Raw genomic sequence first — 144,179 nt, 5'->3', positions numbered from 1 at the left:
CAAGTCCCTTCACTATCTTGGCAGCTCCATGGCTGTGAACATCGCTAGGTCAGGCTGCGTATCAGAGGTATAACGAGAAACAATTTTCCTTCATTTCCTGCTCACCAGAAGAAAAGCCTGGGCATAAACAGCGAGGTTTGGGGCTGCTCCCTTCCCTGCACACCTCCTCTTGGCAGCATACCAGCGGACAAGCTGGAGAGCATCACTGGAACAGCACCAGGTAGGGCTCTACAAGCTGTGGTTTAATGTCTTTAATCCCTGGGCACTCAGCCCTGAACTACAGCTTCATCACCGCTGTGCAGCAAGGGAGGAAGACAGTTCTACCTTCTTGTTATTATGCCACTGACAGACAGCTCAGGAGTGCCAAGACCCACTCATCACCTTCCCACAATGGAAATACCAGGCTGTGTGAGCTGATGGCACCTCAGGGAGAGGTCCAGCTCCTCTCCCAACTGCTTCCACATCGCATTCAAAACATCAGCAGCCTGTTTGTCCCTGCAGAATCACAAATGGCCATCAGCTCATCAGGGGATCCAGCAAGTTGGGAAGGGGTGGGGTACAGTCTAGTTAGGGCTGCTCAGGGCTGCCCTTCAGTAACTTTTCAGTGCAGGACAGAGACCCCATATTATTTCAATACCTGACACTGCCATGGGATGGGCTGAGCTGCACCTTAGATGCTCTGCTTCTCTGCTGGGAATTGGGAAGGACCCACTCAATGTCAGCTTTTACTGGGTGGCCAAATACCCTGTGCAAACCCACCCTTCTCCCCACAAGTTATGTCCTCTCTTGGCTGCACCCCTGCTTTAAGGTCCGAAACCTGGTACACCAATACCTGTAGGCAGGGGAAGAGAGGAGAAAGAGGGAGAAAAATCTCCACACTGCAGCAGCTGGAGCTGGGTCCTGCTCAGATGAGCACAGACCATCTTGCCTCACTCCAGCAAGCTCTGTGGAAGCCTTCTTCTGAGCTGAGATGATGCTTTATCTGGGAAGGCTGCATTTTTCCCCCAAAGAACCTGGTTCCTGGCATAATGTTGCACATTTGGGACTTCTCTGAAAGGTTTCGGTTTGCTATATATTCTGCATTTGTAGTGGTCTGCCATGAGAATTGGATCTGATATATCTCAAATATCTGGGTACGTAATGTATTTTGCAACGATGTAATTAATTGTACCTTCTGGGGCAGGGAACCTAAGCAGCTATTTTAAACTCTAATTTATATTAAAGCAAGTAAAGTTAATTGCCTGTCCATACCAAATGAAAAAGAAATATGTACTTTGGAAGACCGCCACAGGTCTCCAATCGATATAAATGCAATGTGCTTCTATGCATCTTGGAGTAAAATTGCATTTTAGTAGTTTATTCAGTATTCTAGGAATTTCTGGACAACACACTGCTAGGAAATCAGGTCACCCACAAATGCCCACTGGAGGGCCAGGAGGGCTATTCACTGGAATCCATACAGAAATACAGATCACAACCCACAGCAAAGGGTCAACATCTTTCTTGGGTTAAAAAAATAAAAGTCAATATTATGGAAAATAAACATCACATGTTACATTTAACTTAATTAAGTAATAGTTAATATTATCACATCTATAACCCAGATACGTGCAGAAAAAATATACACTATGTATTAAATTCTCTGCCATTCCTCATGACACTGAGATTTTTTTTTTTTTTTTTTGTAGGATTAGGAAAAAAATAAAACAACCAACTCTCAGTTGAGTTTGAGATGAGGCCAAATTTAAGAGCTTTACAAACATTTTGGGGGACTTGGTAGTGACTCTCCTGTCACTTTCACTTTTGGTCACAGAAAACTGTTACCTCTGATTTTGGGTGGTTTCAGGAGAACAGCCAAGTGCTCAAGAGCTGAACTTGTCAAAACCTTTCTTGGCTCAGAAATCTCATGAGTTTTGGCTTCTGACAAGACTTTACTATCCACTGGCTTTAGCTGAAATGAAAATATTCTTAGAAAAGGAGATCTTCCAACATCCCTGTGCTTGTGGGCTCAGCTGAAGCCAGCACATTCAGAGGGAGGCTGAACAGAATTGTGAGAGCAGAGGCTTTTGATTTGGCTCAAAATGTTTTTAATTCAAAATACTTGTCACTTTTGAAGAAAAAAAAAAAAAAAAAGTAGCTGTATTATAATAAAACTGTGCTATTTGGAAAGCTATGCATGCTTAGGCTGTATAAGACTTCATCATAAAAACTTTTGTGACAGGAATATACAGCAGCAAGCGGGAAGGTGACCTGCGCCTGCCCCAGTGCTTTCAGTGGATCTTGGCTTCCATATGACATCTGGATGCTCAAGCTGTGAAAGTCTTCTTGGCCCTACTTATCATGCTCTGTCTTCAAGTGAACACACAGAAAACACAGCAGCTGAAGGCCAGGAGATATTCTGGGACTTGAACCCTAATTTCCATTCCTGGAGAATCACTTTGCTGCACTCTGTTTCGGTGCCTCCTTGTAAAATATAAACCTTGTTTCTTTAACCAGCCCCGGTGGGTAAATGCATCCCACCCAGCAGGACGTGTCACATGCATGCAGATGTTCCACCTTCTCTGCCTGCTGGGATGAGACATTTACATTGCCTGCTGCAGATCCACCAAGCATTAAGCCCACTGAAGATCAAGATAATATCTAGTTGAGTCACAGACATAGACAAACATGCCCAACATCATGCATGCTGCCTGCACAAAATGACCACTTTTCAAAAATTTCATAAAGGTTCATAAATGATTATAAGAGGGATAAAGCTGTACCTAATTCTGAATTAGGTTTCCCCAGTTCAGCCTTCTAAAATTGCATGGGTGAAACCAGGAGGGGAAAGACTATCCAGCTGAAATCAAATATCACCATTATCCAAGGAACAATCTCTGGTTATAGCACTGGTGTCCATAATTAATTAGAATCCACCGAACTAGTCCATTTCAATATTTCTAATTTTATCATTTGGTAATTAATCTATTTTTGGCGACCTGGTGCTAACTGTAAAAAGAAATCACTGTTGTTCTTAAGCCTCGTTAGACAGAGAAGGACCTGAAAAATAGATGAGGAGAGGTGTGTTGTAGAGTTGGGAACACTATAAAGAAAAACAGGTGTGCAACAAAGATTAATCTTTCCCATCAACTGAAATACCTGTTTTTATATTCACATAATTGAATATGTCTGTAAATAGATTATTCTTAATCTCAGGAAAGTTTTTTCATATCATGAATTTTCACTTAGGTTCTGTATTGCACAGTACCTGTCACGGGAAGCTAGCTTCATTTATGGTTTTTTGAAGTGGAAAGGTTATGCCAGTAGAAATAATAGTTATTATTGGCAGTAAGGAATGGTACTGAAAGCATGAAAAGCAGTGTAACAAAAATCCATTTGCCTGCCACAATATACAGACAGAGACACAATTGTCCCCAGAAAATTGTTTCATCATCCCTTCAGAAAAAGTGGGCATAAGTCAATCAATTTATTTGGCACTATCTGCACTACTATAGGGTCAGCTTGATTGCTTGTCCTGCACAGACCTCCTGGGATTTCATCTGAACAGATCTGGGGCGGGAGATATGTGCCTTCGCACATACGAGTGACAGCGCTCTCAATCTTCTGGACTCATCTGTCATCATTCCCCTAGGAGCTGTGATGTGTGGCACCCCTGACAGGACATCCTTTCTGTCTCACAAGAGTGGCAGCAGGACTTACTGGAGGTCTGGAGAAGAACGGAGGTACTCTGAAGCTGTCACAGCAGATCTCAGACCTTACACTTTCTTTGCCTCTCCCTGTGTCAGATCCAGCAGTATCTGCTATCTCAAAGCATAAAAGACGTGGCTAAAATCACGGCTTATTCCAGTGCCTCTTCTATACACCACACACCAGTTGGCTGTGCTGGACCTACACACCCCTGAGAGGCGTGTTGAGATCCATCCGCACTGGGATATGTGCACAGGACACACACCTCTTGATGACTGGCCTGTCACTGGAGTTGCACAGAAGGGTTTTGAGCTCACCGTTGCTCAATGGTAAACTTGGGGACTTGACCTGGCTGGACAGGTAAAGGGCAGACTTTAAAGGACTAATTTTTTTCCTGCCAGCAACAATCCCATGTAGGCAGTTTTCATGCAGCCCTCCTGTTTTTGAGACAGAAGGAATTTATCAGGATGATTTCCAAGCTGACCTAAGCTCCAGAGGACATTCTTCAACCTGTTTAATTTACGAGTGTAAGTGGAGCCAAAATGTCCTGCTCTGTTCTCACTCCCATGAACCATGGGCATGTTAAATCTCGAGAAGCAAAGCTTTGGGTTTGACAGTTCTTTTGTTACCACATATTCTAAATATACCTTTGAACTGGCAGGTTTTCTGAGACAGTCATCTTCTTCTTTTTCTTCTTCTTTTACTTTTAAGTCTCAGGTTCCTCTTCTATAAAAGCTTTGCGCTGAGAAATACAATGAGGAATTCTTCAATGACAGCAAGATGCAGCACTAGGTGCAATGCTATATTCTGGGTAAATGATACCATTCAGAGGACGGGGAGAGTGTGAATAGCACTGATTTCCAGAACAGCTATTTCAGGGCTTAGCAAAGTTTGGTCTGGCTGCTCTCCTTCACTTGCTGATCTGTTAAGAGGCTGCGTCCCACCCCAACAGCCTGAAATATGGCCTGAGTTATAAGCAACTGCATCACCTCCTGCTCAGGTTGTAGCATTGCTGTATGCCTGGTCTCACTGTCTGGGGAAGCTTGGCCCCATGGAGAACATGACAGCATCTTGCACTACCACAGGGCTAAAATAGGAGCTTCCAAACCACGCTTTACTCTCTGTAGTGGCTTCCAAAGCAGGTTTTGTTATCACTTTATGACCTTCTCCAAACATATCTGCAGTCACCTGGGGTTCAGGGATGAAGGCCTGAAAGGTGGCTTAGACCCTCCAAGGGTGAAGCTGTGCAGGAGACCCAGTGGAGCCAGCCCAAGCAATGGGACTCTTTTGGGACCTCAAAAACAAGAGCAGCAGCATCACTTACAGAGAATGGTTTATCTCATGGCTTTCATCTCCTCTTAGATGGGGTGAACTACATCCTGCTGCTTTGCTTAAACTGTAAATGAAGCCCAGAGGAGCAGCTCAAGTGTAAAAAAATTACATTCCACGGCTTTAATCACTGAATCCATCTCCTAGCACTAGTTGTGCTATGCCCATACAAATACCCATACCGAAACAGAAAGGTTTGCAGCCATAATCCTTGTATCACTTTTCAGGTTAATTTATATGAAATCAAAGGAACTAAATTTTGTGGATGATTTTGAAAGAGAACAGGACATATTGTTTGATCAATTCTACTACTACAAAAAATCTATTCCTGTATGGATTTTGAAGTATTTTCCGTCTTACCATCTAACCTTCACTTAAACATGATATTTTAAAACAATTTCTGATTTAAAAAGTTTTATGAAGATAACTTCCAGCCACTTTACAAGCATAGGTGTGTGAATAAACTGTTGTCTCATCAGAGTGTCTTCTATCCACCTGAATAACTCAATACTGGCAGCATTTCAGAGCACAAATCTTGGCAGAGAAATAGCCTGGCTATATATCCCAAACTAGCACGGAGCATGCTTTCTGTGGCATGCTAACCTTGTGTGCTTTGAAAGTGCGTGAGTATTTTAAGAAGGCTAAGGTGCTGCCGTCAGTTTGTAAATTATTTCATTTCAACAATTACCACAGCATCAATGTGACTTTAGATGTCCCAAGTCTCAGAAAGTTGCTGCCAAATTAAAAAAGGAAGAGGGATGGATCCATGCTTCTCTGGGCCATGCTAGCCTACAGCATGGGTGTCCATGCCCAGCAGCGCATGGACCCCCCTGGTGCGTTTCCACACCAACTTTGGATTGGGAAACAAAGATAACTAGGCTGTAAAGGATGCATTCCTGATGCTCTCCCTGGCCCTGAGCAGACCTGTGGTGACCTCTCCCAGCACATCCAGTCCATCACCCCTTCTTCCCTACTCTCCTGGCATTCCTCTCTGATGTGCACAGGCCATTGCTCCAGCACAGATCCCTGCCTTGCACATCACCCCCCAGTAATGCTTCACACGCAGCTTTTCTACCCGGTGCATCCCCCAGCACTTTCCTTGCATCACCCTCACCACAATTACTGCTGCTTTCACCTTGCCTGTTCCATAACTGAGCCCTCAGTAAAATCAGCAGAAGACTGGGAGAACAAATGTTGTCTTGTCAGATCTTGAAAGGTCTAGTTCCAGTCCCAGCTGGTTCTTCTAAGGGGAAACAAAATAAGAGCATGAAAATGCCTTTGCAAAGCTTGAATGTTTAGTGTCTTGACATGATGAATTTACCCAAAAAGGCTGCATCTCAAGCATAAAAGAATCTGTTAAGAAGAAGACCCTGCAGGTAGCTGGGCAGACAGTGAGGCATCATGTCTGTGACCATCACCTTCCTCGGGTAATATCCTTGTCAAAGGCAACAGGACTTGTCTGCCCATGTGGGATGCAGAACCAGTCACTAGCAGGTAAATTCCAATTCATTTCTTCGTCCACAAAATAAATCCTGCGTCCATCGGTGCTTGTATAAAAATGAAAGCTGTTTTATAGTCAATGCAGAAGAAGAAAGCTCTTCAAACGCTTACTTTAGCATCGGCAATTCTTCCTTACACTTCTGTCCCTTTCAATCCCTTTAGCTTTCAAGAACAGGAACACGGAAATAACAGCAACAAATTGGCTTAGTGCTATGTGTGAATTCTTATTTACAAGCTACAGGCAGCAGCATTCCTGTCCCTGGCACCGTGCTAGCTGCAGCAAACTGATTTGGGATCAGCCCCCAGAACCACCACTGGGGCACTGTCCCACCACCAGCTCCACACACCGTGCCCCAGTGATGCTCCTTTCTCCTTCAGGCATTGCTGTCGACGTGTCACCATGTCACTGGAGGATCAGGGACTTGCTAAGCACCACTACAATCTCCTCCTGCCCATGGGGCTCCCCAGGCATCTTCTTTCCTGATCCTTGACCTCCTGATTTTCTTCTTCCTCCATAAAGGGCTGCTCCTATTGCTGCTCCCATCATGTTTTCTGCTCCACAGTGCAGGGAAACATTCAGTGCTGCATGAAAGGAGAGCAGACGATAATCAAGGCTGAACATGAGTTTGTGCTCAGGAGCCCAGGCACCCAGACAGGAAGGATTCAGAGCCCCCATTCTCCTTCTTCGGGTTATTGAGGCATTTTGTTACAACATGGATAGGAGTAACAAGAACTCCGCACTTGTCTTTTCCCTGTCTTGCTCATCTTACTCCAAGGCCTCCAGTTCTTCTGCCTATTTATACCTAGCTGGTTATGAATATCATCACAGGAAATTCAGGGTTTGGGTTTTCATTTTTTGTGTCTGGCTGACTTTCCTCTTGTTTTCCCACAGCTCCTGTGCAGAGTGGGAGGGAGGAGATCCCACAAAGTCTGTCATGATTTTTTTTTCCCCACAGATTTTCAGCAATGTATCCAGTGAGGTAATGCATCCAGTCAGGTTTCAAATCTATGCTTTTGGGCAATGTTTTCACTGGATTCATTTGAAATACATAAGGAGATAATGATATCTTCACGATTTCTTTTTTATTTTGAAAAAAATTAATTCTTTTTTCATGATTTCTTTTTTCATGATTTTTTTTTTCAGGGTATTAGATGAATCACACCAAGCCCTCTCCAGAATGATGGGGTGGCTTGTTTGTTTCTTCTTTAGACTCCTTCACTTGCCCTTGCTGCAGTCCCAAGACACCTGGAGCTGTTGTAATATCACTTCCCAGTGTACTAAAATACAATTTGCCTCTTGCCGTTGCAAGATCCCAAGGACCAGATGAAATGATTTGTTTTTTTGCTTGAATCTGGGAAGAGGAGTCCCAGGAGCATAACAAGGTATAAGTAACATCCATTCTGGTGTACCTGACAAATGCAAGCCATAAAAACAAACAAACAAACCAAAAAAAAAAATATAACATGCTTCAACAAGCTTTAGGTCTTTCATATAAAAGGTTAAAAGCCTCAAAAATGACAATGTGCATGTACACACTCATACACACACAAAAGAAGAAGAAGAAATGAATATATGTTTTTTCTCAGATTTCTGCAGAAATAAACTGTTGTAGAATAACCACTTGTAAAGATTGGGATTGTGTGAAGTATTTGAGGCTGCGTCTATCTAGATTTCGGTTCTGGCACACAGGAGGATATTTTGGGACAAGGGTTTTGTTTGCAATGTAAATCAGGCACGTGGTTCTATCTTTACCCTAGGAAAGCTTTTCTGTACTTGCTTAAACTAGGCAAACTTGGCAGTGTGACTAAGCTGAGATTCCTGATTTCATTTCACTTTAGCAGGAAAGTCATTATTAGCATGCAGAAGTCCTAGGGCTAGTCTGTTAGAAACAGTAAAGATCCACAACAAAAAGACAGCCCCTGCCCTGTGATGCGCAGATGAGGCACGGGAAGCAGGTTTAGCTGGCAAAGGAGTAGAGGAGACAGCAGGGAGAAACAAAGCAGGGCTAGGAGCAGCCACAGCACACCCTCTGTATAACTTGCACATGCATTTCTGAAAATGTTGCAGCAAAAATTGTTTAGAGGGGAATCTGAGTGCTAATGGTGAGGTGACTTTGCTGTTATTCATCTGGAGCTCCTTCACACATGGAAGGCATCCAACAAGTAATCTTCCATAGGTAACTTCACAACTTCTCGTACACCCTCTCTTAAGCCTGGGGCTTAATGAGAAGTTACTTGCTGGAAGATTTTACAAGTAAGTTACTTGCTGGAAGATTTTACAAGTGGTTTATCCAAGCCATTTGTGGAACACAGTCAAGAGCTGATGGAGAAAACTCCAGTCTGGCAAGACCAAGGGGTTTTACAGAAATGTGTTTATTTCAAGGAACCTGCAAGAAATCCAAGCGAGGGTGGATGTTTTAATAAAAGCCAGAGAGAGGGAAAGTCCTCATTTGACCTGCATAATCTGAATGGTGCTTGTCCATTGCAAGTGGTAAGGCTGAAATGCCTCGGATGATGCCACATCCAAGAGGACTCAGCACCACAGCCCAGAATAACCAACAATCAATGTGGTTGATGTGAAGCCCGGGTTCCAGCCATGCTTGTGCCTAAATCATGAAGCAATGACATCTACGTGTCTTGAATCCCAAGAGAGCTCTCTTGTCACTATGCGTCTCATCAATCTTAGTGAATGTATTTTGAAAATTCAGTTTCATTTTGACACAAAAATGAAAGCAGACTTTGGAACTGCATTTTTATTATTTTTTTTTCATGAGATGGAGTTCTTGTCTTCCAGCCCAGCTGAGCCATGGTTTGCAGTGTTTCATGCAAATAATTTGGAATAGGAACACCAAAAGGCCAGGACACATTCTAAGTGTAAATATTGTAAACCAATGAGCATAAAACATATTTTTAACTCACTCCTTTCTCATGAATAGGAACTTCATAGAAATTAAAGTACAAATCTTCCCACAAGCTTGAAAGCAAACTGCTTCCAAACCTCCCCTCACTCACTTAAATTACACTGAATGTCATGGAAAACATACCCTTTAGAAAATAACAGATGATTAAACAGCCTGTTTCACCTGTAAATAAGCATTGAATTTGGTGTGTTAGATGTGTTATTTGATTTGCACCTATTAGTCAAGCTGTTTTGTGACTGTTTACCTGAGAGACTTCAGCTTTTTTTTTTCTTTTTTCTTTTCAAACAAGTCCCAAATTGTTGTTGATGCCAGGGATATGGAAACCAAACTGCTGTCCAGGCATGTAAGCCTTTTGCTGGGGAGCTGTCCACAAGCCAAACATAAAGTTCTAACATTATTATTCCAATCTAGTGTGTAATACGGCAAAAATATGAACACTTCTCCAAGTTTCACTCCTAATGAACATACAACACAAGGGTCAAATAATAATGTTTAGCTGTGAATATTTATGTCTCATACTTAGCCTTGTGGTGTTGAGAGGTTTAATGCACCTTTGACTGCTTCTCATTGCCTAAACAGACAACACAGGACCATGTTTTCTTTGTGGCAATTACATCCTGAAATCTCAAAGACAGAACAAACAAGACGTAGGTTCACAAAATATTCAAAGAGATTTCCTAGCGTTTTCTGCATTTCAATGGGATGTTTAAAAAACTGTATTACTGATTGCAGAGTTCAGTTTCAAGAACCAGCAGCTTTCTGATGTGTCTAACCATCTCTCTCATGCCTGCAGCCAAAATTGTAGAGAGGTGCTAATGGACTCCAGAAATGTCTCTGATGTTTCTGTTGAGATTCTCCACCTATAGACACTCAGCAAATCATCCATTTCTGTCGTATGTTTTTCTCTAATTTATTCTCTGAAGACATAAAAAACATCCTTCTGAGCTTCCCCATTAGAAAAAATGCCTTTCAGACATTAAAGGTAAATATTCAGTACCGTATCTATGAAGATAATGGTTGGAAAATTACATAAACCCAGCTGGAAAAGGTACATAGCAATAAAATATACTAATGAAAATGTGACCTGAACAGTAAAAATTGATTATAAAAGCAATAGCTGATTGCATTTATTATATGGTTACAGTACTGTCAAAACTAAAGGTTGCAACAGCTCTGCAGTCACTGATAACTAATTCATGAGGCAGCGTCATAAAACACTATGCACTAAAGAAGATGTTGTAAAATCACAACAGTTAGAAAACTCAACGTACTCTAAAATGCAGAGACTGAATGCAGAGATGAATCAAGAGAGAAAGGGCTGTGTTTTAACAGCTGTGCTTTTTCTCTCTGATTCTGATTTAAACGCTGCCTTGTAGGACACAAGTGTCTAGACAGTGGCAGTTAATGTGCATCTGATACAATTAAAGGAAGTAGTAGTGACACACACAATTTCCCCAGTGTGTCTGGCCATGAATCTTTGGTGACACTGACTAAGGTACGCTAATTATGATTGCAGGGAAAGAAATGAGAGGAGACACCATGAATACCCACCCTTCCATTAGAAGCGTTACATCTAGATTTTATCACCATCAAGCTCTTCCATGAACCCTTCTGTCTTTCTGACTCTATAGGACTCATTAAATTTATAAGAAGATTTTCCAAATGGAAAAAAAAACAAAGCTTCCAGTGTGATCATAGGAGGTTTTTTTCCCCATCTCCATTTGGTAAAATGGCTGTGCTTCTTTGCTTGACTCTTCTCTCCAGGCTGCGTCACAGCTGGAGATGGCAGCTGATCTGGGGAGTTGTTAGCCCAAGGCACTGCAAGGTCACCAAACTGGGTTACCCACACATTCACAAATTAACCTGTTGTAACAGCTATAACTTATTTAAGCTCGTGTTACCCCCTTTGTCTTACAGCACTAGACAGAGGAGGAATTACAGCACCATGAGGCTAGTGCCAGATCCTGGAAACAGGACACGAACAATAAATTACCTGACTTTTACCACCCTGGAGCACCGTGGCTCTGGTTGCTTGGTCGCTTCATGCCAGGATGCATGGCAGTCAGTAGCAAACTGCACAGAGGCAGTGAAGAGCAACCTGTTTCAATCCCTGCCCTGCTTCTACAGCAGCAGAGAGGCATCTCTGGGCTCCTCTCTAGGCAAGAACAAGCAAACACTGAAGAGATACCAGGTTACATAGCAGGAGGTGGTGTAGTCATGTCATCTTCTGTGTCATTTGCTCAGTGGTATTGTCACTTAAAAATTAAGGAGGTGAAAAGTCCTTTAAAAGGTTAAAGGAAGCTGTCCCTTGACCATGCAGATAAAGTCAGGCCTTTATACATGTCGTTGAAATTAGCTTTTTTAATTCACCTCAGGATTTTATTATTGCAAGCAGATAAAGATTTTAGGTCTCAGGGAACCACAAGATGTTCCAGTATGTACTCCCTCATTATTCACAAGCTCAGATTTTTTCATGGTTACTCTCACTGTGAAGCATTTTCTTCAGGAAACTATGTGACTTTTTTCTTTTTTTTTTTTCCACCCCTGAGATTGTTTATTGTTTGTTTGTTTGTTTGTTTTTCTTTCAAGAAACAAGAATACATAAACTGGGTGCTAAATATGGTGTTCAATTCCCTTTTGATTCAGCAGTCTTCTGTTTGTACATCTCATGGCCATTTTAGATGTAACATGAAACGAGGATTTCATATTCAACCACAGTCTCACTGTGATTCTTAAACTTTTAACAGCAGCACCGGTTTCCTGATGTAGAGCATCCATTTGATTGCACTTAAACACATTTTGTGCAGCAAGCCCAACTCATCCAGCAATCTAGATTGCGTCGTAGGTCTGCTTGCTTATCTCTATGGGGTTTTCTACAGCCTTTGTGGGAGCTTCAAGTTTTATCCTGGCTTTCAGCTGAGTACTAAAAATATTGAGTTGTACTGAGTCTTGTACAGAACCGTGAAGACTCTCATGAGGTATGCTTTATTCTGATGATGATTCACTATTAAAAGCTTCTAGATTTAAACAAATTCAAGACAATTTAAGGTGTTTCTAGGAAAACTGCTGGAAGAATACATCTTATATTCTGCTTATGTCTTGCTTTCAATGAGCAATCCAGAGATGCCTGCTGGAGAGTCTGGCCTTAAATATGGCTGTGCCAAAGCCACAATGGACCATGGTGTAGTATGTACGGTAATAAAGTAAGTAGAAATGTGAATGGGATGAGAATAAAACATTTAACACAGGCAACAAGTGCCAAATAAAAAACAACAGCAGTTTGTGCCAGCATGAAGCAGATGCTCCCAGCCCACTGCCCACCACAGGCTCTGCACGTCAGGGACACAGAAAATAAGTCAAAATCAGTTGGGGTTGTGGGGACAAGGGGTACCAGTGAGGGAAGTGAGGACACTGATTTGGGGTCTTGTTCTGTCCTATGAGAAGAGGACAGAGCTTCAGATCCAAGTGCACAAACGACAGGTGATGTGGGAAACACAGCTCTGAGGATGTGACCCCCTTATAGTCAGAGTGTTTTCTCCCAAATAATTAAAAATCTTCCTCTCCCCAAGAATTTACTAATTTTTGAGTGAATATGATTCTTTTTGGTCTCCACCAATTAACCAACTACTAACCTATTTAAACACACATTCTTCATAATGTGCAGAGCTACTCTTGCAGTCAAAATGACAAGTGGGAAATAATAGAAATGCTGTCCAAAACCTAAAGAAACTGCATCTGCTCTAGTTCCTTCCTTTGCAATATTTATGATCTCAGCAAAAAATAAAAAATAAAAATGAAACCAGATTTGCTTGATGATATATAGCTTGGAATAGTGAAATACTCCTTTGCCCTGGCTTCCTAACCAAATAAATCACATCGTTTCATACACCTCCTGTCTGATAATATAAACATGATAATACAGCCTTGGGAACCTCTACCAAATCTCATTAAACACTTCTGCTGATAACATAATAACACGTTAAATATCGTCTAGCTGCCACACTGTATTCACAATCAGAGTGCCCCTCTCTTGCCTTTTGTAATTCTGCACTTTTCTTCCATAAAAAGGGAAACCTTATAACAGTTTTGTTTTGAAATACTGGCTCATCCAGTAGGTTGTATATTTTCAAAACTCAGCTTTTGTCACTCAGGTTTCTGGGACACATCACTCTTTAACCTTGGGCTGCTCTCCCGACAAGGTGAAAACTCATTAACTGCCTCTGTATAATTTAAACACACAGCTTTGTTATTATGCTGGCACCAGCCCACAGGGACAACTGGGATCCTGTAGCGATAGCTTGTTCTCGTGGCAGGTATGTCCTCAATAGCTTTCTCTGGGACAGAGGATAATTACCTTCCCAGTAAAAGAATCACAGTACCAAAAAAAAAACAAAAAAAAAAACCACCACACAAATGCTTTATAAGACTGTATAAGGCAAGGCCACCTCCCACAGGACTGTCACATAGAGGGGAACACAAACAGTCCCCAGGGCATAAAACCCCCTCTCTGTCTCTCCTGGTACCTGCTAGCACACGTGGATCTTCCAGCTCTCGTGTCAATCACCTTTCCTCACTCAGCTGTCATTTCAGAGGTGGGTGGCTTTTCAGAACTGCCTGTTCTTAATAAAGACATCAGGAGCAATTTCAGTGCTTGGTATCTTTAATAATTTATATCATTGTCCCCTGTTACAGGCAAAGAAACACTAATATCACTGCAAAGACGTTGTGTAAGTGGCAACTGAATTCATATGGCAGGGGAGCAGCCCAACCAGTGTGGAGCCACCTTTATCAGTATCACAGTTATGTCAAGCACTTCAGCTCACCCGATCCTTAGTTGCATTTGCTTCATCTGGGCTCTGTGTTGTTACCTTCCACCCCTCTCCCAACCTCCCAAAGGTTATATAAGGCCTCACAGACTCGTAGAGCAACAGAATGGTTTGGGTTGAGTTGGAAGGGGCCTTAAAGCCCACCCAGTTCCAGCCCCCTGCCATGGGCAGGGACACCTCCCACCACACCAGGTTGCCCAAAGCCCCATCCAGCCTGGCCTTGAGCACCTCCAGGGATGGGGCATCCACAGCTTCTCTGGGCAGCCCATGCCAGGGCCTCACCACCCTCACAGTGAAGAGTTTTTCCCTCATATGAAACCTAAATCTACCCATTTTTAGTTTAAAGCTGTTACCCTGTGTCCTATCACTATATTTCCTGACAAAGAGTCCCTCCCCAGCTTTCATGTAGGTCCCCTTTAGGTACTGGAAGGCCACTGTAAGGTCTTCCCAGAGCCTTCTATTCTCCAGGATGAACAACCTAACTCCCTCAGCCTGTCTCCATAGGAGAGGTGCTCCAGCTCTCTGATCATCCTCCTGTCCCTCCTCCTGACTCATTTCATCAGTTCCTCATCCTTCTGGTGCTGGGGGCCCTAGAGCTGAATGCAGGGCTCCAGGTGGGGTCCCACAAGAGCAGAGCAGAGGGGCAGAATCCCCTCCCTCACCCTGCTGGCCACACCGCTTTTGAAGCAGCGCAGGATATGGGTGGCTTTCTGGGCTGCATGTACATATCACTGGCTCATTTGCAGTTTTTCATCTACCAATACCCCAAAGTCCTTCTCCACAAAGCTGTTCTCTACCCACTCATGACCCAGCCCGTACTCATGCCCCAGATGCAGGACCTTGCACAGGGCCTTGTTGAACCGCATGTTGTCTGCATGGGCCCACCCCATGAGCTACCAAAGGTCCCTCTGGATGGCATCCCTTCCCTCCAGCATAGACCAAACCACACAGCTTGGTGTCACTGGCAGACTTGCTGAGGGTGCACTTGATCCCACTGTCCACATCACCACCAAAGATGTTAAATAACACCGGTCCCAGTACAGACTCCTGAGGGACACCATTTATCACAGGTCTCCACTTGGACACTGAGCTGTTGACCATGACATGACAAGGATTCACGTTCAGTTGCAGGACGGGCATTTAGACCTGCTCACTGCTCCAGTGACCAGGTAGATCCAGCACTGAGAGACTTCTGAAGTCACCAGAGACCCACCAGCCTCCAAGAGCTTGTGGTAGCAATATCTGACAGCAAAATCAAGGAGGCACTGTTTAATTTGCAATAGCCTCAGAGAAGGGGTGGAAGATGCTTATCATCATAGCCACTAGGTAAATGCAATAGCAAATGAAAGCCATTTGAATCTTTATGTCAGACTTCCCCACATGTTTTTATTTCTAGGCTGAATGCTAGGCAGAAACTGTCTACTTTCCAGTTTCAATTTGGATGATGCCAAAATCTTTTGAGCACAACCCAAGGAAGTCAAAGTGGAAGATATTCATTTCGCTAGAGAAAAAAGAGAAAGCTCTCTAGAGTGCAATGCAGGCCCCTGCAGAGAGAGCACAATGCTGTGCTTTGGCATCGAAAACAGCAGAGAACCTTCAGCATTTGGCTAGTCCCACAGTCAGCCACTTCCCACAACGTTTTAGTTGTCACCTAAAGCTACTTGTCATCTACCGTGATGAAGATACAGTGACAGTCCAAGAACAGTGGCAAGAAAACAAGGAGACACACAAGAATTAAAGACCCTGAGTCACCAATATTTCCCCTATGTGATTAAAACTATGGCATGACATGGTTTTGAAAGGATCAAACTATTTTTTCCATGTTGCTCCTCTTTCTCCTCCTTCCATCCTCCTCCACCCCCATTCTCATCACTTTCCACCACTGAACAGTTGAGACTGTGCCTGTTCTTGCCCTTGCACCAAAACCCTTTCTTCTCTTTCTTTTAATTGAATCCTTCAGATCAGGAGGTGGCCATCTGCTTCTGGGCTGTCCAGAAGTAGGCAAGGATTGCAGCACCTCAAGGAACCTCATTTCTCACCACAATTCACTATGTCTAAGGCTCTGGGTGGGAATGAAGGCATAGTCCTGGCCTACACGTAGAGCACCAGCTCCAAGGGCAGGACAGCAACGAGCCTGTGGTGCACACCAGCAGGGAGCTACCCAGGCCTGGTCAAACCTCCAAGAAGTCAAACTAACTACTTTTGCTAACTACAGGAAAAAAAGGGCATGGAAAACACTGCTAGACCTACCAGGAAACTAATACTGGAGTCATATTCTCCAGACCAAACTGTAGGCACTTTAAGGAGGAGGATGGGAAACTATAGCCCATGGAGAAGAAACGAAACCTTTACATCTCAGACTGGGATAAGCCATCTCTGAAGGTACCTGCCTCAAACCCAGCTCACTGTGGAAGCCTAATTTTGCCCAACACAGCTCTGTTCAGAGCAGACCTGGAAAAAGAGGTTGGGAAATGGGCTGATTTCTCAGGTAACACGAGACTGAGCAGGTAAAATCACTGGGATAGTTTTTTCCTTTCTATCATCTAGTTCAGTGGTGGTAGAAATTGTTCCTCTTAGCACTTGCTCATGCAGGCCAGCAGGACAGCCCTGGGGATGGCAAGGTTGTGGGGATGGGGCAGGTCCAAAGCGGAGCTGGAAAATCAATTCACAGGTCAGTGTCAAGACATTTGGGGTTACCCAGGGTCAGACACAGCTCCAGGATGACCAGGCAGGGCTTTGGGGATGGGGACAGTCTGAGGACAGACTGGGACTGCAGTTCTTGTGGCCCACGGCCAGGCAGGGCAGGGCTGTGGGGACCTGGAGCCTGGCACTGCTGCAGTATCTCTGGGGCAAGGGCTGACAGGCCTGAGGCTGAAATGGGACTCTGAGCCCTACGAGGTGGGGTGAGCCACAGGAGAGGGCAGGCAGGGCCAGTAAGGGCTATTAGTGCCCTCAGGGCCCTGACAGTAGCTTAGCTGTAAATATTCAGGCACTCCAGCTTATCAGATTTCATTAAAACTAATGGGATAAACTCATACTTACTCATAATGTCTCTCGCCCTCCTTTTCTAGAAATTTGAAAGTCTGTTGCTGTAAGCAGATCCTTGAAAGCAGCTACGAGAATGGCTTGCTTTGAAGAATCCAGCCCGCAGTGCTGTAGGCTACTGCAATTACCTAAACCTTTACCACTGCTGAAAATTACTTCCATTTGTCAGTGTCCCCACCCTGCCCACCCATGGTATTTCATTATCCTTGCCTCGTGTTTTGGAAAATTCCACATAGCTGCATTTGTCGGGGAACACACTTGTTACAGACCAACACGAAATTTAAACGAGATCCTTGCTTCTGGATAGCCTGAATAATATTACATCAGCACTCGGTACTCTTTACTAATTTATTCTTGCTGCCTTGCAACAAGCACGCACGCACTGTGTAAACAGGGTCTCTATCAGAATGAATGATGCAGACTTTAGCGTCTCATTCCTCACGCACAATAGACAGGCTCTCACTCCATAAATTGTTCCGTTTGTAAATTATCCAGTGGGTTAATAGATCTTAGAGCCTGAAGGGACTTCTGGCATCATCTGGACCGTGTTACCTCTTGTATAACCTCTGCATGTATAAGCAGCAAAATTTTATCCGGAGATTTCTGGTGAAGAGGAAATTTTTCTCCCTAACTTGTTGTGGTGGGAGATCTTGGGGGGTCACTGTGAATGAAATAGAGTCCTTTGCCATTAAAAATGACATTTAAAGGCAGGTTTTATAAGCATATAAATCACTAGTAGCTAAAGAGAGATTCCATTCATACTGAGTGATAGAAGTTATCAAGGTGATTTTAGGCTTCACTCCACAAAGGCATTTAAGAGTGATCAGCTTTAAACTCGTGAATTGTCTGATCCGTTTCCTCAAGGACTGCTCCTGGGCATCCAGCACAGCCTGCATTTAAGTGTTCTGCTAGCTTGGCCATCACAAAAGCTAACTGAAGACATTTATATAGCAGCCTTAGATGAGCTCTGTTGCAAGCTAAGACTCTAGACTAGCAATAGCTGGGCTGCAGCAAAATGGTTTCAAGGCAAGCCTGGAAGCATTACAGCTTCTATGTGTAACACCAAGCTGATTTCAGCTTGGCTTCAAGTATGACAATCACCCACTTAAAAACAGCTTTGGTACTTAACACTCCTACTTGAAAATCTTCATTTTTGCTATCAGTAACCACAATCTGATGCTCATTTCTTCGGTATAGGACAAGAAATAGCTGGAGTTGGTAGCATGTGTTGAGCAAAGACTGACTTTCAAGTGGTGACTACAGCAGCTGGAGATGTTTGCTCAGCTACAGCCACCTTCATCTGCCTTCCCTTGAAGATGACAGCGTTGTCACAACAGCTGCGTCTTGTCAGAAACTCAACCTCAAAACAACATTAATTGGGATCCATGGGGAGCACCTGATACTTTCAGGAAAACACAAAATTATGTCAAAGCACATGAAAGAAAAGCAAGTTACACGTCAAGAAAATGCCAAAATAATATCAATATAGACAAATAAGAAAATGAAAGATGAAATATAACAAACACTATTGCCAGCTTTTGAAAATAAATGCAGTGTCCAGGTGACTGCAAAATTAATTGGGAAAAGAACAACAAATTAGCTCATCAAAAAGTTAGGTGTGAGCGAGAAATCTAAATAAAATTAGCAAAATCAAATAAAACAGCTTGAAGATGAGTCCGTAAACATTATAGATCCCATACAATAGTAAGCTGGTTTCAGGATCAGGTAGATGATTATCCCCTCTTTACTTTAAACATCCTTTATTTCCTTGATTTGTTCCATGGATTTATCCTCATCCCTTATGCTAAAGATTCATTTGTCACATGAGGTCTGAATCTATTAATTAAGCCTCTGAAAAGCACCACTAAGATTCTCATTAATCTTCCTCTCAGTGCAGACTTAAGCCTGAACACACTGTAGTACTTTAGCAATACTAATGATAAAGCTCCCACCAAAAAAGCAATAATATTTTTGTTTCCCCCTCTCCTAAGGTGGTAGTGACTGGGATACCTCTACTAAATATTGTGGATATTGCACTTCTCCAGACTTTGCCAATAATGGTGATTCCCTGAACCTGTGTTTTTGCAGTTGTTACTCAAAGAAATTATAGACAAGATGGAAAACCTGTAGGAAAGTTTGTTACTGGCTATGCAGATGCTAAAGTGACATCTGCCTGTGGCATGGTGAGGAGCAAAAGGAATGGATTTGTAGAGGGAACCTGGCAGGATTGAAAACCTACTTAAAACAAGCCCAAGGATCCAGGCCCCATGGATCAAATGCTGCCAGCAGCAGCAGTGCACTGGGGATGCTCCCGGAGGGCGTCTTTTGGTTTAGTTCCTTTGAAAGGAATTCAACTCATGTGCTCCAAGATCACTTTTAGATGTGAATCAAAGCACGCTAAGGGGGCAGTTCCAGTGTAAGTGTGTACTGCAAGAATACAGTCTGCTCTGCTGGGCTCAGAAGTGGGGCAGCAAGCTAATCCCTCTAGCACGACATGGAAACTGGTTTCCCTGGGCTCTTTGGAAGCTCTAATCTAAGTTCAATACCCCATTGCTCGAAGGAAAGATCTGCCCTTCAAGGGGCTGTTCTGCTGTGGAAAGCTCCTGTAGAGTGCCAAGGGAGGTGTGAACAACCAGAGGCTTCCCCTTTGATACATGAATCCCCCCCAAAAGCAATCAGTAATACAGAATAGAAACTCCTCTAGTGACTGTAGGTACTACTTACCGCAGACCCTACTCTCCCCTGCCCACATCTTTTTCCTTTTCTCCTGCTGTACGTTTCTATTTCAGCACTGAAGCACACCAAGCAATTGTTTTATGCATCCATGATCTGGACACAAAAGGGGCTATAAATTTTAGGCTAGAGCATAAGGAAGGGGAAAAAAAAAGTACTACTTCTGCCATTTTTTTTACCCTCTTGATAAGTTACTAGCCAATCTTCAAAATCAAGATGAACATTAACTTCAGAGAAAAATTATTTTCTCAGAAACATGACGGAGACTTAGGGGTTTTGTCATTTGTTTGCTTCTATGGGAGTTTTTGGCTTGAGAAAAGCTAACCCACAGCCAAACTGATGGTGCGCAGAGAGTAAAAAATGATGCAGCACATTACGCATGCGCTGCGCTCAGTGCAGACTGGGGACACCAGTATCTCTCCTAACATATCAGTCTCATCTCACCAAAAATCTACTGCCACAAATTCTTTGTTCCTCGCAGCTGGTGAAGGTGCTGCTCCTGCGGTCCTGATGTGCTGGGCTAGGAGGGGAGCTGCACAGCAGGGATTTCCCCGGAGCCTGCAGCGCTGTATCTATCGCTCCCTCATTCCTGCTCCCTCCCCGAGGTCGGGCATGCCCACACTCCCTGCACAGCCGTGATCAGCACAGCTGCTGCTGCAGCACAGCACGCCCCGAAATGGCTTTATATCCCTGCTCGCCTACCTGCTCCCTGGTTTCCTACACCAGGATGGATTCCCCCTGCATATGCTCCTCTTGCAACGCATTAATGGGTGGAGAAAACAGGGAATTTATGCTGTTCTCCGAGAGACTGCATTTTCAGGACATGTTTTCAGATTCAAACATCACTCTTCTTCCCTGCCCGTTGGCGAACTTGCATGTAGCTTAGCAACACGGCCAAAAAATGAGAAGCCCCAGGCACACAGACAGGTTGCTGCGTGGTGACAAGGCATTGTGTGTTGGCCACCCTGCCATGGCTGTGTGCACCCATGTCATTAAACACGTGCAACAAAGGACACACGATTCTGTGATTTGCTTTTGCCGTTAAGAAGATGTGCACTGTTGCTGTACTCAGCTGAGAGGAGGTCATGTCCACTTTCACCCTGCCTGGGCTTTTTTTTGTTGGTTGATTTGACAGGCACTGTGTAGACACAGCCTGTGGATGACTGGAAGCATGTTTCTATAATTTTTCCACTTCCCTCACATCTGAAGGACAGCCTGGCAGTGTTTATGTAGACGTGGAGCTGGCAAATGCTGGCTGGCAGAGAGCCTAGGGAAGCACCCATGGAGTGGGAAGGAAACGTTGGCTGTGATTTAGGGGCTGGGGAGGGGCAGGAGAGGGGGGAGACAGGCATGGAGAGAAAAATTACACAGGTGCTTCTCAGTTCAGTGGGGACTGTGAGGATTCACAGAGGCTAGAAGATAATGGCTGATGGTGTGGTTACATTTCTGAGGGCACTGATTCAATACAAGAGGAAAAGCTGTCAGACAGGACCCTTGGCTCACTCCCAATAAAAGCATAAAGATGTTTATGGGGACAACATGACAGACCCTGCTTGTCCTCTTTTTTTTCTTCATTATTGCTTTATTTTTCTTTGAAGGCTGGTACAGCAAAATAGGCAATCTAGGAACACACTAAAAGGAAATTAGGTGATCTTTAAGGTCCCTTCCAACCTGAGCCATTCAAGTTTCAGTGACGTATCTTTGAGAACAAACTGAATTAACTTTAAGATTAAATAAGTTTAATTTTATGTTACTCCTATCTTTCTACACCAAAGGCTTTCTACAACTTCTCAGTTCAAACACGTTTATTTCAAAGCTTACAGTAGTATCTAGTTAAAGCTCCCATATATTCAGAGCTTGTGCACCATATATATCTATGTAATGCTTTCAGTAATATGAAAATAAATTGTTTGAGCATGAAAATAACTATTGCAGACATTTGCATGCATTATAAAAATGCTTGGGTCAGGGGAGAGCACTCCCGTTAGCAAAATAGACAGATCCGAACAAAAACAAACAGAAATATGCATTACATCTGTATTTATCCTGGTAACCAGCACGAGAGAGTTCAGCAACTCTGCACTGAGTGACATCCAGCTCAGGGTTCAGCATTTTGCATTTATTACTTAGCTGTTTGGATGAAAGCGTTGGATTATTATTTTTTTTCCTTCTGTAATGTTTTAAGTGATTCAGACATGCCTTTCACAGCATAAACAGTCCTGCTTTCTTAAAACTGCTGTTCCTGGACCTTGCGGGCTGGCAGGTCACATGGATTTCAGCAGAAGGTCAAGCTGACTTACGTACAATAGCAGAAACCAAACCAAGCAAAGCCCCATGAGGACGAGGGATGGGGAAACACACACCAGAATTTGGTAGATTATTTATAAAATGTGATCACTGTAAATAGGTTGTTTCTATAGCAGCTCACAAATCTTCTGTATTTCTGAGATTTAGTCTGGTGGGGGCTGGTTGGTTTTGTTGGTGTTATGTTTTGTTTTGTTTTGTTTTTTTCCTGTCTCCTGGGTTTCTCTCAATGTAAGTTGGAGTTTTCTGTTTGTTTGCCTTCCCCTAACACCAACAAAATCTCTGGAATTGGCAATGGTTCTCTGGATGCCTGAAGAAGCAATTTTTCAAATTGAGCCATACACAATTTAATTTCTCTTGGGGTCTTAATAATCACAATATCTTTCAAGCATAAGGTACAAAGCTTCTTCTCAAAAGGAACGCTTCAATTCTTACATGTCTGCCTTATTCCCATGCTAAAGAGAAGATCCCCAGTTCTCTAAGCAACAAAGGCAGAGACAGCTACTTAGTTATCTGAATTTGTATATCATCTTTGTTTACTATTTATATACCAGGGGCATTGTGTATACAGTACAACGTGCAATATAGATGAAATCAGTCCTCTTTGCAACATAGAGCTTACAGTCATAACTATAGCCTGCAACGAAAAGAAAAGGGAGGATGCTCTTGATCTCTCCACCTCAGTTTATCACCTTTAAAACAGTGATTTGGGGGCTCAGAATACTTGGACATGTATTTACCATAGAAAATAGTGAGAGCTACAGACTTAAATAGCTTCTGATTTTAAAAGACTTCTCCAGAGACACAGCTTCAATGCTGTACGCAGAAGCCCTAGCAAGTAACTTATAAACACGAGCTGTGTGTTGCTGTGAATCCTAAGGGCTCAAAGACACACAAGGTGAATAAAAAAATAAGAAAACGAAACAATTACAACAACAAACAATTTATTACAAAACAAAACAAACACACAAAGTAAACAAATGAAAACTTGTAGCATGCAGGCCATTCTCATTAGTTTTAGATGCGTGAGTCATGGTTTTGAACATTTGGAGCCGCAGACTTTGCCCTTGTATTTTGTTACTGCTGCCTTTGAGTGGGGCAGCAGTCCCATTGCTGACAGCCTTCTTTATCTTATTTTGCAGTGTGTAAAGGACTGCAATCCTTAAAATCTGTACATTTAAAAGTATGAATCTGCAAAATTCTTACACATTTCTTTTTCTGTTAGAGAATGGCTCCTTCATCGAGAAGGAGAACCAATTTAACCTGAAATAATAGGTGACGAACTCTAGACGAACATTGAACTAGTTGGTTTCTTGTTTACAGGTTCTTGCACTGGGCTCCCACCAGCTGGAGGCTCAGATGTGCCAAGCATAATTAAAAATTTTATTTGCAAATGTAATTCATTTAGGGTGGGAATTACTAGCTTCTTACCTCTCAGGAATTTTTGCTTACTTGGCTGAACAGAGGAGGAATTCTTCTTCACTTTAGGATTTGAATACAGGAAAAGAATTCTAATGTATTTTCTTCACAATCCCCTTGTTCTCCTCACTTTTCTTTTTTTATTTTTGGTACATAACACTGCATCTCATCAACTGCTGCTTTGATAACAGGATATAGGTGCACTTTGCTCCAGAACACAGCGGTGCCAGAAGAAGCCACATCGGCACCAGCTGTGTGGAAAAAGGAATTCCAACTTCAGAGTCAAGCTGTGTAGTGAATCTCCATCTGAAACGCCTGCAGAATTGATTAAACACTGAAACAGAAGACTGAAAGCTGCCACTCACGTCCTCAAGTAACAAAAGATCCAAGTGCCCTCCAGCAAGTAAGAGTGACCTTCCTGAACACCTAAACCAGAGGCTCCTTCACTGCCTCCTCGCTGTTCTTACACACCTCAAGGACCAGCACTATCTCTGGTTTTGCCCTTCACATGTGGCAAAAGTTCTCCTTCACCAAGCCACTAGAGCCTTAAACTCCTTGAGTTTGAGCTCGGTTGTGAGATCTAACTGAGCACATCTCTTATAGCGCGATGTGTTCCCAGCTAACCAGCAGGTATAGAAAAATCTGCTGCAATGTCATCTCATCCCTCCTCACACTCACTGCCTGTTTGCTGGCTCATTTGAGTATTGTTTTTAGCTGGTTTTTTTTTTGCCTTCCATCTGTTGTGCCTTCCACTGCCTTCGCTGGTACAATGTACTACATGTTTGTGTAGTAATTAGCACAAAATGACACATGCCAGTGCTGAGGCATTAACAAAGTTAGCAGTAGAGTGATGATAACAAGACCCTGGAACAGCACAATTTTCATCTGAATCGGGTAAATTCACTCACCAAAAGGAAACAAACTTGATACCACCGCTTTTTATTTATTCAGGATTTTTATTCCTGGCTCATTTTTCCATTTCTACCATTACTGACAGTGCTAAACCTTTCCGTTTGCACAGCAACACGTCTCTGCTGCACTGCTCAGTACAGCGCTGACCTCTTGGTAGGTAACAACAGACGGGCCTGCTTTTGCTCTGTGGTGGTAATCAGCACGCTGTGACAACCAGCGATGAGACCAGCCAGAAGACGATCTGAAAAACGTGACAGTGATGTTGAACTGAGCGAAACATTTAACCCTGTAATCTCTCTGTGGAGAACGTAGTACTGAACACACATCCAGTTGCTTGCTGCAAGCACAATATGTCAGGAAGGGAACAGTTTGTGAAGTCTGGAGGTTTTGGTTCCTTCTCTAGAGACCAAAGGAGTGTCCCTTGTATACCCCATATCTACACAGATGTAGTTATATATGTCCACACAGGTAGGTATCTCAGTATAAAGCAACTGGGGAACCACCTGCAATTCCTCCATCTGTCCCAGCCACATCATAAGGCCAAGGTGAATATGCAAGCTGAATATTTGTAACCCTCTCCTTTTAGAAAAAGGAGCTTAAGCCATTAGGAATTTTTTGTTATTTTATGCTTCTATGTAACGTTTAAATAAGGAATTTCTCCTCCTGTGTGTGGAAGTCTTTGATTTCCAGAAGTAACTAGTTCTCTTAACTTTGACATCAATTCTAAAGTAACCCGACTATTTGGACAAAGACTGAAGACTGTTGAGGAGAGCACAGCAGCTTCCTAGAACCTGTGTCCATCCCAGTGTTTCACTCAGCATTGGCTGCTGGCACAGCCAAATAAATCCCAGTTACTTACACTCAGAATCACAGAATTGTCTAGGTTGGAAGAGACATCAAGATCATTGAGTCCAACCTCTGAAACACTTACCAGTTCAGTAATGTATCCTACAAAAGCTGCATAATCAGGAACATAATCATGACTGCTATGCTTAACCTCCCCATCTTTTACATCCCATCCAAGCCATGGCACATCAACAACCATAAAAATAAAAAATACTCATTGATTGATGGGATGAGTTTCCAGGGCAGCACTTCACAGGGAACCATCCTCCTCCAAACAGAGTAAAGAGGGGCTGAAATAAGGTGCATCCAGACTCCAAGGTCGGAGCGAGTCTCCCCTCACAGCAATGTTGTGATACGCATTCAGTTTGTTCATACGGAGCTATTGGCACTTTCTGAAGTTCAGATTATAACCTGACAGCCCCAGGTCAGTGTTGTAGAACAAGAGAAGATATCAGGGTCCAAGACCCTCTTCCAAAATCCTGACTGTTTCAATTCATTCTTGTAGATGGTTATAAAGAAATAGAATGCTTAAATTTTTCATGTCAGTACTTTCTTTCTCACTTATTACATCCTGTTTGTATCACAAGTTTCCATGACTTTTCATATGAACCATGGCTCTAACTTATTTTTTTTTCTGAACTTCTTTCGTTCTAACTGTGAAGACAAAAGAGCAGATTGCTCCTTAACAAAATGCATGAAATAAAATGTGTTTTCCCTGCGTCACACAGCTTGTTCCACAGAAAAAGAAACTAAATGCTTCTGACATTGTCAATAGGTAATACAAAAGTAAGGAAGCCAAAGAGAAGTAACCAGGGTTACAAACTGCTGGCACAGACACAAGTACTACTCTGTGCAAGTGTCCAAAATCCAACAGTAGGGTCAAATCCATATTTGTCTGTGGCTTTGCTAAAGTTGCTACAGGAGTGCTTTTGTCTCCTCTGCTTTCTTTAATTAGTGTCACAGCCATTACTGAGCTGCAGCAGTACTGACGTTCCAGGAAACAATGTCTGGCTCTTGCTAATGGGAAAAACAGCTGTAAATCTTGCACGGAGTGAGGTTGGTTTTAATTTGTGCCTATGGGATTCTGTTATTGAAATACTGGTCTTAAATATCTGCTCCACAGGGAGATACTGCTGCACGTTAACTCTAAACTCATCAGTTGGTGAGCTGCAGTAAGACAAAGAGAGCAAGAACTGATATAATGAAAAGCGACACAGCACTGTGAATGCCATACCATATGCAGGAGTACCTGTTAAGCACTCTGCACCAATATTAACCCCCTGTTTATAAACATTTTCAAAGCCTGTAACATTCACTTTGAGGAAGAACCAGCTTCAGACAGCCCAGATTTATCACAGATCCACTCCCCCACACACAGAGAGAAAGTTATATGGAACAGCAACACAGCCCACTGGACAGACTTGTGAGGTTACCATCAGTTTTGCCACTACATGAATTATTTTCCTTGGCTGCAGTGATTCATACTGAGACATTTGATTGACTCATCTTCCATGAGTCAATTCTCTTAAATTCTCTTATTAAAAAAAAAAAAAAAAAAAAGAGAGAGATCAAATAAACTTAGGAAAAAGTTTTCTGTGATACTTACCTACTTTTCTTCAGTTTAACACACTGTCTGATTATGCAGCATCCCATCTTTGTTGCAAGTTGACGTGAGGTCTTCAAGCTGCCTGCATTTCAGTACATTCACAGACTGCTGCTAGAAATGGCAAAGCAGAACACAAATGCCCATGGAAATCTGCAGTCTAGATCAAAACCTCCATAGTGTCATTTAGCAAGTCTCAAAATCTTCCTTTCAGTGGCTCCTTGGACTGGCAGTGGCTCCTTGTACTCCTTGTACTTTTCACAGAGATGGCAGTTGGGTTGCTATTTCTTTTTTTTAAGGTGCAGTAAGAAAGTTTAAGGGCCTGAGCTTTTTTTAAAAGGTTTGGTAAAATAGATGCCATAAAATTTGTTGGTGTTTTTTTTTTGTTTGTTTTGTTTTGTTTTGTTTTAAATAAGCCTCTAAAAATCTTTCCTATATCAATATGTAAAAATGAGTATTTTTCATATGCTATGTGTAAAAATCTTTCTTACATTAAATTGTAGCAAACATATCTTTAATAAAATGCAAAAGAGCAAGGAAATCTCAAATGGACTCTCAAATGGAGAATCCATTCTCCATTTGGAGAAATGGAGAGTTCTGTCTCTCCTAAGGAGAGATAGAAATTCTCATTTTTCCATGAGCTAAATCCTTATCTTCATATAACTTCTACTGTACTTTATTTACAATTACTAACATCCTCGTGGTGGCTTCCTGAGGCATGGTGATGCTGCTATGTTCATTTTACAAGGAGGAGCCAAAAGACTGTGGTTCATCTCACTAGTCTTAAAGCATCCAGAAGTTAGACACTTTGTCTTAAATAGTAACTTAAGCTCTCTCCATCATGAACAGAAAGAGAAGTAAGCACTTTCAAAGGGTGACTGGTCCTTCCTAAGATAAATAATTTAAAATTATCCTTGCAGATCATCTATGCCTAAGCTGGCTACAGAAGGAAACTTATTTGCTACAGAAGACAACACATTAATTTGTTTAGATAATTCCCACACATGCAGACTTACTGGGATTGAAAAGGAATTGTGCAAAAAAAAATCAACACGATTTGGCACTCATCTCAAGAGCTGAGCCCAAATCTTAACTGCTGAGGCACAAAAAACTGTGTCCAAACGCTCAAAACTGGACAAGATAGTAAAATACGTTTGCTAAAAATCTCCTTGGATGGATTTGATGCAATATATATGGAAATTATGAAATAGGTTTAATCTATCATTAAATCTACAACACATCTATTAGAGATGCAGACTGAAGTAGCTTGGCTGAAACTGATAGGTATAGCAATGCATGAAAAGATTGTTATACATAAAAATGGTAAAAACAGTGACAAGACTACAAAAAAAAAATGTTTCGAAACTTCATTCGGTAAGTCATGAAACCCACCGATGGTTCATGCAACTGTTTTTTCTTTTGCATCCACTGGGACAGCAAATGAAAATTTAAGGTCAAAAAACAGCCTGGATATTTGGACTAAAATGTACCCATCAAGTCGTTTCACATATTTAAGAACATATCGGGGTTCTTTGTTAAACATAGCTTTACTCGCTTTTCCATTTATATTCCTTCTATTTCCTTAAAATAATCCTCTATCACAGATCTTTCCTAGAGCTACCGCATGAAATGTGGCAGCTTTAAAGTAACACAAGGGCAGGAGAAAATGAGCTCGCGTCTGAAGAGATGGGAGGGAATGAATCCACAAGAGCACGGTTGGTTTTTCAGTGTTACAGGCATCTTGTAAAATTCCCATCAGTTTGGCTAGTTGCACTGTGGTTTTTCCATAACCGTTCTTTTCTAGAAGCAATGAAGTGTGATACTATGGATTGTGTTCAAAATCAGCTGGTATTGCTGATTTCAGTGGAGTTGTTTGGAGCAAAAAGTTAGTGCAGAATTTTGTCCATCTCATACAGTTAAATGAAAGCAGGTGTTTAGAACAGACAGAAGAGGGGTGGCCAAACTGTAAGTCTATTTAAACTAGTATTAAAATGTATTCCACATTTTGGAAATCAAGTTGCAGCCAAAGTGCTTTGGGTTTAACATAGTGATCTTATTTATTTCATTTTTGTAATGGTTTGACAACATACAAGGCAATCAATCATGAAATTCAGATAAAGATCTGGTTTCTGCTGGGCTTGTCTTTGTATGCTGTGAAAGCATGCAGCAGAGAAATCTAGGAGGAGAAATCTTTTATTTTCTTTTACAAAACTGGATTTTTTTTCAATATTTCTATTCATTCTCAAATCCTTCTAATTAGCCAGCTCATATATCTACTAATTTAAAGAGGAACTGAAATGCTTTAAAATAAATTTATGCCAAACACTGTTTAACTCTGGCAATCACAGTTTACACACTGCACAGGCAATGAAATGTCAAAGCACTGAAGAAACAGACCAAAGAAATCAGTCTGAGGAATCGATACACAACAACACGACAGCAGCTACAGAGCCAAAAAAAAAAAAAGGAATAGCAGAGAATAGCAGAGTGCTCCTACTGTCTAGATGGGTAGTTCCAGGCAACTTGTCAATACACCGGCCATACAATCTCTTTTGCTTGTTTTTACAAGATGGGAAGTCATACAAGAATATTTAGGTCAAATAAATAATATATATCTCATAAATAGTACAAGTCAGTCAGTGGGCTAGTCCTTGGAGGTTTCTCTTTAGTGGGCAAAATTTGTTTCCTGAAAAGGGATGCAAGTGTGTTTTAACCACTTATACCAAGAGTCTATTATGTTGCTCCTTTTTCTTACAAATACCAAGAAAAATATACTTAGAGAAAAAATAAATATCAAGGAAACACATTCCAGGCATAAATGAAAATATGTGGGGTCATCTACTGATTATTAAAGCTCTTTCTTCTGTAAGTAAGGGCTCTTACCAAGTTCTACCTAGCCACTGAGTGGTCCAAAATTTTCCTCTTTCACCAGTCACAGATCTGAACTCATCTGGAAACAAAGACTGAATTTACATTGAGACAAAACATGGCAAGTTAGGAAGCAAAATGAACACAAAGAGGTTGAACTGTCCAGCAGCTTGAGTCCAATGACTGCTGTGCATTCCAGCTGTAATTGTATACGCATTTATTTTTTCTTATTGTACCATACATTTTCGTATTCATCATCAGCCACCTACAATCAGGGTAGCAAGACTTATGCTCTCTAACTCATTGCTTTGCTTAATAACACATTTTCTATATTTCTTGTCTCACTACACCTGTCATATTTCCAAGTGCCCAATTTAAGTAGCAAATAACAGTCATAATTGGGGTGCATTTCGGTCTATGGCCTATGTCAAAAGAAGCTAATATTCCTCAAAATATTTTGTCTCAAATTTCTCCAAGAGGTTCTCTGATACTAGAAGACTTCTGACAACCCTCGAAATGTCTTCTCCTGCAACTTGTCTATCTGAATTTGACTAGTGCTACAATAAGCAGTGGCAATAACAACATCAAGGTCCTTCCACTGGATTCACCACTCAAATATTTCCTGGTTATGTAACTAAGCCATGTCTGTTGCTCAGAGCTGTCCCAGCTTCTATACTCACTTCTGTACTGCTTAGCACACAACGTAATAAAAGCAGAACAGGCTGGTCTCAAGCTGACAACAAATATCCACAGAATTACTCAAAAACATCTTAGAGGAAGAAATACTTGTGCGAAAATGTCTGCAGTTCATGGCTTGGAGCATTTCTACTACAGGAACATTTCAGTTGCAAAGACATAAACAAAGGTACATTTACTTTTTTCATACAACAGCCACCGTGCTGGAATTCAGAAACTTCTCATGTTGCAGTTAGTCAGCACTGTACTTCTTCATCTGGCCACTTAGCTATCTTCTGTCCTGATTCATTTGCTACAAACCATCGCTGTGCCACACAGGTTTCGAAAGAAAAAGATGGAAAGAAGAAATGTATCGGTCATTGCATCCATAAATGAGGACAGAGAATTATTATAGCTTCTTTTCAGGCCACTGCTAGGGTGGTTATTGGCATGTATAGCAGTTCTCCTGGGATCAGCTGAAGCCTAATGGGTTATAGCAGCCTTTGTAGCAGGATTGTTAAAAAGAGAGCTCAGGACCTGCCAGGAAAGATACACACCAACCCCACATCAAAGGAAGAGACAAAGATAGAAAAAAATGAGGCGAGATTCTTCAGCTCCGTGAATGAGTTTGTTACAGAGTGTTAAGCTATCAGTACGGACTAATTTTACACAAAGGCACTGGAACAGCATTGCTGTAGATTCAGAAGTGGTGCTCTCCCCAAGGAAGGCTCCCAGGAGAAGCACTTCCAATTGCTTTTGTCCCGCTCATCCCCCCTCCTCTTCAGCCCTGGAAAGAAGTGCTATATTTCAGCTCTTGCCAGAGAGAGACAAATGAGAGAAAAATCCTTCTACCAGGCTTGAAATCCCCAAATGCTTTTAGTGGTTGTGATTTCCCCAGTGAGCAATTTTTAACAGAATGAGCAGATAAAATTACACTGCAAACCATCAGGCTGAAGGATAGAGCCTTCATCATAATCAAGCATCGCTCTCACAACTGTTTCATCTCAGGAATTTCTTGAATATTCATTCCCCTTAAACGGCAAGGGACAGAGATCACTGAAGTATTCTAAATACACACTGTAAGGAAGAGCTGTCTGTGCTTTATTGGAATAGAAACACTGGCTGTATCTACTGGGCATGTATTTACTGTCCAATTAGGGCAAGCCAGTGCAGCCCCATGTTCTCAGGCAGATGATATACAGTTGTACATGTGTACAGCAGCTGTACAGTTGCACTATTTATACTGTGGCTGTATCAGCCCCAGGTTCCCTACCAGAACTGCTGGATGATTAAATATCAGGCACCGATCTCAGATATGTAAAAGTGACACCAAGAAGCTACAGATTTATAGTCATGTAAATGAGATCATGATGAACTACTAGCTTTGCTCATCACCCTTTTCCTGCTGATCCTAAAATCTTCTTTTATATCCTCTTTATTCATATGACTGCTGTGAATAATGATTGCTCGTATAAATCTTCACAGGTTCAGATACTTAATCACACACCTACTGCATCTATGACCAGGGTAGCATTCCTGTAGACCTGACTTATTAAGGCCAGCTTTCAATTATCAGCTTTGTGGTCATACGTTTTGCCATTCCCCTTTCCTTCACAATTTTGAAATGTCAGCTGTATAAAGCGCTTGACATTTAGGGAAACACCAGCATTATAACAACTCCCCAAAGTTATGACCATGCACTAATTTTCAGACAACAGCTGCTAATAAGCATGTAATTTTCAAGCCTTAATTTCAACCCTAATATACATAATTTAAAATCACCAATTTAAAGCATTTTAAAATTTAAATGAGAACTGTTGCTAGTATAAAAAAATGACATATCAGCATGATCACTGAACCAAAAATATGCATAAATGCACAATTAGCATGTGTGCATATAAATTCCACAGTATGAACTGACACTGGTTACAAATAATTGATTTTTGAGAAGATGTATTCTCTGTGAAGTTCAGAAATCTGTTACTTAAAATCATTCTCATTACAGAGACTGGTTATCTTAGCTGAAAATATTCCTATGGATGAATGAGCCATGAAAATTAATCACTTTTATGGCTACAGAAAGAGGTTGTTCTGGGTCACTGTCCAGATAGTAAAATATTAGAAGCCTATGATCTAGTTTATAATTCATCATAGGTTATAGTTAGCCCTCTAGATATTAAAAATCATTTTCTTGCACATCCTGAAACTGAAATTGCTCAAGAGACTTCTGCAGCTTAAAGTTTAAATGTCAAGCCCAATCATTTGATTAATATTTGCCTGTAAATTAGAAAATACTTGAATAAATTGTTGATTAGTTGAGATGTACATCCCAAAAGAAAATGCATCAATGAAGCTAGCTCTTAAAATTTCAGTGTTTCTGCAAACACATGGAAACTCGGCATGAGATAATCATTATCAGTATGACTAACAATACAATTACAGTGAAATACTTGAGCCCAGCAGTGTATTCCATGGGTATACAGTTCTTCAGGAAACATCAGTGGATGTTTTGATAGCACAGGAAGGCCAAAAATTAATGTCTAGATGAGGCAGAAATTAGCATGTAAACCAAAAACAAATCACAGGACTTACATGCTTGCTGCCTGTAACTGCTTTGCTCCCAAGGACATAAAAAGAAAAATGAATATCCAATCATTTCCTCATAAAAATTAAAATTTCAGTCATGTTGAACATATAAAAATACCTAACTAGGCAAATAAAATTTTACTGTCTTTACGTCTTGTGTACATGACATAGACTAAACAAACATCACTATGAATATATCTGTAGTCACTGCATTGATAGTCCTATGCTACGGGTGTTACTGTGAAGACTTTTCCATGATTCTAAATGAAAAACAAATTATTTCTTTCTCAAGCCCAAAAAGTTATTAGCAGTATCTTAGATCTCTTACTTTTTTTTTTTTTAACTGCTAGGAAAAAATAAAAAGCATATTTGCAAAAAATAAAAGAAAATCAGCAACATTTATTACTTTATTATGCTAAAAAGCAATGCAATATTGCCCATTATCAAGTCTTACAGGTTTCTATTACATTTTTTCAATATTTAGTGAAACTCCAGCTCATATGTTTGTTGCCCAGAGGGCCAGGGGAATCTCCATCTCTGGAGATATTTAAACTGGACATAGCCTTGGGCGATTGGTTGTATAACCAGACCTGCTTTGAATTGAGGTTTGGTCTAGAGACCTACATTGGGCCCTTCTTGCCAATCTGCTTCTTTGACTGATTCCAGAATTTCTAACCTATTGATTTTCTGACAAATTGCTACCATTACAAGCAAGAGGAGATAGGAGTCTTGGCTCGGTCCCAGAGCTACAACATCACATTGGCATAAGTGAAACTTGGTGGGAAGAGTTCTTGGACTGGTGTGGAGGGGCTGGACTGTACAGAGCTTGTAGTTGGTGATGACACCGTTGAGAGCCTCTTTGTAAGGCTTAAGGGACAAGCAAATAAAGGGGATGTCACTATGGGAGTCTCCTATAAACCACCCAGACAGGATGATGACACTGACAAATTGTTCTTTAAGGATCTAAGAGATACCTCTACATCAGCTGCCCTTGTCCTTATGGGGGATTCCAGCTTGCCAGATGTTGACTGAGAATATCACACAGCTCATACAAACAGATCCAGGAGATTCTTAAAACACCTTGATAACTTCTTGGTGCAGGTACTAAGGGAGCTGACTGGAAAAGGTACCCTCCTAGACATGTTGTTTGTGAACAGAGAAGGCTCAAGGGTGAAGTGGCAATTGACGGCTGTCTTGGCCACAGTGACAGTGAAGAAGTTGAGTTTAAAATCTTTGCTAATAGAAGGAAAACTGCCACCAAAACTTCAACCCTTTATGTGGGGAGAGCAGACTTCAAGCTGCTCAGGGAAACTGTTTTGAAGATATAGGGGTCCATTAGTGCCAGTCACTTTTTAAGTACCACCTCCTTAAAGCACAGGAACAGGCAATTCCAAAATGTAAGAATTCAAATTAGGTGGGGAAGAAAGTCAGCTTGGCTGAGCAGAGATGTTCTTCAGTTTTGGTGAACAAAGAAAGTGTATGGTTGCTGGAAGTGTAGTAAGGCAACATGAGAGAATTACAGCGTTGCTGTTGGCCTTTGCAAGGAAAAACTTTCATGCATCCAAAGCTCAAATAGAGTTGAAGTTGGCCAGTACTGTGGGGTACAATAAAAAGTTTTGGTGGTGGTGCTGGTGGTTTTGTGTGTGTGTGTGTTTTTTGTTTGGTTGGTTGGTTGCTTGGTTTTGTTTTGGTTTGGTTTTAATGTCTTAACAGCAAAAGGAAGACCAGAGAAAACATTGATCCATTGCTTGATGAGGATGCATGAGGATGAATGAAGAAATTTTGAAAAATACCTGAAGGACAATGCTGGAGAGCAGCCCTTCAGAAAGGGATCTTGGGGTTTTGGTCAACAGCAAGTTGAATTTGAGACAAAAGTGTGCCCTGGCAGCCAAAAGGGCCAACCATACCCTGGGGTGCATCAGGCACAGCACTGCCAGCTGGGCGAAGGGAGGGATTGTTCTCTGCACTGTGCAGCCTCACCTCCAGAACTGGGTGCAGTTTTGGGTGCCACAATATAAGAAGGACATAAAATTATTAAAGAGTATCCAAAGGAGGGCTAAAAAGTTGGTGAAGGGTCTAGGGGGGGAAGATGTGTGAGGAGCAGCTGAGGTCCCTGGGTTTGCTCAGCCCCAAGCAGAGCAGGCTGAGGGGAGGCCTCATGGCGGCCTGCAGCTCCCTCACGAGGGGAGCGGAGGGGCAGGCGCTGAGCTCTGCTCTCTGGGGACAGCGACAGGACCTGAGAGAACGGCATGGAGCTGGGACAGGGGAGGGTCAGGCTGGGGGTTAGGGAAAGGGTCTGCACCCAGAGCAGTGATCAGGGCACTGAAATTTCTGGAGTTCAATAAGTATTTGGACAATGCTCTCAGACAAATGGTTGGGTTCAGGCTGGACCTGTGTGGTGCCAGGAGTTGGACTCGATGATCCTTACAGAATCCTTATGAGTCTTTATGGGACTCATGATATTCTATGATTCCATGATCTTTGTGGGTCCCTTCCAGCTTGGGATATTCTATGATTCTATGATTAACAAGTCGCCAAATATCTCTGGAGTTGCCTGTGCCATCAGTCTTGGACCATGAAAAATGAAAGATGATGCCATTTAATTATTCTTGGTCATAAACTACATTAAGTCATATAACTACTCAGTTGGGTCTAAGAACAAGGAAATGGGCAGTTAGTACATACAGGAACTTGATAAACTACTGTCTCTTGATCATGTTCCTCAGCTTTCATAGACCATTCAGAACAAGGACTACAGCACAGAAGAAGTAACACTGGCTATGAATAGGAAAATAAAAGACAAAAGAATATTTAATGTAGAGGAAGAGCATTATTTTTCAGATTAACAAAACGTTTGTCCCCAGCTGAATCCTAAAGAGGTATTTCAGGAAAGGGAAAGGTGTGAAAAATGGAATAAGGCCAGAGTCATGGCCATTAGTGGAATTAGAGCTTTGTAGGGTAGGAGGAGTTAATTGCATTTTAAAAGGAAGAATAACATCATTTAGTCCAGGATTCAAACAGGATGGAGCTATGGTCAGAGCATCAATGAAAAGTACATTAACAGCTTTATTAATTTTTGTTTAACTGCAGGGTGGAAATGAATATAAGATCAGCTAATAGGAAACACAAATTTTCCTTGTCACTGCACCTTTATCTTTGAAAGGGTATTCTGGAAGTAATTAAAAAGTTAAAAGCCCATGTGTTTGATTATTTGTCACTGGGATCAAGCTCTTCTGTCTAATGTACAGCACCATCAATAACAGTTTTGTTTGTGTATCAGTTTGGTCTGTATTAGACAAATGTAGTAAAGTAAAGGCAGACAGAAGAGCAGGAAGGATTCTGAAGAAGCTGGTTTATTAGATGTCATATTAACTATGTGAAGAGTACAGAAAAGGCTCAATAACTACCTCAATTTTGTAGAAAATAACACTTCTGGAAACACGATATACAAAAGTAAAGCATAACAAACATTTCCAGCCACTTACATGACAGATATGGAAAAAAATAGCACTCAGCACAAACAAATAAAACTCAGAAATCTTGGAGATTCGTGGTATTTTAAGACAAAGATGTATCTTTGGATCAACAAGTCCGATTAATATAAGACTTCATCTAATACTCTTTAGATGTTAATAAATCAATTAACATACTTAACAAGTCACTGGAAAAGGAATGCAGAGATAGTGGCAGAGATGTTTATAGAAAGCTGCTGCTGAGTGCCAAAGGGAGCACAAGAAAAAGTGCAAAGTGAGTTGCTCAACTATACCTAATCAATAGACAGTGGAGGCTGGCTCCCGAAGCCAATCAAAAATGATGAACACTTCTCGATATCAAATGAAATACTCCCTGAGGAGCTTTGGAAGAGACAATAAGCACCTTATGTTTGAAGCTTGAGAGGCAGCAATTCAGAAGGGTGCTTCCATTCAGAGTGTATCTCAGAGTATAGCTGCAACCTTTTTCTTTCGAGTGGATTCCTCCCAGACTAAATTCTAACTTCATTTGATTACATGGATTAAATTTGAGCATCCCTTTCATAAAGGTATTAATTCTATGAAAGACATGTTGGATCTGTCAATAATTTCTGAGATAGTTTCCTCTGATACAAAAGAGGAAATCCAACTTTTCCATTTACTTTATTTGGCTACCTACCAAGCTCACAGTTAAAGCTCTTTCATCGAACATCACATGTCATAAAAAGCAGTCAGCAGGCAAAAACACTAATGTTTCTGCATAAAGAGTGCATCTTATTGGACAATGCCTCCATCCAACATCCTAACAGCTAACTTTTGCTGTTATGCACTGCAATACATTTCACTTGGACATTTTTTTAATTACATTTGTGGGTTTACTAACAGTTTCAGTTGTACCATGCTCAGACTATGAACATGCTTAGCTGCCATTTATTTCTTTTGGATCATATAGGTTATACAGCTTGTTAAGGCACTATGACTACATTGCCTTCAACAATTGCCAGTTCCAACATTCAGATGTGATAAGATAATCTTTAAGCATTGTTACCACAATTTCTACCAATGTACAAGCTTAAACATTTAAATCATCATCTACATTTTGCAGGAATATAGGCACTAGCCTTTCTGTCAGAGAAGTTGGTCATCTCATCTATTATAACTGAACATACTTTTCAGAAACGTTCTCAGAAATATTGCCCATGCTTTTAAGAGTCAGGATGCCCATTATCTCATTTTAAATAACTAAAATTATCAATGTGCCTTGAATCATTTTCAGCTGTGGGACATTACTTTGCCAGCAAACAGAGGAACCAAATATAGCTGCAAGCCAACCTTTCCACTTAAGCATGTTCAAGCCAATGGTTTGTAGTACAAACTTCTGCCATAATAGCATACACCTTTTAGTATTTTTATTACGCTTGCCTTGTTTTCTGTTTTAGAAACCCTGAGAAGTTAGCATGCCAGCAATGTTCTCTGTGGTGCTTTGAAGAACTCCAGGTACTTTATGGTGGCCTGAAGAAGCTCAGTGCATCTCATGCTCATCTCAAGATTTATTCCCAATTAGCAAATGGAGACTGGCATGAAAGCACTTTTTGCAGATGTAACCAAAAATAGCTGAAAGCTGCACAAAAGCAGAAACAAAGTACACTGTCCCCAGTTCCAGAATAATCCAGCCACAATAAATCATCAAAAAAAGAGGAGAAATAAGTTATTTAATGTATACCATATGCAGAAGAAGTAAAAGAAAATCAGTGTGTTTTGTTAAAGGAAGTAGGAAAGAGCTAGGGAAAAACAGGCAATGTATATGCAGGGAAACATGTCCCCAAGTCGGACAATTTGTGAAGACTGAATACCAAGCTATTTACCAGACAGGAAAGAGTAGTGCCCTTTGGCAGAGGACTCCTCAGACTAGCCATAGCTATAGAGAGCAGTTGGCACCCAAGAAAAAGGGTTTCAAACATCTAAATCCATCAGAGTATCATGTTTGTTTACCTGAAGAGAACAAACTGTGAGTTAGAGGAAAATTTTCCTTGCTAAATTAAGCTGAAAAAAAAAAAATAAAGAAAAAAAAAAAAGTTAAAATACCTGTTACTTTGGGGTAACTTTTTATTTGATAAAGGCATCCTCTAAAAAAAAAGTATTAAGAGGAAATGGAACCATTACTTGTGCTGGATGTGTTGTTCCAGTGCATAATTATCATGCTATTAAGTGTGCTTAATTTTGAATCTGAACTTCTCTGACTTTGGCTTCCAGGAATTTTCTGGAAGATATGCTATTCTGTTAGATTCCAGAGCCATCCAAAGCATGGTGAAATTATGCTGTAACCCAGTCATTTCTCAATCTTCTTTCAGAGAAACTGAAAATGGTAAATTCTGTAAGTCCTTAATCTGAGACAATTTCTCATGTCTTCAGTGTCATACCTGTGACTCTTTCCTGAATTCTCATTTGTTTCTCAGTACCTTTTAAAAATACTTTAGTCTGAACTGTATCCAGCTTTCCAATACTGATTTCATCAATGCCCTGTCCACAGTTAATATCACCTCCCTGTTTCTGGCCATGGTTCTCCCTAGGTCACAGCAGCCCTCTTTGTTACAGCCCTGCATGGGGAACTCTCATATACAGCCAACTAGTGTTTTAAGAGATTTTATTAAACTAGGTATTTCCCAGATATTTTAATTAAAATTGGCACTTTTATTATGGTGCCATACAGTAAGACAAATGCCTTTCAAAATCTGTTGCACCTATGGAGGAATAAAATATATCTTCCTCTTGTAATAACATCAGGTCTGTTTGACAAGATTTATTTTCCATTAAATTGACATATGTTGGCAAGTATTCTTTTATTCTCCATTTTCTTTCTTTCCTTCAAAAATTGACAAAGGACTGATTTGGGCTAAAGGAGTGCACCCAAAGCATCCTCTATATAATTCTTACTTTAGTTATGCTGCTGTTGCTTTCAGCTTGTCTAAGTAGTTGAGATAAAATGAGTGAAGACCTCAACACTTGGTCCACCAAAAGGAGAAAAAAATTGTAGCAAAATAAAAGCTCAAAGATTTTGAAAGGTCAGTGATAACTGGACAGTTTTGTTGCAGGGGCAGTGTTTGGCTCTTTAGGTTGTCGGAGCATCTAAATGACACTCATGTGACACTGAAGATTAAATCAACGTAAAGCCAGCTCCCTGTCAAAATAGAAACTGAATTGGCAATGAGGAAGGAATTAAAAAGAAGTGACAAACTCATTTGTGGAACCTCAAGTCACTTCTCACTCTGCAGGAGGGAATCTCTAAAGTAATTAAGAGACAGGCCAAAGCTAGGTGGAGAAGATGGATACACAGTTAAAAATAAAACTTATCCTTCTTTTTACTGCTATCTAAAATTGTTAATGTTCCATACTAGAGAAATTATAGAGGTAAGTTCAGGGATAAGGTAGCGGTATGTACTTTAACACTATGTATAGCTCAGTGTGACACGATGTTTTTTATAACTCTTTGTACAGTAGTATATAGAATTCTAAGTTATTTCTCTGCTTTACCAAATATTTGGGTTTCAATGAATTTTACACTCAATAAGTTCACTGTGGATAGTTAAGAAGATTCTAAATCTTTTTAAAGAAAATTTTAACAAAAGACATTTCTAAAACACACACAGGCTATTGTCCTATATTTGGGTTCTTCACGCTTCCTTTATTCAACTACCCATTACTATCTGCATGAGTTGTCACTAGAATATGAACTTTTAAAATATTTTGGTTTAGGTTACTTTGAAACTACGCATAGGGAAAAATCTGAAGTAAAGAGTTCCAGACTGTCAATTGACCTGGTGGTTTTGGCTATGCAGGTGAGAGTCTAGGAACCTATAATGGAACCTATAAAAAGGCATTAAAAAGAGTGCTTAGGAAAAAGCAAGACAAAGGCATGGGACCCTGCTGGATTTTCTGAAGGAAGGTCTGCAAAGCGGTAAGGCTTCAGGTGAGGAATATCTTATGTTAGTTAAGGATCACTTTTTTCTCTTTGAATGGGGCTGTTTGGCTGCTATGGTCAGCTTTGTACTTAAAGACTCGGTAAATCAGGATGCATCCCAAAGCCTGATGCTCCCTCCATTCAGACCCTGAGGTCACAGGACTGGGTGGCCAAAATCACACAGATGTCCTGGAGACAGCAGGCCAGAGACTGCCTGAAGAGTAAATAACTTCCAAACCATGCCCTGAGATAGATAAAAGCACTAAACTTCCCATGCCTCTGGGTACACCCATGTTATGAAAGCCATTTTGTGTTACCTGAGACAGGCCAGAGCCTCTTTGTACATCACCATGGCAGTCAGAGCATCAGACAGGGATCCTACCTCATCCCTACCTCATCCACAGCCAGCACAGCCCGACCTTGGTCTCCTGATGCAGGACCAGGCTGTTCTGTGCTAGCACGAGGGTCAGCAAACGTCATCTGTAGGAGCATGCTCATGAGAGAGAGACCGAGATCAGGATTAAGACAGTGGTACAAGAGCTCTTTAACTATGACCCATCGCTAATTTTTGCATCTGTTAATCTTCAGGATACAAAAAAAAGAGAGATCCTCCTCTAAATTACAGCTGCTCTGTTGTGCTGCGGAGTGAAATCTGTGCCAATGCCATCTGCCCTAATGACTAAGACAGTCCACTGTCTCTCTAAAAAGTGACAACCTGGCAATACAGGATACAAACATTAGCTTGTTTATAATGTGTCCTAATTGGAATGGAAATCGTTCGCAAATTAACTAAGTGAATAAACACAGCTCTCTGAAGTCCTAAATTAAAATATTTAATTGAAATGCTGGTTTTCCTCATTTGTGAAACAAATGTTGAAGCTGGATGAAGAAAAGCTTTTGCCATTTTTTAATGCGACTGCTCTAAATGAAAGAGTGAGGGATGCTGAAACACAACAGACATACTCAGTCTAGATGAAGGGAAAACATTTGTTACACTGTCACATAAGAAATCAACAGATAAATCACAAAGACCGCAATCAGCAGCAAGGTGAAATCCATCTTTAATCCTTGTTACAAAGCAGGAGGGTCACCAGAAGTAAGGATAAATCATCGTGAATCAGCCTGCAGAGCCTCACAAGCCTTAGCACCGTGGTGGGGGTAGGTCTGAGCCCATTACTCAACAAGGGAGGAGGAAATTCTTCTCTGCCGACTCCAGGTCCAGGCTTTCCAACGTGCTGCAGGTATATGCCAGTGCAAATGAGGACAAAGCACGCTTTCTTAAAATTGCTCAAGCTCTTCTAGAGATGGCTCAGCATCCCAACTGACCCCTCTATTTTGGCATGCCCCAGAGGAGACACCTCTGTCCATTGGTAATATAGGGGACGGTGGGAGGCCAGCCTCTGTAGGTAAACATCTGTGCGTGGCGTGGTGTTGACACATGGGTGGCGTGGTTCCTCATCCCTGTGGCCTCAGGGGAATTGCAATTTCCAGCTCAGCAAAAACCCCGAACAGTGCTGACCTGCACTATTAAATATGTGACGTCCCTAATGTCCTAGGAGGGTGGCAGCCGGCTTCCCTCACCTCCCATATGCTCTCTGAGGGGTGCTACCTGCTCCTGCCCAGATGCTTTGCACAGTCCCTGCATGTTTTATGCAATATTTTCATTTTCATACTGTTACAACACGCAGCACCACAGAACTTCAGGGAGGTGGCGGCGTCACCGTCCCTGGGGGTGCTCAAGGAGAGGCTGGACGTGGTGCTTGGGGACATGCGGGTGACATTGGTGGTCGGGAGGTGTTCGGAACTGATCATTTTTGAGGTCTTGTCCAATCTTAATATTAAACAACCGGGCGGGGGCCGCTGTGGCACCGCCACCGCCGCCCCCTCAGCAGCGCCCGCCCCCCCCCCTCCCATCCCCTCACAGGCGCGCGCGCACGCGGCGGGGCGCACCTGCGCAGGCGCGCGCGCACGAGGCCAGCTCCCCCCCCCCCTCCGCCCCCTCCCCTCCGAAAACCGTTGCGCGCTCGCGCAAGGCTTCAGTTGGGGGGGGGGGGGGGGCGCGCGCGCACCTGCGCCCTCCCTCGGCCCCCTGCGCCTCAGCCGGGCGAGCGCGGCCGGGCGCCGCTGGCGACCCTCGGCTTCTCCTCCTCCTCCTCCTCCTCCGGGATAACGCAGGTGACCGCCGCCGGGCTGTGTGGGGAGGGGGGGCCGTGGTGGTGTCAGAGCCGTGCCCCTTCGGTACCTGCGCGGAGTTTTTTTGGGGAGTTTGCTGAGGAAAAATACCTCCCCCCCCCCCCCCCAATCCCCATCCCCATCCCCGGGCGGGGTTCTCCTCACAGGGGGTCGGTGAAGGAGCCCCCACCCCCCCTCCCCCCTTTGGGCTGCGGAATAACGGGTTTACACCCTCAAATTGGGGTGTGATTGTATGTTTTTTTTTCCTTAAATCTGTGTATTTGTTTTTTTTTTAACCCCTTTTATGGGCTTTCAGCTTTCTGTCCTGTGCCTGTTCCCCTCTGCAGGTGAAGGGAATTGCCCTGAGGATCCCTCAGCGGATAATCTCGGGCGGTTTTCAGGGTTTTCTCCCTCTTTTTTTTTTTTTTTCCTCGTTTATTTTTTAATTGTCACATTTACGTAACAAGTGCCTGCCCCGCACGTTAGGTTGGTGTCGCCCGTCTCTGGGGCGTTGCATGCTCTCGGGGTGCTGTCTCCAGTGCTGTGTGTCTGAACATTAAAAAAAAAAAAAAATGTCTTTCTGTTGAAGAAGACAGGGGTTAAAATGAATGAAGATCTGAAGGTTAATTTGAGCTGGCTGCCTCAGGACCATGTAGAAGCCAGCTCCCCCGAGAATGCCTCAGCTGCAGGCTCCTCCCTGGTTCCTGTCGTAGACCCAGAGCCAGAGCTCTTGGTAAACCCCTGGGACATTGTCTTGTGCACTTCAGGGACCCTCATCTCCTGCGAAAATGCCGTTGTGGTCCTTATCATTTTCCATAACCCCAGTCTCCGCGCCCCCATGTTCCTCCTGATAGGCAGCCTGGCGCTCGCAGATCTCTTAGCGGGAATTGGACTGATCATCAATTTCGTTTTCGCGTACCTGCTGCAATCAGAAGCTACGAAACTGGTTACGATTGGACTGATTGTTGCCTCTTTCTCAGCATCTGTCGGCAGCTTGCTGGCCATTACTGTCGATCGTTACCTCTCCCTGTATTACGCTTTGACTTACAATTCGGAGAGGACTGTCACTTTTACCTATGTCATGCTTATATTGCTCTGGGGAGCATCTATCTGTATTGGACTGCTGCCTGTAATGGGCTGGAACTGCCTCAGAGATGAATCCACCTGCAGTGTTATCAGACCGCTCACTAAAAATAACGCGGCTGTCCTTTCGGTCTCTTTCTTGCTTATGTTTGCCCTCATGCTGCAGCTCTACATTCAGATCTGTAAAATCGTGATGCGCCATGCCCATCAGATTGCCTTGCAACACCATTTCCTGGCCACTTCCCACTATGTGACCACCCGAAAAGGAGTGTCTACTTTGGCCATTATTTTGGGGACTTTTGCTGCTTGCTGGATGCCTTTTACACTCTATTCTCTAATAGCAGATTACACCTATCCTTCTATATACACCTATGCCACCCTCCTGCCAGCTACCTACAATTCCATCATCAATCCTGTAATATATGCTTTTAGAAACCAGGAGATCCAGAAAGCGCTTTGGCTCATCTGTTGTGGCTGTATTCCTTCCAACCTGTCCCAGAGAGCAAGATCGCCCAGTGATGTCTGACTGGCAGCCAGGAGCACGCTGCTTAACACGTTACTTCCCAGACATTCTTGCGACACTGTCTTTGGTTTAGATGCATTCATTAACCGGTGTGTGATGGGCTCGTATAAAAACCACAGAATGTGCTGACCTCTGTGTAAACAGCAAACCCCAGAGACCAAAATGAATCAAGCGGTTTAAGAGAGATCTCCAAAATCAAAATAATCAGTGTTCTTACAGATTTATAATGTTGCTCAGGGTCTTTTGTTATGAATATATAATCCAGACTTTGCCACGTTTGCCATAATTTTACGTTAAGTTTGCTAATTAAATATAGATTGAAACAGCATACCTCATCTGAAATTGTTTATGTGATTGAGTTCAGCCATACTGCACATTACAGTCTGTTGTCAGGGTATTTTTTCCCTCATTTTTTCTTACTAAAGCAGGAGAAAAAAAAAAAAAAAGAAAACACGTGTCCTGTTACCACAAACCCAAACGTATATCATCAGAATACTCTTCAAAATAATGGCCAATTGTACTGGTTTATATGGTATGTGTTGTAATAATCTCAGTGCAGCAAATTTGCTCTAAGTGAGGAAGTACTTGTATGGCTTTTACTTTATGTCTCAGCATGAATTAGCTCAATCGTTATTTTTGAAGAGTTACCTGCCCTCTACTGAGTTCTGGCTGGATGCTGAAACAGAAGATATGCTTTGTCTCCCTATTCAAAAGCCAGGCTTCTGTTTTCACTTAGATGTGGGGCATCAGAGCTCATTATATTATTAATTTTAAAAGAATTCAGTGGGGAGTTTCAAAATTGATGAAACAATATGGCCTCTTTCGGCTGTGCATTTGTAATAGAGGCAACGCTTCCAAGCTTCTTGGACAAGTTCGCCTTTTAATAAGGAAATATCAAATAAAATAACTTACAAATTACTTGCAACATGTATTTAGTTCATTTCTGCATGAAATGGTTCCCCTGAAGTTTATCAAAACTATTTGCACTTACTACACTTGTTTTTTGCTCTTCTGCTATAATTTGAAATACAGAAGTTGATAAATTCTCAGAGCATATCTGGTCCGTAATTGTATGCAACCAGAACTGCAACATGAAACAACGTTTTCTCCTTCTCTGGCAGTTTCATCCATTACAGATTGTGATTCTGTGCACTGTATGCATGGCAGTTCACTTCGTTATAGGACGATAGTTCTGGTCTCAAAAGCTTCCTCTCATGGTTAAATTTAAAACTGCTTCTAACCTTTTACTGAAGCTACATTAGAATGCAATAGGAATAAAATGTTGTTTTCTAATCCGAAGACTTGATTGTCAGAGAGAAAACCTTCCTGGGCGCTTTCTTCATGAAATTTAAGGCGTACGCTACTGTCAGTGCATGGGAGCCCATGGCACCGCTTCCACTGGCGTTCATGGGAGCTCGCTGTGGCCATGCCCTGGCATCAGCAGGAGGTTACACTCCCTTGAGTGTCAAAGTCAGTGTACTGTGGTGTTGCTTCAGTATCTTCCATTACGGTTTAAAAAAAAAAATCTCAAGTGTAAAAATAGCAATATTTACAGTTCAATGAAAAAAAATGCCTGTATAGTATAGATTGTAGAGACAACTGTGTTGCTGGTCTGGATTTTTCCAAATGGAATCTGTCCTTTTCACATGGATGTTTGGGTGACTGTAGCTTTTTGTGGCAGAGTTTCTGTGATGTTAGGAATCATATGCTATACACAAAGCTGAATCTCAAATGTGAATGAATTGTCTGTAAACGAGGCTCTGTAGAGGTTTTATGAGCAATAACTAATTTAAGTTGCAATGCTGGGTTCAAATTCCATTATCTACTTGATTCAACCTTCCTGATATTTGGCTCTTACTTTGTAATCTGATTAGTTCAATAATTGCATGGCATGGTCTAGTAGAGCTGTGAGCGTGCAGCTCCCTTGGCTTCGCTGCAATTTACAGATGCTCAGCACAGTTAGACTGTGGCCCCTACTCTGCGTAGGATATTGGTGTTCTTTATCTACTTCCGAATGCTAATGAAACTCTAGTCGTTGCCAAGTCCCTGTTTTGCTACGGATTTTTGTATAAGAAATAATCACTTCATAAATATCCATGCTCTGTATGCGTGCAGTTTTGCAAGTATGCAAAGTACTGGGAATAAATGGCAGCAAAAGTCATGAACTGAATAATGTAGAGAGGCAGAATAATGTAGAGTGGCACTTTTTAAAATAACAAATGAGGTGTGTTGAAGTCATACAAGGTCTAGCCCCCTCTTTTTTTTTTTCCCTCTTTCTTTTTGTAATTGTTCACCTTTATCAAATTGCCAAGCAGTGTTATGAGGATGAGCAGCTACAACTGCGACCATAATTCAGTCCCAAGGGCAACTGTTCAGCTGCTTATGAAGACCTGTTCTCATCTTGGATCACCTCGCAGGCACTAGTGTTCTTCTCTCTTCTACCTGGGTGGTAGGCAAACCAGAAAAAGCATGGAGGGAATAATCTTGTCCCCTCTTTCATGCTGGTTCACCTAATGTCCTTGTCATCTTCCTCATTCCACAGGCTGCCCAACTCCACAGAGGCTCTCCAGAGTGCCGGGGCAGCCGACCTTATCCGTGTACCAGAGCAGAGAGGTTTGTAATTGGAAGCTCCTCTCCTGAGGAGCAGTCAGAGTCAAACAGAGGAGAGCAGGATTAATTATAGAAGTCACAGATGACTGGCTCATAGGGATGGGATTTGTCCTCATTTGATGAGTAGCGCGTGTTTTGCCTTTCATTGCAAACAGGTGAGAAGCGTGGTTTTGCCTCCCGAGCTACTGCTGTGACCACTGAGGATGTTGGCTCTTCTGAGTTAAACGTCTCAGTGCTCTTACCTCAGAGCACGTAGGCCTCGCCTCTTTATGGTGAGGCGCCAGTGTCCATCCACAATCCTTCTGAAACTGGCAGAAATCTGGGCAGCGTGCAGGAATCTGTCATTTCATGGCCCCACTGAACAGCACCTGTGCGTAAGGCCATTGTAGAACTCACAATGCTACGTGCAGTGAAGTATCTTAATCATAGTGACAAAAGATTTTTTTAATGAATGAGTAACTCGGTTTAAAGATTTAAAGTTCATTTTAATTTATTGGCATACTTGACCTTAAGTTAAATAACAGGTTTGTATCTTGATGAGCAAAATTTACTGCAGTCATTTTTTGTCGCCCGTTCAACCTCAAAGCTTAGGGAAAGGTTTATTTTAATTGTCTTTTTTTTTAACCATTTCTCCTAACAGTAAGAATTTCAGCAATAAGGGAAGAATGTTTTTAATATAACAGCAATAAAATCCTCCATGTTGCAGGTAGTATAAACTGCTGAGTAAACTCAGAGCAATAGAAAGGAAGCAATATATTCTTTAGGCAAAAAAAAAAATAGTAATTTTAATAAGGACTTTAAGCAGAAGTCTTCCTTTGTTAAGCAGTTGCTATAGGACTGATGTGGGACATTATTTCTGGTTGACTTGTGCCACAGAGTTACTGGATAGGATTACTCAGCAATAACTGTTTACCTTAGGTTTTGGATGCTGAATTCATGCTGTTTGCTAGAGAAAGCAATGTACTGCAGTGGGGATTTGTACTCTTTCAGCATCGGGCATTTAGTTCTACAGCAGTCTCTTGATAAATTAATTGTTTAGGATTTCTGGTTGTTACTAATACTGAGAATACCCAAATCCAAGATGCCCATCGAGATGGATGTGATAACTGGTGCTAGCCCATTCTGAAGCCAGCTTGGTTTTTAAAAGAACAAGGTTATGATACCATTGAAGAAACCCCCTACCGATACCTGGATGTTTGGAAGCGAGCTGAAAGGCCTGCTGCAGCTGCTGGGTCTTCCTAGCATGGGTGCTCCACAATACAAGCAATTGTATCCATCCTTTGCGTTCCTTGGCCAGCCTTGAAATATCCTGGAGTCTCTGAAGCCCCTCCATAGTCAGCAGTGAGCCTTGGCTTAGGCCAGCTGCTGTTTCATCCCCAAAGAGTTTCTGTTCTGTTGCCTCATTTTCTTAGGGGTCACATAGCTTTTAAAAAGAAGATAGCTGTGGATTCATTTCTCAAAAGCTCTGAGCAACCTGCAGTGTGAGTGAGGGTTGGGATAAAACAGCCTCACTAAAAATGAGGCCCCGACAGATAACTGCACACTCGGTATTTTTAAATTCAGTGTTCTGCAATGTACAGAGCCTTATTTTCAAAATGCTGGCCCTGACTTTGATGCAGAGAAAGTATGGTCTGCTTCTCTATGTGCAATAAAGAAAGAAATCTATTTAAGAAACACCAGCTCTTCAGCCACCTCTGGGGTACTGAATGGTTCTCTGTCCTTCAAACAGAAACTAACTCAGGCAAATGTCTTGAAAATCCCGAGTGCCCACGAGTCAGCGTACAAGCTTTTGCAGCAAAAGTCGAGGGACTGCCATGGTTCCAGTACAAAGCAGTTTGACACAACAGCTCTGTTGTGAGAGGGCACAGGGACAGGATAGCTGCACACCAGCTGAGACAGATCGAGCCCTAGGTGTATAGGGACAGCACCAGAAATAGGTGAACAGCATTTCCTTGAAGAAGGCTGTATCGGGTGCATTCCCTCTGAATACAGATCCTGTAGGGCAGGAATTAAAGAACATTTAAAAAGAGTGCTGCTGGCCAGCTGTCGTGGAGGTGGTGTCAGTGGTTGGGGGCGGGTTGGGGAGTTCAGCCAGACTTGTAAAAGGATTCATTAAGGTTAATGTTAAATATCTACATGCAGTTTTATCACATCTGTTTGGGAGAAGGTCTGAGCATCATCTTGATGTTTTAGCTGGCTGCCTTTTGGAGCGGTCCATTCTAGAACACGTGGCTGCTCCAACGCATGCATTAAATGCAGGAAGGAATCTGTCCTTTACGCATTTACCTAAAGCAGCAAACAGCTACTTGCAGTCAGGACTGTTTGCCACTACAAAGCATCCGTTTCATGATACGCAGGAAGCCACCTTAAGAAAAGAGCTTGATAACTTCAGTGATAAGCTTTGAAAAACAGAATTTTGAGATAACTTATTGCACGCTGTAAATTAAGTCCTAATAGAGCAGGTCCTTGCATGCTGGGAAGAAGCCCTGTAGCTTGACTGATGTTAGGCAGCAGGGTTTCCCAAAATCATGTGAAATTTGGTGCTTAGAACTAAGAGGCTGCTGCAGATAAATGTGTTACTGTAATTGGGAGGCACAGTTTTAAATAATATTTGAATGTTCTGATTTTTTTACATGTTTTGAATGCTGTTACTTAAAACAGTGGTTTATCCTCTCTTTCAGTGCCACATTTAGTTTGGCTTAGTGGAAGTCCAGAGATGTGCAGTGCAGTGACAGTAAGACCTCTCAATCTCTGCTTATGAAGAGGAAACCAAAAGGAAGGGTCGTGCTTTATACGTACTAAGGTAAAAATAGTATGGGGAAGGTAACTGAGGCATGCTCATGTCCCCCTGTCGCTCGGTAAAAGAGTGATGGGATGCCCAGCAAACTTGAAAGGCTGCTTGAGACCAGGAATTTGCAGATCCTTTTAATGGGCACGGATCTGGGTGTACCTCAAGGATGTCTGCTTTCATGTTAAGTAGATAATGACAGACGAGGGGAAGCAAGCCTTTATGGCTTGGGGACTCAGCCAAGAGCTTGGTGCTTGAGCTCGGATAGGAAGGATGCTTGAATGAAGGCATCCCCTGTGAGAGGGTTGTTTTGAGCTGTGCATTTTGAGCCTTCCATGGCGCACACGGAGCACCTGGACGATGCCCCGGAGCTGCCGCTGTTGCGGGGCACAGGGCAGCAGTCCCCGTGTCCTTGAGGCCGGTGCTGGTGCTGTTGTTGTTGGATGGCATCCAGAGAACAGAAAGGAGGAAATGCAATCACGAGTGAGCTGCTCCTCCCTTGAAAACAACAACCTCGTGTGTTTTATTTGGATTATTATAGTCTGTCAAGGCCCTGCTCGAAATCAGAGGATTTTTGTGGATAAATATTGAAAATATTAAAGTAGAGCCGAGAGCTGATTATCTCGCAGTAAGTCATTGTCTATTCCTTTTCTTCTGAGGACCAGCTGAGCCCATAACTTCACAGTCCCTGTTTCTTTGCAAACAATGTGCCTTTGCACTAAAAATGCCTGCAATGAGGTTTAGTCACAAAGTTATTGTGGGTCTTGCAAGCCAGACAAAAAGAAGAAACAATTGTGTATTTTATTGCTATACAGACCTCTTCTGGAAGAGTTCTGAATGTAGGTTAGATGAAACCGTGTTACGGTTAGCTAGTGCCTCGCTGCTGTGATGCTGAGTAATTCCATGCCATCGGAAGGATAGGGGGAGAGTTTCCAGGGGAGGTTTTGCAAATGGGTAGAGAGTAAATTTTGTATTTTGAAATCAGAGGTCGGTTAAACCTGCCATCCCAAATGCCTTGAGTTGCCTTTTGAGGGAATTTTCCTCACCTCCTCAGATGTTTTATTTTGCATTCTGCATATATGAAGGCATTTACAAATCCTTGCTGAAGAGCTGAGTATTTAACTGGACAAGACAGTATTAGGGGTTTCCCCCCAGGTTGGGAGGAGATTTTTCTGTGCCTGGAGTACTTAGGGACATTTACTGCACATTTAAGGGCTTCCTCAAATTGATAGTGTAGAGTAATCCAAGTGATGGCCATGGGGTTACTCTTTTTTTTCTTTTTTTTTTTTTTTTTTTTTCCCAGCAGTAAGATGTCTGGCACAGTCCTTTTTGTTTCAAGAACCTGCCTCTTATTTTCTCCCATAAACATGGTGCTGCATTCTTAGGTAAAGTCTTGTATGGGAAAGTTTTAATAGGTTTCTATTCAGAAGACCCTTTAAAAAGCAAACAAAGAAAGCATTAAAATAAATTCTTAGCTCTGTGCAAGCTTCACAAATAGATTTCTTAACTAAGAACATTTAGAGAATGTTTGTTAACCCCATAATTTTACAGTTTGCTGTAACTCTCTCAAATACATCATCAGGACTTTATCTCACTGAATACCTTTGAGCGTTTGCTTTACCCTGGAAATATACCTGATTCACATTCAGGAGAAAAAAGTGACCAAACTGTTACTGTTTTCCTTATAATGGTGATTTATTTTTTTTCCCTCAAACCATTTGATCCCAAACATATGATGTCCTGTGATGTCTGAGCCCAGACCTGGTCCTGGTTTCTCAAGATAAAAACAAGTCAGTACTAACTACACGTGCTGAAAACTCTGTGATACAAAGATTTACCTTAGAAAATGGAGGGGCCTTCCACTTTTAAGGAACAGACTCCAACAAACCAGGCTTTTGGTGGTTGTGATGTTTGTTTGTTGAATACCACCAGGCAGCACTGCTGTGCTGGGCGGGTGACGGAGCCCTGGCACAGGCTGCCCAGAGAGGCTGTGGGGTCTCCTCCTTGGGGAGCTCCAAAAGCCGCCTGGACGTGGGCCTGGGCAGCCTGCTCTGGGTGTCCCTGCTTGGGCAGGGGGGGCACCAGGGACCTACAGGGGCCCTGCCAGCTTCAGCCCTTTTGTGTGGTTGTGTGTGAATTCCTGTGTCTTTAATTTGGATGTGTCCTACTGCAATTGTGATTGCAGGTATGTTCTGTGTGGCCACATCTGGGACAGAATACAAGAGGGATATTTATCACTAAAACAAGCCTGTAGAGCAGTTAGATGTTCCTACTTACTGCTGTTTCCTGTTTTCTCTCTCTCTGACTTTCACAGATGCTTTGGAAACAGGACTGCTCAGATCACAAGTCTAATGTGCCACACAGTCACATGGCACAGGTGTGCATTTTGCACAGACTGATGCTAACCTGCAGGATATTGCAGTAACTAAAACTTCTTACACCTTTATTTCTAAAGGATACAGCAAAAGAACATTTTTCATAGGGGCATTCCAGGAAAGGCACTACAGAGCCACAGAAGGGCTGAGGCTGGCAGGGCCCCTGGAGGCCCCTGGTGCCTCCCTACCCAAGCAGGGACACCCAGAGCAGGCTGCCCAGGCCCACGTCCAGGTGGCTTTTGGAGCTCCCCAAGGAGGAGACCCCACAGCCTCTCTGGGCAGCCTGTGCCAGGGCTCCGTCACCCGCCCAGCACAGCAGTGCTGCCTGGTGCTCAGAGGGAGCCTCCTGGGTGCCCGGCTGTGCCCATGGCCTCCTGTCCTGGCACTGGACACCACTGAGCAGAGCCTGGCTCCGGCCTCTCTGCACCCTCCCTTCAGGGATTTAGGGACATGGATGAGATTACCCTAACCCTCCTCCAGGCTCTGCTCATAGGATCCATAAGAGTTGGATCCAAGGTGTGGAGCTCTTAATGCATTGGTTACTTTTGGTCCTCAAAGAAGTTTCCTCTTACTGCAGCATTTGCTAAGATGAAACCCACCAAAATATTAGGGGATTCATCCTCCTCTGCTTTCAGGGAAGAGGTATTTCATAGTATACACGTGAAAGCAGCATGAGCTGGCCCTCTGAAAACAAGAGATACGCATGTCCCTTTGTGTCCTGTGGAGCTCAGGGAGTTGTGCTCCATCCATGGGCTTTTGCTTTGCTGCTCCTTGGTTTCTCTCTGACAGCATCCTCCCTCCATACACAAGCAGCGTTCAGTCCACCTCGTGGTGCCTCTGCCCCAGGGAGCCCACGAGAAAAGAGCATGGGGTGAGGATTTCTAGCAGTGCTAATCACAGCCTGGTTTTGGAATAAGCTCAGTTCTCAGCAGAGACCTTTCTAAAGATGAGATATAAAATAGCCTTCTTCAATGACATTTCAACCAAATTTCATCTCTTTTGCATTGGAAGCGGAGGCTGCCCTTACCCAGGAGGAGGGGAGGAGCTCGCTATTGGGAATTAGCATGCTCCAGCACGCAGATTGTTAACCCAGCAGCTGTCCCAGAGCAGAGGGGCTGAACGTGTGTTAGTCTGCTCCTGAACTCAGGCTGCTCCCACCAGTATAGGAGTGTACAGGAGCAAGATGTGGTTTTCCAGGATTTGGAAACAGCTTCAAAAATGCAGAATGGGTATTGCAGCTGAAGAGGCAGGTAAATGGGTTACATACACAGCAAAGTATTCCTGTAGTCCCTAGGGCCACTTGCCTGTGCTGAAATGTGTTTTCCATCAGAGCTGATAGCAGCTCCATGCATGTATAGAGGAGGAGAATATGGGCTCTTCTAGGAGATGGGCATCCTTCTTTTGTCATTATTTCTAGAAGTAGCCACATCAGCCATCTATCCAATTTCTAAGCCTACATCTTTTTACTCTGAGGCTAAAATCTACCATCACGTTGTACTTTGGTCTCAGCTTCGTTGTCACAGCCAAAACCTACAAAAGTTGATTGTAAATGTGTTTACAAATAAAAAGAAATCTCGTAGAATAAAACGTTATAACTGTGCCTCTGGAGGAAAAAAAAAAAAAAAAAAGCTTTAAAACTCAGTATTTAACTCCAGGCCATGACATTTAGAATACCCTGTCTGGTAGAAGCACTCATAATTTCCTAGACATACTAACTAGACCCCTACTTTCTTTCTGTTGCCAAATGCAATTAAAAATAACCTCTGGTTTACCATGCTCATCTATGAATTTTTCAGAGAGAGCTGTTCTTAGGAAACATTGTGCAATGCATGTGAACTCCTGATACTACTGACTGCAGTGTGGTTCCATCTGGAATTCCGCAAGCTTTAGCAAAAGCAGCTGCACGGTGCTAGTTTGCACTCCCCACATCCCATTAGGAGCCAGGCAGCTTTAAACCAGTGAGTTGAATTCTGCATGTTGTGCTTTTCGTATGAGAGCCAATTACTGGTTTAGTAAGTAGGGGCCTGTGGTTATTTCTTATACTGTTTAGGTTTTTCCATTTAACTGTGGTTGAAGTTTGAACCATAGCTTGCCAGTGTATCAAGTGATTTTAAAGGGAAGCGAAACATCTTCGCCTCAGTTTCCCTTAGGATTAAAGCTTTGGATTGCAACTACAGAGCTTCTTGTTGTATACAAGATAGTCATTTAATGCACTTTATTTAAAAAAGGCACAAATTATTTTGTTTATAAAATGTTACAATTGCACTATGCTGTAAGAATCGGTTAATAAACTGTACAGTTTTGTAGTCAACATTGTAAGTGTTTAGTCATAAATGATTGAAACGATTACATGTTTCAATTAAATGTTAATTTTATATGTGGTATATGTAACTATAAATAAATTTTCCTTTATAAAAAAAAAAGAATGGTTGTCCATTTCATTGAATTTCACATTCTATTTCAAATAAAAAAACAGTATTCTCGCTAAAAATATAAAAATTACATATGTTCTAGAGCAAAAGATGGCAGTAGCTACTAACTAAGCTTGGGGGATTAAATTCAGATGTGCAAATATCAGCTGAACTGTAATTCCACTAACACCGCAGAAGGAAATACCAGGCGCTATGGCTTTCTACAAAAAGTCTGAAAGAATAGCTAACAGGAATTCTTGAATGTAGACTTGTAAATGAAAGCCAGAGTGTCTAAGTCTACCTTTATTTATCCAAATTAATTTACTTCTACTGCACTTCTTTTCTGACCCACTGCCATTTATTTTCGTTGCATATGCTCAATTTTGTGGAAAAAAAAAAATCAGCTGCCATGTGCAAGAGGATCTGCAGTGGATCTTGCTAAAGATTCCTTCTTTTTTTTTTTTGCTAAATTTAGTCCTGATCTTCCTGTTAAGTAACTGCAAATCAGATACGGGATCAGAGTTCTGTGTTTCCAGTCTGACTCTTACAGGCAGGCCAAAAGAAAAGGGTGAAGTGTCTCATTTTTCAAACTAAATTTATATATACAAGTGATCTGAATGATTTTCTTGAATACCTAACTTGTTTTCCAGGCACATAAATTGATGGAAAGAGCTACATCTCTAACTTTAAAACTGACTAGTCTTTATTGTAGTCACTGAAAACATGACTTCTGAACCTGCCTAGAGGTTGGCAGATAACCAGGTAAGTGATGGAGCGAGGCTGCTTCCCTTGTACAAGGCAGGGCTGCAATGCTGCAGCTCAGCGATCTCCTCTGCCTCCACATCTGGAGAAGACCTTGGTGATGTTCTCTTCCACCGGACACAGCTGGCCTCTCCACCTCACATCACACACAGGCATGAACGGCTTTCTCTAGAGAGGAAGAAATCAGTATGATGGAGCGGAGCAGGGGACAAACAGGGGCATGCCCAAATTGTCTTTCTGCAGTTAAACTATAGCCAAAACAGCATGATGGCAATCAGTAGGTATTTAACAAATGGTTTTAAGTTAACATGAACCACAACTACAAGATGTAGACCCTTAGGATCTACCAGCCATTCTATCTGCTAACCTGGAAAATGAATAAAAATCAATGGGGGGAAAAAAAAAAAAAAAAACAAGAGGGAGGAGAAAGAAATGTTTCACCTAACAGAAAAGCCACAACATGTCATAAAACATTTTACAATAGACACAAAAATTCAATAGACAGTGGAGTGGAGGTACCACACCCACTGTTGTCAAATGTATTCCATAAGGGTAAAGGCTCAGTTCATGAAAATTTTGTTCTGCTTTGCACATTTTCTCTCTCGTTGCTGACAGAGACAACAGGAAGAAGAAAAAAGGCAGAGATTCAACATGCAAGTATCAAATGCTCTGCAATAATGACTGTTTATTCAAACTCAGCACCCTTGGAAGAGAAGAGAAGAGAAGCCATAATATTTCAATGAGGTTTAGCATCAGGAGAGGTAGTGCTGTAAAGATGAATTCTACTTCCAATTAAAGGAGCAGCTAAAATGTTGAATTGGTGGCAGGCAGCTCAGAGACTCTTCCTAGATCCCCAATAAGGTACACAAAATAAATGTATTCTTCCTCTCAAAAAAAGACTCTCAAAAAGAGTGTGAGATTAGACAAGAGGTTATGAAGGCTGTTAGAAACAAAATATGCAAAGTGAAGACCTCTGACTAGTTAAATGGATAGCCATAATAAGGCCAATCCTAAAAGACTTTGAAGAGCAGCCTGCCAAAGCATAAAGAAACCTCTGATAAAAACTGTCACAAGCAGGAAGCTTGCCCAGACAATCTGTGGATACGGTAAGGGCTTTACAAAAAATAGACAGTCACAAAAAAAAAGCTGTGGAGGAAAGTAAAATGAATTATTTGCATTGGCATTGTGTTGTGTTTTTTTTTGAAAAGGGATTTAGGAATCCACATGCTGGATACTTCCTTTGCAGAGGGAAGAGGCTGAGGAGTTGTCTGCTGGGGTGGAGAATGAGGTGGGACAAACAAGTGGTGGAAAAGATGGCGAAGCAGGAAAACGGACAAAAAACATTCACGTCACATCACCAGGGCTGTCTGGGGGTCTTTATCAGTATCTTAAAGCAGGACAACAAACCCAACCTATCCTGACCACACCACGTGTGTTTAACTTCTCTCTTCTCAGGAGGGCCAGAAACGAGCGGGGTGTTTGCCCTGGCTGGCAGGGGAGCGGCAGGGATGGATGGATCGAGTGTCTTGGCATCAGTGCGTTGGTGCCTCTTCCAAACCTGACAGCACTGGCATCGTCCTAGCGGCTTCTTAGCAGGCTCAAATGGAAATATCATTAGGAGGGCAAAGTGGCTGACCAAATCAATAAATCAAACTGTACACAGCTGCCAAATCTTAATGGTACTCAGCCAGACCTGTAAAGGGTTCCCTATTAAATTGGTGGAAGTATTCATGGTGTTACAGAACTGGTGGATATCCTGGCTGTGTTTTTACAGATAACGTCCTCCTCCTCACGGAGTGATCCAGCAGCATCACAGGCTAAGGAAACAGAGCGTTATTAAGAGGGTTTTGGATTAACTGGGAATTGAAAATGTTGGCAATGCGTAGACCACCCAGTAGCCACAACTCTGTGCCCCCTTTCCAAACAGATAGCATTCTGTGCACTCCAGTTGGACAGCAGATACTTTTGTCAGCTGTGTCTGCAATTAAGCAGAGGGAAACAGATGAACTTTTAATAATAGATATGCAACAGAAAACTTTTGTGGCCAGTAGTAAACAGCGTATTTGCAGGGATAAAATAATTGAAAGCTATCTGTCAGGCACATGAAGTAATTGCCCTGCTGTAGTGAGCAAAATAGAGTTTCAGTGGGTTCCGTAGGGGAGATGGAAGCCCAGCGTTAGAGTTTGGTTCAAGGAGACTCAGCTGCAGCAGTGCAGGTGCCTGTGCCTGTGCTTGCATTCTCTGAAGTGCCTGTAGGTCACATCGGAGACAAGCCACTGGGTTAGGTGGACATTTGGGCTAAGTAGAGCGTATCTCCCCTTCTTACCAAACTGTCAATTCTCTTACTAAATCATCTCACTAAATTGCTATGAATGGCAGGAGAGCAGAGAGCATCTACAACCTCACCAGCATCGCGTAGCCAGAATCCTTGATTCTATCCAAAGTGCAAGGCCCGTGCAGTTAATGGGTATTCTACCCTCATCACTGAAAATTGCATAGAAATAGCACTGATCTGGTATAAATGACAAAGACAATTCCATTTGCAGATACTCAGGCTTTCAAAAAACTCCCAAGTAATTTATACCTTTTAAAGTTATTTTGAAAGGATCCAGGATTATATAATATGGATCAAAATAAATTTCTTTCTAAAATTGCTTGTAAAAACAAGCCAATTCCCTTCCTCCTGCCCCCCCCCCCCCCCCCTTTTTTTTTAATTGAAAATACGGTCCTCATAAATGCTTCCTGATTTGTTACTTTTTGCATTCGTCTGACCTGGGATGCGAGTGGAGCAAACGCAGTGCTGTAGAGGATGTAATAACCAACACTTGGTTGTTAGACACAGGTCAGCTCTGACCTGAGCATCTTCAGCTTGCTGACTTTACCGGGCTTTTATTCTTTCATGCCTGCTAAAGTGTTTCATTCCTTTATTCTGTGCTAATTGTAATGATTGCCTTCCAACTCTGGGGATCCTTTATCTGGCAACAAAAGCGATTTTGCTGTACCAGGACACTGACTTCCACATCAGAGGCATGGTGGAACTGGTTTCATCCGTATTTTTTTATCATGATGTATGAGGTCTAAATGATGCTTGTCAGAGCCCAAATAAGTACGTTTTTAAGACGCAGTAAGTTTGCCATCATCATTTTGAGCTGTCAAGCTCAAAAACATCCTCTTACGATTTCCAGGACAAGGCTCATCACACTCCTAATCGTTCAGCTTACAGCAGGGGGGATGCAGAAAGATGCAGAGGGTGGCGAGTTAGGGTAGGAGAGCCCTGCCTGCTCTCCCTGGGCTCTTTGCTCTGGAGAGGAGGAGCAAGGGCAAGCTCTCACCTCACTCCCACTGACCAAGAGGCAGGGAAGGCTGCTGGAGAGGAGGAGCAGGTCCTGCACACCCTTCTGGCCCACTGCTGCCTCTGTTTCTCTGCAGATGTGGTTCAGTTTGCTGCTTGGCACGGCAGCATGTGCTGCGCCACGCCAGGGCCGCGCAGCAGCAGCTCATCTCTCCCTTGATGCCTTGGCTGCTTCCGCAGCCTGGTTTCTTGCTGAAATGGACTCCAGGATTTATTGTCGGTGCTGGCTTCCCAACCCCTTCAGCCAGCTTTCAGTGAGAAGTAATAAAGCAGATGGTTTTTTGTTGTGGCGGTTGAGGATTGTTTCTTAGTTTTAATTAAGCAGCGTATTTTCAGTCCCCGGGGTGCTGAGGCTGGTTCTGTGGTTTGTTTTTTTGTGTGTTTTTTTCTTTTCTTTTAGGAAGAAGTCACAGAAAAATGTCGTGACTCCTTAGTGCTCAGTCCCTTTCATTCATCAGGCTCTTTCCGGCCACTGTAAGTCGAGCCACAGCTTTACCAAAATGCAGCCACCCTTGCCAGCAGCTGCTCCTGGCTAAGGCCACCACAATTTTCACAGGACAGCTCAGGCTGGCCCAGCACCCCTCTGTGCATTCGCTAAATTGGGTCTTTTCTGTGAGATGAGGAGGCCGGAGAGTGGTCCCAGGGTGCTGATTGCTGCTGGCACAGGTCCTGGGCAGAGGGGCTGATCTTTGCCGTGTGATAGCAGCTGGTGAGCAGCTGCAGGAATAGCCACCGGCCTGTCCAGGATATATTCACTGCTCGAGCTCCTCTGGTGCATCTCCTGGAGAGAAAAGCCACCCGGGTAGATGGGCACATGCCCTAAACCTGGCTCATCCCATGGACACAGCAGAGCCACAGCAGCTGTTTGATCTCCAGCTCGTGTCAGCCCAGTGTTTTCTTTGCATTTTGCTCCTAATTTCTCTTACCAGGCAATGTTGTATTCCTCTCCAGAGATGAGACAAAGCATTCATCAGACAGTAGTTCCCCCTCTTCTGTTTAGCATTTTTCTGCTTCTGCTTGATTCTGTTATTCTGTTTTAATGAGCATCATTACAGCACACATCTGTCTCCAGAGATCTGAGCGGCGGAATCTCCATCTTTTCCGCTGCTGTGCAAAGCGACGCGACACTTCGTTCTAGTCAAGTTAAAAACAGAACAAAATGCCGCTCCCTTTCCCTTTCAATCATCTCACCTTCAGCAGTGATTTGCAAAATGACTGTTGCTTTTTCCTCCGCTTAGAAGTTATTTTTTACACCATTTCAATGACAGCTTAATCGTGTGATAAAGGACTTCCCCAAGCACAGGTCTTTTCCGTGTGTCAAAATATCTGTGGATTTCATATTTAACAGCAGACAGAGCTGTGCTGCAGCAGTAGGTGAAGCTTCCCTGATATCATATCGCTGCGGAGAGCACTTCCTTCTGGAAAGCTGCTCTGAGATAAAAGTCAGCAGGGCGCTGATGCCCACGGTGGGAACCAGCAGGAAAAATCCTGAAGAGCAGCAAAGTGCCTCGAAGGATGTCAGCACACATGGAATGGTAAGGCCGTACGCGGAATAATTCGGGCCATTTATGATAAAGTGTTGTTTTCAGAGATAAAAAAAGCTTCGGCAAACAAACGTAAAGCACTTCACAGCAGATGGCAACACGAACAGAAAGAGGTCGTGTCAAGCACGTAGGAAATACAAATACCTGCTGCTCTTCCTGCTCCTGCCCCAGCGCTTGCTGTGAGAAGGTGGCAGGTAAGACTAACTCTGTGGGATAAATGCCTAAGAGAAATTAGCACAGTGAGCCTAACATCTTTTTAAAAGTGTTGAGCAATTTCCACTCCTGCAAAAGAGAGTTGTGTGGAAACTTGACATCTTAAAGTTGCCACGTTGAGCTTGCAGCCTGGCGTCAGCCTTCTGGTGAGGCAGAAGCAAAAGTCGGTGTGAAAAAGAGCCAGGAGTGTGGAGGGCTTCCAGTGACAGCCCGTGGGGAAGATGCTTGGTGGGTTCTGTGGGGGTTTGGGGTCTGGGCACCACCACCTGTCCTGTGCTGTGGATGTGCCTCCAGACACAACCAGTGAAAATCCACCAGGAGATGCAGCAACTGTTAGCTGGTGCATCAGGTGAGAAGCATGTGGCTTACCTGACCCCTTAACTTACAGAAAGTTACAAAAAGGCTCATCTCCAGTAGGGTTTTGCCAGGTGCTTGCTAACACAGAAGAAGGACGGCTTCATTTTGCTCCCAGTGAAGACAGCCCAAGAGGCATTTTGCAACCAGCATCGATTGGTTCAACTGCAGCGGAGCTGATGTTTCCAGCAGAAAGGCCACTTACAGTTTTCTGAGTGAAAACCAAACCTTAAAACTCCACCTGAAAACCACCTAGCAGCTGTGCAGAGCCCTGCGACTGCCCCTGGGTTGCAGCAGCCAACTGTGTGAATCCGAACTAGGAACAAAATCCTGCCCAGGAGAGCGAACGGGTTTGCTGCTGACGGTAAAACCAGAAGCCTGATCTCAGGCTGGTTGTGGCTCAGAGCGATTTTGCTGCTGCTCACAGAGCAAGTAAGTAGAAGAGCAGGACTGTACCCAGGCGTGCACATCATCATGGCCAGGCTTTTAGGATGTGGTGTTTCAGAAATAAAGGGAGTAATGAGCCACATATAATCTGAGAGCCTGTCCTCTCTTTGGTGAACGCTGTAAAAGGCTTCAGGAAACAACCTCCAGCTCTGCTTTCCCTCTGGTTCTCCGTCAGGAGCAGCCCCAGACAACATCTTCCCAGTGTACAACATCAAATTTAGCAGCAGGGAGGAGCTGAGGGGAAGCTTTTGCATTTCCATGAAAAGTATAGATCTCTGTGCTTTGTCCTACAAAGTCTTTTTGACACCTGAATTCTGATCAGGCTGATCGAATCAACACATTGTGCTGCCTCTTTATGTTGAGCGTTCATTTTACAAACAGGGGAGGTTTAGATTGGGCATCAGGAAGAATTTTTTTATGTAGAGGGCAGTCAAGCATTGGAGTGGGCTGCCAGGGATGTGGTGGCGTCCCCACCCCTGGAGGTATTTAAGAGATGTGTGCATGTGGCACCAAGGGACGTGGTTTAGTGGTGGGATTAGTAAATCACATTGATGGTTCGGCTTGATGATCTTGAAGGTCTTTTCCAACTGATTTTAAAAGAAAGAAATAAAATCCCTGTGAACAGCAGCCCTGCCCTCCAGTGTACCCCCTCCTCCTCTCAAGTTGGTGTCATCTGCGAGCTTACGTGGATCCTGTCCCACCATTCAGGTCAGATGAAAAGTCCTGGAATGAGAGGTGCCATGAGTGAGAGCTGGGAGGTGGCTCCATTGGTCTGTTCTTCCACATGCCTGGTGACAGGACGAGGGGGAATGGGCTAAAGTTGTGCCAGGGGAGGTTTAGGTTAGATGTTAGGAAGAATTTCTTTACTGAAAGGGTTGTTAGGCATTGGAACGGGCTGCCCAGGGAAGTGGTGGAGTCACCATCCCTGGAAGTCTTTAAAAGACGTTTAGATGTAGAGCTTAGGGATATGGTTTAGTGGGGACTGTTAGTGTTAGGTCAGAGGTTGGACTTGGTGATCTCAGAGGTCTCTTCCAACCTAGACAATTCTGTGATTTTGCCTTTTTTTTCCCCCTTCAGCTGAGGTGACAATGAGCACTGAACATCATCACCCAGTCTGTTCTCGTGCTTGTGAAAGTAAGTTTTTACATCAGGAGTCTGAAGAAGAATGCTTATGGACACTGGGAGGATTAAGAACACACATTGTTTTTCTTATTCAAAGAAAGCTAAAAAGTGATACGAGTACAGCATATCAGAAATACCATTTGGAGAAAATTGGAGGTGTGAGAAGCCCGTGAGTCAATCAGAAAATGATGTAAGGTGAGCTCATGGATGGAAGCAGAAGCACGGTAGGTCCACTACAACACACAGATAGGTGAGCATCTGGGACAGTCCCCAGGCAGTGGGAGTTCCCGTAGCTGCTGATGGGGTGGCTTGAGCCATGGGACTCAGTAGAGCAATAAATGGGTGTAAAATAAAACGAGCCTATAAAATGGTCTCTGCAGGTGACCAAAAAAAAAAAAAGTTAACACTGGAGTGTCTCCCCAGCAGATGGACCAGAACAGGCAGAAAGATACCACTAGAAGTGTATCCTTTGAGAAACCAAATGGCTCGCAGCCATTCAGCTCCAGCCCCACCTGCAGGCATACTTGCAGTCCTCAGGGCCAGATCATCTAAAGCAGTCAAAGCAAGGTGCTGTGTCTGCAGGATGCTTGGCACAACGTACCCTGGTCCTCACCTTAGAATTGTAGATAACCTGTACTTAATGCAAATTTTAAAATTATCCATTAGCCATGATTTACTAGTCCACTTGAAATCATTCAGGGGTCTCAGTCTATTTGGTTGGGACTGACCCATAACAGATTTAACATCTGGCTCTTTTATTCACAGTGCCAGACTGGAAAACGTCAGAGTATATCTAATTTAGTTAAAGGTGCCCTGTCCTTCTGCAACAGGCACAGGGAGAAGCGTGTACAATTTCTGGATGGTGTGGCTTTCCAGCTCCAGCACTACCAAAATGGCATCCTCAGAAACACTGAAGGCACAGGGGAATAAAAGACAAAAACAAAATCACCACCAACTCAAATCCTGCTCCTGCTAGTACTGATGAACAAGTACTGATGTTTATGAAAACAAATTTTTCCGTGGCAGACAGTGTTTTGTTAAACTATACTATGTTCCCTAATACTATTTTCCATGTGATCTCCAGCACCTCTGGCGTTTTATCTTTAAATATAATGCTGAAATAATAAAATAAAATAAAATACAGTGAGCACACAGTTTTATAGAAATTCCCCCCTGCTCCAGTTTGACAGTACACAAAACACCCAAGTAAGTGAGGGAGCAGCCTGCTTTTCAGGGTCCCAGGTGACTGCATAAAACCCTTGCTGGGAGGCCTGTTCACAAACTACTTTTGCATCTGATTTTAGGGTTTTGTCCTGTTGAAAAGCATCTTTGAAAGCTTTGGGCCTCCAACAATTGTTCCTGAGTTATGTTTTACATGAGTTCTTTTACGTTTACACACTCAAAACCACCCGATGGAGATCTCCACGTAAGCCACCAGGGCTGCTCGCCACAGGCCCACCACCATCCCACCCAGCCAAGACCTGCTCATGCAGACCTCCTGCCTCCTCGTCACACACACTTTCTGGCCTCCATGTCATTACACGTAATCAGAAGGCACCTTTGTTTGCTTGGCTTGCACTCTCCTGCCTGGTAATTTCAGTTTCAGAGGCAAGTCTCAGGCCTTGGTGCCCCTCATCTACCACAAGTATCTGACAGAGTGTCTGACACAGTCTGGCTGTGGCACAGCCAGAGCCAACAACTGAAGGAACACCCAGAAAGTCTACAAGATGGTTAAAAATTAACAAAAAAAGGAAAAATACCAAACACATCACCTGTAAAGATGTGGGCCTGGGCTACCACAGGCCAACAGACCAGCACCGTAACCAGGTGGCACGCAGAGGCTCACCCTCCCGATGAGATATGGCACAGCTGAGGACATGCGGTGGTTTCTGCCTCCTGACACCACTCACCAGCAGCAGTATTTGCTCTTGCAACACACAAGCTACGATTTCAGCTTATTATCTTCTCTGTGTGAGGCTGAGGCCCGGATCTGATGCACGCTGGCTCTCTGGCACGGGCTGATGCTCAGTGCTCAGCTGGCCTCTCCTCTGCTGCCCCACCGTGCTCGCTGCTCTGGGCCCAGCCCACGCGCCTTGAGCAAACCAAATCGCTGAACCCCTCCCAGACTAAAGCCATGAGAAGTTGGTAGCAGTTGTGTCAGCTGCCTCCTTCCATCATGTATGGAGCAAACCAGATTTTTTAGAAATATTTAGCTTTTTGGTTGATGCTAAGAGGTTTTCAGGTCTTTGCTGCCATAGTACAGACTACGTTGTACCATGTCAGGTTACTGCTGAATTCACTTCTGTTCATTTCTGTTCGTACGCCACGTTTTCATGACCAAAACTTCAAGTTTTCACTGGTTATAAATGAAGAAACAGTTGTAGAAAAAGGGGACATGCTACTGAAAACTAACATGCCTGGGGAAAAAAATAAAAAATAAAAAATAAAAAATAAAAAATAAATAAATAAATAAAAGACAAGTTTTGTTGTGCATAAGGGTATTTTCATGTCCATTCTTAATTTTGACTGGAATTATTAAAACGACTGGTGGGTCAGGGCCAAGCAGCACATTGCTAGGAATGTGTCAAATACGCGCTTCATGATAAGCATGTGTACAAGTGCTCATGCAGTGCCCAGCACTGTGCAGCCTCTCTCAACAGAGAAAAGAGATTCACTAGATTTCGCTAGGAAAAAAAAGAAAAAGATTTCACTAGAAGCTAATGAAAATGCAGCAAAGCGAGTGCACTCCTGACAGCGTCAGATCCTAAGAAAGATTTCTTTGCTGGGAAGATAATGGGAAGAGAATGATGAAAAGAAGGCTGTTTGCTGCATTTTTGCCACCTGTTCACAGGAGGGGGTTTTTTGTGTGTTTTTTTTTTTTTTTTCTTTTTTGGTTTAGTTCACTTCAAAAAACTGCAGTCATCTGGCAGAGCTGAAATGCAAACACAAATTAAAATGTCAGCCCCAGAATTTGTTTTGGCTGGATATCTGCAGAGATGGGATGATACGATAATTGTACAATTCAGACTCCGGGCGCTTCAATAGAATTATCTGCGGGCAAAATGAAATAAATCGCCTTGAAAGAAATCATTCATTGCAGTAACTAATTAAATGGGCTGCATCTTCAAAAAAAAAAAAAAAAGAAAAATAAAGGTATCTGAATCCCTCTCCCGTTCTTTAAAACATCAATCTGTTTAGTGGAATTTGCTGTATCAGAAGCTTTCTTTCCTATTTTATTTGCCTAGATAGCGCACAACCAAAGGAATCAAAGGGCTTCCCCACAGCAGCATGAGAAATGGGGAACGAAGGAATGCCAGGGAGATACGGCCTTTAAATGCCGCAGTGGAGAACAGAAGCAGTAGCCTGCCTGTGCAGGTGTCTGCTGGACGTGCAGAAGCTGCATTACGGATGGTTATGAACCAGGCTGGCTCAACGCTGATTTCAATCCCCCACGAGATTCTGTAGGGAAAACCTTAGTCCAGAAGCGTCGTAATTTTGAGTAATCCTCTTGCAAATCATTGTAGGGACTCTGAAAAAAAATGTAATTTTTCAAGTCAGGCTGCCTGAAGAACCTTCCAAAATGCCATCCCAAGAGACCTGTGGTTACCTTCCCTCTGGACTGACACCTGGAGAAGGGGGCTCTGGGCCCCAGGACCCAATGATTTGCCTACAAGGCCCATGCCTGTCCTTTGGGTCTCTGCATGCTCCAGGTTATCTCCACTTTGTACCAGCAGGCCTCGTGTCAGCCCTCCAAGCTCCCCAGAGCCATTCCCAGCTGCAGGCCCCTGCCCAACCATCCCCATCCCCTCCCTGCGGCCAGCCCGACCTCTCCCATCACACAGAATCACAGAATCACAGAATTTCTAGGTTGGAAGAGACCTCAAGATCATCGAGTCCAACCTCTGACCTAACGCTAACAGTCCGCACTAAACCATATCCCTAAGCTCTACATCTAAACGTCTTTTAAAGACTTCCAGGGATGGCACCACGCACATTTCCTCCTCCCTCCACCTCCTTCTGCCCTCCAGCACCTGCTGCTTCTTCTTGCATCTCCCTGAGTCTCTCAGACTCAAGACAGACCCAAGTTGTGCAAAACTGATTAAAACCAGAGGAAAAAATGATGTCTAGAGCCCAAATAAAGTTCCTTGTGGCACTAATGACTGCATTTATTGTACAGAGGGACAGAGAGGGGAGAAAAGAGGTGAAATAGCAAGGCTGGGACTTGCAGCACAGGGTGCGGGGACCCAGCCAAGGTGCTGGCGTGCCGCGCTCACCGCGCGCTGCTCCCGTGACTCACCACAAGCTGCTCAGCACGCAGCTTTATGTGCCTCCCGTGGGTGTGCAGTCAGTGCTAATCGCGTTTCGTGTTGTGACAAGCTCCTGGAAAGAGACATTGTTCTGATGGAAATGTTTTCTTTCGTTGTCACCTTTCCCTTCTATTCAAGATCAAAGCAGATCGCGGAGGAACAGAGCCGGGGGAAGCAGGTTGTTACGGGGCTCCCGCCAGCCCCAAGGAATGAACACCACAACCAAGACAGAGCAATTCCCTTCCCAGACACGGCGCAGACTGGTGCTGAGGTTACTCCCGGGACAGATCCAGAGCAGGAGGAGGCTGTACGGGAGCCACACCACGCCGCACGCATGCACTGACAGCACGGAGCGTGCCGAGATGACTTGCTGCAGTCCGAACCCACTCAGTGCCTTGTGTCCTTGCAGCACAAAAATTAACATAGCAAATCTCTCTGCTCATGGGTGGCCTTTTAAATATGAAATTTCCCAGACTGCTGTTCAGGTAACAAAGCTGCCTGCTAATTATCCCTCAAATTCAGGCTAGACTGCAGCGTTCATCTTTTTTTCTTTTTTTTTTCCTGTGGTTATACGGCTCTTGGCATCGCAAGCTTCTGGCCATAACCTCAAATGCTAATAAAATGGAAATGTCTGCAACCCATTTATTGTTCTGAAAGAACAAAAACCCCATCTGGAAACTGCAGATCTATCAAGTTTATTAAGAAAGGCAAAACTGATCCTTTTTATGTTATTAGCACTATTGGCTTGTAATCTCCTGATGCAGTTTAGACATTACAGAGTTTCAGATTTAATATTCTGCCCAGAGGATGATATAAAAGCCGCTATTGATTTTCATTCCCCGTAAGCAGGCTTCATCTCTATGTAAATTAAAGATTCTATAACATATTTCACGTTATGGATTAGTTGTCACTCAAGCCCTGATCTATTCGTACAGCAGCAGGCTGACAGCTTCCAGACAATAACACGCCTCATGAAACCTGGTCCCACCTTCGATTATTAACACCTGTGGGTTTGGATACACCGTTAGGTTTCCTGAGGAAAATTGTGGGTGGACTTTATTTTATTTTATTATGAAAGAACGAGTGGTGTACTTAGCGGTGCTGCAAAATGCATCAGTCGCCTGCCTTATTTCAGGGAAGTGATCCCCCTTTTTCACTGGAGGGGGACAGCAGAAGGTGCCAACATCTTCCAGCTACCAACTTCTCACATCCTTCCAGCATTTGGAGAAGTTCCAGAGTAGCAAGAGCAAGAGAAGCAGCACTATAAATGCGCTAGGATCCTTCACACAAAGCAAATCCCAAATCCCAGCTGGCTTCTCCCCTAACAGCGTGTGGTCAGGAACATGGGTGAGGGTGCTTCCTACAGGCTCTTCCCGTGGAGACCGGGAACCCTTTGCTTTGTCCTCCTCATAATGGTGGTGGAGAGTGACAGGACCCACGGCTGGCATTAGGAGCTCTGTGAGCATGGAAAAATCCTCAGCGCTTCTCCCAGACCAGGCTGGGGAGGGACCACCAAGGTCGTCTGTGCTGGGCATTTTAGGCTCTGGTATGGACATCAGAAGTCTGATGGCGAAACCTGCTGCACAAATGCAGTCTGCACAACTAATTTGTGGGAAAAAAAGTAAAACTGAAACCTTACCAAGTTACACGGGAACATTTACTCTGTGACTGTGCAGTAGAATTAAATACAGGCTTTAAGAGCTTGGGGAGCAGTGAGCTGCGTGAATCTCCATACCTCCATCTCTTGGCTGGGTTCTCATGTGGCTAAATCTTAATTAGAAGAAACTCCTCGGCTTGCCCCTTTTGTCCACTGGAGGTCAGCATCTTTCTACTGAAATCCCGCTCCTCTTCTCTGGTGTCAAGGTTTGCAGGGGACAGAAGCATCACAGCAGCACCCAGTTCTGACACCAGATTTTGAGGCTCCTGGTGCAATGCGATGAAGGCAGAAGCCTGGTGCGGGTCCATCACGCTCAAGGGAAGCTCTCCGCTCACACTTCCCTTCTCCATCAAGCTAAGGATTGAATATCCTGACGCAAAGAAGTGAATGAAGCCCACATTCACCATTTTCCCAGGTGCTGGGCAGGTTCCAGCAGGGCAGGGGCTGCCAGGGCCCTCTCCCAGCTGCAGTGGGAGCCAAACCCTCGCTCCCCTCCCAGCCCTGGCAGCGCCTCACCGAGCAGGGAGCTCCTAGCTGGTGACACCGCGCTCAGATATTTCCAGGCTTACTTCATTATCTGGCCTCCTATTTGAACCAAACTCAAAAACGTAATGGCCATACGATGGTTTTCACTATCTCGTTAATCCTACTTGGCTCGTTTTCTGGGATTAGCACCGGGGAAGCCGCCTGCTCAGGCAGCCACGCTGTGCCCCGGAGAGCTCTGCTGCACCACATCGCCCTCAGAAGCACGGCAGCAACGCTGCTTCGCCTTACGAGGCACTGGGGACGAAGATGCAGGTTTCTGCCTCTCCCAGACTTAGAGATATAAGGTGTCGAGGACTGACAGCGTTAGTGGACAAGAGTGAACGTGTACTGGAAGTGTGGACAGCTGCAAAACTCTTTGGCAGTCAGGCACTAATCACAGCCGCTCTTGGGCACTGTCCATACCAATATTTTGGAGGACCAGTGCTTCTGAAGCAAATCTGCTTGTTCCCACTCACCATCCCTTAATTCACGTGATGGAGCAGTGCATGAGTTCAGCTCCTTCCAGGTGAGGCTAAGCCTAAGCCATTGCCCTCTCCGGGTTTTGTTCACCAAACCAGACTAAAACCAGGATGAAGCAGAACTCCTGAAATGTCCGAAGTGCTGACCAGTGCTCACTGCTCGGATTTACAGACACGCTCTGTGAGGTTCACTGAACACAGACACGGTCTCACCTGCTCGTTAATGTTATCAAGGACTCTTTTTACGCATCCGTCTGTCTAAATTAGGCGCCAACAAGAAAACGCGAGGCATTAAGCGTGGTTAGGTGTGACCGTCCCCAGTGCCATGTATCCGAAGAGATGGAACCCCCAAAATCCACATCCCTGTTTTTAACTTCTGTTCTAAGAAACAAACGATGCCCTGACACCTTCGGTTCTGTCCCATCAAGAAGTCAGGTGTCCTACAGGGTCAGCTTTGCTTTTACCTTCCAATACTTCTCCATTTCCATTGCATTTACTCTTCTTGAGCCTACAGTTTTTTGCACTCCCTATCTCCTGGGCAGCATTGGAGGATCCCTGGATTTAGCAAACAGATAGGTTGCAGCCCAACAAAACAGAAGCAATGCCCGCAGCAGGCTGGTAATTACAGCAATCGTGCAAAGCTCACACCTGGAAGCCTTAAAATTGAGCTGTGCTTTGGAAGTACATTTTACCCACACATTCCTTAAACATCCACCCTGATTTTCCGTGCTTTACTTTGCGAGCAGAAAACACTCCTGGTTCACTGCACTCCTTTTAATAATTCCTGCATTCATGAATTTTAGAAAAGATCTATTTACTATTTAAATGCCATCTTAATCTATTCGCCCTAATCGGGTAGCAAGGCCAGCAGTGTGCCAGTGCTGTGTGTACTCCCGCGCCTCGTATGATCAATGAAAGAAATAAAGGCTGAAGCACACAGATGGCTGGATTGAAAGGAAAGGTCATTACATACGGGAACTGATGAGGTGAAGAGAATAAAATATGTAAGGTGACCTTCGGGGAGAAGGTTAAAACTTCGCCTCGCCATCCAGAGGGCATTTTGGTGTGGAGATAAAACAAATACAACGCGGCATCAATTATTCATTGAGATATCTTCACCTCTTTAGCACAGGAAAGATCTTGGCCTTTCTCTTCTTCCCCATCTCGGTCCTAAAATCTCTATTTTCCCATCTGCCATTTAAGAGAGGAAAGAACACCCTGAATTTATGGTGTTATTGTCCCCATTTAACTGAGGCATCCTGCACTTCAATGTTGTTTCTTAGATGCTACAGGAAAAGCCAGACAAGCCTCCGTGTCTCATCGCAAACAACCGTAGCTGTTAGCAGCTGCCTCCCAATTTGGTGTATTTTAACAAGATTTAGAAATCCCCAAAGTGAGGATTTATTATCTCTTTCAGCAAAGAATGAAGTAAATCTATCATGCTGTATAAATAATTCATACAAATTCTAGAAACGTATCGAGGAATATAGGTCAGGAGGGGCAGCAGAGGAAAGGGGTGGAATGCCCTTCACTTGGAGCATGTGGTAGACCTAAATTCAGTTTTCCAGACAGATTATGTCAACTTAAAGAATGGAGATGGCTCTTAAATCATTTAAAACGCAAAGGGTGACTTGACAGCCGCTAGGGGTTTTGAAGAGAATACGGAGGATGAGATAAAATACAACTTTATTTTTCAGATAAGAATTTGTCTTATGTAAGTTAGGTGGGTACAAAGAAGGCGATCTTGGGTATCTTTGTAAAAAAAAAAAAAAGGTTTGTGATATGTCACAGTGGTGATTTTCAACAGTGGAAGGAAGCCAGCGATCCATCACCGAGAGAAGCAATGAGGCAACCAGCAGGAGCCATAGATTTTGAGTAAACTCCAAATGCTCCCAGGAACCACCGACATTTATAAATAATGGAAAGCTGAGTATATGTCAGTATTTCACATTAGAAACCGAAGCACAGCACTTCACATGTGTATTGGGTTTATGTGGCGAGGTTTTGGTAGTGGGGGCTGCAGGGGTGGCCTCTATGAGAAGAATCCAGAAACTGCCCCATGTCAGAGCCAAGCCACGAGCAACGTTTGCACCTCTGGGAGAGCAGATTGAGAAAGGGGGAAAAATCTGGTGAGCTACAGCAGCTGGGAGAGAGGGGTGAGAGCTGAGAGAGCAGCAGCCCTGCACCCCCAGTCAGTGCAGCAGGAGGCAGGAGGTGCTCCAGGCAGGCAGCAGCAGTTCCCCTGCAGCCCGTGGAGAGGCCCCTGGTGGAGCAGGCTGTCCCCCTGCAGCCCATGGGTCCCACATGGAGCAGATCTCCACGCTGCAGCTCCTTTACGCTGTTTTGCCCATGACAAATGTGTCCGTGTCCTTATCTCGGCCCTTGAGCCCTTTTCCAACATATTTTCTCTCCCTCTTCTTTTGAGGGGGAAGGAGAGAGGGGCTGTGGTGGGGTTCTGCTGCCCATCAGTGTGCAACCACCTCCCTGTGGCAGCCATTTGAAGAACATGAAACACACAAAAGAAAAATCTTCTTGCCCAAATGCAGAAGTAACATCCACGCCATAATGGAAATCAGTGGGTTTAGCCCACTGCTTGAAACCAACCTAAGAAAAAGTTTTAGGAAGTACGCTAAATTTGGAAGGAAAACAAAACACCAGAAGGAAGAAAAGAGAATGGTGCAGAGGGACAGGCTGCTGGTGAAAATCAGCAGTGGACTAGTAACTTCAGAAAAGCAAAAGGTAATGCTGCAAGGGTTGGTGACTGCATCCAATTTAAGGGTGAAAAGTAAGAGATGCAGACAATTCAAGTCAGAGAAAGGTAACTGATAAAGGACTAGGAAGGTTTTACTAGAAAATTTACTAGAGAAACAAAACATTAACAGCAGAATTACTCTGAGAAATGAATGAAGAATGAATCAGTTGGCTGGCATTGTAAGGCATCACAGCTTCCATGAGAACTGGAGGAAAGCTAGCGAGGTGAGCTCTGCCACATCCCTCAGCACACGCTGTGGGACTTCTGCTTCCTAGAGCTGCTCTCACAGACACTTGGGACGGACAGCCCAGGATTATTGCTTTAGGGTAGGTTCGCCAGATTCCCAACCCTCATTTCCTTCCCTTCCCCTGCATCACGTTGGCATGAGTGAGCACTGAGCAGGACGGCAGCTGTGTGTCCCTCCGAGGCACTCAGCAGCACACTCACATCACACACAGAGGACACCAAGCTGCAAAACCTCTGAGCAGCTGCCCTCAGCCCTAATCCCCGGAGAACTTTGCATGTGGCCTCCCCAGGAGCGCAGAGCACGAGTCCCTCCTGCTCCAGCTAATCAGATAAGAACTTCTTTATTTATCTGCGACATTAAGGATTAATCTCCAGAGACTACTATATTTAGCTAAGAGTCTTAAAGGCTACTTGTTTTCTTACGGCACTGAAAAAAAACACCAGCCCGGCACAAACATCTGAGACTGCTTCCCCCACGTACGAGCACGCACCCGCATCACCTGGACACGAACTCACGGCTCCAGAGAGATGTGAAGATATCGGATAGCGCGTGAGCAATCACTGCCTCCAGCTAAAGAAGGCAAATACAAAATTCCTTCTCCCTGTCCTGCACTTAACATTTTTCTTTCCAGTGTTCCCCTTCTTTCTATTCCCCTCTTGAAAGGTGTTTGATTGGAAACCTACAGCAAGTCCTTCTAAGTCCCCACACTTCCTTTGAAGTCCTCATTGAACAACCTGCCCAAAGCTCTCCTCGTTCTTTTGTGGCTGATGCCAGGGCCTGAGGGCTTCCAGCAGGGATCATTATTTATTTCCATCCCCGTACATTGCCAAGCACATTGATAATGCTTCAGTACCTGAACACAAAGCTGCATCGAGATGCTGCAGAAGCTCCTTGTACACGTGTGTGTGCACATCCCTAAGTACTGGTAGCAGAAACCCTCAAACTCTCTCAGAATTAACAAGGGCCTCCAGAGGGCAAGAAACTTTTCCCAGAGTTGACCCCACCAGGTTGGAGCTCTGTTTGTGTAGTTTTCAGAGGAATCTTTGCATGGCTCTCAGCCACAAGACTGGCACTGAATTTCCATTATCATCAGGTTTATGCCCCCTTCAGCATGAGTTGATGTTTTAAAGTAACACACTTGCTGCACTCTTTAGGTGTGTTGTGTCAAGTGGAAGGGAACACCTCTTTCGTCTTAAAAACAATGCCCAGCACGTGATGAGGCAGCACCTGAAAAATACATCCCAAAAACAGATTTTCCAACAAGGACTCTCTTCCTTTCCTGCTGAATCAATTCACACACCGCAAACTTGGATCAGATTTGAGCTTGTTCTGAAACTGCATGCACCTCTCTTACAATAAAGATCTCCATTCAGTTCATCTTGGTTCTGAGAAATCTGAAAAACCAACAATCCAACTGGTCTGTCAGGTTAGCTGCAGGGAAATACTCTTTAACATTCAAAATATTAAATAATATTTAATATCCAAAAAGAGCCATAAAAGCTGTAGAGAACAGTAAGCTGAGTGATGTCAATCATCAGTCCAACTGATACATGAGTATTTACCGTGTTTAAATACTGGTATCAGCTGGCTTTACTAAATGAGCTTTTGAATCAGAATTGCAAGTCCATATATTCAGTTTGTATTTAGAACTGGTGTCTCTGCTCTCAATTACCTGAATTAAGTTCAAATCAGAGAAAAAAATGTGCACTAGAAGGACGCAATTTTCAGTTCTGAGTAAAAATGAATTCATTTTTCCAGGGAACAACCAAGTTTAAAATGCACAAATAATCTGTTTAACTTGCAGTTAGGCTACTAGGTTACTCAATAGTTTTATGTGAGTTCTTCCCATCATGATAGAAAAGCTTATCCTGTTACCATGTGAGGTTTTAACTCGATTAAAAAATTTAATTACAAATGCTCTGTAGGAGGCAAACATGGCCTTGCATTTTACAGTAGTGTGCTTGGTATCATTAATCTACAAAGACTCTTCCTTATAAAAAAAAGGTGGGGGGAAAGGGGCTTATTAATACCATTGGTATGTTCTGCCCTGTTCTCTCTGAGAGCCAAGGTGCTGCTTAATGTTTCCCTAAAAAAAATTAACCTATCTGTAGGGAAATTAATACCTGTATACACCAGCCAAGAACTGTAACTCAGAGTTTGAATCCAGGTTGAAAAGAAAACAAAAGTGAATTAGGAAAAAAAACATTAGTTAGGCACAGCAGTGCCTTAACGAAGTCTGTATTCGCAGACTCTGGCCTATGTCCCAATAAAACTGTGGCTCCTGGGATCACAGACAGCATTTAGAAGTGTTCTATTTTCATTTCTGTTATTCAACAAAGGGATGACGTTTAACAGTAAAATCTTAGTAATCTAAGGAAAGAAAGACAGGCTCAAAAGTGAGATTTTATTCATATCTGTTACTTATTCACAACCCAAAGTATGATAAAACTGATAAAAAAACAGCCTAGAATGTTAGTTTACATCACTAAATTCACATTTTTATTAATTAATACTGAAAGGAAAATGACAACATAGCAGGTTCAGAAAAACAGGTTGGCTACTAAGACTGAAAAATCTACACCACCTTAACCGGTCACAACTGGTTGCTTGTTTAACGTTTATTATTTAAAAACAACAAATTACAAAATTTCAGATACACCCAGCCTCTGTGCTCATAAAATAAATCTTCTGTCATATCAAATTTCAGGAGAATGGAAAGAGTTTTCTGCTGATATATTTCAACGCGCAGTAAAAGAATACTGAGTGCTCTCCCCACCTGTACAGTAGCGTAACACTGCAGTCTGAGTCGCGCCTCGATCCGACTCATCTGGAGAACCATTTTGCAAGCCACCATGCAAGGGCGTCGTTATGATCAGGACGAACCACCCCTCGTGCATTAATGAAACCATCATCAAGCTATGGCCTCTGTGGACACGCAGACCTCAGACTCCAGTGCACAAAATAAAGCAAAAAGTCAGCTTTGTATTTAAGGCAAAGACGAGAACTGATCTAGCAAACTGAGATGAGTACCTTCAGCTGCCACTGATTAACAGGAACTGTAGTTGCAGATTGCATTATGCAGAGATCGGTTGTACTTTTTAAGATAAATCTTTAACATCAACATTGAGGCAGCACACTGCCACCCTACCATATAAACAACCATCACAAATTGAAAAAAATATATGCAGGTTCAACAGCAATGAAATAGCCAGCAGCTTGCATGCAAACATCATGTTAGGCTGTTATATTCTCAGGACTAAAAACTGTTAATTGTGTAAACAGAGGTTAGATAATCATCTTCCATTTCATTTTATTTGTTTTCATTTCATATACTCTTTTTCTTTGTAATTTTTAAGAACAGACAGGGCCTCGCAGAACAAAGGTGTTTTACCAAATGTTTAGACCTGGAATTAGGCTGACTTCTGTAACAAAGATTAAAATTAATCTGTTAATGAAATAACTTTCTCTTCTTATTAATACATTTTAAAAGCCTCATTAGGCAAAGCAGCAGCCCTACTCCCAGTCCAAAAGAAAAAAAAAACATTTTAATACTGTATTGTACTGAGAAAAAAAATACGATTTACTTTTAAAGGAAACAGCCGAAGCAGACTATGTCAGCAACTGTTCCAGGGGAAAGAGAAAAAGAATGCACACAGACAGCACAGTACCTAAACAGCCATTAAAACTGCTTTATCTGCCAATAACTGTTACATAAATGCGATGTACTAGGAAAGAAATACATTCAAATTAATGGTAGTTTTGAGTAAATGTGCTACAGGAAACCAAAAACAATCTGTCATGACTATACATACACAAATCAACCAACAAAACTTATTTACAAATATTTGTACCTACAAGCATAAGGACCAAGTTTAATACTTGTGAAATGTATCTGATTGCTAGATGTAGACTGGCAGAGTTCCATTCTTCAGCAGTAACAGCACAACATTTCTACACTGCAACAACCACGTGGCTTCAGTCAGGTCTATCCTGAAATTTTTGTGTCCAGTTGATCTGTATCATAAAGCTGAAAAGCTGTACAGGTGTTTTAACCCTCTTTTGTAATACCGACACATATTCACTACCCACCTGAGGCTTCCCAGCATTCTACCCAACAAGCAGGCAGCTACATAGGGCTATTACTGTTACAAATTTGTCCAGTCTGCTCATAACGAGTTAATTTTGGATCACGTGGAGTCATTCTTCAAAGCACACGTTCCATCATCTGCTACATTTTTAATATTAAAAAAGGTTGAGTTATATAAAATTAAATCCGTATGCAAAATACTAAGCCCAGATGTGCTTAAAAATAGACTAAGTAGGTATTTAGTTACTGTCTGCTGCATTTTAACATGGGCATAATTAGCATCTAATAAAGAGCTAAAAGTTGTGTGTTTATGGAACTCAGCACTTCACCCAGTCATACGGTTAACTGGCCTCAAAGACTAACAAGCAGACCAATTCACAAGTACCCAAGTTGTTTACATAATTAAAAGAGTAAGATGCAAAGTCAAAAAAATATATTTTATCCCTTAAGATCAGGAAAGTAAAATAAAATGCTGGTTCTGTAACAGTGCAACAACTGCAGCGTATTTTGCACGCAGCACATGATTTGCTACATTTAGTGGCACTTAAGTATTATGCGGTAAATACTGAAAGTAAGACAAGTTTCTGATCTGCATAAGCATAATCACATTATTACCAGAGTTGCTAAGCTACAGCATTCTGAATAATACCAACTCAATTTTAGCACTTCAATCACTAGCCTTAATACATGTCAACATCCTGCTTTACGTCGTGCTAAGAAAGCAACCACTGAAGCCAAGTATTTCACGAACTTGCCAGTGTGCTTAGAGCAGGTTCAATCTGACCAATCGTTCTCATCAAATTCTGAATCGTCGTCAGAATCGCTGTATTCCACGGCGATGCGTCTTGAAAGGATGGTTGCCACATCATTGCCCACAGGCTCTCGCTTTGCTTCTTGCTCGCGTTGTTCTTGCACCTTTTTCAGCTGAATTCCTGTGGAGACAAATATGCCGAAATTAAGCTTTCAGACTTTTCATTTCACATCATTATTGATGAGTTTTGTATTCTAGCAGTATGTTCAGGAAGAAAAAGAAAACAAGCATTGAATTAGAGGGTTTTCCCAAGCAAAGAATAGACAAAGACAAAAAAAAAGGCAGACTGGGATCCATTCTCAGAGCCTAAGTGCTTCTAGATTTCAAAAATTGCCAACAGTATGTTAAAATTAAATATTCAAGACTGAATGTCCTTTATACCCAATACATATCCTTTTGATCTGAAGAGGTCACTTTTCACAAGTGTTTGGAAAAACCATTAAGAAGTACAGCTCTGTAGCATAACCCAACTGGGGAACAGCCATTGGTCATGGACTAAAAATCACGAGGCTGAAACCTGGTGTTGGGTAACTCAGTTCTGAACAGATCCATGTGCTTCTAACAGAAGTTCTACCTGATAAACATGAATACCATTTTTGTTTTATTACATCCACACAAATATCAGAACGTTTTTAACAAAGCTGAAGATCTTGGAAAATTAGGTTTTAGAAACGGATCAAAGTTGACAAATGTCAGAATGTGTGTGGGGTACCTGTTGTGGTCAACTCACTCTCTCGATGAAATTTAGCCTAACTAAGGACAGAAACCTTGAACTCAGAGCACTGGAAAATAGTGCTTTCATAGAAAAAAAAAAAAGAAATAGCCAAGACTCAGCCTTCACTCACCCATCCGTATGGCAGCAAGAAGATCACTTCGCGCATCACTTATTGGTGGCTGTGCAGCGTCATGGCGCTTCGCCTCAGCAGCGGGAGGAGCATGCATGGGGGAGGAAGAAAGGGATGAAGCTGCAGCAGGAGGGCCTGGAGGGGGGGGAGGTGGGCCAGGAGGAGGAGGAGCAGTGACAACAAGCCCACTAGGAGGAGGAGGATGAGTAGCTGCGTATGTAGAGCCCGTCACCAGTCCGGAATGGGAAGGTGGCCCAGGAAGCTGAAGGGGACTCACAAACGCGGTTTGTGCTGAAGGGATCATTGGGGGGGGAGCAGGAGGGGGAGGCCCCGTAGGATTGTAATAATCCACCATCTGAGCTGGAACCATCCTGTATCAAACAAAATAAAAATCTTGAATGCATCAGAAGTTAGGATTTACAGAACCATCACCCCCTTAAAACAGCTCTCACCCAGCCTTACCTCAAACCAAAAATTTGAAAGGAATTTCAACTGGTGCGTTAAATATGTAAATGACCACAGGCACGTAAATTATCAAATCTTGATAATATCAAAAGTTAAAGCAGAAGTAGTAGTAAAGGGCAACCTCCTTTTAGAAGTCCACAAAAAAATTAGAATTATCTTATTACTGCTGCCTAGCTAACTATACAGCTATGTTTGTTACTCAACGTCTACTCTGTAAAAATATTACGTACAGTGCCTATGATTAACAAGGGACCAAGAAAACTGCATACTGTGCATACCACTTCCATAAAACACAACCTTGGAACGAATATTAAGAGAGAATACGAGATGGGCATGGAGGAAAAAGGAAAGTAGGAATGCCAACATTTACCCGAGAGTCTATCATGCATCTCATGTGCTTCTTTAGTCAAGTTCATCAATGTAAGTATCATTCAATTAAATTGGTAAATTTAATTGATAATTTAAAGAAGCAGGGAAGAGAACAGGGAAGAGCTAATTTATTTGTTAAAATGTCATTAACAGAGTTAAACAGAAAAAATGGGGAATTAGTATAAGAGTTACAAAGTAGGTAAAGAACTAGATATGGGAGATGAAGTAAAGTCAATGACATTCAGCAACAGATGTCAATGTCTGACAGCAGTGACACACCACCAGTGGTCATGTACCTGGGGACTAACCACAAGTATTTTTGCTAAAACTGGAAATAACAGAGAGAAAATGCAGGTTGGAGCAGTCGCTCATAGCATAACTGAGTCATCTACAGCATGATATTGTCATTAATCAGGCAAATGCTATTCCGGGATGCATCAAGTGAGGTTGAAAAAGCTTGGCTAGCTTAGCTCAAACTGACACAGACAAGAACAAATACAACTTTACTGGGGTTGTGACCTGAAACTGTAAGTTACTTGAGCAAAAGGACAAAAGAAAAAATAGGTACAGACTTGTTAGAAAATAAATGGTTTCTTGCCATCAGAAAACCAGTACCCTGGAGCAAGCCTTTCTTCAAAATGTCTTCAGGCAAAATATTTATGAAGGAGTTTGATAAATGCATAAACAGAATTACAAAGACGTCTGTGGCAGTAGGGAACTTGATTCTGTGTCTGAAGGGATCCCTGCCAGTTCTAGCATAAGCTCCCTTAAAAATCATTTCAGTGATGCAGCATAAAAATGGTCACATTAATCACATTCAGCAGTACCTTTCCCTATACTTTTCCTGGAGTTTAAAATATCCTAATTATGTTGTAACTACTTTTTACTACAAAGGAAAATTATGCCCTTTTTAAATTATACTAGGGACCTCTAACGTGTTACAAATATATTGATTTCACCACATTCAATATGAAGCTAATTATTTCTGCTTTCACCCTTTCCTCACTCAATTTCAACTCATACATAAGAATTGTATCAAACTGGTTCTCTTCTCCTCAACAAAAGGTACTTGATATTGAAGTACTTTTTTTTTTTTGTGTGCATGCCATTTGGTGTTGATGGTTATGAAAAACATGCATCCCTCTAGCTTTGTCAAGAATTCACTGGAGTAAATCAGGAGTTTTACCCATATTCTGCTGGTACCACAGGTACTGAGCTATGCTGGCCATCTGAAGGCTGGGGTGGAGGTGGAGGTGGTTGCTGAGGTCTGTTTAAAGTAGCATGTCGGGCTGTGGTAGAAGGTGGTCTGTATTCATGCTCATGGCTTTGGGATACTCCCATGTACTGTGGACCATCTCCTGTTCCATATGAAGGCATTGCTATCTGCTGATGGAGGGAATGATTCGGAGTGGCAGGATAAGAATAATCTGTAACATCAGATGCATGGGACCTAAAATTAAAGTAAATGGATGTAAAAGAACAGATTATGTAAGTGTAATGGCATTATCTGAACAGCTCACAAGAAAACCTAAAAATATAATCAGAATTATTTTTTCTTGCAGCAGGACGCCCTGATTGTCAAGCACCATTCCCATCTAAGTCCATCGGAAAGCACAAGAACAAATGCAACGAAAAATCATGGTTCGGCTTAACAGGACTTGAAAATAAATTTAGTCTGACAAGTCAGCATAAAAGGACTAAATCTCTAAATATTTCAGCATACTAACCGCATGCACAATGCTCCCCTATAGGGGAAGACTTTAAAAACGCAAGAAAAGAAGTTATCCAGGTTTTACAATTGTTTAGTAGCCACGATGAAGCACGTTGTTTTGGTCGATGACTTTGACAGTCCATTGTTTGAAGTAATAATGCTTATCAGGTTGGCCTCACATTAACAGCAGCAGCAGAAAAAGGAAAGCAATATTGCAAGCACTCACAATTATGCAGAAGAATATATTTTACCAAAGCAGAGACAACTGATTTCAAAAGTTAGAAAACGCTTTTGGTTTGCACAAATGATTTTGTTGCAAAGGCTTAGAGAAACTGGGAAACGTAAATATTAGTTGAGCAGAGAGTTCATAAAGATACAAAGTCTAGGATGCTCTGTCAAATAAGCCCAAGAGAGGGAGCAAAAGGATCTCTTCGTCCCATTACTGCACAGAGCTGTAATTGTATTAGTATCAAGCAATCGTGCAGCCTGGCTTTTAGTGAACACAGTAAACTGATGCACTTATCTGTAAGACTGGAAGCAAGGTAAGCAACAAAAAGCCAGGGCTTTGAGTAAAACAAAATGACAAACCCTTTGGGCATTTTGTCCTCTTTCATGCTTCCTGCCTGCTCCATTTTCTTTGCGTCACTCATGAACTCAATGCCCATTTTCCTTCTCTCCCACTCTTCTTTTCTTGTTCTTACTTTTCTCACATTAATTTGCTGGTTTCTGTTTGGATTCAGCTTGTGTTTCTCTCTCTAAAGTACAATAAGTATAACAAATACATTGTAAATTGCCACAGTCTGGACACTTGGACATCAACCTTTAACATGCAAGTTTTACAGTCAGCCAACTAGGAGAAATAAACCTTTTTTAACATTAAAAAACAACACAAGTAAATACAAATAAGGTTCTAAAGAAGCGTTACACACTGCTCACACAGCAGCTGTCAGCATGAAAACCTCTCTGAAATCAGTACTTCTGTGTGCATCATGCCTTCCAGAGCTTAGTTCCTACAACTGACACTACCCCAAGATACAACAGGAAACCTTCTCTCCACGTTGGTACTAGTCACAAAATTAACCTTTCATGCCCATGAAATAGATTTCAGGATTTAACCACTGATACTTGATTCACTGAAACTTAAAGTTATCTTCTTTATAAGCCCTTGAAGCTTTATAATACGCACCAATATCCAACCATACCATGAAATTTATACCCAACATGATCTTTAGAACTGTTGCTGTTAAAATCCTACAGATGGCAACTATTAGGGGTATCTGCAAATAGTCAAATATACTTTGACATTGCTGGGAGATTAGAAAAACAAGTAACTCCAATGCACCTATTTAAACTCGGGAACCCTGGAAGCAAAGTGTTAAGCCCAAAAAGAGACTTGAAACGATTGAAAGGCAGAGCTCAGAGATGATAAAAATCCACATCTTGCATTTCACAGGGGAACATCATTGTCATCTTATCAGATCAACCTACGGAAAGCACATTCTTAATGAAATACCACAGACCAACAACCAGGAGACATTTTGCATTAGAACCTTTTTAAAAAAAAAGATGGTTACATGATTTTAGAGAGACTGGAATCTGAACACATTGAAACAGCAGAAGAAATTGTCTTTACAATTTTTGTTTTGGTTGGAATATTATTTGTCTTCACAAAGATGGAAACATGAGGTTTACAGAGATCTGAGAAGGTTTGTTTTTGTTTGGGTTTTTATATTCTTTAGCTCAGCTGGACAGCAGACTTAAGGTATTAGTGCATAGTTTTGCAGTTGCAGTTGTTTCCTCATCCTAGCATTCAGCGATTTAAACAGATTGCCCAAGTTTTCCACTAGGTTTGGTTCATTCCTAACACTACTGCTAGCAATTAACCTTGACAAACAGAGAAATAAAATGAGAGAATCCTTTAGTGAGAGCAGCTCAGCGAACAACTCAGACTTCTGTACACGCCAGGAGAAGGTAACTCCCACCGAGCTCAAAGGGAAACTCACACAATGCAGATGAATTCTGCTGCTTCTCTCTAAGCAGAGATTTTTCTTCAGAGGAATATCTCAAGCAGCAATGTTGCATCTGGTTTTGTAGCTTGTCTTATAGACACACAGAACATGGATAAAGCTGAGCAGCCTATTCCCCTGTTAAAGCTTTCTGTTAAAGGCAAGAGTGTGCCTGATTGGACTGATCACAGAAAAATCTTTATTAAGCTATCAGCAGCGTAACCTGTGACAAGTAGTCATGAAGGAAGAGGCATTGACGTTATCTGGTTGAAGCCAATTTAAATGCTTTTGCAACTACAGCTAGTCAAGATCGAATATAAAACGTAAAGCAAACACTTATTTCATTCCAGTGCACAGCAAATTATGACAACAAAATGCTCATCTGATGCTGAGGAAGAAAAAAATCATTAATTACAGAGTTTATGTTAGTTATGCTTTAAAATAATTTTTGAGAAGAGCTTTAAGAAGCAGAATGTACATTTTGTCCCTTCTAACTATTCCCAGCCTGTAAAAACACCTAAATCTACTCAGTGCTTCTGAACATACAACTGTGGCATAACAAGCAGCTTTGTTGTAAACAGACCTAGTATCTGGGGACAGGGATCCCTCGGAAGATGCTCCATGGTACACACTTTGAGACAACCTGTTGTCAGGTCTAAGCTCTTTGTCATACGCCATCATATTCCACTCCTGGCGTCTGTTTCTGGCTTTTCTAACCTTTTTCACCTCACGGGTGGTGCCATCTATACGCTTTTGCTCCTGATGTTCAAACAAAAGAAATAAAGCATGCAAAGAGAGAAAAAAAGGAAAGGAAAAAAGCAGGTTAAAATGCAGTTAGAGTGCATGAAAATAAGACCAGATTTACAGATGAAGCCAAGTCTTCATAAAATGACTGAAAACGAGATTATCTCCTTAAACTATGAACCTCGTTACTAGTAAGACTGCTCTGCTTTGCCCTTCTTCTGTAGGATGCACATGCCAGTGTGATACTGACCTACTGTTTTTCCCAGTATAGACAGGAATGTAACTTGTTTTAAAAGCCAGAAGTTTAAGTTCTTCTGACATCACATGAAACTGTTTATTTAGACTGTCCTGAAGCACCTATGATTTCCTTCTGCAAGTAACTCACGTTAAGTATGCTCAGGGATATTTTGGTTATTTGTTAGGGTCACAAACACCTGAGGCCCTGCATAAGTAAAGAAAAAGCAGAAACACGTTCTTCTGTCACATGCTAAGATTCTATAGGAAATGATTTCATTTTATTGTAACATGCCTTCCCTTCACGGATCTGGTTAACTACCAAAATTTCTCCTATTTTTTCCTCATCCTTGTTTCTGATTATCATAAATAAAAACGAATTGCAGTTATCCTCTCTGCAACATGTCAGTAAGATTAAGGCCAGTGGTATACTATAGCTTGATAGCTTCATGATAAAGCAGTCAGTTTAGTTTTTGGACTTTTTCTATATCATTTCAGGCCCAGTCAATGTCAGTGATCATCTAGCAGCTCCCCTAACAGCAGGACTCAGTGGTTTCACACCTCTGGAAGTCCACCTACCTCTAAGCTTCTCAGTTTGAATATAGGATCATACTGGTGCTTCAGCTGGAAAATAAGGAAGTTTGAACAATCCAAACAGGAACATATTTATGTGCTACTTCTTCTCTCAACATTAAAAAAAGAAACAACCCAGTGCCCTTGTAAACCAGCTAGATCCCACATCTTACAATACTAGTTCATAAACAGGTTAACAATTCTTCATCTATTTCTAATTTGGCATTAACCTTTCAGCTGCTAGAAGAAGATTCTCACGAAATCATTACATTGGTATTCTGACAATGCAATCATATTCAACTTCATTTAGATGGGAGTTCAGAAAAATGCTGATATGGAAGCATACGCTGAATCTCTACCTCCAAAATAAGGAATGATGGCTGGAAAGCCAAACAGTCCCACCAAAAAAAAAAAAAAAAAAAAATGAAAAATGATAGCTCACGGATGAACACTGGTACTTCTCCAGCTGTCAAACACCACCAGTTAAAAGATTCTGAAATAATTTATTTGGCATTATGCAATTAATAAATTACCAAATAAATGCCTGTCATTGTTTTGGACCTCTGGATTTTTTGTGCATGTCTATGTCCTGGGCCTGTTGATCCATGTTTGCTAGCATTAAGAATGACAGAAAAAAAAACTTCTGAAGTTCAACATCTAAATGTTCCTGACAACACTTGCTTGTTCCTATATCCTGGAGGGAGTAGATTTTTGACCTGATTAATATCAGTAAAGATCAGTACCTCAGTTGTTTGTTTTTTTATACACCTATTAACTCTTTTTCCTTCCCAAACTTTTTAGCATCGATCCACTATTTATTCAGGTTACACATCATCATCTTCTCCTTTAATACCATTTCTTCATATTGAAATTTCCCAATACAGGAATCAGAGCACAAGGGAGGTAGAATCAGTCATGCTTTATTTTAAATATATGAAGTTTTTTCTAATCCCCGTGCCTGAATATATGCTTACAAAATGCTTTACATCTGTCTTTTTCATTTGATCACTGCAAAATTTAATTTGCAATCTTTTATCCTGGTTCATTTATTTAGAATTTGTTACCAATTCATAACACTGGAGAAGCAAAAGCAAACCTCTAGGTTAATTGAAAACTTCCTTTAGTTATTTCTCCTCACAGAATAGTAGCTCCATCTTCTGAAGGTCACTACTACGTATTTCTTTTAAGTTTCTGATATAAGTATCAGACTTCTGAACCATCTACAATGCTCCTTGGAAGAGAATCGTTTTGATACAAATCAGGAATGCTTACATGACTGCTTACACATGATTACCCTTTTTAAAAAGGAGCAAACTTTTAAGAGACCACTATGTATTTACCTTTTTCATAAAATTGTGTGCATAAGTAAATAAATACTTAGTCTCGTAAATACAAAGTAGTTTGATTTTACTGGCTCACACTTCAGTTGGATAGGTTGTTCCAAACATAGGTATGGTAATGAATGAATATGCTGGAACCCATTTTACTCAAACAGTACTAGACCCTACTTGTATTGATTTTTAGAGTACTGTATGAAGACATTTATTTTCATTAAAACATTTAATTTCTTCCCAAATGGTGGGGCAGGCCAATTATTGGCAGCAGACAAAACCATATACACCTCTAGTAGAGCAGCTTTCTGTTGTTCCAGGAAAAGGAATCTGTATGTTCTTATATTTTGGACTAGAACAATGGTGACAGCTCTAGTTTTAAACACACAGAGCAAGGACAGAGTTCTAGGGGAGCTGAAGCCTTTAAAATAACTATAATTAGAAACATTTTTTTAGGAATGTTAAGCATTGTTAAGAGTTACTCCCTTTTAATTGGATGTAGTAGAAGCTTTGGTAGACAAATGGATGCTGCAGGTTAAACCAGAAAGCAGGTACAAGATTTATCTGTTGGCAGGAAGTGATTTCAGCCACTCAACAAGTATATTAGTGCCCTCAAAGTAACTTTAAGTTTCATATTTGCATCAAGTGTTAGCAAATGATACTTCAAGCATTGTTATAAAGAATAACCACTGGTAACTAAACGGAGCTTCATCAAGTATTTTCATTACTTTCAAAACAAAAAAAGAATGGAAGCATGAGCCTAGTGTATTTTCCTGACTTCAGGAATTTAGAAGATCCTACCAAACTCAAGTCATCAAGAATTTTTGAATTGCAAGCGTATAAACCCTCAAATTTAAAGGTTTCTAATTATTTAAATAACTAATCACTCCTCATGAAAATATGGGGAACAATAAAAAGCAAGGTAGAACAACTCACCTTTAGTTAACCAGCAATTAATAACTGGTCTGCAGACATTCAGTTCTGAATATTATTGCTAGCTACAAGTCAAAACTAACCTCATTGAACTGACCTACTGAAAGCTTGAAAGTTAAAAAATGGGCAGTATACCACAGATTTTCAACTTAAAAAGAATTAATCACAGTTTCCTTTGGAGAAAACATTTATGTGAAAGAGTCAAAGCAAAGAAAGTCTGTTAGAATTCTCCATAGTTAAACAAGAAATGTGATATTTCAAGGCAGGAAAATGAAATGCCTCATAAACCTGCCACAGTAACTCAAGCACTTAAGACAAATTACCAAAATAAAATTGGAAAACAAATCCTCCAGTGCAATGCCTGTTCTTCACTGACCCCACAAAAAGTTGAGGCTAAAAACCAGCTGTATTTGGTCAGCTGAAAAGGACAGCATTTGGATGCTTCATTTATAACATGCTAACCTATACGTATCTATTTCTTTTGCACACAGTTTATCAACAGCTTTTATATTTTGTGCTTCTGTAAAATGTAAGTTGTTTGTGGAAGTGTCAGTTCATAGATTCAAAACATAACTTTAGCCGCAAAAATGTTATTAGATACCCTGGATTCATTCCCACTCACTGCTATTGTAGGGCCAAGAGCAAAAGAAAAGGCCAGTCTTAATCAACCTGTGAATCTGACAGTGGCTGAGACACCTCTCACCCAAACCCTGCAGCTCCACCAAGGTTCAGATAATAATACGCTGATTTGCACACCAACTTCTGGAAATCTGATTTCTACCTGTTAAAGTCACACCTATTTATGCAGGTCTAAATCTGTGTGTTGCTTTCTTCTCAGCTGGTCTTGTTATATGTGTAAAAAAAATCCAAACAGCACTTCAGGTAGAACTTATAGCCATATATCACAAAAACACCTTGATAATCCTGCAACTGAACACATTTTGCATCTTGGTTGTAGACTGTGATACAGCAATTAAAATCTACCAAAAATATACCATGGGTGGAAGTGAGATGTATTACGTAAAGTAGTCTGGAAGCAAGTCTCTAAAGGGTTCTATAAAAATGTCTCTAAAGCTATCAAAGTGTTTTCAAATGAAATTAGTTAAAGCTTAAAAAACACTATTGTAATTTTCCCCTTTTTAGTTTCAAATCAGAATGAAAAATTTAGCAGTTAATAGTTTCTTTTTATCCCTTTCTCTAGTGACAAGCTCTAAATTTGAAGGGGAAAAAAGGCTGGGAGGAAAAAAAAATCAAAGATTCTAATTACCCCTATGTATTTTTTTCTACATAGAAATACTGAATTAAATTTAAAGACAACTGAACTGGAAAACAGAAGCTGCTGTAATTGTTTCCCATCTTTCTATCAACTCTACAGCTTATCATGCTAAGGATAGAGTAGGATTATAACCCTGCATATACATTTGTTTACAATTATACACATAACCAAGTGAAAATTTTCCAATACTACACTTCAGACAGTATCTCGTACTGAAAACGTTTTCTTAGCTTTTTCAACTATATTTAATACTTTAATACTGAGATACCTGTCAAAACAGTAAACATTTTTTGACTCATTCTCCTAACAGGAAGATCTGATTTGTTTTTTTTCCCAAAACTTTTAGAATCACAAATTCACCAACTGTTTTAGTTAAAGCAAGCCTTCATCTACAATGTCTGTGTGCGTATATGTATGTCCTGAAAACTAAGTAACTTCTTTCTATTTCCTCTGAACAGTCTTTCCACCTTGTTTGGACTCCTCTCAATTCAAACCCCTTATCTCTCACTGAACCCATCTAGAAGGGCACCTGCTGCTGGATAAGATAGGCAGTCATTGCTTCATCAAACTTTCCTTCTTCACTTTTTTTTATTTTTAGAATTATCTTCAAAAGTCTTATTATGGTTCTCAGATTTGATCAAAAAATTGACAGCAAAGAAGCTGCAGCAGTAGCAACTTCTTCATTCAAAACTAAAAACCATTAAAAGAAGAAATCTTGATTGCTTCAAACTGCACATTTTGGATCAAACTGCTGAAAAGAGTCCAGGACTGAAGACATCTGTCTATGAAAAAGCCTTTTTGTTGTTTTCAGATTTTTAGGAAGTGAACAACTTACTGAGTGAGTCGTCTCTTGTTGCTAAACCAGAGATTTTTGCTGTGTATTAACATCTTGCTAACTTGTTATGCATAGAAAAGTGAAGAGTCACTATAATGGAATTAAAAATGAATATGCACTTCTGAATAAGCCCATGTTTTGCTAGAGCAGTTGCTGCTGCTGGATAAAGAACTAAGAAAATGAAACTGTAATTCTAATTCCTTCCCCCCACCACCTAAATCACAGGGTCTTTTTTTTGTGAAGCACAACAGGGCTACTTCACTGAGTATTAATAAGCAGATACTGGCAAAGGATTAAAGGAAGTATGTTGGAAGATAACTATAGTTCTCCTAGCATTCAATTTGCCAACTTAAAACAGACACGAGCTATAAAAACTGAACCAACTCAGAGTCCACAACCATGTATTACAGTGGACAGTCTTTCCACACACACAAACTATGCCCTATCGACTTTTATGCCTGGACAAGTGTACACAGGATTTTAATACGTGTTTTTTCTATTTTGTTTCTGCTTTTACCTTTTGTCTCCTCTTTTCTTTTCGCTTATCTTCCGTATCTTGTAACATTTTTTCTTTCCAAAGATCGAAAAAATAAGAAGGATCGGTATAGAACTTCAATCCATCTTTCTTATCATCCCTGAAAATACAGTAGAATAAAAGCTAAGAAAATATCAAGCAGCATTTTTAAACCTGCAAAACTTACCTTCAAAGATCATCCAAAATGTTTTGTTTTTTCATCATAAAAATGACAGCATGCCAAGTGCACGAAGTGCCACTCTTTGTAATTACAGCTTGCAATTGGCTTAATTCATGCCAAGAATTTCAAGGAAAAGGGCTGGAATGAACAGCGTTTCAGGAGGCATGCTCCCAGGCAGGAGCTAACTGCTGGAGTGAACTACCCTGGCGCTACAAGAACATCCGTGCCAAAACAGGATGCACAGGGGACAGAGGAGCATATGTTATGAATGGAAATCAACTGACTCAAAAGAAAACAGAAAAGGGGAATTTGGCTCAAAATCCAGACAGGCTTTTGGATCCAAATTTAGGAACAAGGTAAGTCTGAGTACCTTCACCCTTATGACAGGAAGCACTTATTTTCGCTACTCTCAATTTGGAAAAGGGCTAGGAAAGGGGTGACAACTGAAGTTCTGCCACAGTTCTACCAAACTGTTCCAGGAGAATTTGAGACAGAGCTGATTTGGGCTTGGTAGCTCCAAACGGCAGCAGGAGCCATGGTCACACAGACTAAGAGGTCACAGAAAGGGTATGCTATCAAATCCTAATTTGAGGTGGCCCAGAAATATGAAAACTTCTGACGTCCTACATGCTTGAGAAGGAATAGGTGTGTGTGTGAGGGGGGTCAACATGACGGAGCAACTGGCATGGCTTGAACAGCATGTAACAGTGATGCCAGTCTAGCTTCCTAAACTGGTGCACTGCAGAGTCTGTAAACTCTGGCCGAGGCAAATAAAAATTTAAATTCAGTAGGTGTAAGACTTACTAAGAAATAAAAGTAAAGTAAGTTTCACTAACATATCCCTAATATAAAAGGAATAACGCAATAAAGCTCACTGGCAGTATCATCCAGACACATATTGGACCATAACTGTACCAAACACTTGATGGATAACAACTCACTGGGTGACTGTAAATAACAGAAAAATTGTCCACAGCAGTGGAAAAAACTGTACTTCAGCTGCAAGTCTAACAATTTTACTTCCCAAGCAAAAGCTGTAAAAAAAAAATAAAAATACACTGCAAGTGTTCTACAACATTACTAAAAAAAATCCAGCAAGTTAACTGCAGATTGAGTAGCTGCTTTATTACAGATAAACTCACCAATCTGGTGATCCACTACTTTTCAAATGTTAAAGGACACAGTAAAAGCATGGTGCCTACAACCCTTCAGACAGATGATACTGACTTCATGAACAGCTATAAACTTAAAGGAAATGGGAAGTGAAATAAATCCTGCTTGCTGATCTCTACACTAGTCTGTAAACAGGAGAAAGAAAGGTAGAGATGGTGCACATGCACATATGTCTACGTTGGGAGGGAAGAGAAAGCAAAAGCTGAAAATCCTAATTTCTAGATAAATAAACCAAAGAAATCATTGTTCATTGTAGCATTAATTTTCTTTTAACCTTTTAAGTGATGAATGACACTTGCTCTCTCATCCCATGATGCCATGTAACACTGCTATGCTGAAATACGATGATTTTTTGTCAGGTACAGCCTATGACTTTCAGTGTGGTAACAGCAATTTTTGTTTTCATGAACATGGAAGTCCTCAAAAACATATCTCAATAACCAACAAAGATTTTCTCTTTGGCTGTAATTGTTCTCTATATAAAAAGCAGAAGAATGGAAGCACTGAATGTTTGCATACCTATAAGGCGAAAGAATATTCAGAGGAGGCGGTTTGTCACTCTGATTATAAATATCAGCCACTGGGTTAGGAATGCTGTTCTTTGAAACTACCTGCTGATCTTGAATTGTTGAACTTTTGAAAGCTTTTTTCATGTTGATATCCTGTAAAGATACTGTTACAAACAGAAATACATTTATCACATCTGAAATTAAGTGAAAATTAATTTTTAAATATCCATAAAAATAATATCTATAATAATAATAATAGCTATTTAAAATATCTGTAGCAAACTGTAGAAGGAAAACAAAGTTTTGTTTTTACTTTCAGGGGTAATCATGATATTTAAGTACAAGAGCACATAAGAATCGTCATCCCTCTTGATCCAGAATTTCACTTAAAATAACAGGAACACAAACTGTTTGTCTTGGAAGTCGTGACAGGAATCCTGTCACATGCAGCTGTGCAATTATTTCCCCTTTTAGCAAGTTTAAACTGGGTTTCTAGTAGTAGAAAGACTGGCTTCAACCATGGAACAAAGTTTGATATTCTTCTTTCACAGCATGTTTTATAGTTACATCTGGTATCCATCCACATTCAATCCCATTCTATGGTTACTAAATTACGGCCTCTGCAATTCCTGTGAGAGAGCTCCATATCTTTTACAATCTTTAAATTCCCAATCTTTCCATATAATTGATCATCCTTCAATCTAAAGTCTTCTTCATCTCTCTACAGAGAGGAATAGATATCTTCTTCATACAGACCAATAACATACTTTCATTCCATCTTTTTTTATGGTACGCAATTCTGGGGAAAATAATACTAGCCTCTTCCTTGATTTGTTCAAATGAAAGATATAAGTTGCTGGCACTTTTGGATAGACTTTCTTTCTTACTATGTATTTCTTTCTTTCTCCTTTCTTACTACATATTTCTTGTTCTTTCATTCTTACTACATATTTCATTTACTAGATATTTCCCTGAGATGGAATGTCCAACACCAGAAAGATCCAGATAATGCCAATCACGATTTAACAGCGATAGTACGCTCTCCGTGTTATCTTCTATTCTTAGGCAACCCAACATACTGATGGATTGGTGGTGTGTTTTTGTTTTGACTACAGTCAAAGAGAGAACTGAAGTCTTCATTGGCTTGTCTACAATGACACTAACCATTTCTTGAATGGATTGTATATAATACATACAAACATATGTATGTACATACAGCTTATTAACATGAAAGATGATTAGCATTAAATATAAACTGATGGCAGTTTAATGTAAAATCTGATGACAATCTCAGTCCATTCACTAGTTTCCCCTTCCAGCAGACTCTTAATAACTTCAAACTCTGTAAACTAATGAGATGTTAGAGAAAGTAAACAAAGGTGCTCAAACGAGAAAAAAAAACACCTCCAATGAGGACAGTGTTCCCAAAAATCATGTACTTGAAAGTCATGAAAACAGACAACATCCATCTCAGCATGGAATAAGTTCCCTCTACGAATATCATTTACTTTGCTCGTATTACCACAACATGCCTCAAAATCTAAGCTGAAAAGTGATTCTGTAAGCTTAGCTTATGTTCCACATAGCTCATGACCTCTCTAGACAAAGAGAGGTGCTAGCATCAACTGTGATACTCTGCCAGTTAACAATTTTAAAACAGAAAAAAATCATACATCTCATAAGAGTTTCTACTCACCAGCTAGCTAGAAATGGAGGGCTAACTATACTGTTAAATACCAATAGTACCATTTAATATTGGCATAAATAGCAATACTAAATATATTTAATACTACTATTTATACAGCTTATATATTATAAGTAGTATTTACTACTGTGTAAGAATTAAACTATTGTCCTGATGTAACATAAATGTCAAGATTTTTTATTTTTCTGGAAGACAGAAGAAATTACTTGAACAGGACACACATGCAATGGCTGGCTCAGACAGGCAAACTAAGCATGTCAGGAAACATGCACATTACAGCTTTTATGCCTAGACAGAGAAATATGTTCTACTTACCTCGGTGAAGTGCTTTCAAACAATGAAATGGCATTACCTAAATTCTTCATTTTTGCTCTATTTATGATATAAGTGACCAAACACATAAGCAAGTGAGGACACAACAGCAGAAACTGCTGTTTCTAGCAACTAGAACCCCCTAGAGAATTTCAGCTGGTCAGGGCAAACATGCAATGACCCATTTTAGAAAGGAGTGTTATTAAGATCTTAGGTAACTGTAATCAACGATCCTGAACAGACACTAGTAATTAGTTTGTCACAGCTCTATCTTGAAACAAATAGGTCTTACTGTCTCAAACTTCTCCCAATTTACCGATCTGTTTCCAGTATGATTATTCACTTATGATTTATTATATTCACAGACAAAAAGTCCTCCCTGAGAAAAAGGCAGGCTAATGGCTCCATTACTACAGGGGCTCTTCAAGTAATGCTAAGTCAAAAATGAAGACAGCTATACAGCTGAAGAATTCCCTCCCCCTTCCACCTCCCTGCTAACATGATTTTTCCCAGCTTGTCTTACTAAGAAAAGATGAAATATCAGTTCAGGATTACTTTGAAAAGAGAGAGATTGTTGTGTAATTAAATACCGTGGACTTGTCAACATCACTTCTGGCTCAACGCTTTCATGCAATTACCTACCCTCTTCTACTGTTGAATCCAGCTGGGTAACTTTGACAGCAAGGCGATCAATTCTGTCTTGAAGGGAATTTGCTCTGATGTAGAAGCTGTTAGCCTCATTAAACAATTCACCAAATATGTCTTCAGCATGTTTGCCTGTGTGTAAGAAAAGAGACAGGAAAATCCCTTTGCTAGAGACTTATAAAACATAAGACAAATGGCTTTAATATCCTGCAGTTATAATAAAACAGTATGTGTAGAATGATGACAGCACAGTTCTTTAGTTCAGCAAAGTTTGGGACAATAGATTTGAACAAAATCTCAAAATGCACCCCAATTGCTACCTGAAGTCTGTTCTCCTGGTTGGCCATCTGAAAGAATGAAGCAAACGTACAACCCCACACACAGGGGGGCTGCCAACATTCATACAACTGGTAATTAAGACCTGCTTCCAGGATGAAAAGGAAGAGCCTAAGTTATTGCTCTCTGTAAAAGCTGCTGAAGTAAATTCGGAGAACTAAGATCTAGTAATCCACAGTTAAGATTTATTTCATTATATGCGTGAGCACAAGCCAACATCAAAATGAAGGCAAAGTGCCATATGTAACACCAACCACTTCTTGGTCCACAGGTCCTTGTGCTTGCCCATTCCTTCCCTACTCCTACCTCCTCCCAAAGAATGCACTCATCATGATGGTTAAAAAAACACTTCCTATTCTAAAATAAGTGAATATTTGCTCTTGTCAGTTAAAAAAAAAAAAAAACAACCAGCAACATGGTAAATTAATATTGGAACATGCTGTGCAGATTAACATGATCCTCTAACTTAAGAAGAAAACAATTACTTCATTAGGGTTTTCCATACTACCAGCTTTTTAATTAGACTTTTAACAATACAAACGAACAGAAAAACTACCCTAAGTTACAAGTATACATCTTGCAACTTAAGAGCTGGTTTTGGTACTGTAAGATTTCATTTAAAAATCATAAAGTGCATCTCAACGTACAGGCAACCTAAATAACTAAAAAACCACCACCAAAGGACTACGTAGTCTGTCCTTTTAAGGCTTCCTCCACCCACAGAAATAGCTGAGTTGAAATGTAGTCACAAAGTTGCCTCACCAAATCCCTGCTCTCAAAAGGTTTTAACATCAACTAACAGAAGTGCCTCTCTCTAGCACTTCCACTGATAATCACCATACAGCTACATGTTCGATTGCTCACAAAAATAAATTTCCAAGCATTGTGAGATATGTCTGGAGGTCACGATTTCCAAAATAATTGAAACCATAATACCTCTAGTCAAGTTCTGCAGTGATTACATGGAATGTCATCTTGCCACATCACCTTATAAAATCTCTAGTGGAGACATGACACCATCTAAATTGATTACAATTGATTTTCACACACTGCACAAAAAGGTGGGCACTAACACTTTGAACGTGCTGCCCCAAAGCTATCTTTTGTCCGCAATCAAAACACGCAGTGCTGTAACAGAAGAAATCAAACAATGATGCTGGCTTATCTGAGGTCCAGAAACCCAGCTGTGATTATTACTTTGGCTACCTCCATTTCACAGATTCAAATCCTGAAAGTGCAGCATTCCTTTCCATTCCTTGCTCCACAGCACACGGACACTGAAGAACACATTCCAGTTAAGATTTACAGATTTAAAGGCCTGTAATTTTTCTTACCGTGAACATACGTGACCAACAACAGAAGGTGAGCCATGTCATCACCTGGCATTCAGGTGTCAGTTCTAAAGGACACCAGAAGAGAGATGACACCAGTGCTGCCCCCGGGTGAGCTTGTGCTGCCCTAATGCTCTCCTTGGGTCCTACAGGAGGACCAGAGTCCCACAGAGCTAGCTGGCACTTTGTAAGCCGGAATTCACCCAGGATGAACCCACTTCATCATAACATGGAGCAGAAAACAGTGATTCCATCCACCCATTTGTAACCAGGTTAATTAACATTAGCAGAGCACTCTCCATTTTTCTATTTTTTTTGTGTGTAAATAAGCAGAAGTCGTAGGCTGTTACTGACTGGGCCTTGATAATCACTCAACTCCTCACAGGACCTAGATCATCATAACCAATGCCAAAATAACCAGCTTCATAACTTCATCCAGCTTAGCAGTGAAGAACAGTCACACAAAGCAGCACACGGTGTACTCGGGCCTGTGTGCAAAACAGCCAAATTCTGAGCCAACAGCCTGAAGAAAATACTAGGAAACAACTGGGTGGGCACTGCTCCTTCCATGGAAGAAAATGTTTTTCAGCTCCCCACAGATGACACGTCTTCCCTGTATATGTTGTACAATCAGACTTGCACATGGCTCAAAGAAAGGAGCTCTGTACTGGCTATGGTTTTTGTCCATCTAGAAACAAGACTTCAGCCTCAGAGGTAGTATGCGAATCAGTGGAGAAGCCAAAGATAAAAACAAGAGATATTTAAAGACTCACAGAAAGGAAAGAAGCCAGGAAGTGATAATGTAACTTGGAAGAAGTATGTTAATGTACAGGCTGAAATCTAATTTTAAAATGCTCAATACAGGGTAATATTCACTCTTCAAAGGTAATCAGATGTAATTATTTCTTCCCCATATATCCACATAAGCTCAAGTCGGTAACAAAACCATGGTGCAACAGACCCTGTTGCAGAGCCCAGCTTTTTCATTGACTAGTCCTGCTGCCTCCAGATCCATCTCCACTGCCAAAAGTTCGGGACTATTTGCATAGGCTGTTTCTTCAAAGCCTTCACTCTGTGCGCTTACCAGGTAAAGCAAACATAATGCTTAAAAGTACAGGCTGCAAATGCTCCCAGTCCTCCCACACAGCAGATCCTCTCCCCCCAGAGGAGGTGACTCCCCTAGGCAAGCTTTTGCCTTACATAAAAGCGCAGAGTTTCATGCAGAACTCTGCTCACTCTGCCTGTGCTCCAAGCCAGCTGGCTGCTAACAAACCCAAATCTGAAGGCATTAAAAAAAAAAAAAAAGCTCCACTGAGAGCACATTCCCTTTGGATGGGAACTTATTCATGTCTCCTGAAAAGAGCAGAAGCAAGCCAAATTTGTACACAACAGCACAGATCTGCCAGCTTTTACAATCCACAGCAGACTCAGTACAACACTAAAACACAGCACCGCTGCGAGATGGACCTGTGCTCACTCTCTCCCTGTTCTTCAAGGTGTGGGAACACCAACAAGCTCTGATACCATCAGTGGCACATGCTACCTTAGCTCAAGCACAATGTTTTTCTGCAATCATTTCCTTGCTCCCAGTTGGCTTGAAAAAGGCAAAACAAGTGCGGTCCACTAAAAGACCTCTGCAAACATGACGGATTTTACTGTTAGACCATGGATAAGCCTGGTTGTAGACTTCACTCGTTAAAAAAAAAAAACAATTCATCTGTTAAAACAAACAACGCATCATTATCTGCATAGATCTTTAACTTGACACGAATAAAGTACGTTAGGGTTGTCTGAAGAGACTTCTGATAACCTGAAAAATCTGCTAAATGAAAACAGCATGGCATGAATTGTTCCCCAGCAGTAGTCATAAAAGGATCTGAAAACACAAATTAACATTAACTAATTAATATTAGCCCTAAGATCAAATCTGAAGAAGTGAAAGCTAGACATTTCTAGCAAGATTTAACAAGCCAGAGAAGTGGAAGGCACTACCCACACTCTGGCCATCATTGCATAGCACCAAAACAAGGTCAGATATCCTTGAATGTCATCAGGAGGCATCAGCCTTTCTTAATCTTCTGAAACTGAAGGATGTTGATACTGAGAAACTGCCTAATAAAATGGTAAGTGAAACTCAGTGACAGTAAATGCAAATGCACTTTAACTATAAATAACTTAAGACTCTAAATTAGCAGCTACTGCTCAAAAAAGATCTGACAATTACTTAGAGACTTTTCTGAAAGCATCAGCTCGAAGTTTAGCAGGGAAAAAAAATTTATAAACTTCTAGGGAACTTATGAGAAAAGGTCACTGTGACACTCTTTGGAATATGATGGGGCTCCTCATTTTAAAAAAAATAAAACTTTGATATACAAGGCAGAAATAACCACCATCAGAACTACAAAGAAAGGTTTCTAATCCAAAAAAAAAAAAGCGTTAACAGATCAGGACATTCCAACTTCTAAAAGATATCACTAGTAGAACGCGATAATGATTTATAAAATCACAGCTAATACAGAAGTATGTGGGAGGTAATCACTTTCCATTATTTTTTGTAGGTATCAAAAAGAAATGGAACAATTTCTATTGTGGGACATTTTGCCATAGGTCACCGTGCGTGAAAGTAGTACAATCCTATTTGAGCACATCTAAACAATTCCACAGATGACAGGTTTACAAATGCTTGTTACGTAGGATGATTCAGATAGACCTCCAGCTTAGAAAAATCCCTAATCACTGACTACTGGGAAGGGGAACATGATGTGTTTCTTGTACTCTTTCCCTAATCATAGGCTATTTGCTATCATCACAAATTGAACACCGGGCTAGTGGGACCCACAGTCTAACCACAGGGACTTTCTAATGCTCTTAAACCGTTTACATTTACAAAGTAAAAAACTGATGAAGTGATCATTTCTTTTCTAGGACCAGAATTATCGACACAAACAACAGCTGCTGACTCTTGAACACTCTCTGAAGAAGTCTGTCTTCTCATTAAGAAGTATTATTCTTCTTGCATGCACTCCAGACATGCGTCTAGAATTCCTAGCGGTAGGGTCAACTGATGGGTGTACACTGCAGGCTCTTCTCTGTGGAGATAATGCTAAGTGTAGTCTGCAGGTTTGTTATGGTGAATTCTATTCTTCTGATGCATGTTTTTTATTCTGTTCATATTAATCCTTCACAAACAAAGAGAAGTCTTAAGAAATAACACTTTAAACTGAAAGTTCAGTCAAATGTCATTTAATGACAAGAAGCAGAAGACTTGGCTGCCTTCATCTCATACAACTGAAGGCCAAGAACAACTCAAGTGCTAGCTTTGTTTCCTGCATCAAATTCTTACACTTTAAAAACAGATCACTAGTTTACTATCCATAGTTGTTGTTTTTTTTTCCCTTAAAAAAAATTAAAAAACCTAGAGAGGGTCTGCTTGTACAAAACCGAAAATTCATGAGAGCATAAAAGCAATGAAGTAGCATTTTATTATTGTAACAGTGTCCTGTATCGTAGTTTTGCTATTTAAAACAAGCTATCTTAGCGCTTTCCATTTATTCAGTTTTTCCATCAGCAATCAAAAGCTTGCAGGAAGATACAGATACTTACTTAAGCTGCTTAGCTGGCGGATGATAGCAGCGAGGGTACTATTCGTTACACATTCCAGTTCACTAGTTATTCCCTCTGGCAGAGCTCCTCGGCAGAGATGCCTTGGTTCAATATTCCTTTTCACCAAAGGCATGGCTCAACCTGGAATTCACACACACAAAAAAAAAAAGATAGTGTATTTACAACAATGGAAATATGAGCTAGGAGTTTACATAGCACACATCCAGTGTTCTTCTGCAAAACTTAGTCTCTTTTAAAGCACTTACTTCAGTCTTAAGATATTGTCGTAAGATATTGTGCCATTCCTACAGAGACACGGGAGTCACGTACTCGAGCCAGAACATGATGAGAGGTGTGCAGGTACACACAGAGGATGCAGTCAGCATAGATAACGTGCACAAAACCCAACGCCAGCATCCTGTTTATTGCATACAGAGACCTGTGTCACAGCATACAAATGCTTCGTGGAATCACTGGACTTCAGAGCACATTTGCATTTATTAAAAAGTGGCAGTTCCCCCAGGACTCACAGGAATGGATGCTGTCTGGAGCGAGCCGGGTCACTGCCTTGGCACAGAGCACTTGCCCAGCAGGCCCCAGGCTGACCATCCACGCTTTACAGCCCCGTAACTGCGTCAGATGCTGACCAAACCTTGCTCCGACAGGTTTTCAATCAAAATGATAAACTCATCTGACAGATAAGGACGTTGCACCTACGCAGAAATACACCGGGTGAGATTAAGAAAGAAAATGCAATGTGATGAGAAAGGTAGCTCTCCATCGGTGTTGTTGAACAACAGTCTCAGGTAAGAGCCGGTATTTACCAGATTTTGGACACAAGCCAGATGAGGGAAGACATTTATCTGAGAAAATAAAGGCTGTTAGAACTGGCCTTCTTGGAAAACCAGAAAAAAACTAGAACAGAGAAAATAGAATAGAAAAGCTCAGTGGGAAGTGATCTGCAAAGATCATCAAGGCCAACTGCCTGACCTCGTCAGGGCTAACCAAAGGTAAAACATATTGCAGAGGGCATTGCCCAAATGTCTCTTCAACACTGACAACAAGAATGCCCAGCTTCGACAGAATTCCTCCAAAAGGTAAAAGGTGAGCATGTTAAAAAATAAAAATAAAAATGTAGTGCCATTTTAAACAAAACTGCTTAAAACAATTAGGAGTCGACTTGATTAGCCTGCTCCAGTACTAACAACTCGATGCCCATGAAAATATGAATAACATCCCATTTAAAGACCATGAAGCACTAAAATATTCTGGAGTGACAAATTCACAGTACTGTCAAGGGCACAAGTTCATGTGGAAGAGACTTAACTAACATTTCTTTTTTTATTACACTAAAGCAATTAAAACGGGCTTCCAATTTCTATAATTACAATCATATTAGTAAATTAAAAAAAGACCTTTTTGCTTTTCAGATGTGGTACAGCAATTTTAGTAATGACTTTTCCCCCCCCAAAGGTTTAAAATATTTTCTTCTCAAGGACACTTGTAAAAAGCTGACAAAACTTAATTAGTAAAAAGCAAATTATTTGAACTATAGGATGACTTCATAACAGCCCAGAGAGAAATAGGCTCATGACTTCCAAGCAGCAGTCTTGAATTACATTTTATATTTAATATAAAATGGTTTATTTGAATATGGCATAATTTAAAGCCAATTGAGCCTGCTAATTTTTAAGCAATATTAACAAAGACAACAGAGGAACAATTTTTATTCTATTAGACCATCGAAATGCTTGTTTCTGGTTTCTATTTTTGGATTCCTCTACACAGATATTTAGAAGTATTACTTAATGTCCAACAATCAGTTTGCTGAACTTGAGCAAAATAGGTATAAATTGAAAAATGGAAATTATTGGAAATAATTAAGGAGTATCTTAGGAACGCAGCATTGCAACTATGGGGGAAATACAAGCCCTTTCTGAAATATTGATGGGTGACTTACCTTCACAAAGTGTTTTTTCCTTGGAAAAAGTTTTCATGTGCAACTCATCACTAAAACACACTACTGAAGAAGGCAACCATGATACTGTAGGGTTGTGGGTTTGTTTTGTTTTTCAAGTTATTAGAAATTTGTTTTGCTATATTTGCTACACACGCTCATTCTCTCTTTTTTTTTTTTAAAAAAAAAAAAAAAAAAAAACTTCTCTCATTTTTTTTAACTGGTCTTACTTATATTATATAAAAAAGACCCCAAACCAGCAGAATAAAACCTGGTTTCCTGTGGTTTTCTGTCTGGCCCCAAGCCAGCCCCCACTCACCTTCTGCAGTTAGCAGGCTTCTTCCCACCACCCACACCAGGTGCTGGGGCCAGCCAGGAGCTGGGTGCACGCTGCCCCTCTGAGGAGCACGCTTTTAGCTTTAGTTCTGCAGAACCATCCCCAAACAACCACCACCTGCAGAGAGGTTGGATGGACTTTCAGAGATAAGACATTTGCTTTAGATGTATAATCTACAGTGGATTCTGTCCTAGAATAAAGCTTGCCTGTAACTCCTGGTACAGGTAACTAAATTAAGTCTCTGTATCCAAAACAAACATCAGCAAGATTATTCCCTCCCAATTTAAGCATTAGGAGTCATTAGGCAGGCTAAGATGCTTTATTTTCCAAGGAAATCTCAGGGAATTAAAAGCAGCCTCCCTGGGTTTGTGGCATGCAGTGAATATGGTGATGGTAACGGTGGCTCACTGAGTTCCACGTTCTTCTCTATCCTTTTTCAGGCCACTCTTCAGCCTCAACTTATCACTAGCAGTGATACAGGGGAGGAAGAAAAAGAGGGGTGGGCATCACTTAACATCTCCCTACATCCACAGATGCTTTCTGTGTGCTGGCGTGTTGGGTGCAGACCAGAGACATCTCTCTGGACCCAACTCCAACTGGAGCACAAACAGACGCCGCTCTCCAAACCCTACAGACATCAACAAGAGCACAGTTAACTCAATTTCCACACACAATAACTGAGGAATTGGTGCTTTTCTTCCTGTTCTTTTCCTGCTCCTCCAAAGCATCGCCCCAGGTCACCTCAGACCGACTCCCTGCGGCCAGCAGCTGTTAAACTGCGTGCAAGGAGCTTGACGCTGCCTTGGCGAGGCAGATTTAAAAAATCGAGTCGGAAGCAGATGTACAGTAACAAAGATGAAAGAAGACAAACACAATGTGCAATCTTTCTAAACAACAGCAGAGCAGTGCTATTATAAGAGGCAGGCCGGGTTTTTCAAGTATTTGAACTGGCAAAAACTCAAACCAACAGCTGCTCCTACAACCTGCCTTTGCCCTTCCACATCCCCCACAGGCACTGCCATTTACACTAAAAACATCCCACCAACATCTGAAGTATGCGACTGGGTTTCACGATTCTTACAATATTAAAGTTCTTTATATAATCACTAACTCTGTGAAATGAACACCAATTTATTATACAGTCCCTCTCCATGTGAATGTTCCCGTATTTCATTTTCCTCAAAGACATTGTTCGATTCCTTTTTTTAAAGCTCTTGAGAGGAGATTACTTCTTCTACTCTCTGGCAGAATACAACAAAGCTGAACCTATTTGCCACAAAAAAAGAGCTTCCCATATATTCATCCCAATTTTTCTCTGAATACATTCTATTATTGTCAGGAAGCATTAGAGCTTTTCACTGATGAATCTCACAGCCCTCTATAAAAAAGGAGAAACTACCACAATTCACTTTCTGTGGCAAAGAAAGAGATGGCTGATTATGCAGCTCATTGGAAGCGATGGAGTGGATGGGATCCCATTCAAAATTAAACACCTACGTTTGTATTACACACACAGCAGCTCAGTGCCTGTGTCTCTCATGAGAATTCAGAAGCCCAGAGAGCCACATTACTGCATCTACTGATGGGTAGCTACAAGCACAATAAGGAGAGCCCGCATTCCTCATGCATAAGCTCTGCTATGCAGCCACCTGAATTTAGGTGGCTGAATGCAAAACTGAATGAATTCCACCTCTCAAGACAGAAATGCCAGAGGTTTCCCTGCCTCTAAATCACACTGCCTCCTACTTCAATCCCATTGCCTCTATGCGTAGGGGTGCTGTAACTTTTCAGATGTCTGCACGCAGCTATGTGTTACAATACCTGATGTCCTGACACCCAACCGAGAACCCTACATTTTCATCTTTGCCTTGCACCCAATTTGGTAGTACTGTCCGTTTTCCTAGTCATGTTTATAACTCTTGATGCTTTGCATATGTTAAATGAGAGAAGGGGGGAAAGCAGGAAGATGAATGAACCCAGAGCAGTTTTTGCTCTCCTTCTCCATGCTAACAGAGCTCTTACTGTAATAGTTGTTGCAGTAAACTATTTCTGAAGTTTTATAAACTTAGAGGGTGTTGTTTTGTTGATTGATTTGTTTTTTATTTGGCTGGGGTTTTGTCTGCACTGAGCTCTTCAGAGCATATCGTATGGTTCAGTGATATTATGAAGGAAAAAGATATTCAGTAACGACAAGAGAAAGGACAGAGAAGGAAAGAGTTTGGTTTTGTTTACTTACAACCTATTTTATGGGCCTCTGTTTCTCTAGGCAACCCTCTGCATACCCAAAAATCCTATGGAAAGCGTAACAAAATTGTTGAGTCATAGTTACCTGTGCTAACACCATGGGCCAGCAACACAAAGTTTACTCAGTCATTAAAAGGTGAACACACTAATTCAGAAGCTTCCTCTAATTAAAGCATTGGGAGTGGAAAAAAGAATGTAAATAGATCTCCACAGCACTGAACATTTCAGTTTGCAATTACCTGGATTTTACAGTAACGTTAACTCTAAACAAACATACACAAGATGACATTCATTAATGTAGAGGAAAAGTTGTGAGAATGGTTTAACCTGAAATTGAATAGTTATTTTTTCCATTAAATTAAGGATTATAACATAAAAGTTGTTTTAAACTATTAAAAACATCTTTGAAGGCAAGTTAGAAATCTGCCTTATATTCTCTCAAGTTTGACAGATGATTTTTTCTTTTCTTAGTTTTCTAAAACCCCATCTTTGCGTTATCTGTTGATTGCGGTTCAAGAAGATATTTGTTTATCTCCCAAGATGTAGTAGCATCAAAGATCTCAAACAACTTCCACTTAAGTACTTGGTTTGCTCAGCCCCGAGCAGAGCAGGCTGAGGGGAGGCCTCATGGCGGCCTGCAGCTCCCTCACGAGGGGAGCGGAGGGGCAGGCGCTGAGCTCTGCTCTCTGGGGACAGCGACAGGACCCGAGGGAATGGCATGGAGCTGGGACAGGGGAGGGTCAGGCTGGGGGTTAGGGAAAGGGTCTGCACCCAGAGGCACTGGGACAGGCTCCCCAGGGATGTGGTCATGGCACTGAGCCTGCCAGAGGTCAAAGAATGTTTGGACAACGCTCTCAGAAACATGGTTTGACTTTTGGGTGGTCCTCCATGAAGACAGGAGTTGGACTCAATGATCTTTGTGGGCCCCTTCCAGCTCAGGATATTCCATGATTTCATGATTGTGTCTACAGTCCACCACCTACAAAGCATGCCATAAGGAACAAGACCGAGGGACATTACTGCTTTACATTCTTTCTTCCCAACAGAAATAAATTATTTCGGAGGCACAATCCTAACACTAACTTTTCTCCAAATCATTTTTCCCCAGCAGTTTCCAAGGAGATAAAAATTGTGACAATACGAAGTACAGACACATTATGTTGATGTTTCATCTTTTGCTCCAAAATAAAGGATCACATTCATCTCATACAATTAAGCGGCTTTGCCATTGTAAGAGGAAGAAATAAAAGATACTTCATGCTCTGCTAACGAAGCAAGCATACAGACAATCAGCAGCGTGACTGAGGTTACTGCTTTTATCTTCATTTCTGGAGAACAGCACTATTTTTCTTTTTAGGTCTAACTAGAGCATTATCCATGGAATATCATTTTTTCCTGTACTAAAGTTTTCTCATCATCCAAATCAATGGATTTTACAATATTCCCCAGATAGTTTTATCCTTCCCCCAACCCCTATGTTTATCTTTCCTCTGAAAGCCACCTGAGATATTTGTTTAGTAGTCAATGTCTGATTCACCTTCTCACTTAAAGTAGTTTGTTGTACCACATTAGGAGTAGTTTCAGGCTTTAAACATTTCATTTTTGAGTAGCCTTCTTGAAACAAATGTCAGATTCACATTCTTTAAAATATTTTCCATAAGAAGAAACATGAAACAATGGAAGAAGCAACAACGTCCCACTGAAATTCTTATATTTTTAAATAAGATTTCTCATCCATTAATATAATTCAGTCCTCCTTGTTACCCTCCTTTTTACTGAGATATCTCTTTAGGAAAAGATTTGCACCCCTGAAATTCAGTAAAGGTTCACAGATCACACAATACAAGTGCTCGCTGTACTGAATTCAATCATTCTGCCTGTACAAGTTGCATCTACTGCTTTCTACTCATCCTGTATAAGGAAACAGATGATCCAGGACACCTTCACACACGACCAGTCTCTCATTTCTAAGATCCTAAGCTGTCCCTTCTCTAACCAAAATCTGTTTCATTAAGCCAAAACACTGATCAAGCTTTCTCTCAAATTAAGGAAGGCTACAGGATACTAGAGAAATCAAAGTAAACTGGGAGGCATCCACCACTGGTTGCTGGAAAATAGTTAAAAATAGAACAGGATACTAAAAGCATGGAATAAAGCACTGGAAAAACATACAAAAGTTTTACTGAATGCTAACGATGGGTAAAATTAAATCTGTTTTAACTGGTCACTGTGTTTAAGGGTAAAAGGTGGCCAGCTGCAACACTGTAGCACAGTAAACAATGGGGAAAAAAAAAGGTTGAATTGTGCCTGCATGAGTGCAAATCCAGACTGACCACCATGAAGTGTATTTCATTGTTCAGTCTAAACAAAAATTTCTCATCTTCTTTCCATATCCGGGTGGATAATTAACAACAACTCACATTGTTGCTCTCCCCTGAATACACGGTGACCAGTGTAAAGCACCAACAAAAGATGCTGACACGGTGGTGGTGTGCTTGGGGTGATGGCTGCTCATCCTGCACAGTCCTCTCCAGATGGCTCGGGGTGAAAGGGATGGTGGGCTGGGGAAGAAGGAATATCCCATACTGTTCTGCACATCTGTTCAGCTTCCTTTATACATGAAAAAAAGAAAACCTTACTGCCTCCATCAGTTTTACTCTTCCAACTTAATACTACTATGCTAACACCAACTACAATGTAAATGTTACAAGTAGGCACAAGAAAAAATGGCTTTTCAAGTCACACAAGAGCATTTGCTTGGGTTTTGCTATCTTAAAAATGGACTTGTTTCAATAAAGCAAGTACTTAGGCTGCACTGAAAACATTTTTCTTTCATATGACCTTTCTTGAAATCTGTATCATACTCCAAGAATTTATCATCCCTTCTCCTATTCAAACAAACAGAACTGAACTGAGTCACCATTTGTTTTTCTTTATTTCTGTTTGACTTTACTGAAAATATACACAGCGTGCATTTGTTGAAGCTTGTTTAAATTTTATTCAATAGTTTTGTACAGCAACTCAAAAATATTTTCCTTGTGCATTTTAGAAATAGTGGCAGCTCTTCATTTTTTAAGCAGAGGTGAAAGAATTAAACACAAAGATACTTCATTGCATGCACTGGAGTGTACCTCTCAAACAAGCCTGTAAACATACCATCTCTTGAAAAGAAGCACTCAGCCAGAACAAGGAGAAGGAACTCAGCACTGAGTTAAGAAAGCAAAAACGCTTTGTCCTAGGGCACAACAAAGACTTGGATTGAAAATCTCCTCCCTCCCCCCCAGCTTCTGTATCATCTCAGCATATGCAAACCATACGTCGGGTAGATTTATTCAGTTCTTGCTACTTTGAAAACCCAATGATTACACATATGAAAATGTGCAAGTACTGAAAGAGCACTGATTGGAAAAACGGCATCTTGTAAAATCTAATTTTCTTTTCACCTTTATGACATGCAGCGAGGACAGAGAGCTGTATGAGGTCAGAAGTAGCACAATCACAAAGCAGTGGAGAGCTAGTTATACAGCCGAGCTAATTAGGTCAGGAACCGACATCCAATACCAGGTCAAAATTCTTTCCAGATGTCATCTCTACGGATCTCATCAAGTTTGAGTACAGAGTTAATTGTGTAGATAAAGTCACAGAGTTCACCCTCACTATGGGGAAGCTCGGCAGCCCAGGTATCCGGAAAAGTATCCACATGTCACACCACCCAGCAGCAGCACTCCCGTGAAATAGCTAAGGTAAATCTAGCCTTAAAGGAAATCATGGCTCAAACACTTTGTGATACACTTAAAACACTACTGATTCCTACCTACACAGTACCTGTTAATTTTTCTAGCATATACTGCTACACTTTTCTCTTCTATTCACTGCTTCTTTTACTCTGCTCTTTACAGGGCAGTAAAATCTAACGCCAACAAGAAGAAAATCATTATTTCACAAATAATGCTATTCAGCTAACAGTCAAGCATACCAGGACATTTCCTTCCCACCTAGAGGAGGTTTGTCTTGTTCACCACCTGCTCATTTCAGGATCTGACAGGACTTCAGCCCAAAAGCATCATTAAAAACACAGATTCCCTCTTCATCCATCTGATGATTAAAAAAAAAGGGCAGAGCGGCTTACCACTTTCCAATTTACTATAAACTACCAGGAGTTTATAGTAATTGCAATTCTGTAACTAACTGCAATTCTTTCAATAAGGTCTCCCGAATAATGACCATTTATATCTTAGGCAACCAATTATATCTTGAATCTTTGTATCTTAGGCAACCAAACCAGAGTTCGGGCAAGCATTTCAATACATAGTCTTCTAACAGTTTACTTTGAATTATGGAAAAGCACCTTTTTTGTGTATTACAAAAATTTAATAGTTTGGTAATATGAGGACATCAGCATCATTACTGTAAGGTATTGCAGGCTACTTTAGGCAGCTGGATGCTGGAACAACTTCTCTAAGAGAATACTAACAAACTGCACTGCTAAACATGCCTTTTCTTCACAATTAAACTACATTAATGCAGAAATCGCTCCTGGAGCCTGTTTAGAACACACTTGTACCAACCTTCCTCCTTCACAACCACTAACTGTTATCAGAAGCTAATTCCTTGATTAAAGAAAATGTAAATTGCAGATAGGCCTTGCTGACTTACCCTGATCCCATTTAACAGAGCCTTACTGGATTTAAAGTGCTTGAAATACCTGTCTGGGTCACAGCCCATGTGACAAAGGCATAACATTAAGACCTTCAGGATCCAGCCCGCAGTGAGAACACAGAGTCCAAATCCTCAAATCACCTTAAGCTAAATCAGAAGCGAATTTGGTAATTTGCTTCTCAGGACTCCAATTAACCCTAAATTGCAGGGGAAAGTACAAAAGCGATGAAGGATCCACTCCATGTCCAATAATAACCCATTTTACAGCAATACAGAGTTCCCTATTTCCTTTATAATCCAATATTTATTTACCATTGGAATCCTTTCAGAACTGCATTTTTTTCAAAAAAGTATGTAGTTCTCAAACTTTTCCCTCTGCAGTTATTCTAAAATATCATGGGGAAGTGCTAAGTTCTCATAGCTATTTCTCAAAAGAGACCAAAAATCTAACATGCATGTATACACACACATTTAGTTGTTGTATATATATAATGTGCACGTATATATTTGATATATCTGTGTACATCTATACATATGTTTATTATACACATGACACTCTGGGATGATGGAAGAGTGCAATAACATAGGTCAAACTGGAAAGAAAACCCATTTTGTACCCTGACAATTCAGCATTAATCTTTGCCTCAGCTCCTAGTGTGCCTCCCGTTGTCCCAGATCTCACCAGGCAGGACAGACTTTCCCGCTGGGAAACATCTCTAACAGTGTTCAGGCCACCACCATACATCACAATGCCTAAAAATCCTCGCAGTCAAGCAACCGCAGGGCCCACCTGAACAACCAAGTCCTTTGAGACAGCAGCATGAACTTCCTGGCATGTCCGCAGCATAAGACAACCCATGAAGATTTATATTAACATAACATAAACCAGCAAGCCTAAAATTCCTCAAGGCAGAGCTTCCCACCCACTCCCATCAAGGGATTCCAGCACTGAACTCTGGATTTCCCTAATTCTCCCGATTAGGACACTACTACCAATATTCCTCTTTCCCTAGGTAAGTGCCCCTTCCAAATCTCTGATAAGTCTATGCGGGGAAAAAAAAAAAGTTTATTTTGGGTTCATTTTAAGGGAGAAAAATGGGAAAATATTATGTGATTACATCTTGTTATTAACAGTCGAGTCTAAGTGAAGCAACGTAAAAACTCCCAACTATTTCCATCCCGAGCCAAGCACACCATCTGTTCCCACACAGCACGCCAGTCACCAGAAGATGGACTGCAGCACAAAGCCTTGGGTGATGGAGGTCTGGTGCGTAAGTCAAGAAAGATGCCACGAGTGTCAGAAGTACATCAAAAGACAGTGGGGAAAACAAGCACACAACCCATGAAACACGAAGCAGTCTTAACTAAGCTCCAGCATTAATGCAGCCAGGTGTTCTGCAGCTCTGCATGGTTATTTTGACTCTGTGCCTACGGAAGGCTGAGCTCTGAGTAGAGGTTTGCCCGGAGAAGGGGTACCTTTCACATCTCTCCTGCATGTTATCTGCCACAGTTTGGTAACTCGAGCACTCATGATGCAATTCCTCTCTGAGGTAACCTTCTTCTGTGCTTTCCACATGGTTACCATCTTCGAGCTAACCACAAAAACCATTCATCTTTGAAACAAGAAAATAGCAACTCGTAATTTTCCAGTTCATAAATTAAAATAATAATGCATACAGATGGCACAGCACACAGTTATTAGAACCACACAAAAATCATATACATCTATAACTGAATTATAATCAAATAACAGGCGGGGTCCAGCAGAGATCAGAAGGGATCATACCCCTTTCCTGCCTCATCACTACTGAAGACATTTTTCAAAACTTGAGTTACCTGGACAGATACCAATTCACATCTTCCACCAGGAACAGTATACTAAGAGAAAAATCTGCAGTGTAGCACACAAAAAAAAACTGAATTATGTGACACATCGATTTAACTAGTACATGAAGCACATTAATATACAAAGATCAAAAGCAGCTGCATCTCCCCAGATATAAAACATTACTTCCCCTTGGTATCTCTGCTTTTGTCACACATTCTCCCTTTTACTAGCATCCAAAATATGTACATCAACATTCTGCTCTGCTTTAGCTTCCTAATAATTCAATCTATAATCTTTGTCTCTTTTTTGTTGTTGTTTGGTTGTCTATGTGTGTTTGTTTTTTTTCTAATAAAGCCTAAAATGAACATTAGGCATTAGAAAAAGTAACATTTTGATACAGCAATACTGGCTTACAAAATCTGATTTGCAGCACTGAAGAGATTTCCTCACTACGCATACAGTAACTCCCATTGTGAGACAAATAAACTACTATAAAACCATCATGAGTCTCAGACCAAATACAGCAGTTAGCCTTCTGTAAGAATCCCTTTTCAAGGCTCGGAAGGCTGAAAAGCTGTGTTCCGTGAAATCTGGCAGTGGATCAACACATCTCCATGGTGCTGGCAGGGTAGAAGTGCCCCAGAAACCAGCTTCAAGGAATAAAAAAGTCTTGGCATATATAACCTATCACTTAGAAGAAGCTTAAGTGACTTTTTCCAGTTAGTTACTGGGGATAGGGATGACCAATAACACTAACACATTTTTTAAAGTCATCTTTGTTTGTGTTTCAAATGGGTGCATTCAAATTTATTTTGTGGAACTTACTTTAAATACATGGGTACAATCTTCTTTGTTTATATCATTATCACACCCACATCCCCCCACCCCTCACACACTCCCACTCCTCACAGTTTTGAAGATGCAAACTTCGGATTTTATGAGTCTACGAAATTTCAGCGCCTAACACCAAGCATGTGGAAGCACCATACTGACTGACCGCTCCTCTTAACTGTTCCCAACTAGCTCTCAAAGTACCACGGCCCATTAGATTCTCATGTCCTAGAGAGAACCTTACAGTTTGAGACTCACCAAAAATAGCTGATACACTCCACAGCTGCATCAACAAATACCAGACTATGGTACTAAAATTATTAAAATTTGAGAAGTGTGATTAAGTTTATACTTACTAAAAGAACTTTCCTTTTGACTAAAAGCTCGCAGTCTGTGGTTGTTTCCAATCCCCGACTTCTGAGCTCAGATAATACTGGGTGTGCATCTCTCCATATTACCGAGTTATTCACTGTTTGATCCTGTCCTGGATTTGTGGCAGTTAGCAAGCTCCTTCAGGAGTACACCTCTCCCAGGGATGTGTATCTGACCTTGATAACAAGGCAATGACTGCTTTTCCTCACCTCCTTCTTTTTCTGGAACAGCATACAGGTTGGGTCTCTGCTCCCTTCTTCTCTCCCAAGTGACTGCAGAGGGGGAAATGCTGTCCCAATGTTCTCACTAGAGTCATAATTAAAGCTTCTTTCTGAAATGTAAATTCAACTTGCAGTGTTACACACTTGGAGTCCCCAGATCTCCAACATGATCCAAACTAAGGTGATAGAGTAATGCACCCTAAAAGTCTATTTGCTACAAAAAGGTCAAAAAAGAACTTTCATTTGTTTTTGCTTTTCTGGAGACAAGGTAGGTAGGAAAGGGAAAATACTGGTTGAAAAGAAAATCCCATCATTTGAAGGCTGAAAACCTGCCACACTATAGCTTTGAAATATGTCTCCCTCCAATTTTTGTGAATAAAGGTTCCATGGGAAAGACAGGAATAAAGGCATTCCATGCTAAGCAAAATTCATGGCTTTATCTACCCTCTCTTTGCCTACAACTTATTCGGCCACCAAATGTTGGGGGAAGGACCTCACCTCACTCATCTTGCTGGCAGCAAGCTACACACCAAAGCCGTGGAAATAAGGCCAACTAAAACACAGCAAAGAAAAAGAAATGGACTGCCTAAAAAACAGCTTCAGAAAGCCTGTTACAGTAAGGTTACGTGGTACCCGTGTTACTACACGATCTGTACACCTAGACATTAAACTTTCTCTCCAAATTTGACACAGACAGACAGCATCTCAGCTACACAGCTGGGAGACAAAGCTATTTGCTGATGCTCAGAAGCACACAAAGCCTGTGTAAGGATTGGAAATTGGACCTAGATCACACCGATCCTTAGCATTGCAGCTTTAACCACAAGATGAGTTGTGTTTCCTTCTCAAAAGCAAAATCCAGCTATTGCCTTAGGACCCACTCCACTTACAGCTGTGCTTTTTAAGACAGCTGTAAGCCAACCACTCCTTGCTTTAATTAAACGGATTCCTCTTCCCGTTCCATTTCAACATTTCTCCCACTGAAGCTGCTGCTCCTGGCTGAGCTGCTTTCAGGGCTGGAATCAGTCACATGTGAGCAGAAACATAATCCGGGGGAAAGAAGTCAAAGCAGTTTATGGAGTTACTGTCCTTATGGCTGAGACACGTAAGTGACAGTGAGAGCACTCAATCTGCTTCAGAACGAAGGGGAAAACAACAGTGAATCACGTTAACCTCATTTCATACTGAAACAGAAGGGAGACCTTCAAAAGAAGGTTACATTTAGCTGCATAGGTGAATAGAAAGCTAAATGAATACAATTACTTACAATATTGTAACTAGACCTGCCAGATGTATTGGTCTGAGAGATTAATAACTGCTTTCCACAAGAAAGTAACTCTTCACATTGTCATACAAAGAGGATTCAAGTCTCGTCCACCTTTACTGGTAGGAAAACAGAACTATAATAAAGAGCTCAGAGTTGTTGCAATTTTCTGTCACCCTCTGCTGTCACACTTACCAAAATCACCTAGGAGTCCCAGTAAACTCTGAAGCCAATAAAATCTTACCAGACATATGAAAATAGGCATTTTGTATACACTTATTCTTCAGAGTCACAGAGACATCTGTCATGTTGTAAGGACTGTATTTGGACGTGACATTTCTCCTGCATGCATTACAAATGCTATGTCTTTTGTTAGCCAAATGAAAAATTCATACCTGCATCATTTCCATCTTTTTCATAGAAAGGTGCTTTTGGTAAATGTTAATGTGGTATATATTGATTTCAACTGTTCATTTGCAAGAAAAAAAAAAGCATGTATCTATAAAAATTTTAAAACAAATTAATTTAAAAGTTTCCTTTTGTGTTTTTTTTTTTTCCCCCTAATAAACAGACAGTACCCTGAAAGAGAAGGGTGGGTAGAAACTCAGCAGAAACTGCTGCCTTCTTTTCAGGAACAGCATGTCTCCAGTCAGATGAAAGGCAGCATTACATCTTGAGAAAAGCAGTTGCTCTTCACTCCTGCTCAAGTCTGATGGCCCTTTTTTTTTTTTTTTAAAAAAAAAAAAACTTTCAAATGTGTGGGGTTGAATTAACAATAAACCGTTCAAAAATAAATAAATAAATAAAAAATAAAAGGAACCCACTCACTATATGTTTTGAAATACCAGTCTAGAAAACCTCAATTCTTCCAAGTCACAGCAAACACATTTCTTAACATAACTTGTGTCCCATTATTTAGTCATCAAATATCTTCAAATAGTATATACATGTTAAACTGATCATTCTTATTTCATACTTTGAGAGAACTTCCATCTATCGAAATTCAGCAAACACCTGACGAAAAGCCAATCACTTCTACGCTACTGGCTAATAAGGCGCCTTGCACACATTTCAGAGCACTAGCCCAACTTTTTCCTCCTCAACAGGAACCCTACGGACAGGCCTCTCTTCTCCTTCACTTCCAGGACCGCTGCCTTTTGTATACTCTCCACTCCAGCTTCCAACACAGCAAGGAAGGCTGCTGTGCCCTTCATGCACCCCACAGCCCCTGGGTTCTACCCAGCAGAGTTTACTAGCTGGGCCTCTGCTCTGTGCTCCTTGCTTTTGGCAGTGCCACATCTCACAGCTCCTTCAGCAGTTGTCATCTGGTCCAACAGGAGCTGGAGCCACTGGGATCTAACAGGAGAGGTATGAACTAATGCTTCCTACGAGCAATGTTAAATTGTTTGTTTAAAGTATAAACATTAACACGGATTTTTTTTAAACCATTCTAACACATAGCTGAGGCAGCTACATGAAAATGCTGTGTAGCTGCGATCAGATGAACACAGTTTAGGGGTAGTTCTGTAAAAGCCTAACAAGCTGCACAGTAAAGAAGTTTTCCAAGCTTGTTTTATTCACAAGAAAAGGCAGATGACTGCAACAAGCATGGATAAAACATGCTTTAATTGCATTCCTGAAGTTAAAGAGGAAATAGCAACCATCTAGATTCCCGACAATCACTGCAGGCTCTTGTGAAAAGCAGATTGAAATTACTCTTAAATGGCTGTTTCCAAGAAAGTTTTGATTACTTTTCCCCACTCCCACACCACAATGTTTAGTCCTAATGCTGCCATGAGTTGCTTCAACATATTTTGCATATTGGACAAAACATTTTTAATATTCATCTATCATGAAAACGTTTTGAAGAAAAGATGTCTCCTACAACCAGATGTCCATTCTTAACACCAGTAAGTACATTTTGAACCCAAACACACTGAAGTGAAACAACAAAAAAATGAAATTCTGTAGTTGTAATGTCAGTGACATTGTTTTACTTTAACAACCACACCCTGAAGTAACAGAAAGCAAGATGTAGATAGAACTCTACAGCTTGCTACAAGCTTGTCCTTTCAAATTTTCTCCCTTCCAATAGCTCATTACTCCATTTTACTCACTTAAAATACTTAATCGTTTAATGGAAATCATTTAATCATTTCCATTAAAATTGCAACACCAAAGTAAGTGTGATTGTTTTATGTTTGTCAGCTGATACAGATTTCAGGCTTGGGCACTACACTACAGATTGCCTCTATCCACCCATACAAAAAAAGTTAAAAAAAAAAATGCATTCATTGTAGTGCCTAACTAGTTCTACCCTTCATATCTTAAAACATCCGAAAATTAGGTATGGCTTCATTACTCAATACTGCAAGCAGTGAAACAAAATAATTAAATCCTTTTAAACATACATTAAGATTTCATACTACATTAATTTTTCATTGAACAAATCATTAGCACTTGAATGGCAATCCAAGCCTTATGAAAAAAGATAGAGTTGAACATATAAATGTTGCTTTCTAAGCTTCATACAATTTTCATATCAGTTCAGGAATGTTTAACCTCCACACATACGATACATCCCAGCTTTCCTTTTCTCAGCTGACCTAGACAAAGGGTCTCCAGTGGATGCAAAGATACTCAAAGGCTCTCCTCCTTATACCTTTGGTCACTACATAAATCTTGTCACAAGACTTGTGCTGGTATTTTCCTTTTAGTGAAATGCATGCCTTCTAAAAACAAAAAAAAAAAAATCCCTAAGATGATGCAACACAACCATCCTTTTTTTGTACACCAGGTCAGAGATAATCATCATCAGTTCCCAACATCATCATGCATCATTGCTCACTTCCCCCTAAGTGAGCTCATCTGAAAACATCTTGTCCATATTTCAAACCTCTGTGCAGACTCTTTGATTTTCCCCTCCAGGGATACATTTTTATCCAAACATATTATTTAAAAGAAGGATACGTGAACAGTTCTAGGAGCAGAAGTCAGACGCGAGGACGCCCCTCATCAGACAGCAGAGTCAGGTCCTCTTCCTTCCCTTCAAACAACGCATTCCCCTCACAGCCTCAAAAAGCTAAGAAGCACATCTCTATCCCAGTGCTGCTGTTGCTGTTATCCTGGTGAGTATGATATTCTTTTGGAAAACACAAATAGTTTAAATCCCACTGAGCCAGCGAGGCCCCACAATCCAAGAAGAGGGGACTTCTTGATGATAGCCCTAAGCAGCTGGCTGCTGAGCACGATGAGTACTCCTCCCGCCACCTCTCTGATGAGGCACCATGAGGCAGAGTCATGACTGCCAGCAGCCAGCCTAAGGCTGCTTGAGAATAACGCCAAACCGAGCAGAACTTGTGCAACTGCATTACAGACCAGAGTTTTTGTGTACTGGAAGGTTAATACTAGCTAGGCACAAAAGCTTTGACACCCTTTTGATTCAGAAAGTGTCATTTAAGTAATTTAAGATCACATGGACCCTCCACACCCCCACCACAAAGTTACGTAATACACCAATCAATACTCACATTGCTATTCAACTGCTCTTTAAATAGTCAATGCAATCTACAGAAACTACAAGCTGCATGTATGTTAAAAAAAAAAAAAAATCGAGCCACTAGAGACTAATCTACACGCAGCTGAAGCAGCAATTTAGCTGCATCAGTTAAATTTAGAAACTGATTTAGTTAATCACTGCACAGACAACCAAGATTTAAACCTCATCTTCAAGCAGATCCCTAAACACTAGCTGTATAATTCAGAAGGGAAATTACGATGATGCCAATCACACAAAGTTCAAAGAAGAGGTCTATGACTGCATTTATTTGCCCTACAGAAGCAGCGTTGAACTGCCCACATACAGTCATAAAGCAGAATGTGTTCAAACCACTATCTTGAGAAGTATGGGCTTACTCACTGCGCAGATGCCAGCTTTTGCAAATTATTCCTCGTGTACTACCATCAAATCCATTTTGACAGGCTGCAGTTTAAAAATATAAAGCTCCTCAACTCCAAGCATCAGTCAAGTCTAAAGCAAGTAAGCGAGCGCTGAATAGAACTAACCCAATTTTGACAACAGTTAAGCCCAACTACTGAGTCTCTTAAAAATCAATTTCTGTCTCAAAATCAGACAGAAAGCAGCAAAGCTCACAGACAACGCATGCACCTCTCAATTAAGATAGAATCTGTGATCAGACTTCTCTAAGGTTTTAGGTCATTTCTACCCAAGAAGTGTTCCACCTCATTTTGGCTTTACCACAAGGATTTCGGGATACGTGGTCCTCTTTCAAACAGCTTTTTTTTCCCCCCTCCCTGCCCAACAGGACACCATCTGGGTAACATTGTCCTACCTCTCCCTCCATACACTGCTACATTATCAGAGACCTTCAGCTTTTTGCTGGCTGAGTAGCCCAAAACCCTCCTCCTACTTCCCAGAAGCCTACTTCTCTCCTCTACACAACCTGCCTCACATTCATTCTCTCCTGTGCTGAAAAGCTTCATCCTTCTGGGAATATGCTAACTGTAGTCTTCTGAAGAAGATCTGGAAGTAGCTTTGCTTGACAGTTTGTTTTACATCAAGAACACAAGTTACTAAATAATTCTGTAATTTGCCAGCCATGAAGAACACAGGTTATATGATTGAAAAGTCCAACAGTAGAGGCAGAAGTTTTTGCAAATAAATTTGGTTTAACCTTGACAAAAAATCTAATGTGCTCTCACAATAAAAGCATTTCTAAAGACTGGAACAGTCTTATCCACATGGCAATACATACAAAATTTTAACATCTGGCTTCATAAAATTTAATTAAATACAAAACATTTGTATTTGCCATACTAACTATAAACACTTATTTCTTAGAATTACTTGTATGTGATGACAAAGGAGTTCTTCAGCTGGTCTACTGAATTGACATTTGGGGCTGGTAAGCACCACAATCCTTTTTCCAAGCCCTACATTTTATATTTCCTTCCTGGCTACATGCTCTTTAAGGGACTCACTTTTGTAGTGTAGCGTTGTAGGATTACAATGGAAGCTTAAAAAAAAAAGTGTGCACTACTTACATAGGATGGCATGTTATGGAATCAGTACCTTTTTCAAACATTTAACAGTTGTATTTCATTTTGAGTAACTTGACAACTGTTGGGGGTGTTTATATTACCTAAGCACACTAGAAAATCCAGGGAATCAAGAAGAGACAAGGCACAATTGCAATCCAAGTGACAATAAGAATGACTTGATTTAAAACGAAAACACCTTACTATATATGCAAAATAGGCCAATTAAGATATGAATTAAAAGGGAAATCCCTGGAAGCTGAAAATAACCACATTTGTTTAGAAATCAGTCATTAATTTGACTATAGGCCTGTTATTTATTGACCAGGAGGAGTTGCCAAATGTATGTTCTATTAGAACATTTGTGATGCATGAACAATCAGTGTTCAAAGAATTAGAATTTATGTTTACTATAATTAGCTTTTAGTATTCTTCTGTTCCTTTCTGTTTAAACTATTTCCTTCAAAGTGATGTTTAATTGCTGAAAAACATTTCTTTGTTGTTAAAAGGCTGATTATTTTCAAGTGTGTTCAGCATTGTCTTTAAATACCCTTCAGCTATATTAAACACCAGACTATTGAACTCTGGATACATTTCATTTAAACTCCACATGAAGATCATTCTTAACCTGCATGAGATATTTTGTAATAATACACTGAGTATGAACAGCAAATCTCAACATAATTCATAAAGTTTTATGAATAAACATGACTTACATAGAAAAAAAAATCCTAAAACTAGGTTCTTATTCCTGTAACAACCATCTCTAATCTCCCATGAATAAAAACAAGCAAAGGATGAAATACATCTGAAGTGAATTTTGTTACAATTTAAAGTTATAGTAGTAAAAAAATCCTAAATATTGAAAGTTAATGTGACAGTCATCTTTAATTCCATACACAGTAGAAGTCTGTAAAATCAGCTGCTAGAGAGTCTGGGGGCCAGATCCTGGAGAGATCAGGTGCCTTAAAGACAGCTACTGGAGTGACCATGTGTAAGGACTAACTACAGGGAAGACCTGTGCTCACACAAATTGGTGCAGGACTGGAGGAAAGCAAAGCATTCTCTCCTACGAAGTAGTTAATACTATCTTTAACCTCCCCTTCCCTGCAGAAGGGCACTAAACCTGCCTTCCACATTATCCCCCTGCTTAAAAGGTTTCTCTACCTCCCACTGCAGAAGTAGTCAGACCTGCAGTCCCTTAAAAGAAAAAAAATCAGCTTTACTTATGCTAAAAAAAATTGCCTAAACTTTGGTGCTAAACGTAGGACTTCTGCCAATCAGCATGCATCATCTTGCATCACACAATGAAGAAAGTGCTCCACAGCTGTTTCCATACTCTCTCACCAACACAAAAGGTATTCCCCATCTAGAAGTCTGTGGGATATGTACACCCCAGCCAAGATAGTTGGGGGATGAAGGGTTTTTCCACAGAAAGCTAGTTTAATATCAATAAATTTAAGTAATTTATTATGTGCTAACACTTTTTGAGGCAAGCAGTCAAACATAACTTCATCAGATTTGGGTTAAATCCCTATGATGACACATCAGCAAAGCACAGAATATATAGGGCAAAAGTAATTAGCAGATGCAAATTTTAAATCTGATATTTCATTAATATCCACAAACACAAATGTATTTCTGTTTTCTACACAATAAGATTAGCATTTAGATTATACCAGTCTCCTGGGCTAGCAGTGTTTGACGTTTGTTTCTCGGCGTAATACAGCATATTTTCGACATGAGAGAAATAAGCTTCCTTTCCAATCTTGATTCAAAACCTTCTGGACAGTTTCTAGACTTCCTCGTTGGGTCTTCAGCTTAAGGACTTATCACAGTTCCAAAGCTTGTGTAACAGATTTGTACATGACAATGTTCAGTAAGAGCTCAGTTGAAGGACTTACCATTTAAAAAAGGAAGCAGAGAATATCCTTTCTGTTTATACGTTGGAAAAGACAGCTGTTCCGTAACTTGGTAGCGCACTCAGGTGGCTTTATCTGCAAAAGAGAAAGACAAAATCAAAGTAATTTTAACTTTGTTTTTCAATATCAGAATGACAATCTGAAGATATGCATTAAAAAAAAAAAAAAAACACACAGGATCATTGATCCATTAAAATATTAAAAACCATGCATGAGTTTCTACACATGCTTTTAACTATTTTGAGCTAAGCACTAACACCATGCTAGAGCCTAATTATATTTTTTAAAGGTCAAAAGATTGCTTGTGTTAGTTTATAATCAATGCCTCTGTTTTTAACTGGAAGTATCTACAGAGAAAACATGATGTGCCCATTTAAAGACTACGGGGATAGGAGAATGGAAGATAATGGCCTACAGTTAAGCATAATAAAAACACCAGGCTTAAGTCCCAGTGAGATACTTCACCCTAGATTAAATATTACTAAACACATACTCACTAAAACAAACCACCTAAAAACATGAGACCCTGTTACAAAAATTAAGAATTGTTTCCATGGAAGTATTGCAGACCCCAGCTCCAAGAGAATAATTCACCACCCTCCCTAAGCTTCCTTCATCCTCAAAATATCAGAGCTTTAACACAATGGTGCCCCCGCTTCAGTTACAGAAAGTGGTGGTGCAGTGGACACCTACTGCAGACAACGTTGCCCCCTTGTTAACTGGCTACAAACATCTGCCAGGTGGCCAAGATTTTGGTCTTCATGAAGCTCCCATGGGGAGGATGCCAACAATCACCACATCAACAGTGATGATGGGAATTTTGTTCATTTTTCATGGGGAAGTGAGGTTAACTATCCTTACATATATATATTTCAGGGGTAGGTATAAATCTTCGCATGGTTAAATCAAGACATGGCCAACGTCAGTAAGTTTGGTTTGCTCAATGGGCATTTTTCTGATTTTTATTTATTAAAAAGATAAAATATTAAACTAAAAACGCAGAACAAGGCAGAGAACACAGGAGGGGGATAAGAGAAGAAACACAAGACTTTCTCATTGTCTTCTATAATTAAGACACAACTATGACTACAAATATATTGCAGGTGCACGCAATGTGAGATACAGACATCTCAGTACACCCTTACAACCCAGCAATGTCCATCTACTGGCACAACTGAATGCACACACTCCCTTATGAATGGATTATTTCTTTCCCATAAAATCTTCAAGAAGAAACCCCAACAAAAGCATTAAAAAAAAAAAAAACATGCTTATTATGTAGTGTATCAGTGACTCCCCTGCTCAGTGTCCCATTTGATTTACTGTCACTAAGTTACAGAAAGTACTGAACAATTTCAACAGGGTAAGACTTTAGAGGTACAGAATGTGTGACACTGAGTTTTGATTACAAATGTGTAGATAGCTGAATATTGTTTAAAACCAATGCTTTAAAACTTTTTAAACAGGACTCCTAGTATGTAAGCACTCTAAAGAATGAGCTATATGCCATACAGGGGATTACCTCTGAAATCCATGGAGAAAAAAAAAAAAGGATTTAATGCAAGACATAACTTTTATACAGATTGAGGATTAAAAGTATCCAAACAGTGGGTCATCATCAAAATGGTAAAACAAGGATTTTATGTTCAAGTCTGCTTTGTAGGATGGGGGGAAGGTTTTTGAAACATAGTTTCATATACAGACATCCAAAGCTCGAGTTTGAATTCAAGCAGCAGCTGCTTTCCTATTTCACCATGGAAGCATTTAAGATCTTCAGTACTGATTTGCCTCGGTAGCTTCCTGCATGCATTCCATCTTAAAGCATGCAACTAAAATCTTGTGAACTACTGAACCTCTACAGCAGTCATCTGGCAAACCCAGAGAGTTTCTGGGGTCTTTGAAAGGCAGAACCATACATCCATGAGTGAGTAGGTCCCATTTGGTCTGAAGTACTTCCACTGTTTTTTTGTTTGTTTTTGTTTTCTTTCCTGCAGAAGAGCTATTAAAAGTCATTACTTCAAACCAGGGGGTTTCCTGGTGGTCCATCCTCAGTGGTTTGTTTGAGATTGATACAGGTAACTAGAAAATGTCTTATGTTTTGACTAGGTCTAAAGATCCCAGTTCCAAACTCGGGCATATCAGAGGTGCAGCACAAAGGAGGAAGACACAGCAGTGTTTGCCGAGTGGTCTTCAACTTATGATTCACCTGCTGTTGTCTAGTCTGAACTCCAAACCTCCAAAGACATCCAGAGATGCACTCAGTTGAAAAATACGCCGTCCTTGGACTGCGGAGAGTGATCTGCCCTCTGAGCTCTCCACGGACAACTCTGTTCTCTGTATCTTTCTGAGAAATGCCTTGGTGGCAGTGGGAGCACTGGATGCTGTGACAAATTCCCTCCAAATGAGTTTAGGCTCTTGGAGCTTGTCTTTAAAGCAGGCAACAAAACTAAAACATTCAGCCTGTTCTGGAGTAACTAGTGTCTCTTTCATCCCTTGTCAATCACTGGATTATGGTGAAAAAATATTCCCTGCCTGACCATCATTGACAGAGGAGATCTGTCTGAACCAGAAGCTCACAAAATCTTAAACACCTGGTGGAATTTATCTGCCTTTAAACACTTCATCTTCAGAGACTGCACCACCTACAGAGGACAGCCACTATCAGCACTGGTTTGTCAGACATCCCAAGCGGGTCAGGAGCATCCTAGCACTGAGCAGCCCCCAGATCTCACCTCCTTGGCACCTCAGTGATGAGAGCTTGCCCAAGACAGCGCTCTTCCTTAGCAGTCAGCACCGATCCTCTGCTGCAAAGCCAAGTCCAAAGAGAGTCCACAAATATGACTGCCTTCTAGGTCTCTTACTAGACCAGTACCAAACACAATAGCCAGTTGCAACTCTTGCACTCTCTCATCTTCGATCTGGAGAGATTCCCCAAACACTGACACAGAAATATGCCTAATATCCCTGAGAAGGAAAAAAAAAAAAAGTCAACTGGGATGTCAAGATGATGTCAAACACCTAACAGTGCTTTCTGGCAGCATTTACAGTCTCTAGACCTTCATCAGGAACAATCCTAACCTCACGGCACTCTTCCATCTTATTAGCCTGCTCCTTCTCTCAGTACAGCCAGCACTCTTCTTCAGAGACGTGCAGAACGTACCTTTACAGAAAGGGAAAGAGTGGAAGGAGCTCCCTCCTAGCTCCAACCCCAGTGCCCTGAGATGCCCCCTAGCACTCTGTTCAAGAGTGCTGCTGGCTTTATAGCAAACTGGAGATCCACTTCAGTAACACTGCTGCTTCTAATGGACCTTCCCCAGAGGACAGAGGCTCCGTGTTTTTAGTTGTTGCCTGCCCACCCAACAGGGGCTTTATATAGCATAGTTCTGTCAGTTAAGACTTAAGAACATGCTTCTTAAAATAAAACAACCCATTAAACTCTGCTTTCTGGAGCAAGCTCATTTCTTGTGGTTAGCAGATACTGCAAAGCATGAACATCCAGGCAGGTGCTATGTATATTTAAGTACCCTAGAGAGAAAGAAAACCTGTGGGATCATTAAAGAGATTAGCCAAAGGCTAGGTGAGAAAGATGGAGATACGAGCCTTCAAGTTAAATGCTCCACTAAGAAAGAGCAGTGGATGTGTTAAGGGGGATAAGTGAAGTTTGGAAGGCTTCAGAATGCCAAAGAAAAAAGGCAAACAGAACTGACGTGATTTTTTTTTTAAAGGAAAAATATCAGATCTATGAAGCAGCACAACAGGGAAGGAAGCAGCAGTGAGACTGCCCTTATTGGTATCGTAGTGCTGCCACAGGACACAGCCAGCTTCGTTCCGTGGAACCAGAGCTATGCAAATGGTCACGGGCTGGATCAGGAAGGGGGCTGCTCTCCCTGGCACGCCCCATGCAGGGACAAGACATCTGCACTTCTGGATTTAGCTGAAAGTAACCACTCGCATCACTCCATAGTTAATTCCCTGTAGTGGGGAAGTGTATAAGAAATAGAAGAGCACTCCAGTTCAACACTGGTCAGAGAACAGGAGGCACACCCCTCACCCTAGCAGAAAAGATGCTTTGTGGCATAGACCTGGGATCATGGAAATATTTCCCCTTCTCTCTGATGCTGTTCTCAGAGGCCACATCCTTTATTTGAACACCTGGCTGAGATAAGAAACCTATTTGTAAACTGATTCATCATCTCTTATCGACAGTCTTCTCTCATATGTACATACTTTGGTATGCACGAGATATATGTATCACTGCAGTGTAGTTCTAACCATTTATCATGGCTTTAGGTATCTGCAGATATATCTACAGATATCTATAAAAATCACTGTACACACATCTTTTATACACAAGGCCTTTACAGTGAGAATTAAACCGCAATAATCAGCGACGAGTCATTTCCCAGTTTCTTCATCTACTCACTTCATATGCTAATGAAAATGACTTACAGCAGCGGGCTGCTGTAGCGTCAGTGACTCTGCTCAGGTTTGAAGCAAGCACCGGGCTGTCTGCTGTGCACTCCCTTCCCCCGTTTCATTCAAGACATAGCATCTAGTAACCTACTTTTAGAAAAGTAAACCTCAGTTTTCACCTAGAAGATGTATTGAAACTTCTGATAGCTAAGTCCCAAGCAGCCTAAGAACATCTAAACAGCAACTAAAACCTATTCTAGCTGCTCAACATCTCCCAACTACTCCAAACACTTGGTTTTTATGCAGGAACATGGAATGAAAAAGCAGACTACATTAGAGCTAACACCAGAATTAGCTAAACAGACTTTTTAGTCCAGTGCCCTGCTTTCAGTCAGAGGGGTCAGACCTACAGAATAAACTGAAAGAGACTCCAGGTAGGTGCTGTAGTCTTCTCTCCTAAATTAAATGGCATAATTTAAGAGAGACGGCTTACATTTACATGAAGGAAAATAAAATATTTCTGAAATTCAAAAAGTACAAGACGAACATTAGGCTATCTTGATTTTTTTCCTTCAGTGATGCAAAGATTTGAGGGCTAGATACATACCAGATGAAAATCCAATACATAGACAAGAGTTACTTTAAGAAACAAGGCATTGACTGCAGTGGATTAGTTTCATATCCAAAATAAAATTCTAGTTGCCTGACAACACGGCAAACACTCAAAAGGTGCCACAGAATAGCCTGTAGCTTTTTATTTTAGAGCACAGTAATCCAGCATATCTTGATATAAAACTTGCGATCAAAAGACACCACGGTAATCATTTTGCTTTATTCCCATTCCCATACAGTTCTTATAACTCCTTTAAAAGCGTTAGCATATAAACACAGAAACTATTCAGTGGCTGAAGTATCTACACATATACATATTTTAATGATAAACGCATGTATAAAGTATATCACTGAAAAAAAATCAGAAAAGTCAGCATGCTTTCTAAAAAGAAGGAAATTCTACAGTCTGCAGGTGCTTGAAAACGCTTTGTGAACAAAGTAACCTCTTCAAATTCCCTTATTCTATAATTACAGTAATTATTTACATTATTTAGAACCAATGTCAGCAGGACATAGTAGAAGACATCTGTGAAGAGATAGATATTGGAAAAAAAATGAAACCCACCTTAGTTTCAAAAGGTGTTTTGAATTGGTTTTAGACAGACCTAGCTATCGTACTTGCAAATCACCGAAGAACCACCACTTACAAAGTTATAACTCAATGGAATTAAATAGTTAGTGACACAGTGACCTACGAGGTTCAATTAAGAGCACTACTGTGTAAAAAATGAGGGTGAGAAGGGAGAAAGAAGAATGGCAGCATTCTTAACAGCTGAAGTTTCTAATTAAAATAAAGGGAATAATTTAATTATTCCTTTTACGCCTCAGCTAGGGAGCTGCTCTTGAAAGAGATTACCATACCTTAGTATTAACTACGTGGTTCAAGCTCATCCCTATTTCTCAAGGGGTTTTGTTTTTATTTTTTTTTTTAAACCTTTCTTTTTTAAGAAGGCCAGACGCACCATTTCTGTTTGTTTTGGTCCCTTTTTACTACTAATATTTCTACTTACAGGCCAGTCACTCAAGCATTTCTGCATGGATCTATGACCTTCTTAGTCTCACTCAATGTAGAAAAGCAGTTCAGGAAGATTGAACAAATCACAGAGAAGCACTTGAAATAGAACCTACTTCTTTTGAAAAAAAGAGTTTAAGTAGCTTAACACCATCATGTCTGCTGTTACGAGATTTTTATGGTTTTAATTAAAGTCTCTTTTAATGAAAAGGAGTTTTAAAACCACTTCTGCTTTGCAATGTTTAAGGAAGGAAAAGCAGTTCATGAACTTCATTATCCTAACCATTTAACCCATCTAGGTTCTCTACTGCTTTACCATCAGCCTCAACACCAATCAAGCAAGAGATTAAGTTGGCTTGTTCCCTGTTTCACAAGTCCAGTAAGTTTTACTGTTCAGATTGTTTCAGTATTATTTTCATAGATATGGTCAGTATTATACGGTCAGTATTTTCTATTTGGAGGGCATTTCTGCTTGGGAGAAGCAACCAGCATCTTACAAACACAATTTCCATGAAGACAGATGGAAACAATGAAAAATACTGTATCTAATAAACAAATTTATTATTCCAAAAGAACACCTGAATTTCTTAGTATGTACAATACCGTATGCGTACTCTAGATCTCCCCTAGCAGTTCATATTAATATAACTGCAGGTAGGCCACACTATTCTCACTCAGTCTCTTGCCTATGTCCCCCCTTCAGTCTTCCATAAAAATCATAAAAACAGCCATTCCAGTGATGCTTGCAATTATCCCATTGCCTTCCTCTATTCAAGATTTTGAAAATGACACATATAGATTGTAAATCTGCATTTAACTTGTGAAGGCAACATATAAGATGCGAAATACCTTGACCTCAGGAAAAAAAAATAGGTTATAAGGGATAACTGCTTGCTGAAAGGCAGTGACCTTCTGGAAATCCACGTTAATTGGTTCAGGCAAAGAGCAAAAGCTACTCTGTACCACTCAGCAGATGGGAAAGGAAGGGAACCACGTGCCCAAGCCGATGCCATGCCCAGCCAGGCAGCAGCAAATAGGTCCGAAGCAGGCGTGTGGCTCATGCTTGAAAACGGAAGCTATCGAGCCTTTTGGTTACACTGACTGTCCTGCTCCAGGAAGGGAAAAAAGGGAAAGGACTGCAGGGAATGTGGCACAGCTTCAAATCCACATCTTCCCATAGGAACACGCAGTGCTCTAGGGCTGCGGCTCCACATCCCGGAGGACAGGGACGGAGCAGCACAGCTGTGACACACATGGCTTCCTCCTTCCTGCTTAACAGCTGCTGGGGCTGGCGCAAGAGCAGGAGAAGAACGAACTGCTAGAGAAAAGGGAGAGTCAGTTGAAAGTCTGAGAAGTGCTGATATTAAAGTGCATTGAGCTTTTGCTCAGAAACACAGGCACGTGCATGCTGGATGTGGGGAAGCCAGCATGTACAGGCACAGCAGATTGAGAACTCAGAGCTTCATCAGGTCTTTGCTCTTCCACCACGTGTCATCTGGATGTGAAATGTTCATGTAGCTCTTCATAGCTAAAGTCTGTGAGCAAAATTCAGTGTGGTGCTATAAGCATCACCATCACCTGAGCTGACCACTCGTGTTATCACAGGTTACAAAATTCCTGGCAAACTCTGCATCAGGTACCATGGATGGACCAGGTCATCCCAGAACATGCAGAATCCTTTTCTTAATTATCTTTTGCAGGAGCAAAGCGTCCCCTGATCTCACAGGACACTTTTTTTTTTTCTTTTAACAGTACAGATGCATACTGGCTTTTTTATTCTAGATGTTTTATTACAGATTTTCCATAGGAACCCCGCTTAAAAAGAAAGGGAAGACCCAAGTCAAGCTCTCAGAACTGCAGGTACTAAATAGTTTGTTATCTTCACATGTCTGGGACATCCATGCCAAGGGAAATGTAAGATTGGCCTCTATATATGCTTGTGCTTTACCAGCCAGACAGCTATATCCATGGTGTCTTTTGATCAAAAGAAGACTTCCAGAAAGATTTAATCATGCTGCTGATATGCATGGGAGAAAACCCAAGGCAGCAAACCTCCCACCCAGCTCACTTTCCGGAACAGCAATAGCACAGAGATGCCCTGCCCTCCAAAACGGGTTCTGTTTAGGAGTAGGTATTATCAGGTTCACGTGTAAGTACCTAAAAGGTCTGCACCAGGATTGCTACTTTAAAAGGACACCTTGCCACTTCCAGGTAGACAAGGTATTGTTAGGACAGCCAACAGCCCCATGTTTAAGTCCTTCAAAACAAGGCCAAAATAAAGAAACCAGAACCAAGTAGGCAGCCATAGAGGAGGGCACCTTGCCAAAAGCCAGAGCAACAACCACCAGAACCCACAGAGCAATCCTCGCCCTGCTGGGCTCCCCACGAGATTGAGGTTTAACACCTTACAGCTTGGATTAAGATAACTTTCCAGATATCACCTTGCTGCTGCAGAACCAGTGATGTCCTGCCCTAAAGCATAAAACAAAAACCACACGTAAAATAAAATGCCCACCACCCACGATCCACCACTGGTAATCTCATACCAGCTGCACTTCTGAAGAAGTAAGAAGCCAAATAAAAGGGATTAGGCAAAATTCAAACAGAAGTATGCAAGACCACACAAAAGGCGTGGTTTTGGATTTCATGCCCCTTCGCAACTTGGCTGCTTCCTCCTGCACAAGACGAGGACACTGATTTAATGGCTGGAAGTGATGATATGCTCTCAGCCCCAAGCACAAACAGCTCCAGCACGATTTATTTGTCCATTAGGAACAAAAGCTATTAAAAATAGATAAAGAGTGGGTGAAAACTATTACTAGAGCAGTTGATTGATATATGAAGGCTCTTCTTGGCTACAAAAAAAATCTCTTTGGCAAAGACTGCGCATTAATAAGGGAGAGATCTTCACTTTCTCCTAACCCTTTATGGTATCAGTAGCCATCCCTGGAGAGAACTGCTGTTACTCCCAATCTTACACAAAACGATTAACTAACACACTTTGGGTGGGGGAGATAAGGTACCTGAAACTACTTCACCCTTGTGGACCAGCTTTTAGTCCAGCAATTAGTCACTTTTTTTTTCCTTATTCAAAAATCACCAGAAGTTGTTTCAAGCGTACAGAAAAAAATAACACTCAAGCTTCCCACTTCGGCTAAGTTTATTCTCCTTTCAACACCCTGTAAAATTAGATTTAGATCGGTGAGTTCTGCGTGCTTTGAACAAGGGAAGAAGATCAACACTTCATTGCTTTTTTGCTCACTTCAGCAAGTGTATGAAGTTGTATTTTATAGAACGCTAGTAGTATCATGCAAATTAATTAATCCACAATAGAATTCAATTATTTCTACAGCCTTATCTTTCCTACAATAACATTTATTAATGCTTTGTTCAAAGTGGATTTAGAAGACTCAAAAACGCGTTTCTAACAAAAGAAGGCTTGTCCTTCAAGGTCTGCATTTCAATCAAGCTTTAGTGTCAAGGTTTTCTACATATATATCTCAGTTCTAAAATATCAGGAGGTTGAACATCATAAAGGGAATATAATCACTTTCAGTAAGTCTCAATTAACATCACTGCTTTACTTCCTACAGGTTCAACACCCCTATTTCCTACCCTCACAGTTAAGTCTCCTCAATGTTTCCCTGTACTAAAACATTATTTTTCTCCATTCTTATCCTATCCCTGACATTTAATGAATGTCAGCTAACTTCTTTGGATATCTGGGACTGCTGTCTGCTGTATTTATTCACCTGTAAAACAGAATAAAGTTATCTTTGACCAACAAATCCAAGCTGTTCATTGTTTAGGCTGTCACCCCCTAGGCACACAAGGCTTAGTTCAGTGTATTTCCTGATGCTTCTTATTTAAAGGCTTTAAGAGCCATAGCTCTAACCAAGACAACAGAGAGTAGGGATGCTCAAGCTACAGATTTATAGACGTAGGTTTTTAAAGTAACTTTAAAATTACAACAACTGCAAATTGACAGCTTCTTTGTTTGTATCCGAACTTCAGCATTAAATTCTAGCTTTGACAAATTACAAGAAGTTGACTTTCTGTAAAAGGCTGACTCTGGGCTTCCTGAGAACCCAGTAACTCAGCGGAGGAGAACTGCTGCCAGGCTGTGATTAACACTCAGCAGCTTAAGGTCTGAATGTGCTCCCTGCTCCAACCCCGACAGGCAGCTGTAATGACGCGCCATTACGCTTAAGCTTCCAAAAACCATTTAACATCCGATTCTGCTGAGAACACGGTTTTACTACATTTTGAAAATAGAGTCGCTTTTTCCTCTTTTAGAAACCCCTGATGATGCCAGACATATGCTTGTTTTCCAAACAACAACTGTTTAAAAGAGAGAATACTCCTACTGATGTTCCTGCCAAAAACAACATTCTGTGGTTGGAAGAAATCTGATAGTAGGCAGCTCGCTCGGCAGAGGAAAGAAGGGCTTACGTTTGGCAAGGCGTTTGAAGTCTTGCATCTACATTCCCCCATCTTAAGTTTCTTTTGGGATGACTGCAGCAGGGGAGGGAGGACTTTCTTGTTTGTTTGGGGTTTTTTGTGTGCTTCTTTCTTTGTTTGTTTTTTAAACACATCTTCAAGCATTTCACTCTTTTAAAAAAAAGCATCTGTGGGTTGTGGCTTTTTACCAGAAATGGCATAAAGCAGAAGTTTACCACAACACATTTCTTTCTTGCAGGGAATAGTAGGATATAAGAGAAAGTCTGAAAGGGAAGTAAAAGAAGAATTCCGAAGAAGCACATAGGAGTGAATCTGCAGCTTGAGGAAGCAGAACAGAAAATCCAGATGAGGAAGTACCACACAACCCAGAGTGGTAACGGCTTTATCTCACGATGTAGGGCAGGGAGAGGAAATGATTGTATTTGGGGTTTTCTGCTGCCACTACCACAAAAGGCAAAATAAAATAAAAACCAATACCACCTCACTATCTGCCTTTCAAAAGCATTTTCACCACTGCTGCTGCAACACTTGCTAATGAAGAGACAGCAAAGGTAACACAAGTGTGCAACTTGAACCAGGTACTTCAGAGAGACACTTCGGAGCATTTCAGAAAGCCACGATATTAAGACAACATTTCAAGCTGCTGCAGTATTGTATTTCATCCTTCATTAATGCTCTAGAAGTTAATTACTCACAGAAATGGTAACTGGACCAATTCACTAGGCAATGTAAGAAAATCTTTCTGAAGCATCTTCTAAGACAAATGAAGTTTTGAAACTCTCCCCAGTGACGGAATTTTAATTAATATTTCCCAGCAGCTTTTGCAAATAGAGACGTTAATCCCCTTGAACAGGACCTTGCCATCGCTCTGTAAGGTACAGAGATTCCTGAAGGCTGCTGACCCAGTCCCAGCACCCAGCCAGGCAGCCAGCAGTTCAGCCACACAGCTACATGTGACCACGAGAACTACCACCTTCTACACAACACAAGCAGAAGCCTCAGGAGCTTATAAAGAGCATCAGAGTTATTAGGATAGCAATCAGAACAACACTATTGCAAAATGTGTATCTTCTCCAGGAGTCCGAAGTGCAGCATACAGCTGTATGGCAAATCAAATTCCAACAATCTTCCAGTAACATTTTGGATGCAGCTATTTCAGCCTAATAAAAATCCTGCAGATAAAAATACCCAACTGCTTATTGGTCTGCCAACATGGAAGTTTTTCCTGTCATTAGCAGGGCAAATCCAGCAGAGGAATTCAGCAGCGAGGCACAAGGGGCTGTCTTCACAGCATCAGTAGGTTGAGGTATAACCCAGTATTCTCCTAATCTGATCTACAAACCTGTGGAGTTGCCCAGCCCAAATCACAGAATGATTTAATTTTCAAGACAGATTTTCTACAAGAGCATGAGCAATGTTTGATGACAGAGGCAAAGGTTGTAATAGCTACATTTCTGCTCAGGACTGGACAGCTATACCCTAGTGCATTCTCAGACTCTCCTCTTGAAGGCATTTGTACCTCCTCGCTTCAACATTGTGGTATTTCATGCTTGCCACACAGCAGCTCTCCAGCTTGCTGTAAATATGATGCAACTCTGCAATGGGGATGTGCAAGACCTTTAGGATCTGCAGAATGGAGAGCTTCGAGAGAAACAAGCTGGCTGAGCTGAAGGAGACAGGATCCCCACCATCAAGAACAAAATGAAGCTGCTCAGAGAAATGTTATTCCCTGCTGCTTGCTGTAAAAAGAAGGGCAGACAGAAAGGATGAGGCTTTCCACATACCTGCAGGTCTGTTTTGCTAGCACAGCCTGGCAAATGACTGAACTCCTATGACAAAGTTGGATAAACTGGAACTGATGCTAAACCACTTAGTACATTTGTAGCAAGAAAACCTGTTAAAATGTAAGTTAGGATTAATTGCAGCCCCATTCCAGCCCTTAAATTGGCACACGTTGACTAGAATGGATTTAAATATTCAAGCTGTGTGCAAACAAAGTAATACACGAGTGCCTTCAAATTCGGCACAGAAGTTAAAACAATCAAGTGTAGGCTTCATTCGAAGTGGTGTTATCTCCTCCACGTTTGCATCTGTTCAAGCATTCAGAGCAGCAGCCAACCTTTAAATGAACAGCACTACTTTCCCAGGAAATCATTCTGCAATAAACCCATGCTGCTAGGAGTTCCAGAGAATTTCAGCATTTGCTAGGAAGCTCAACAGTAAGCTCGAACTACTAGAAGAAAGAACTAAGAAGCCAAATTTTCACTAAAGCCCCTGATTTAATTCAGAAGTTCCAACTCTTCATTCACACGTAATGATGCAGAAGAACTTTCCAATCTGTTTGGAAACAGATTGAACAAACAATCTGTTTGAAGTTTCAGAAGAAAACAAGCTTCCAGGCCTCCACCACTGCCTACTGCTCTGGTAGGAAAACATCAAGTCCGTGGCAAATGAATAGTTTTGCTTGGCACCATGAAATAGTGACCTTTTCCACTACAGCTTTTTAAAACCACCACACAAAAAAAAAAAAAATCCAACATTTGCTGGAATATTGCTAACATTTGGATATTTTGTGTCTGTCATCAACAAAATCTACAAATCCTCCAGCCATTACCTGTTATGGATACAGAGGTTATATACTGCTCACTTGCTTAACCTGTGCTGCTGCTCTCTGCTCAGCTGCACAACAGCAATCCAAACTGTCCTTACCTTACAGGACATAAGAAGCACAAGACAGAAAAGGTTTGCCCTTTTCTGACCTCCAAAGGAAGGCATTGCAACAGGAACAGCAGTTCTGGGCTGCAAGAAAAAGCTACTGGACAAGGAGGAGTGAGCAACAGCGGCATGCAGCACCTCTGACTGCAGGCATTAAACTACAGACACTCATGAGGGGGTACTCAGACTCTTTGCATTAGCAACTAGACTTGCATAAAACATTTTCATGAGGTTATACAAGGTTTTCAGTCTTCACTGATGTGGTGCTTCGTTCAGCTTCAGTTTCTATGAATATATCACCAACAAAAGGAAATATTTTTGCACTTCTATGCTACAAGCAGATAGTTTTATCAGCACACAGTTGTGCTTTGATGACCTCATCAGCCCAAGGATGTGGACACACAAGCATCCACTAGCTCTTCAGTTTGCCATGACATACAGAAAATAACGTGACTACCTTTAAATAAATACAACCTTCTCTTTGTATATAGCACATAAAAGACAGTAGGAACGACACTGTTTAAGAAAACCCAATTTTCTTCCGTTGGCCAAGTACATCCTGTACAGCCAGTGCCTAGAGCAGGACTCCTGTCAAGTGCAATCACACCACAACACCCAGTTCCACCTCTGAGGCCAGGCAGCCACAATGCCAGGGCTGCTCCTGAAGACAAGCACGCCACTAACATTGCCAATGTCAAAGAGAAATTTCTAACATCCCAGCTCAGAAACGTGTGACTTTCAAGCTCCTATCATCACACACACTGCACACGCTATCTCATAAACAGCCTCTGAAACTCAAGTCCTCTGCGGCCTCCAGAACATTATTACATCCTACCTGTCATGTTAGATATCCACTGGGGGCATACTTATGCCATCAGTGACCTCTGCCTTCATAATCTACCAGCACAAGAAGATCATTAAACATGCTTCACAAACCATGAAGAAAACATGACAGTTTAATCCATAATATTACTGGATGTTAACAGCCAATTAATTACCCAGCAACCCAAAGGACAGGATGCTAAAGCAGCACGTAGAAAGATATGAACACAAGAAAGAAGTTACAGCACTCCAAGAAAACAGCATCACTCCATTTCCCAACACACAGAAGCATTCCCACAAGCCACCTCTAACACATTATCAGCGGGGCAGTGCTGTGTTAGGTATTAAGAAACGTGCCCCAGAAAGATTAAGGCTTTGGCAAACCCAACAGGAAAAGCACATGCAGCACCCTCTGAAGCACGGTCACCCAAACAGACCACCTCAAGCCAACACGATGCAGAAGCCCCCGCACCTTGCTAGCACAGCCCCGATCCAAACAGCACCCTGTTTTAATACATAACTGTTCAGCAAGCAACATTAGGATATATAGAATATAGTTACATGTACCTGTAGACAAGAACCCGAAAGCTGGACAATGCCTTCGAAAGAATGGAGGAATGACTTTGAAGAAAAAAGTTGAAGAAAAAAAGACAAAAGGCCAGATGACAGCAGAAGAGTTTTCAGCTTTCTTCACCTACCAGAAAATATCATATAATAGGCTCGTGTAAAATTTCAGATGTCTGAAGAATTATAATCACTAGTAACACTTGCGATGAAGTTAAAAAAGACTTTATCTACCAATTTCATTTAGCTCATGCATTAAACAGCATTTTCACTACTTACACCAGAAACTTTCCTGCCTGATTTTGAAGTTCTATCAGCAAGCAGCATAAGGCTTACAGAGAACTTGAAAAGTCACCATAACACACATAGAGCTCTACACCAAATGCATATTCAGACACCCAAAAAGCTCCCCAAAAGCATATTAACACTAGTTACAGCAGTCAAACCAACTTTAAATATGCTTTTGCAACAGCATGGGAAGAAACAACTACTGTGTATGCCTCCAAGAAAATTTGTCTCGTTTGAGCTTCATGGGGATAAATATTTTCATCAACGTGAATTTATCTGTGCGTACTGCTGTGTAAATAAACAACATTTGATAGAGTTTTACCACAACTAATTATTCTGTAGCTCCCACATTGGGATAATCTCAACAACAGGGATGTGCAATAAAAGGTCATGCCAAAGAAACAGTGAAATAGCATTTTCATTTTTGGAACTAGAGAGAAAAGTCAGGCACACATATGAAACCCTGTTTGTTTGTTTTTACCAGGATAAGAAAAAAATGATTTTGTTTCAGCCTAAAATGCTGTTTCTGACAGATTAATGGAAGTTAGCCTTAGCATAGATTACTCCTCTTTGTAACAATTAGGATGACTGTAAAATATGAACTCAGGAAAGATTCAAATTACCATTGATATCTACACGTACTTTATGTCATTTGCCAGCATTTTAAAGGCTGCAACATATTCTGAAAACTATTATAAAACCTAACTATCTACAGAATGCAAGATTAATTCAAAAAACTGAGGCCAAAATATTTGTATGCTGGCCACGTCCAAGACATTTATTTTAGTTATGTTACTGTGTTCACTAATTCCTAGCCAATTCTGTAACTCAGCACTCAACAGTTCTTGTGCCAGTTCTTTGCAGCACTTCCAACAACAACAACAACCAAAACACTCTTGCAAGGAGATTTGAAACTATGAATGATTAGGAGAAAAACAACACGCTTTAAATATAACACATTTGTTAGCATGCAAGTGATGGGAAAACATGTCACTCCTTTTTTGTTTTAAACACAGAAGCCAGTCAAAAATAACACAAACATTAATCAAGTTCATCCTAAGTAACACTCAGCTTTTCTGCTTTTCAGATATATTCTTTAAACTACAAAAGATAATTAACTCAGAGTTAAAGCATGCCTTCTCAAGGGGCATGAGTAATGACAACTCAAAAATAAACTACATTTAGCATAAAGATGTTCCACACTTAATATTTAACACCCACTGCCCCCCGTCTTGACCCCTATGGCTATGTTTGGCTATCAAAACCCTAAGAGAACAAATTGATGACATCTGTAATCAACCGGCAGGAAGGCGCTCCAAAATCTTGAAGACAAGTAACTAAAATTCTGCTTAAAAAATAAATACAACAATTGACTCTGGACACAGAAAATACCAGTTGTTTAATGGCAGAAAATTTAATCGGAAAACTGACTTGCTGAGTGTTTGAGAGTCCCTTTAAAACCCTAACACTAAAACCCCTAAAACTAGATTTGTTTTCAGAAGAACAAACGCATCTAATACATGCTCATCATACTAACAAGCCTTCAACAAAAATTCTCCGGTGCTGTCACCTGACAAAAATAAAGAAATCAAGCAAGACAAGCTCCTATTTCACTGCTTAAGTGGCCACAAAGTCTTCCATTTTAATCTTCAGCTGTTTCTACACGCAAATTTCTTAATTTCTTCCCAAATGTTTTGTTCCCCTTTTGGCAAAGGAAAAAGAAATGACATCTATCAGCAGCTAAAAATATTTCAGCAACTTGAGTTTCTAAGAGAAGGATGAAAAAAACACGCTGCTTCTCCAGTTAAAAAAAAAACACTCCGATGCAACATTTCAATAGCTTTTACAACAGGCTGGCTTCTGAACAGCTGGATCTAAAATAAGTGTGAAGGAAAGCGCTCACAAGTTAAAGTTGAGCAAATAAATATGGTGTAACTTCACGTTATTTTCATCATCATCTCTAAACACAGGCTAGGTTCTCAGGAGAAAATGTGTGGCGTAGCAGTTCTGCAACAAAGCTAAGGTTCAAGGTGCTTTTATTTGATTCTTAGCTAAGCCACTGATTTTCCTACATGACAAATTCTCTGTATGAGACTTCCGTATGGAGGAGAAATTAATACCCTCTCCCTCTTTCCATTTCTGCTCTTTTAAGAGACTAAGTTGTTACTTTCAATCAGTTGTTACCTGTGACCCCTGGCACCCCTTGCATAAGAAAGCCTCTGAACGCAGAGTGCAGCTGCAGATAAGGCTGGAAGGCACCTAGCTGCAGTCTGGTCCTATCAACATCTCCACATGTTGGATGGCTTCAAAACTGGAGAACTAAGACAGGAGCCAGATGAAGACAATGTCTCCCTGTCAATATTGTAAACCAAGTCTTAGCAATGAAGTCCATGAAGTCCAAAACTTTTAACTGGCGCCACATATCAATTAGTTGAGATATGAACAGAACTTGGAATGGAAAAAAAAAAAAGACAAACAGTGCTGTGTTATCCACTCTGTTTCAGATTTCAGTACCAAGACCACACCATGCAAACTGAACTCCCACCAGCAACTAGAGACAGCTCTGCAAGGACAGCCTTAGCTGAAACAAATTTCTTGCTCATTCCTCACTAAAAGTAGTCAGGAGAGATTTAGAAGGTGGTGCTAAGGGAGGTCTCAAAAGAACAAAGATCTAACCGCATACATTTATCTTTTTACAAGATGAGCGGTTCTTCAAGGCTTGTTACTATTCCATTCACTTCAATTTACACCAAGACTGAAGGGTCCATGCAGGACATTTAATCTAGAAATTAAGACTTTCAGAGGCATTCGAGCTACCCACTGCCCAGGTAACACAAACAATGACTTAACTACCATTAGCTCTTCATTCTTCTCTGAAATATCTGCTCTGGTTTGCTTGTTAGAAATCCTGTCCTGCTAGTGACTGTATACAAGTACTATTAGCTCAAAGTTTCTATCATGTCACATGATGACTTTCTTCCACTTTCCTTCACTGAGGAGTACTGCCCACAGACACTTATTTCATATAAATACGTGGTCTGCACCTTCCCATCTGTATATACCTGAGCTAAAGTAGTCAGAAAGAGCAACCAGTCTACAAGAAGTTTGTATCAGTGCTCTGAAAATGAGGTACGGTGTACAGACAGCATACACTGAGAAACAAAGCAGGTTTATGCTGCTATTGAGAGTAGGACATGTTGAACCATATAAACCAAACACACAGCCTCCATACCGTACTCCTGATATAAAAGCATGCTTTTTTAAAACACAAGTAATTCTATTTCTAACATAAAAAGTTGTTTTATTACTTCCATGGACAAACCGAAAAATTAGCAAAGACCATGTAAATTCATTGAGTATAATCAAGACTATTGTTTCCGTATCTGTTTAAAAAGTGTTTTCTATTTGTTCTCTATTTGTAGAAAATAGCTGTGGAAAAAAAGAAAAAGGACTCGTTCAACTATTACTTCATGTACGACAAAACCTCTCCATTCACTGCTTAGTAACTACATTCATATTTCCACTAGCCATAAAAACACCAAAAAAGCCCTTCAGCAAGCAGTAAGAAGAGCTTGCTTTGCACAACTTGTCCCCGGAATTCTGCTGGAAATAAATCCAGCTTCCAGAGTGCTTAAGGAGAAGACGGTCTGGTCCTGGTGTTGAACTGAAGAGCGGCAGACTGAACATCCTTCCTTCAGGACCTGATGAAAGCTACGCTCACCGAGCAGAAATGCCTTATTGCCTTCATCGTAGTGTAGATGGGTCCTTCCACATATACATGAATGTTTCTTTCGAACGGGAACTTAAATACAGAAGTAAGCTATAACTGAACATAACACCTAAAAAAGCTCGTTTCCGCAGCTCATACATAGGGTTGAATCCTTTGAATCTTTAAGTTTGCAAGCACTGTAACTTGTAACATTATAGGTTAACAACTTGGATATTGTTCTATATAGTTATTCTTCGTTATGCTGATCTCCACATATCAGAAGCTGGACATCTCTGCATCTGAACTACAGATCATAGCACGGGAGAGCATGCTGGAGGATGAGGACTGCAAATGTTATTCCATTACTTCATTCCCTTCCTCAAGCACACACTATTTGCTACTATGGAAAATACTGTATTGGGCAGTCAAAACAACAGTCTGCCTCACATAAACATAATAATACTTTCTGGTTCCCCACGTAAAGCTTTAAAAATAAAATACAGAAGGCCAGCCTGGTGTGACAGGCGAAGCCAAACAACGTCCTCCTCCTCAATTTAAAGTCTCTGGGAAGTTCCTGGCTGCTTCCACAATTCGCTCCCATCTTTTTCTAACAGGCAGGCTTCCCTCCAGCCCAGAAGAGCAGCACAAAGAAGCGCAGCGAGGCCGCTTTCCCCTGCCCCTGCACTCACAGGGCACAAAACCCAAGCCCTTCGTGAAGTGTTTTCTGTCAGGGAACTCACAGCCGAGCCCAGCGCCCAGCACCCGGGCACCGGCCCCGCTTCACGGGCGGGTGAGGAGGATGAAAGCGGGTCCCAACGCTGCTAGGTACCCGCAGGAATTAGTAAATTGTGTGGGAAATGTGAAAAAAACCACGTTTTCTAACCTTTTTCCAGCCAGCTTCAGGCACTCGGCAGCGACGATCCGCGGTCCTCAGGCTGCTGCAGCCGCTCCTCCTCAGCGGCACCCGGGGCAAACACCTCACGGGAATTCATCTGCGCGAGCAGAGAAGGGGGGAGGGAAAAAAAACATAAAAATAAAATAAAAATAAAGCGCTTTGTAAAACTTCTCACTCACCGAGGGCTCCCGGGGGTTAATCCCTAAGGACTCTAAGGACCCCCGGGGGCAGAGGAGCCCCCACCCGCTCGGTTTTGGGGCTCAAACCGGAGCCCCCCCCCATGGGGCCGGGACCCCCTCAGCGCCCCTCACGGGGTAACGGTCGGGGGGGGGGGGGGGGGTGAGGGGGCCCCGCACCCACCTGGCGCCGCCGCCGCCGCGCGAGCCCCTGCGCGGGCCGAGCCGCCGCTGCCTCGCCCCCCCCCCAAGCCCCGCCCCTTCGCCCGCTGGCCCCGCCCCCTCGCCACCCTCCTTCGCCCCCCCTCGTGAGTGGCGTGCGCGCCGCCCAATGGGAAGGCCGGGAGGGAGGGGTTGGAGCTGTCAATCATGGCTAGGCGTGGGGAGGGGGGGGATGGCGCTGAGGGGCTTCCCGCCTCCCCCCTCAGCCTCCCCTCAGGGGGGGGCTGAGGGACGGGGAGAGGCCGCGCTGCCCCCGCCGCTCCCCGCCGCCCTGCCCGCCCCGCTGACCCAGTTCCCAGCGAATCCCGATCCCAAACGGCCCCGTGCAGTGTTAGGGGGGGGTTTTGGGGCCTGCCCGGTGCCAGCGGGGCTTTGTGAGAGGCGCAGCTGCCCCCGCGCAGCGTCCCCCCTCGGCCGGGTCTCGGCCTTTGTGGCTGGGACAACGGCTTTTGTTGCTGGTTGTGGAGCCTGCGGGGGGGAATGAGCCCGGTTTTATCATCTCAGTGACATTTCGGGAGCCGAACAATCGCCAGGCGAACTTTAAGGGCCCGGGGAGCTGTGGAAAAGAGTCAGGGCTGCGAGGGGAGGTGATGGGGGCGGACATTTGGGGGGGCTGGAAGTTTGCTCAACTCCGGCTTCAGCAAAGACAGGCTCACAGGCAGCTCCTCGCCAAAAAAAACAGCGCTCGGTAATGCCGCTAATTACATTAAATGGTTTGTGTGCAAGGCACTGACACCCCTCGTGGCAGGAGGCGGCCGCTGAGAACCGCTGGTGTAGGCACAGGAGGTTAAACACCAAAAAAAACAGAAAAGGAATCACCGAATAACACAACCCTACAAGAAGGAGGTGGCGGTCTTGTCATCCAGCATCACGGCTCGCCAGGACAAGAATTGTAAGGGGATAACAGCCCCCAACTTTCCAGAGAGCTCCTGTTAAAAAGGAGGCTGTTTGCCCTAAAACACCCGCAACAAGAAAGAGGAAACTTCAGAGACTGTGAAATAAAACATGCCAAATGACCTTGCCTTGTTAAAACACCGTACTCATTCAGTGATGCTTTTTTTTTCATACAGAAAATGGGATCTTGAGGCTGGAAAAAGTATTAATTTCACAGACCTGTCGCTACCGTGATTTTTTTCTGCTCCATCAATAGACGCAAGTATCCTGTGTGGTGCAAGATATTAACCAACATTTATTTTGTTCCACCTGCTTTCCAGTCTCCTGCATTCCTTCTCAGCTTTCATTTTTCTCCTCTGTATTCATGACATTTCAGCACCAATAGCTATTTTTAATATCTAAATCTTGTAAAAATGGAACTCAGGCAGAGCTTTATTACTGCAATTTTGACCTTGCCTTAGAATTTGCATATAAGGCAAATCTGCCAAACCATTTGCATTTCATCTGTATTAAGTTTTCATTAAGACACATACACACACACACAAAGAAAGTGGTTAAATTATCTGCAAGTAATAATTTAATAAGCTTTTGTCCTAACCATTAATATTTTCAAGTAAAATTATGCTTCAGAAAAGCCCTCTGAAGCCAGAACCTTCAGGTTTGGATTGACACACCAAGAGATGTTCAGGATTGATCTTTCTACTATTAATTTCTCTTGAAGGTAGAATCAGGTTTCAGAGGGTAATGAAACGGCAGGGTTATTGGAGACTGAAGTCAAGATGAGTTAGTGGAAGCGAGCATGAAATATTCTTAATATTTGCTCACATTGACTTAGATCAAATTTAAAAGGACCTCCTTTTCTTGAATAGTCAATTTCACACAACATATCATCACATTACAGAATGGTTTGGGTTGGAAGGGACCTTAAAGACCAACCCCCTTAAATTCCAACCCCCTGCCATGGACAGGGACACATCCTACTAGACCAGGTTGCTCAAAGCCCCTTCCAGCCTGGCCTTGAAAGTGTAAGGCAAAACAATCTTTTGAAAGTCTGTTATATTGCTTGTTGCTTCCTTCTGAAGAGCATGTTTCATGATTTGGAAATCTTTTTGTCTTTCAGGAAACACAGAATTGCTGAGTAATGTTAAAATAAATAGTGTTACGCAAATGATTTACAACACCACTGATAATCATTACAGCATCTCTGATTAATAATGGAACATTGATGGGTCCCTGAAGAGTTTCTTGCTGAATCAGCTTTTGCAATAAATTGCTTTCCCTCCAGCCACAGCCTCACCCTGTAGAAAGGGCCTCCAAGTCCTGAATGAGGTAATTGATTTAGGACAGCTAGAGGATGCATGCAATGCACAACAGAAGATGCTTCATGAATTACTACATCTCTGTTAATGGAATTTGTTTTCCATTAACACAAACTGTTTAGCCTTGATAAATCTGTGTAAGTATTTCTCATGGTATTGCATATTCAAATTTAATTACTGATATTTTCATACTATTCATATTTTTCAGGAATATTTTCCTGAGACTATTAACTATTTTACTTTTTGTTTGGTTTTGATTTTTTTTTTCCTTTTAATACACCAAGAATGCTGGAATAATGAAAAACTAACAAAGTCTATGAAAACACGATGCAAGTGGATCCTCAAAGGAAACATTCAATATAAGTTCAAAGAGGCACTCTGTGTAATCAATCTCCTGAAAAAAAATGTAGAAAAACAAGAACAAAAGGAAGGCTAATAACTTTTCAAGACAGCTACTTTCATCAACTAATCAAGAGTTGTAATTCTGCCAATTAATAGTAAGGTCCATTAACTGTAAGTCATAAAAAACTATTTGCTATGCAAAATGCTCATTTTTCTTTGCTGGCTCTGACGCTTTGGTAGAGCAGTGGATTAGGATTCCCCGTGAAGCAGGGATCACTGATGTATAGCAGGAGAGGACATAGTCTCTTAATAGTTTTATGGCATTGTCAGTTAACAAGCTCCCTTTTTAAACACAAGCACACAAAAGACACGGTTCCAAGTTCATTGGAGATTAAAAAATGAAATACAGAAAGCTGTAACTAGGAATAGGCTGTTGATTTAGGAGCTGTACTATGCAAGGCACATTTGGGACTAATGGGATAAAACTAAGAAACAAAAACCATGGGCTAAATATCCAGTCTGAAATAGGAGAAGGGAAGGGAAGCTCTGAGAGGAGGACTATGTGAGAAGTTTCAAAGTATGCTGTACAGAGCACTTCTCCAACAGCTAAGAATAAGCTTTATTTTATTTCTTCTGTCTGGATTCACTGTCAAAGTATGCTATTTACAGTCTTTTACGAAACTAATTATAATGGAGGTATAGTGTCAAAGGAGAAGAAATCTACTTGTTAAAAATAGGCTCTCCTAGGTAAAAAATGAAAGGGTAAGGAGCAGCAACATGTTGCTCAGTGTTCAGAGGATTTATGCAGCTGAGTTCTGGGAAGCCTATAGCTGTTTTCTCACTCTACTGAGCCCACAAAAAGACAGGGATATTGAAAGATTTATGGTAACTATGATTGCTCCCATACTGATGTCCAATAGATATTGGTAGCCTCACTCCATCATGAGTAAGGTCTACCCTTTCAGACTGCAGTCATCCACTTCCCACGGGTTTTCAGCAACAGTTTATCATCTAACTCACATATGTGCCTTTAGAAATCTCTCTTCTAGTCCACAGAAGCACACCAATGAATCAGGGAATCAATGTTATACTCCGCTAACATCTTTCCCTTCAGCAAAGTGAGGGGGAGAGTTAGACACAGCCAGAGCATGAAGATAGGCTATCTGACCATCGTGTGCCTTTGGCCTGTATTTGAACCTCTGTCATTTTCCTCAGATGCCATTTTCCTCAGATACCATACTTGGTATGATGCATGGATGATACAAGGAACCAATCCCCAAAAGAGCAAGTTTCAAAGTACCCTCCCTTACTTTCCATACAACTTCTGTAGGAACTCTGTCCACACATGCAGAGAACTACCTCATATTATCACAAGGTTTCCATTTCTTTCTCTTTCTTTTCTTTCTCTTCCATGCTCAAGGGTTTAGAGTTGGTAGGACTAATGAAACTATCAAGCAAGCGAGTCAGAATCTACAGTATTGCCTTGTTTTGTGGGTCAGAACAAGAACCATAGAAAGATGCAGATGGGAACTACAGAGGTCAAAAATACCTTGTTTTTTTCCAGCAAAAGTTAAGATTCAGACCCACACTTGTTCAAGATCTTGGAATGTCACAGCAGCGTCCTACCTCTTCGGACATTAGCTGCAGTCTAGGGTATAAGATAGGCTAAGGGAAGGATAGTGAAGGAGATGGCTGTATTGGAAGTGTTAGTTAAGTTAAATGATTTTCCATCATTTTTATTCAACTGTAAAAATCGTAGTGGGTACCAATAGAGTATATGGTCATGAAATTGTTAGGAGGCACATTACATAGCAAACAAATACAGAGAGTACAGTCAAAAATGAATAAAAATGTAAAAAATGTGAAAGATTAAATAGAATACCAGTCCTTCAACTGTAGAAGTATGCTTAACTCATCAGAAAAAAAAATCATGGTAACACCTCAATTACTGACCTCATGGAAATCAAATTCGAAACACGCGCGGCGATTTAAAAGTCCATTCTTAGGTTACAGCCTTCGTGGCAAGGACCAAATGTGTGTCTAAGTTTGCACAATGGTAGCACAAAACACTTCTGAACCTCTCCCTAGCCCAATATATGAAGCTGTTT

The 144,179-nt window shown here is 41.4% G+C and overlaps 2 protein-coding genes across 5 annotated transcripts; one reads left to right on the top strand and one right to left on the bottom strand.

The window, feature by feature from the left end:
* Nucleotides 1-42,682: 42,682 nt before the first annotated feature.
* Nucleotides 42,683-54,659, top strand: GPR12 (G protein-coupled receptor 12). 2 transcript variants are annotated; one of them, XR_011093047.1, is made up of 3 exons: nucleotides 42,683-42,857; nucleotides 43,447-49,873; nucleotides 54,030-54,659. XR_011093047.1 is itself a non-coding variant. In XM_068672088.1 (2 exons), exon 2 carries the CDS (start codon nucleotides 43,459-43,461, stop codon nucleotides 44,461-44,463), a length of 1,005 nt encoding a protein of 334 aa, XP_068528189.1. In that variant the 5' UTR covers nucleotides 42,683-42,857; nucleotides 43,444-43,458; the 3' UTR covers nucleotides 44,464-46,582. The 2 variants fall into 2 exon arrangements, 1 of the variants encoding a protein (XP_068528189.1); XM_068672088.1 differs by lacking the exon at nucleotides 54,030-54,659 and having other exon boundaries at nucleotides 43,444-46,582.
* A 20,136-nt stretch (nucleotides 54,660-74,795) lies between these two features.
* On the bottom strand, nucleotides 74,796-139,567 carry WASF3 (WASP family member 3). 3 transcript variants are annotated; one of them, XM_068672058.1, is made up of 11 exons: nucleotides 139,479-139,567; nucleotides 139,107-139,215; nucleotides 119,610-119,702; nucleotides 98,935-99,075; nucleotides 93,662-93,796; nucleotides 91,013-91,166; nucleotides 89,143-89,260; nucleotides 83,283-83,458; nucleotides 80,169-80,432; nucleotides 78,149-78,519; nucleotides 74,796-77,424 (listed from the first exon to the last, which is right to left on the bottom strand). In XM_068672058.1, the coding sequence occupies exons 4-11, from the start codon at nucleotides 99,065-99,067 to the stop codon at nucleotides 77,267-77,269; spliced, it is 1,509 nt and encodes a 502-aa protein (XP_068528159.1). In that variant the 5' UTR covers nucleotides 99,068-99,075; nucleotides 119,610-119,702; nucleotides 139,107-139,215; nucleotides 139,479-139,567; the 3' UTR covers nucleotides 74,796-77,266. The 3 variants fall into 3 exon arrangements, with proteins under 3 accessions (XP_068528159.1, XP_068528178.1, XP_068528169.1); XM_068672077.1 differs by lacking the exon at nucleotides 83,283-83,458 and adding an exon at nucleotides 81,282-81,448; XM_068672068.1 differs by lacking the exon at nucleotides 139,479-139,567 and adding an exon at nucleotides 139,298-139,322.
* Nucleotides 139,568-144,179: the final 4,612 nt, after the last annotated feature.

The sequence above is a fragment of the Anas acuta genome, chromosome 1 (genome assembly GCF_963932015.1).
Source record: "Anas acuta chromosome 1, bAnaAcu1.1, whole genome shotgun sequence".
NCBI classification, from domain to species: Eukaryota; Metazoa; Chordata; class Aves; order Anseriformes; family Anatidae; genus Anas; species Anas acuta.
The sequence above is the reverse complement of the archived record's forward strand: the minus strand, read 5'-3'. Positions and strand labels throughout refer to the sequence as shown.

Coding starts and splice junctions, on each gene's coding strand:
- GPR12 (XM_068672088.1), top strand. CDS start 43,459: ATGAATGAAGATCTGAAGGTTAATTTGAGCTGGCTGCCTCAGGACCAT.
- WASF3 (XM_068672058.1), bottom strand. CDS start 99,067: ATGCCTTTGGTGAAAAGGAATATTGAACCAAGGCATCTCTGCCGAGGA. Junction 93,797..98,934: donor CCGCCAGCTAAGCAGCTTAA/GTAAGTATCTGT, acceptor TCTTACACACAG/GCAAACATGCTGAAGACATA. Junction 80,433..83,282: donor TCCCTGTCCCCAGATACTAG/GTCTGTTTACAA, acceptor CTTTAATTTTAG/GTCCCATGCATCTGATGTTA.